The following is a 138866-nucleotide window of genomic DNA, read 5'->3' on the forward strand; positions in this document are numbered from 1 at the left end:
CTGTAAAGGGACGCGTGTCAGGACCCAATGCCATGGCCAGCGCTGCATAGGATGAAGGTACTCTTCCCACAACATGCTGTGCACTTGATACGACTGTCACACACATACCCTTTTCACAGAGGAAGAAACTGAGGCCCAAAGCAGCAAACCACTTGTCCGTTTAATTCAGAGCAGGATTCCAACACGGGGGGACTCGATCTCCCTGGGAAGGAGGTAGGGAGTTCCTCAACCACCCAGAGCTCCTCAAACTTCTCTGGTCTCCAAGGTTTAGCACATGCTCTTGTCCTGTTCAGACTGTCCTTTCCCTTCTTGGCCTAGCAAATTCTTATGCATCCTTCAGGGCGCTCGCTCCACACCTCCTCCCTCCTGGACACCGCCCCCCACAGCTCCTACCCCAGCTCACACCACTCTGCCGATGCTTCCCTCATCCTCGCCCTGACTCCTCTATGCTGTCACTGTGTGATGACAACTCCCTCTCCCCCACAGATCTGTAAGCTCCCTCTTGTCTTGGTTACTGCTCTGTCCCCGGGATTGCTCAAGACAGGGACCAGGGTCGGCAGTCATGTCCCCTGTCCTTGTGAAATGGATTTGTGGAAATAAATGAATGAATGAAATAGACGGTGACCTAAGCCACCACCACTCCTCTTAAACTTTCAAAGCCACCTTCTCCCTAGGTCCCCCTGCTCCACCCCTCTCCCCCCACATGCAGTCAGAGGGAGCCTATGAACCACAGGCAGGTCAGGGCCCTCCTCGTAAGCCCGCCCCTGCTGCCCCCCTCACGCCACTAAAAGCCCAGGGCTGGTTGCTCTCATCGCCTCTCCTCTCGCTCCCTCTTCCCCAGCTCCTGCCTTGACTAGTCCCTCTGCTCAAATGCCCTTTCTCCCCGACGCCTGCAGGGCTCCCTCGCCTCCTTCAGCTCGATGGACATGTCTCCAAGACACCTTCCTTCCCTCTATTTAAAACACACTTCCTACCTCCCAACCCCCCTTCCTCTCCACCTCTTCATCTCCCCCATCCTGCCCGGAACTTGGATTCAACCAGGTATACGGCTTGCCCAACCCTCTGAGGGCTGAGGCCAAAGCTGATCCGTTTAGCCACTTCCCTGGGTGACCTGGGTTAAGTGTCGAAAGCTTTCTGAACGATTTTTTTTTGTGCCTGTTTCTTCTTGAGTATAATGGGAATAGAGCAGTACCAACCTCACAGGGCTGCCTGCAGGTCAGACAGACAGACAGCCCACCACAGGGAAGGCACTCAGATTTGATCATTAAGGACTGTCAGCCTGACATGGCCACTGCCACTGCCCCAGCACACCCGTGTTGAAGATGCTATGCTGACCGCGACAGGTATGGCCAGATACCTCAGCCTGACTGACCCCAAACTGCAGTCATTCACTCTCTAACTACACACGGACCACCTGCCACGCACTAGGCACTGGACACACAGGAGTGAGCAAACCAGGTGTAAACCCTGCCGGCAAGGACTGGATGTTCTGTTTGGGGAACAATCCATCAGGAAACCTGTAAGCGAGGGTGATAACCTCACTGACGCTGGTCACACCAGCAGCACCTGGAAGTTGTGAGGAATGCAGATTCTGGGAGCCACCACAGACCTACTGAATCAGAGATGGTGCAGGTTCCAGCTGGAGGGCCACAGTGATGAAGGAGGGCTAGGTGGGTGGGTGGGTGGGGTGCAGGGCACACTTAGGCTGAGCCCCCAGGATAAACAGAGATCTGGCAAAGGGACGGAGAAGACTGTTTAGGGAGCAGGAACAGTGAGCTAAGCAGGTCCTAAGAGTGAGGTGGGCAGTGGGGCGGGGAAGGAGGACAGGAAGGCACAGGCCCACCCACAGGTGCTGTGGGCTCTGGGCAGGAGTTTGGATTTCACCCTAAGGGCACTGGTGAGCTACGGATGGGTCCGAAGGAAAGGTGACCATTCCTCCCCGCCTCATCTTCTCCCCTCTGGTATGAACTTCAATGCAGACCCCTCCTCAACCTGCCACAGTCTCCCGCAGAAACAGGTCAGGGGAGGGCACCTGAGGACAGGTCTAACACAGACAGACAGAGCAGGGCAGGGCCTGTGCTCCCAGATCTCGCTCCGTAGCAGGAGGAACAGGAAGTGCTCAAGGGCAGACCCAGCCCTGAGGCTGCCCAACCAGGCAGCCTGCAGCAGACAGAAGGGAGGAGCCCCAAGTGGCTGGAGTACCGTTATGGGGGCGGGGACTAAGAAGAAAATGGGTTTTTGCCACTGAAGACACCTCACCTCCAGCTTCCTGGGGCTAAACAGGCCCAGAGCTCCAGGCACACTGCAGTTCTCCGCAGTTGCAAGAAGCCTTCCCCACACCCCCACCCAGCAATAGTGCCACAGGTACGTTACAGTCACACACAGAGCCCGAGTCCCAGCATAAATACGCACAGCATTAAAGTATGCTACAGCCACAAAGTCCCAGCAGCTACACACACACACACACATGTGCACACACACACGAGGCTGCAGAGCGTTACAGAAAACCATAAAAAGTCCCAGGTAAATCCCATTCACACATACAGCTACGAGAACATCTCAGAGAAGAGTTGAAAGCAAGCAACATTCCCAGTGAGTCATGCAGTGAAAGAACAGTCACAGAGGACCCCAGCTAACACAGGCACAACCTAGGGAAATTCAGTCACAGGGTCAGCTCGGCTCCCAGGGTGCTCCCCCTGGGGTGGGGAAGACAAAGCAAAGGCCTGCTCTGACACGGCAAGGGACCGAGGCGTCAGCTGCTGTGGCTGACAGAGAACCCGGCCCCTCCTCGCACAGAAGCCAAGGACTCAGAATAACGGGGCCCCAGGGGCGTGGCCCCACCTCAACAACACAGAGGCCAGGTTCGATACAACGCGTGGGACATGCCTTACACACTGTAACAGGAACAGCGGCAGTTATGACCATTGTTCCAAATAGTCAGGGGGACCCGCAAGGTCTCAGGAGGGAGGGCCCCAGGCCCACGAGGAGTCACAAGGGGTCCCTTTCTCTTCACACACACCAAGCCCCAGAGGGTCCCAGCTGCACACAGGGCAGGCCAGGCACACACATAAAACGACGTCGCAAACGGACACACACAGGAACGTTCACACAAAGATGGAATCCGAGGTACATTATAGGCACAGCCCCAGAGAGTCTCAGTCACACATGTGTGGCCATGCGTGGACAGAGTGAATACGGCCAGGGGTAACTTATCGGCACATGCAGAGCCGGAGGGTTGGTCACAGGAGTGAGCACAGAGCCCCAGACACATATGGCCACACATTACAGTCACACACACAGTCAACTTAGAGTGACACTTGAAGCCCCAGATGGAATCAGATGTAAATTACACACACACACACACACACACACACACACACACACACACACACGGCCAAAGAGGATCACAGCGGCCTACACACCAGGACACTGACACCCATACACAAACTTCCCAGGCACCTACGACTATTCGGAAACACCGGGCCCAGTCCGGGTGCAGGACCCCCGCGGGGCCAGGCACGCGGTCGGCCTGCTATACCTGCAAGTCCCTACCCGCCAGGAACCCCGACGAGACCCGCGACAGGACGGTGGGAGGAGGCTCAGCCCCGGAGGGGCTGCTCCGGGGCCTGCGAGCCGCCCCGCCTCCAGCCCAGTCCAAAGGCCCGGGTGCGCGTCGCGCGCCCCCCCCCCCCCCACCCCGCGCGCCTCCCAGGCAGGAGCGAGCCGGGCCGGGGCCCTCCCCGCAGGCCGCGCTCCTGCGGAATCAGCCCGGGACCCGCAGCGACGGCCCCGCCAACCTGGCGCATCGCTCCCGGCCGGGGAGCAGCCAGGCTGGAGCGCCCCGCCGTCGGCGCTCGGCCCCGTGCGCACCCAAGGACCACGAGCCCCCTCCGCACCCAGGCCGGGCCCCCGTGCCCAGGCTGCGGGACCCGGGCTCCGGCCGCGCCCCCGCCCGGCCCCGGCGCCCCGTGGCCCCGCCGGTCCTTACTCGAACATGGATGCGGCGGCGGGCGCGCCCAGCCGCGGGGCAGGGCCGGGCCGGCGGCTAAGCGGGGCTGGGCCGAGCTGGGCGTCCCGGCAGCACGGCCGCCTCGCCGTCCGAGGCCGCCGCCCCACCGACCCGCCGCCCGCACAAAAGGGCTCAGCAGCCGCAGGCCGCCGCAGCGTCACGCACCCCCTTCCCGCCCCCGCGCGTCACGGCGCCGCCCCCGGCCCGCGAGGCGGGAGGGAGGGGGGCTGGCCCGGCAGGGGGCGGGGCCTAGAGATCAGGCCGCCGGGGGGGTGGCGGGGGGCGGGGAGAGGGAGACGGGGGGTTCCCGTCCCGGCCGCGGAGGGGCTGCGAGCCGCTAGGGGCCGCAGGGCGAAGTAGAGACCGAGGGGGACTCGGGGGAGCGGGGATGGGGGGGGCGGGGGGGGAGAGTGAGACCGAGAAATGGAGAGGCGGCTGGGACGCCGGAGAGGAGCCGGAGAGCGAGAACCGAAGGAGAGAGGGAAACACGGAGGCTGCCCTGGTTAAAACGAAACGCCGCCATGGCAGCTGCCTTGGCACCGGCTGCCGCGCCCTCCCCCGGGCCGGGAAGGGGTCCTCAGCTCCAAGGGCGCCCCGGGCCGGGAGCTCCCCCTCCCCCCAGGGAGGAACCTGAGCGGCGGGGCGGAGCTGCGGGTGAATGGAGATTGTGGGAAACCGAGGAGTCGGGGCGGCTGGCCCTGGGGGTGGGGATCGCGGCTGCGGGAAGGGTTGTCCTCCGGGGGTCCCGGCGGCGCCGGGGCTTGGGGACCCCTTTCCGTCCCAGCGGCTGTCAGCCCAGAGGTCAGAACCCAGCCTCCCCGGCGCGGGTCTGTGCCGTGACCTGGAGGGAGTCGGCCCCGTCGCGGGGACCCCACTACTTCTGTGGGGGAGGGCAGCAGCGCCCTCTCACCGATGGGGGAGCCCGGCCTCGAAGATGGAGAGTGAGGGGCCGAGACACCCAGGCCGCAGGGAGACCCGCCCCCGCTCTGCGGCCGCTGCCTGAGTCTGTGGGTCCCGGGCCCCTTGGCGGGACCACACGGAAAGGGAGGCCCCACCGCACAGCTTCTGGCCAGGAGCACCCCGCAGAGAGAATGGCTCCCCAGCCCTCTTACAGGACAGGCTGTTCCTTCCTCTTGAAACACTCCATTCCCATCCCTCTCCCCAGCCCTCCAAACAGCCCAACTCCACATCCCCATTTTGGTGGATGGCGGCCCCCAAACTTCAGGCTTTCCTGACTCCTCTCTTTCTCTCACACCCTCTCCAATCTCTCAGCAAACTCTGCGGGCTCCACCTACACCCTCTACCCAGAACCTAAACTCTTCTCCCCTCCACCTCCCACCCGGGCCCAGCCTTCACCCTCTCCCTCTGGGAGGTTGCAGCCTCCTGCTCCTGTTCCCACCCCCACAGGCAGCCCCCCACAGGCAGCCCCCCAGAGGGAGCCTGTGAACCCCGCCAGGTCTCTGAGCTCTCCTGGGGCTCCATCTCATTCCAGCTAAAAGCAAAGCCCTCCCCGTGATGCCCAGCTAAAAGCAAAGCCCTCCCCCGTAACACCACTTTGACGTTACCTGTCTCCCCCTGCTCACTCCCTGTAGCCCCCAGCCTCCCTGCTGTTCCTCTAACTCACCAGACAGGTTCATGCAACCCCCCACCCCCCACCCCAAGCCTTTGCACTTGCAGTTTCCTATGCTTGGAAGCTCTTCCCCCCAGTTCTCCCCTCTCACCCTCAGATCTCAGAGAGACACCCCGCCCCCTCCCCCCATCGTCTCCCTCTGTCTCACTACTCTCTTGGCCTGTTTCTTGTTTTGAAATACTTTTTTTTTAAATATATTTTATTGATTTTTTTTTTACAGAGAGGAAGAGAAAGGGATAGAGAGTTAGAAACATCCATGAGAAACATCGATCAGCTGCCTCCTGCACACCCCCTACCGGGGATGTGCCCGCAACCAAGGTACATGCCCTTGACCGGAATCGAACCTGGGACCCTTGAGTCCTCAGGCCGACGCTCTATCCACTGAGCCAAACCGGTTTCGGCTGAAATACTTGAACATTTTTAATTAGGGACTGTTTATTTCAAACAAGAAAAAATAAAACAGTCATCTGTGTCCCCACCACCCTTATATAATTGATGTGGACATTTTGCCATTTTTGCTTCAGACCCTTTCTTGTTTTTTTAAAGAAATAAATGGCCCTGGCCGGTTTGGCTCAGTGGATAGGGTGTTGGCCTGCGGACTGAAGGGTCCCGGGTTCAATTCTAGTCAAGGGCATGTACCTTGGTTGCGGGCACATTCCCAGTAGGGGGTGTGCAGGAGGCAGCTGATCGATGTTTCCAACTCTCTATCCCTCTCCCTTCCTCTCTGAAAAAAAATCAATAAAATATATATATTTTAAAAAAAAAAAAGGAAAGAAATGATTCCAGTCACAGCCAAAGACCCAGATCCCACCCTATTTCTCTGCCTCTGCCCTCAGGGTACATACTGCCCTGGAGCTGTGCACGTCCCATCCTTTTCCACACAGGGATGCACCTACCAGCACTGTAGTGTGTACTGTTGTTCATACTATAAAAAGATACACAATTAGGCTCCTACTGTGTGATTTTTACAACCTGCTTTCTCCATCATCAGTTTCTGAGATTTGTCCACATGGGCACACAGAGCTCTCCTTCATAAACTTTAATCTCATCATGAGTGGGAAGAAACCACGGTGCATATTTCTCTTCAGGGCCGGTGTAGCTCTTTTCTCTTTTCCCCTGTAGCCTTGAACCTCCCCGTTCCTGTCTCCTTGTGCCAGAACTAGTGTTCTTTTGCAAAAGTTTTGTTTAAACTTTTTTTTTTTTTTTGCCTGTGAGCTGCAGCAGGCAATACCTTTATATTGTCTTCCCTACACACTTAGAAACATATGTAATGTCACAAAAGTTGTAAGGAACTCTACTTATTCACTATGCCTCATATGCTGTGTTATTTCCAATTCCATCCTAATTCTGTTGGGGGGAAAAGTGCCAATTGCAATGCACTGCATCAGTTTCATGGTCTTTGAACGGGTCATGATCCATAGTTTGAAACACACTGGGCGCTCACCTAAGCCCAGATTTGCTTGTCCCAGTGTGTACTCCCAATTGCCTGTTTTTGTTTGTGCATCTACTTCACAACCTCCAGTCAGGCTAAGGCCACATTCTAATGGACATCAGCCCCCACCTGGGCCACAGGAAACCCACTCTTGAGCATGAGTCCCTAGAAAGAGAAAAGCCCTTTCCTGCCCCACCACCCAGGTCTCACCTGTCCAGGGGCAGACTCTCCAGGTCGGGGGTCCTCAGCAGCTGCAGGCGCTGGGGTGCCTGGGTGCAGTCGGGTGACTCCCCATCGCTGGATGGTGTTATCTGAATGGAGGGCATCTCCAGGAGCCTCCAGGGCTCAGAGGCCAGGTCCTCAGCCCTGCCATCCCGTGGCTGCTGGCTCTGCCACTCGGCTGGGGGGCCAAGTGAGTCCTGGGCTCGACCCTGGATCAGCAGGGACGCCCCAGGGAGCAGGGGCAAGAGCTCAGCCATGGGAAGGGCGTTGTCTGCTTTGTTGGGGCCTTGGACAGCAGGTATGGTCTCTGGGGGAGAAAAAGAGGTAAAGGGAACAGGTCCTGTCCAAGCTCTGCCCCTCCCTAAAAGGGAGAGGAGCTGAGGTACAGAGCACTATGTGGGGATCAAAGAGGTTTGGGTGGGATTTCCACCTCGGCCAGTACCCTCCCTTCATGACCCCAAGCCTCCATTTCCTCTTCTGGATACTGAAGGTCCTCGGGTGGCTGAGCAGCGTCAGAGAGTTCTGACATACCGAGGGCCTAGCCGAGGGCCCAGCACACAGTAAGTGGTCAGGGAATGTTCATGAAACCTGTTCAGGGCCAGGGTGTTTCTGTTTGTTTTTTGAGTGTTCACCAAGGCCAAGCCCTGGGTTTTCTGTAACCCGCCACCCAGCTCCCTTCCACACACACAGGGCCAGGAAGGAGCCAGGCCTGAGGGGCCCCAGAGGCCTCGGGCCTGGGTAACGGCTGATCAAGAGGCAGAATCCAGGATTTCCCTTCCCTGTTTGCTCAGCAATTGCCGCTCCCAAGACTAACAATGGGAGGGTGGCTGGGCTGCGGCCTCCTCAGATGAGAGGAAGCCGGGCCAGTTCCTGCGGTTTCGGCTGTGATATCGGAGGCTGCCTGGGTCTGGGGAGGTCAGATCAGTCTGTTTGTTCTTACAACAAGGGCTTCCTGGCACCCAGCTGCCAGGCAATAGGGAAGGAGGACTGTGGGACCCAGAGAGGGTTCCCCTGGTTCACGGAAGACTCTTACAGGCCAGGCCTGGACCCCAGGGTCCTTTGCAGGCACCCCAATCCTCCTACCTTACGGCTTCTACCTTCTTCTGTCTTCACAGGGTTTGGACTTCCAGGATAAGGGCAAAGAACAGGCCCTTCCCTCCCCCGGGAGTCCTGGCTGGGCCAGAGAGTCGTGACCTTGCCAATTGGAATAGCATGTCCACTGGAGTCATGTTCCCCTCTGGCCAGCGGGAGAAATGACCAAGTGGGGGTGGGGGAGCTCATGCCACAGAAGAGGCTGAAGGTGGTGCCCTTCCCTCTTGGCTGTCCTGTTGAGGAAGGGGCTGTCGTCATCCTAGGCCTCTACTAATCCATCTGTTAACACAAAGACACTCAAGCCTGCCAAAACCGGTTTGGCTCAGTGGATAGAGCGTCGGCCTGCGGACTCAAGGGTCCCAGGTTTGATTCCGGTCAAGGGCATGTACCTTGGTTGCGGGCACATCCCCAGTAGGGGGTGTGCAAGGGGCAGCTGATTGATGTTTCTAACTCTCTATCCCTCTCTCTTCCTCTCTGTAAAAAATCAATAAAATGTGTATTAAAAAAAAAAAAAAACAGTTTAAAATAAAAAACGAAACACTCAAGCCTGTAAAGAATTTTTGTGAATTTGTTTGAGCCAAACTGTCAACAATTGCCAGGAAGCAGAACCTCAACGGATTGCGATAGTGCTCTGGAGAATGGCGGGCTACATCTGTATTTATACACTGCCATCAAAGGGAAGGGACCTAGGTGGGTTACAAGAAATCCGTTGGTGATAGACTAGAGAGGTGGGAGAAAGCAAAGGGGTGGGGGGGAGACCGGGCGGGGGGCGGGGGGGACTCCTGGGATTGGATAAAAAGTAAAATGATAGACACATACTTAGGTGGGTGCAGGAACAATTAACATGATAATGAAGGAATTTGTGGTATCTGTCCTGGTGCCCAGGCACATTATTAGGTTGTGTCCCAAGGGGTCCAGAAAAAAGGAAGTTACAAGTTACCCAGACATTTTTTTTTTAAATATATTTTATTAATTTTGTACAGAGAGGAAGGGAGAGGGATAGAGAGTTAGAAACATCAATGAGAGAGAAACATCAATCAGCTGCCTCCTGCACATCCCCTACTGGGGATGTGCCCACAACCAAGGTACATGCCCTTGACCGGAATCGAACCTGGGACCCTTCAGTCCGCAGGCCGACACTCTATCCACTGAGCCAAACCAGTTAGGGCTACCCAGACATTTCAAGGATATGTTATCATAGGTTCAAAAAGACAGATTGACTCAGTTAAGGTGAAGGTTGACCTTGTCAGTGAAGATACTAGCCTAGAAGGTGACTACCCACCATCACTGCTTTTAGTTAAAGTTTAATTTCAGACCAACATTTGCGGTGACTTTAGGTCTCTGAGGGTGCAAGACCACCATGCAGGCCTTCCCTGAGCTTGTCAGGTTTGCCTGTGGCCTCTTTCATCCACACGTCCTTCTGTTGCCAGCAGCCAGCCACAACCTAGCTTCTCACCCCACTGCTCTCCCAGAACTGCTCCTCCAAGCCTAGAGACCCCCCAAGTGGCCAAGTCCAAATCCCACACACTTTCTACTTCTCATCTTCCCGCCCTGCTCTCAGAAGCTGGAACCTGGGAGACCGTTCTACCTTCTGAGAGGTTCTTATAGCCTCCAAAATGCCACAGGGGCTGGCTCTCCTCCCATCTCACTTTTATTCCCAGGGTTTAGGCTCAGGTACTTCTCTCTGACTTTTCATTTTTATTACATAACTAGAGGCCTGGTGCACAAAATTCATGCAAGGGGGCAGGGGGGGTCCCCTCAGCCCAGCCTGCATCTTCTCCAATCCAGGACCCCTTGGGGGATGTCCAACTGCCAGTTTAGGCCCAATCGGGATTGGGCCTAAACCAGCACTAGGACATCCCTCTCACAATCCGGGAGCACTGCCTCCTAACTGTTCACCTGCCTGCCTGCCTGATCACCCCTAGCTGCCCCCACCCCTGCTGGCCTGGTTGCCCCTAACTCCACCCTCCCCCCCCCCCGCCAGCCTGGTCACCCCTCACTGCCCCCCTCTGCAGGCCTGGTAGCCCCTCACTGCCCCCCTGCCAACCTGGTCACCCCACACAGCCCTCTGTTTAGTCGTTTGGTCATTCCTCACTAATCCCCCTGCCGGCCTGGTTGCCCCATGCAGCCCTCTGCTCAGTCATTTGTTCGGCCCTCACTAACCCCCCTGCCGGCCTGGTTGCCCCACACAGTCCTCTGCTCAGTCGTTTGTTCGGCCCTCACTAACCCCCCTGCCGGCCTGGTTGCCCCACACAGCCTGTTCGGTCATCCATTTGGGTGTTTCGGTTGCGACGGTCGCTTAGGCTTTTATATATATAATCACCACATACTAAACTATGTCTGTACCATAGATGTGAGTTACAAAGTGTAACAGCAAAATGAACCTCATAACTCCCACCCACCTAATTTGAGAAACAAGCACACCTTGAAGTGTGCCCCTCCCCCTGCCTCCCTCCAGAAGTCCTCATTCATCAGCTATCATCCACCCACATTATTTTGTTTTTATTTATTTACTAGAGGCCCAGTGCAGGAAATTCAGGCACTGTGTGTGTGTTGGGGGGTGTTCCTCAGCCCAGCCTGCACCCTCTCCAATCTGGGATCCCTCTCACAATCCAGGACTGCTGGCTCCCAACCACTCACCTGCCTGCCTGCCTGATTGCCCCTAACCACTTCTGCCGACCAACCTGATCACTCCTAACCACTCCCCTGCCAGCCTGATCGATGCCTAACTGCTCCCCTGCCGGCTCAATCACCCCCAACTTCCCTCCCCTGCCAGCCCAGTCGCCCCTAACTGCCCTCCCCTGCTGGCCTGATCACCCCTAACTGCCCTCCCCTGCCAGCCTGGTTGCCCCTAACTGCCCTCCCCTGCAGGTCTGGTTGCCCCTAACTGCCTTCCCCTTCAGGCCTGGTCCCCCCAACTCCCATCCCTCCTCTGATGGCCTGGCCGCCCCCAACTCCCCTCCCCCGCTAGCTTGGTTGCCCACAACTGCCCTCACCTGCTGACCTGGTCGCCCACAACTGCCCTCCCCTGCTGACCATCTTGTGGTGGCCATCTTATGACCACATGGGGCGGCCATCTTGTGCAAGGGCATGATGGTCAATTTGCATATTACCTCTTTAGTATATAGGATTATTGTTGTTTTTTATTTTATTTTTGTTTCTCCCCTCCCCCCCTTACATTTTTTAATGTATTTTTATTGATGTCAGAATGAAAGGGAGAGGGAGAGAGAGATATCATCAATCTGCTGCCTCCTGCACGCCCCCTACTGGGGATCGAGCTTGCAATCCTGGCATGTGCCCTGACTAGGAATCCAACCGTGAACTCCTGGTTCATAGGTTGACTTTTAACCACTGAGCTACATAGGTTAGGCTAGTTAGGTATGTTTTAATGTCACTTCTGTGTGTTTAGGTATTTTTAAAGTTTGTGATAAAATGCAAAAACATAAAAGTTACCATCTTAACCATTTTTAGGTTATAGTTTAGGAGTGTTAAGTACTTTCTCATTTTTGTGCAACCATCACCATCAAGTGTGTAGGTACTTTTTAAAAATAAAGTTTCTTGAAAAGTTATTTTATAGTTTGTTAGTTTTTTTTCATTTGGTATTTTCTGTTTTTAAAAACCTTTTTGTGATAGCTAATACACACAGGAAAGAACATAAAATATAAATGCCACTCACTGTATAAATATAAAGGAAACACCCTGGTTAAAAAAAGCATGTTGTCCTCAGCCCTGGATGCCACAAGTCCTTTCCAATCGAGCCCTCCAAATAACATCCTGACTTCTGTAATAATCCCTTCCTTTGCTTTTCTTTAAAGTTTTACTACTTGAGTGAATGTTCCCCAACACCCTAGTTTAGTTTTGTCTATTTTTAACTTCATATCAATAGAATAACACATTTTTTATTCTTTTATATTGGCTTTTCCCATTTAACCTTAGGCTTGTGAATCATATACCTTGTTGTGTATAGGTGACATTGTTCGTTTTACTCTATAATAATAAAAGCCTAGGTGACCCTCACGCCCTCACGTCATCACAAGATGGCCACCCCCATGTCATCACAAGACGGCTGCCACAAGATGGCCAGCAGGGGAGGGCAGTTGAGGGCAACCAGGCCAGTAGGAGAGGGCAGTTGGGGATGACTGGGCTGGCAGGGGAGGGTAGTTGGGGGCGACCAGGCCAGCAGGAGAGGGGGCGACCAGGCCTGCAGGGGACGGCAGTTGGGGTTGACCAGGACAGCAGGGGAGGGTAGTTGGGGGCCACTAAGCCAGCAGGGGAGGGCAGTTGGGGGCGATTGGGCCAGCAGGGGAGGGCAGTTGGGGATGACCGGGTCATCAGGGGAGGACAGTTAGGGGTGACTGGGTCAGCAAGGGAGGGCAGTTGGGGGCAACCAGGTTGGCAGGGGAGGGCAGTTGGGGGCAATCGGGCTGGGAGGGGAGCAGTTAGGCATCAATCAGGCTGGCAGGGGAGCAGTTAGGGGATGATCAGGCTGGCAGGCAGAAGCGATTAGGGGCAATCAGGCAGGCAGGTGAGTGGTTAGGAGCCAGAAGTCCCAGATTGTAAGAGGGATGTCCGACTGTCAATCCTGCAGGGTCCCAGATTGGAGAGGGTGCAGGCTGGGCTGAGGGACACCCCCCCACCCAGTGTATGAATTTCATGCACCGGGCCTCTAGTCCTATATAACAAAGGGTAATATGCAAATTAACCGACACTCCGTCACAAAGATGGCAGCACCCATAGCCACAAGATGGCGGTGCCCAGTCCTCTCAGCCCCACCGGAGTCCCCGGGGGGGGGGGGAGGGCAGGCGGCCGCTGAGAGTGGGCAGTGTGAGCAGCATGGTGGAATGCTTGCTTCGTCACCATGGTGATAAGGCAAGTGTTCTGCACCTGGCCATGAATGGGCCTCTGGCCAGTCCAGGGTGCGGAACACTTGCATTGTCACCCGGTGATGAAGCAAGCGTTCCATGCCTGGCCGCAGATGGGCATCTGGGCTGTGGAGTGCCTCTGGGCAGTGGGCATGGAGTGGCCAGGCCCTGCAGAGAGCTACTGGCACACGGATTTGTGTGCAGGGCTACTAGTATTGTATAATATTCCACTTTTGAAATAAATTGTAGATAAATACTACTATATACTTACTGATTATGTTAATGGACATTCAAAGGCTTCCCAATTTGTAATGTTACAAATAGTGCTGCTATTCATTCATTTACATGTCTCCTTGTGTTTCTCTGTCACACATCAAGTATCCATCCATTCATTTGTCCTTTCCTGTGCAAAAGGCATGCTGTCCTAATTAAGTAGACCCAATTATGATATATCTATATATGTGCATGATTCTTGACTGTCAACTTATATTTAGGAGTGTGGCCCAGCATGAGGCTCAGCCTTTGGTTTACCAATGGAGGCGGCAATGGAAGACTGAAATAAGAAAAGTTTTGCAGGAAAACATCAAAAGTTCTATTTAGGAAAACTTGTTGGAGATGCATGTGGAACCTCCAGATGGAGAGGTTCAGCAGGCAGCTGGCCAAACAGAACAGGGCTGACCCTGGGAATCCTTAGCATGTCAATGAGGATTAGATGTCTAGCTGTCAAGATGTCGCTCACCTCACAGGGCATATCTTTCCCCAGAACCCACCCTTCTCTCCCTGAGCAAGATTAGTGTTTTCCAGAAACAAGGTTAATGCAAGATTCTTTCTAAGGGCTGAGTTATATGGGCATCAGACCTTACAGTCAGTATTGTCTTGACCTTTTCTTTTTTCTTTCGTATGTGGGGTTGTTTTTGGTTACTCCTCACCTGAGTATATATTTTTTCCCATTGCTTTTTAAAGAGACTAGAAGAAAGGGATGGAGGAGAAAGAGGAGGAGGAGGAAACTTGGCTCTTGCTGGCCCCAACTGGGACCAGGGATTGAACCTGCAACCTAGGTACATGCCCTTGACCTGGAATTGAATGCAAGATCCTTCGGTGTGTGGGCTGAGGCTCTAACCACTGGGAACACTGACCAGGCCTTGACCTTTTCCGATCTCTGCCTTCCAGACAGATTTTTGAGTAAAAGTGATGGTTGGCATTAGGGCTGTGGAGAGAAGGAAACTTATTAGAAACTAATGTCCTTGGAAACACGGGAAGGGCTATTGTGTGGAGATGAAATCTCAAAACAGAACAGGGAGAACTCCACGTGGAGGTCCCCATGTTTCCTATCCTAAAAGCTCTGTGGGCTGAAACCTCCTGGTTCATTATTCCTGCCTTCCCCACATTCGGGGGAGGAGCAGCAGCATGAGACTGCCCACTGGAGTCTCCTCCCAGCGGGGCCGGCACAGTGGGTTGAGGGGTCCAGATTTTATACCATTTCCATAGCATTCTCCCCATGAAGAGTTGATGCAGAAAGAGTCAATGGTGACTTCCACTTTCCACTCCTCTGTGGGTACTCAGGAGAGTACAGGCTTATGACAAGTAATAAGCAATAAGGCGATATTTGCATTCCCCAGGTATTTCATGGTTTCCTGCCTGTATCTGCTAGTATCTGTTTCCATTGAACTGTGACTTCTGGCTTTTTTCTCTGTATCCACGTGGGTTTGGTAAGTTGACTTCTTACCAAATCTCACCCACACTCTAAGTAAGGTTTCTTACTCAAGTGTGTCTGATTTTAACAAATCCCCTCCCACACTCTCCACCTTGGAAAGTCCCAAATGTTCTGAAGTCCTCCCCTTCAGTTCCTTGTTTGCCCAATCTGAGAGTCTTTCCTCTGGGCTAGACTCGGCTCCCTTTCTACATAACTGATGCCTCTCCAGGTACTGACTGGCTGTTTCCTCCCAGCCACCTCCTGCCTTGCCCGCCCAGACAGTATTGCTGGGGCCTCCGTTTCTCGTGAACTTCTGCTTTGTCTCTCCAGCATCTTGGATCCAAGTGTTGGTGCTGCTGCTCTCAGAGCAGACACCCTGTCCAAGACCATTTCCCGTCCTAAAAACTGGGGCTACCTGGGAAGGACTCTTCGTGTACCTTGAGTTCCCGAGGACTCAGCACCTTGACAAGGGCAGGAGGGATAAAGATGGATATGTTTGCATTGCGCCCACCAGAGGGTTAAAGACTAGGCCTTCCAAGGGTTTCTTCCTTCTCCCCAGCTTTTGTCCCAGCACCTAGTTTTCTGTTTTGCCTTCTCATTTTATATTTTTTATTCTGACCCTAAAAACTGCATGGAGGGGCGCAGTCTAAGAAAGGATGGCCTGTTCTACTTCTCAAAACTTAAAGAACCACATTTTTTTTCCCCCCCTGCAAGGATGTGTCAGGAAAAAACACAATATTTTTGGTAGAAAATAACTGTTTTGGAGGCATTTACAATGAGAACTTCCATCCAGTGTTCTGCCCAGACTGAGACCTCGTCAAGGAAGATATTGGAGGCTTCATCCCAGCAGTGATGGTGGAGAGCCTTTTGAGACACTGCGATGATTTTCTAGGTCGTCTCCCCTCCCACGGACACACCTGGTAGGCTGCTCTTCTAGAAAATGGGAGGGAAGCCATGGACAGATGGACCCAGTCACAGCCCTCATCGTTGAAGTGTGGAAAATGTTATTATCCACCTTAAGGGCTTTTGAGAGACTCTAATGAGATGCAATAATAGCAGTAAGATGCTTAGGCTGGGCTTGGGCGCACGGTGAGCGCCCAATTACTGTTTTAGCTATTACATGTTCTAGGGGCCAGGGGAAGAGCGTTTAAGTAAGCATCCATGGGTCATGATTTCAACAACCACACTGGACAAGATGGCGGAAATTAGATGCTGGGGAAAATAGAGCTAGGACAAACAAAAATTCTGGAATGCTTGTCATGTCCCCATGTTGGTTTTGTTTAGCTCTGGGTGTTTTTACACACCACTTACTAAGCAAATTCTTTTCTTTTTAAACTTTATTATTGAGAGTATTGCAGGTGTCCCCCTTTACACCCCTCCCCCATTGTCCTCCACCCAGTTCCCACCCCACCCCACCCCAGGCCTTCCCCACCCTACTGTCTATGTCCATAGGTAAGATCTTTGGTTAATCTCTTCCGGACCCCTGATCCCCCTTCCCTCTGAGATTGTCAGTCTGTTCCGTGCTTCCATGCCTCTGATTCTATTTTATTCACCAGTTTATTTTGTTCATTAGACTTCTTGTTTGTTTATTTTTATTTTTATATTCAATTGTTATTAGATATGTATTAGTTGCCATTTTATTGTTCACACTAGAGGCCCCTGTGCACAAAATTCGTGCATGGCGGGGGGGAGGGTCTCCTCAGCCCAACCTGCACCCTCTCACAATCCAGAATCACTGGCTCCTAACTGCTCACCTGCCTGCCTGATTACCCCTTACTGCACCCCCTGCCGGACTGGTTGCCCCCAATTTCCCCCATGCCAGCCTGGTCACCCACAACTGACCCGCCTGCCGGCCTGACCACCACTTACTGCTCCCCCTGCTGGCCTGGTTGCCCCCAACTGCCCATCCTGCCACCCTGGTCGCCCCACGCAGCCTGCTGTTCAGTTGTTTGGTCGTCCCTCACTAACCCCCCTGCTGGCCTGGTCGCCCCACGCAGACTGCTGTTTGGTTGTTATTGTTACTGTGACAGCGTCCAGGACAATTTGCATATTCCTCTATTATTATTATTATTATTATTATTGACCTTCTTCTTCTTCTTCTTCTTCTTCTTCTTCTTCTTCGAAAACCCTTCAACATTTCATATCAACTGGTTTGGTGGTGATGAGCTCCTTTAGTTTTTCTTGTTTGTGAAGTTCTTTATCTGATCCTCAATTCTAAATGAGAGGTTTTCTGGGTAGAGTAATCTTAGTTGTAGGTCCTTACTATTCATCACTTTGAATATTTTTTGCCACTCCCTACAAAGTTTCTGTTTAGAAATCAGCTGACAGTCATATGGGCACCCCCCTGTAGGTAACTGACTGCTTTTCTCTTCCTGCTTTTAAGATTCTCTCTTTGTCTTTAGTCTTTGGCATTTTAATTATGATGTGTCTTGGTGTGGGTCTCTTTGGGTTCCTCTTGTTTGGGACTCTCTGTGCTTCCTGGACTTGTAAGTCTATTTCTTTCACCAGGTAGTGGAAGTTTTCTGTCATTCTTTCTTCAAATAGGTTTTCAATATCTTACTCTCTCTCTATCTTCCCCTTCTGGCACCCTCATAATGCGAATGTTGGTACACTTGAAGTTGTACCAGAGGCTCCTTACACTATCTTCATATTTTTGGATTCTTTTTTCTTTTTGCTCTTCTTCCTCATATTCCAAATTGTTTATTTGATTCTCAGAATCCTCTACTCTACTATTGATTTGATTCTTGGAATCCTCTACTCTACTGTTGTAAATTGTTCTTTATTTCAGTTAGTGTATGCTTAATTTCTGACTGGTCCTTTTTCATGAAAAAAGATCCTTGAAAGTCTCATGGAGATCTTTGAGCAACCTTATAACCATGGTTTTGAACTCAATGTATCCTGTAGTTTTCTTGCTTCCATTTCTTTCATTTGTGACATGTTTTTTTGTCTCTGCATTTCGACTTCTCCCCTGTGTTTGTTTCTCTGAATTAGGTAGAGCTGCTATGTCTCCTGGAATTGGTATAGTGGCCTTGTGTAGTAGGTGTCCAGTAGGGCCCAGTAGCCTAGCCTCCCCAGTCACCTGAGCTAGGCACTCTAGATGTGCCACTGTGTGGGCTGTGAGCACAGTCTTGTAGTTGAGCCTTGACTGCTCTTGATGTCTCAGGGAGGAGTTGACCTCCAAGCCCATTGGCTATGAGGACAAGTTGCAACTACAGTGGGAGAGCTGCTGTGCAGGAGGCAAGGCATAGCTATGAAGCAAGGCAGACTGGTGCTATTTCTGGGATTGGGAACTTTTATTGATAGGTTTGGGGCATGCTAACACAAGCTGCAGTTTGTTTGAGAGATTTTAGCAAAGTCTGAAGCCTGAGTCAGAACAGGACATTCATATGGAAAAGTTGCTGCAAACAGCTTGGGTGGGGTTGCAAAGTGGATGGAGCAGGGTCTCAGGAAATACCCTGGGTGAAGCAAATAGTGTGCTCCAGGCTTATGGAGACTCATATATGGCTACCAGTCAACCCTGTAACAAGGGAGGTCCCAGCACAGGAACAATGACCCTTGCGAGCACATCTGTCTGGAAAAAAGCTGCCCTGAGTTCCTGCCCCAATGCCAGACAATCCAGTTCCTCCCCATATGTGTCTGGGTCCCCCCAAACTGGAGATCAGAAGAAGCAGGTCCATGTAAGTTTGTGTATGGACCCTTTAAGAGGAATGCCTGCATCTCCAGCAGCCTCTGTGTCTCTCAGTCACAATCCTCACTGGTTTTTATAGCCTGTGGTTGTGAGGACTTCTCTTCCCAGCTCTGGAACCCTAGGCTAGGGGCCTGTTGTGGGACTGGGACCCCTTTCTCCTCAAGGGTGGCCTCCACAGCGAAGATCTCCCTCCATATTTAAAAAACAGCACACATGTTATCAGACCAGTTCGTTCCATACCTCTGCCCCTCCTACTAGTCTCAATGTGCTTTCCTCTTTACTTCTCTAGTTATAAGCCTTCCATTCATCCAGCTTTCAGGTGGTTCTGGATGATGGTTGTTCTGTATTTTAGTTGTAATTTTGATGTGGTTGTGGGAGGCAGTGAGTATAGGCATTTACATATGCCATCATATTGGTTCTCTTATTATTATTTTTTTGACAGACAACTATTTCATTTTTATTTCACAATCATAAACTTAACTCTGCAATCCAGCTAGACTGGGAAGGGGTTAGGAAATTATGGAACCCAATAAACTGGCAAGAGCACAAAGATTATAGAACATTCCAAGCAAATTGGGGTGAAGGGGTGCTCTCCTGAGCTACAGAAGGAATGGTCTGGTGGTGAAGATAAAACACAAGTCAAATTTATTAGAGTTCTCCACAGTCAGCAATGGTGATCTTGCTGGCCTTGCCATTCCTGGACCCAGAGCGTCCCATGGCTGTCACAATATCCATGCCTTCTGTCACCTGGCGAAGACCACATGCTTGCCATCCAACCACTCAGCCTTGGCGGTGCAGATGAAACACTGGGAGCCGTTGGTGTTGGGCCCAGCATTTGCCATGGACAGGATGCCAGGACCTGTATGTTTCAAGATGAAGTTCTCGTCCTCAAATTTCTCACCATAGATGGACTTGCCGCCTGGGCCATTATGGCGTGTGAAGTCACCACCTGGCACATAAATCCCAGGATAATTCTGTGAAAGCGGGAACCTTTATAACCAAATCCTCTCTCCCCAGTGCTCAGAGCACGGACGTGTTCTGCTGTCTTTGGAACTTTGTCTGCAAACAGCTCGAAGGAGATGCGGCCCAAGGGCTCGCCGTCAAAGGCGATGTTGAAGAACACGGTGGGGTTCACCATGGCTGGTCACGGGCGGCTTCGGGGCAGCAACATCTACAAATCCAGTTCTCTTATTATTATTAAGCAAATTCTTAAAATGAGAAGGTGATGCATGCTTGCTTGCAAAGAGACCAAAGAAGGGAGGAACTGGAAAGACTTCATTTGGCTCCACAGTCAGGCCTGTGAGGAGGACACTCCTCCAAACAGAATAGGTTTGGTCTGGCTAAATTTTTTCTGTTGTATGTATTGGTATAATGCATATTTTTTACTTTTGTTTTAAAATATTTTTAAAATTTTAAGTATGGCTAATTTTATAGGAAACAACTAGCCTTGCCCTGCAAACCTGAGAAAAGAAAGGGAAGGAGTAGTGGGGGGGCCAGATGCGGTGGGGGGGGCCCAGATATGGCAGGGATCTCCCTTTTCCATGTCCAGCATGGAAAGAGAGATGAATGAACCTGTTCTAAGTGGACGTGGCCAGGGATTGAGAAATAATAGAAAGAAAGAAAGCAAGACACAGAAATAGAATTAAAAGCTGGGAGCCAGGTGGGACGCCATTCTCTCTGATGGAGAGGCAGGACGATGACGACTCTGAGCCACACAGCACTTTTAATTTATACCCCCAAATACCAGGAAGTATCACCAAAAACTTAGGGTCAAAGGAGCTTATTTGCATTCTTGAATAGGCCAGAGCATTCCTATTGCTTGACTGGATTTACACATCTAGACCTGCCCCTGCCGACACCTGGGCTGATATGAAGGCCAAGCTGATTACATGTCTCCGCTTTCTTGGGGAAACATGTATCCGAGACGCGGCTCTGCCAGTCGCCTCGGACTCAGCTGACAACAATTTAAAGAAATGCCCATGTGCCTTCCCAGGCGCTGTCTACAGAGTAGGGGAACTGGCCAAACAGGAGAGGACACAGGCCCCTTAGGAACAGATACCCAGGTTGAGGGTTTGATCCAGATTGGGGTGCATTATCCCTGGTCCAGGTGCCGTGCAGGAGGCAACACAATTGATGTTTCACTCTCACATATCTTTCTCTCTCAAATCAATAAAAGCATGTCCTCAGGTGAGGATTTAAAAAAAAAAAAAGGAAAAGAATTTAGCTTTGCAGAAAGGAGCAATATCTCAGAGAAAATATAAGCTGTAAGGTGGAATAATGAACAATAAAAGTGATGAATGTGTGGGCGGAACTAAATGGACAGTGAAAGAATAAAACAACACATTTTTGTTTTTTCAGGTTAAAAAAAAACAGTCTAGAACTAAAATACATGATAATGTAGATGAGAAAGGGGCTACATACTAAGCCTGACAAGCTCAGGGAAGACCTGCATGGCGGGCCTTACAAACTCAGGAACTGAAAGTAACCGTATGGGATGGTCTGAACATGCAAACTCCTAACAGTGGGTCATGGCAGGTAGTCATGTCTTAGGCCTGCAGCTTCCTGGACAAAGGTGACTCTTTACCTCAGTGAGTTGTCCATTATTTGTTGTTGTTGTGTTTGTTTGTTTGCATCAAAGATAACATACCTTTGAAATGTCAGAGCAATCTTCTTTTCCAGACCGCTCAGGGCACAACCTCTGTTCTTCTTCATTATCTCATCCCCTGCATACCATCTCTGTGTTGTAAATGTTAATTAGTAACTATCTGGTACCCATCAATGTAAAAGAAGCACGCCTCCCTCCATTTTACTCTTTATCCAGTCTGAGAGACTTCCCACTTTACTTTTAACCACCTCCCTAACCTACCACCAATGGATTTCGTGTAACCTCCTTATATCTTCTCCTTTTATTCTATTGTATAAAAGAAGTTGCAAAATTGCCATTCTGCAAAGTATTTTCTCAATTTGTGGAGATTTTTCTTCCTGGCAATTGTCGTCAGTTTGGCGCAGATAAACTCATAAAAATTATCTACAGGTTTGGATGTTTCTTACAATAATAGTGGCCTAAAAGTCAGGATGGATGACTGGAACTGGTTTTCTACAATCCTTGTGTTGTGCAGGGAGAATAAAGATACTGATAAGAAACTTCAATATATTACACATGCATCTAAAATAGAAAGGATGTATAACATCTAAATTAGTAGTGGGACAAAAATAAAAAAGGAAAACTCTCAATCCAAAATAAGGCGCAACAGATAAGAAGCATGAAAAAGTGGGATAAAGAGAAAGTGCACAAAATATTGTGGCTGAAATATAACAAGCAGATCCATAAGTATAATGCAAGTAAAAAGACTAATAGCTCTAGTTAAAAGACAAGCCGCCAAAGTAGATACAGAAAATATCTAGCTACATGCTGTTACCAGACAAACTGATATGTAAGGATAAAGAAAGGTTGAAAATAAAGTGGTGAAAAAAGATTTAACAGGAAAATACTAACCAAAGAAAACTAGTGTAGCTATAATAATATTGGACAAAAAGATTTTTAAAGGTAAAAACAGCCACAACTTAACAATATAAAAGTTCAGTTCACTAGGAAAATACAACAGTTCTAAGCTTGGATGCACTAATGAACAAATTGGACCCAATAAGGAAAGAGTATTTTAAGCACACATGGAATATTTACAAAATTCCATCACAGTCTAGGACATAAAGATAGTGTCAATACAATGTTAATGATAAACAAATGCAATCTCTGATCATAATAAAATTAAATCAGAAATCAATAACAAAAATATTACTAGAAAAATTCATATGTGCGATGTCCAAAAATATATGCACACACTTTGAATAATTATAAAGGCAGTGTTTATTAAAATACATTTCATTTTCAAAATTGAGCTATCAGCTGTTAAAGTGTGCATACATTTTTGGGGGACATGCTGTATTTGAAAATTAGTAAACACATTTCTAAATAACTCATGAGTCCAAAAAGATATCATAATAGAAACTAGATAATATATGGAGCTAAAAATGATTAAAATGCCACATATGAAAATTTGAAGGAAAATGATAGCGTTAAGTGCCATTTAATGAAGTAAGTATCCAAATTAGAAAGGTAGAAAGAGAGAGGAGAAGAACCAAGCTGGTGGAATAGGTAAGCGCCTATACATGCTGCCTCCCACAACCACATCAAAGTTACAATTAAACTATTTTTTAAAAATGGTGGCAGAGTAGGAGGATGCTGCATGGGCATGCTCCTAGGAACAAACTGGAATTACAACTAAAATACGGAAAGGCTTACTGAATAATCAATACGGAAAGGCTTACTGAATAATCAATGGAAAACTCACAGGAGCGACCCCTGATACGCAAGGACCGAAGGTGAAGACCACATAGAGACTGGTAGGTGGGGCAGAGGTGTGAAAGAGCTGGCCAGGCACCCACAGATGGCAACTGAAGTCCCAGAGAGATATCTCAGTTGTGGGGAGTGCCACTGAGAACTCTGGGATCGAATCCTGAAGAGAGCACCAAAACTGAGGAGGGTAACACCTGGCTGTGTAAAGCAGTGGGGTGCTGTCTGGCAGGGAGTGACAGTTGAAAATTCGGGCACCCCCTTGAAGGGCCAATGCACAAAAAATTCCCTGTGAAGCCACTCACCTTGTGCTTTGGCAGAGGGAGGGTGAAGTGGACTAGAGCTGTGAGAGCAGAACCCAGGACTGGGGACTCAGGGGGATAGAGCTCAGAAGGCAGACACCCCAAGTTTCATGGGCTGAGTCATTTCCTCACGCAGCAGTGGACATATTTCCCATATAGACATCTACCTTGCCTGGGGGGAAGACACACACTATTGGAAAACACCTTGCCCTGAAGCCACTTAAGAGATTAAAAGTAACAATTAGCCTCCAGGCAAAGCAACTGCCCCACCCTGTTGAAAAAACTCTCACCACACCTGAAGACAATTGCCTGGGGGCAATTAAAGTCGGAATCCTACTAATCTGTAGACAGAGGCAGTCTCTGGGGGCTTTGAGTCTTTGCCTAATCCAATTAGTCAGAAACAGCCTTTAACACTGTCCTGTACTAGAGATTGAGAGGTTTAGAGGACCTACCTAATACATAGTCACAAACCCAAACAGACAACCAAAATGGGGAAACAAAGAAACAACCCCCAAATGAAAGAACTAGAGAATTCTCCAGAAGAAGAGATAAACGCAGCAGAGATAAGAAATTTATCTGAAACAGAGTTCAGAGTAATGATGTTAAAAATGCTCAACAGCCAAAACCGGTGTGGCTCAGTGGATAGAGCGTCGGCCTGCGGACTCAAGGGTCCCAGGTTCGATTCCGGTCAAGGGCATGTACCTTGATTGCGGGCACATCCCCAGTAGCGGGTGTGCAAGAGGCAGCTGATCGATGTTTCTCTCTCATCGATGTTTCTAACTCTCTATCCCTCTTTCTTCCTCTCTGTAAAAAATCAATAAAATATATTTTTTTTAAAAATGCTCAACAGTATGAAAAAAGATATAGTAACTATGAAAAAAGAACAGTCTGAGATAAAGAACAACATATCACAAGTAAAGAACACATTGGAAGGAATACACAGCAGATTAGAGAAGAAATAATGGTAGAAAACTTCCCTAACCGGGTAAAGGGAAAAGTTGCACAAGTTCAGGAGGCACAGAGAGCCCCAAACAAGAACCCAAACAAACCCACGCCCAGACGCATCATAATTAAAATGCCAAAAATTAAAGACAAAGAGAGAATCTTAAAGGCAGCAAGAGAAAAGAAAACTGTTACCTACAAAAAAGTTCCCATAAGGCTGACACCTGATTTCTCATCAGAAACTCTACAGGCCAGAAGGGAATGGCATGAAGTACTCAAGGTAATGGAAAGCAAAGATCTGAGACCAAGATTACTATATCCAGCAAGGCTATCATTCAAAATAGACGGTCAAATAAAGAGCTTCCCAGACAAAAAAGGCTAAATAAGTTCATCACCACCAAGCCAGCATTACAAGACATGCTAAAGGGATTGCTGTAAGGGATTGCTGAGAAGAAGAAACAGAGATAGAAACCTAGCCATACAGAATTAAAATAGCTATAAATAAGTACTTCTCAATAATAACCCTAAATGTGCCCATAACATTTCATGTAATAATATTTTAACTTTTTCTTGTTTGTGAAGTTCTTTATCTGACCCTCAATTCTAAATGAGAGCTTTTCTGGGTAGAGTAATCTTAGTTGTAGGTCCTTACTATTCATCACTTTGAATATTTTTTGCCACTCCCTACAAAGTTTCTGTTTAGAAATCAGTTGACAGTCGTATGGGTGCTCCCTTGTAAGTAAATAACTGTTTTTTTTCTTGCTGCTTTTAAGATTCTCTCTTTGTCTTTAGTCCTTGGCATTTAATTATGATGTGTCTTTTCCAATCGTTATCATATCTTTGTTTGGGGCTCTCTGTGCCTCCTGAACTTGTGCAACTTTTTCCTTTACGCGGTTAGGGAAGTTTTCTACCATTATTTCTTCAAACGTCTTCTCTATTCCTTTCTGCCTCTTCTGGCACAGCTACTATTCTAATATTGTTACGTTTCACATTATCCCACAGTTCCCTTAAGCTGTCCTCCTGTTTTTTTTTATTGTTTTTTTCTTTTTGGTTCTCTAATTGAGTGATATTTTCAACTCTGTCTTCTAATTCACTGATTCGATCTTCAGCTTCCCCTAATCTGCTGTGTATTCCTTCCATTGCCAGGGGCAACTCAAGCCTCCTGCTCTCTCCAGCTTTGTGGCTGCCACCATTTTTGTTGGGATTTATTTATCTTCTCTAATTGAAACTTTGAGTTGAGGCCTGGGCTCGCCAGGGTGTGCGGAAAGCTTGGGTTCCTCCATTGCTGGGGAAACTCAAGCCTCCAGCTTGCTCCGTGGCTGCAGCCATCTTGGTTGGGTTAATTTGCATACTTGCTCCTGATTGGCTGGTGGGCATGGCTTGTGGGTGTGGCAGGGTGATGGTTAATTTGCATATTGCTCTTTTATTAGATAGAATGAATCATTCTTCAATAATATTAAAATGCAGAAAATATATTAGGATATGCATATTATACAGCAACATAGAGCAATATCAGAAGAGCTAAAAAATGAAAGCGATTGCTTATAAGAAGTGGCTGGAGAGCAGGGCATGGCTGTTGATTTATATGTTTTTAACATTACATTATGTGTAAATGTTAACTATATTCGACTTTTAATACAACTATAGTAAATGTTAACTATGTGCAACTTTTAATACAATTATATATGTATCTAAAGTTTGAGAATGCTATATGAAAATATAGCACTTAATTTTTCAAAAACTTATTTTGAGAAAATTAGAACTATGTCAGTTCATTTCATGGTGGATACCAATTTTGCCTTCCTTTTCTGTCAGTATTGATTCCATTCACCACTTCCAGCAGGCCAGGAACTGCCTTGTACCCATTGTTGCCTCCATAGCCATGCTATATCATAATAGAGCTATTTGCACCAAATAAAGTCTCCCCTTATACCACACCCCAAATTGGGGACTCCTGTTGATGCTGAATTGACACCAATGACCATCAGTTGACACCTCAAACCTCCTCAGCTCGGCATTCAAGGCCCCCATGCCAACCCCATCTAACGTAAATACCAGACCACATCTCCCACTGCTCCTCAGAGTGTACCCTCCTCTCAAGTCACACATATCCTCAGAAATCCTCCCTGCAAACACATGTTATCAGGCTGCCTGGAGAATTCTTTCTCTTGTATAAATATGCCCATTTTTCAAAGTCCAGCTTCAGGCTCACCTCTTCTTTCTGGATCATCTCTGGACACAATGTTCACTCGGTTGTTGACTGGCTGGAGCATTTCTGCTTTCTGCATACCCTTTGGCCTACCTGGTGAACACCCACTTGGCTTTCACACTCGGTTTACAGGCAACATTCACTGTAAATACTTCAGCAGTAATCCTCTCCAAGAAACCTTTCTCACCTTGGTCCCAAAAGAAATGAATGTTTTTTTGTCAGAGCAGTTATCACCTTGAACCAGGGTATTCATCAACATTTGGAATATCCTGATGAAATGAGAGCTCCCCAAGGGAAAGTACTAGGCATTAGTCGCACAGCATGAAAGTCTGCTGAATTTATATGCTCCTGCGGCACTTTTTTCCTCACTCTCATGTTCTCCTTCAGCATTCAGTATAACTATTGCCTCCTCTGGCGGTCTTTCTAATTGCCTAGAGTAAGATGGGTCCTTCTATAATCTCTCATGACGTCCTACTGCTTTATATTGATTATGAAAGTCATCGTTCCTCTGAGTGATTATTTGCATGTCCATCTCTTCCACTAGACTCTGCACACCACAGGCAGGGACAGGGCACGACTGGGTCATCGGATTCCCAGTGCCTAGCACGATGTTTGGCACACAGTTGATGCTCAAAAAATTGCTTGTGAAATGGAGGAATTCAAGTGTGACTTTGCTTCCCTGAACTAAGTTTAGCACATTTAGAACATTTTATTATGAACATTTTCAAACATTCCCAGCAGTAGAGAGAAAAACATAATGAACTGTGACCTTACATCATCCAGCTTTGATAGTATTGATAGGTATTTTTGCCAATCTTCTGACACACTTTTTTAAAAATCAACTTGTTGGGGTATAATTTACACACAATAAAATGTACTTGTTTTGAGTGTACACTTCCATTAATTTTGGCAAATATATATGTTCATGATGCCTAGAAGTTCCCTTGCAGCACACAGCTTTGGGGATAAAAATTCTTAATGTCTGCTACTTCGTTTGGATCTGATCCAAGACAAGCTGAGGGAGGGGCCTGGGCCTTACAGAAACAGGAGATTTTTAAATAACCCGAGGGCAACGGGAAGGGAAAGATTTGGGCTCTTAGGGCCTCTTCACTTTCCTGGGACCCAACCCCAAACTGGCCTCAACTTGTCCAGTCAGAATACTCTTTCTTTTTACCCACATACAGGTGGAAGTTTCTTCCCGTGTGATCTGAGAATGAAGAAACAAAGTTTTTCTTTCTTTTACGCTGGGGTGAGATCCTGAAGCACTCCAACCAATACCACTGCTCCTCCTCGGCCTGCCTATCATCAGTCTCCATGTCCCCTGGGGGTGGCCTTTTCACTCGCCATCACCTGCCCCTCATGAGGCCCTAAGTCCAGGCCAAGAGCACCCTGGACGTCAGACACTGATTCGTGGTGCCAGGGGCAGAATGGGCTAAGCAGGAGCCTTGGCCACAGCCCCACCCTGGTCAGGCACTGCAGGCCTTTGAATGGCCAGGTCTCGAGGAAGAAAGTGGGAGACAGTGGGAGGAAGCCAGGGGATGGTGGGCTCCAGCGAGGGCCTCCTCCGGATGGGCAGAAACACGAGGTGAAGCCAGAGCCCACCATTTCACATCCTTCCTACATCTCTGATGTCTGGGGGGGAGAGTTGTTTAGGGACCCTAGAAGGAGAAGGGTTTGTGGGCCCAGAGGAGTAAGGGCACTTGACAGAAGAAGGGGAAGCAGGAAGGCCCTGACTGAAAGAGTCAACATCCGGAGAGGTTCAGGGAATTCTCTAAAGAACAATATAGCATTTCATTTGAGCAGGAAATACATTCAGACTGTAGCTTCCGTTTTCTGCACCACGGAGAGGAGCAGAAACAGGGAATGGTATGCAGGAGAACTGGCCATTATTGGAGAAGATAAAATCAACCCCCACCCTCGTGGCCCGGACAGAATTTTTTCTACATACCCCCTCTTCCACATCGGATCAGAGGTTAGAACTGTGCCTACCGCATCACTTGCAGACTCCTGGCTGGTTCCTCTTCTGTGTCTGCTTCTTCCCTCTCAGTTAAATTTTGCAAATCTCTTCCTTTTATTTGTAGTTCACTCATTCCACAAGTATTTTGTTAAAGTACTAGAGATTCAACAGGAAACCAGTCCCTGGCATTCAAGAAATACTATCATTATTGCTAGCACATATTAAGAATTTACTCCACCCCAAGTGACTATTCCTATCATTAAAATGAGAAATGATGTCAGTGGACGTTTGGGAGGAGATTAATGGAGAATTCCAGAATGACAAAACAAACCCTCAACTTGGGGAGGAGAATGGAGAAGGAAGAACAAAGACAAAAATCCCCAGAAAGGCTGCCACGCAGTGAGGAGAGAGCGGCCAGGAGTGGGATACTGCTACATCCTGGACATCATGCTTAGAAACTCAGGAGGAAAGCGATTTCTTGTTCCAATTCTGCTTGACTCACCCTGAAAATTTCAACATAACCATTTACCTCTCTGTCACTCACTTTTCCACATCAGTACCCATCTAGCTAATGCAGATGGGCATTGTGAAAATGAAATAATGGCCGAAACCGGTTTGGCTCAGTGGATGGAGTGTCGGCCTGCGGACTGAAGGGTCCCGGGTTCGATTCCGGTCAGGGGCATGTACTTTGGTTGCGGGCACGTCCCCAGTGGGGGGTGTGCAGGAGGCAGCTGATTGATGTTTCTCTCTCATCGATGTTTCTAACTCTCTATCCCTCTCTCTTCCTCTCTGTAAAAAATCAATAAAATATTTTTTAAAAAAGAAAATGAAATAATGCAGGTAAAAGTGCATTGGAAATTACAAAGCGTTACAACTATTTTTTAAAGTCCCTCCTGACAGTGCTGTGCGCCTCTACCCTCCAGGTGTCTTCTTTCTTGAAGTTCAGCTCATCAGGTCCAACATCAGGTGGGGTCTGCCCAGGTCACGTAGCAGTTCTGGAGGGAGCATCCTTGAGCGAACACTCCACAGAGGAGAGCCAACACATCTGCTCTGCAGCAGCCTGAGGTGGAGACCAGGAGGCCCCACCACCGACCAGGGAGCACCATCACTGAGCACCCGCGGCGGGAGCTACAATTTCTGTCCGAGGAGGTGGTGTGGCACTACACAGCCCAGTTCCATACTTACACCAGGCTCTACAGTGTGGAATGAGCTGGACTTACAGCGATTCTCAACCTTGGCTGAACATTAGAATCCTCAGGGGAATTTTTAATAATCCAGACCCCAAGATTGTTCAAATCAAACTGGTGGTGGTGGTGGGCGGGGGAGGTGCCCTTACATCAGGAATTTTTCAAGTTCCTGGAGTGATTCTAACAAGCAGCCAAGGCTGTGAACCACTGACAAACGTCAGTGCTCACACGAACCACCTGGGGTCTTCACAAAGTGCAGATGTTTTTTTAAATGTATTTTTACTAGAGACCCGGTGCACAGAATTTGTGCACTTGCAGGGGTGGGGGGTGTCTCTCAGCCTGGCATGGGCCCTCTCACAGTCCGGGATCCCAGCGATCAATTGCCCCAAAGAGGCAGGCCCGCCAAAACCGGTTTGGCTCAGTGGATAGAGCACTGGCCTGCAGACTGAAGGGTCTCGGGTTCAATTCCGGTCAAGGGCATGTACCTTGGTTGCGGGCACATCCCCAGTGGTGGGTGTGCAGGAGGCAGCTGATCGATGTTTCTCTTTCATCGATGTTTCTAACTCTCTATCCCTCTCCCTTCCTCTCTGTAAAAAATCAATAAAATATATTAAAAAAAAAAAAAAAAAGAGGTAGGCCCTGCTCACCTGCCACAGCCCGCAGGTTGGTGGCCTGAGCCTCCCTCTGCAGGGCGATCATGGGGCGATGACCAGGCCCCCAACCAATCACATAGCACCCGCCTTGGCTAGTCTGTCACCAGTGTGTGCGTGTCATAGTGTGGTCGTCCAGAAGGAGGTGTGATGGTCATTCTGCTGTTCAGTGGTCCGGTCGATTTATATGTTACTCTTTTATTATTATAGATTAATTTCGGAGAGGAAAGGAGAGGGAGAGAGAGATAGAAACATCAATGAGGAGAGAGAATCATTGATCGGCTGCCTTCTGCACGCCCTGGAATTAAACCCAGGACCTTTCTGTCTGCAGGCTCTATCCACTGAGCCAAACCAGCTAGGGCACCACGTGCAGATTTTTATTCAGCAGGTCTGGGTTTGGGGCCTGAGATTCCACTTTTCTAGCAAGTATCAGGCTATGCTACTGCTGCTGCTGGCATTATTTCGTTTTCACAATGCCCACCTGCATTAGATTCGATGGGTACAGATGTGAAAAAGTGAGTGACAGAGAAGTAAACTGGTATGGTGAAAGGAGCTGGAACTCAGGCAAGTCTCCCACAGGACAGGAATTGTGGTTCTTGCATCCTCTGGTGGCCAAAACCTCCCTAGCAGCACTCAGCAGAGAACTGATGTTAGAAGCTTCCTCTAATAGATATCATTTCTGGGGCATTTACACATTTTTCTCCAGGGCCCAGCCTCCAGCATCTTCATTTCAGCCTTGCAGTAACCTGAGCAAACCCAGCCAAACCCGCTCGGACCTCTGACCTATAACACTGTGAAGTAATAAATGGGCATTGTTTAAGATGCTAAGTTGTTTTGCAGCAATAGAAAAGGAACACAGGGAGTTTTATAGGCTTTACAATAACAGGACAAATGAGAATCCCACGCCCACAATCTTGGCCAGCGACCGTGGGCCGTGTCTGTTCTCTAGACCAGGCAGGCAGTTCTGTTCCCAAACCCCTGCCCCAGTGGGAGAGAGGCAGAAAGGATGGTACTTCCATGGACCAAGATTATACCTGCTGCCTCTTCCCGACTGCACACGCCTATGGTGTCGGTTGTCAGTGACACTCGTGAAAGTTCAGGATGGCAGGGGCTAGTTTGCTCTCTGTGGCAGAGTGTGTATTCCGAAGATAAATTCCATCCCATGTGCCCTTCTTACCCGAGACCTTGAGACTCCTCCATCAAGATAGGGGGGTCTATGTTTCCTTCTCTTGAATCCAGCTGACCTAAGACTATGATGAGAACAATGCTAGGTGACTTTTGATGTTAAATCCTAAATGGTGATACACTCTGCTTGTCTTTCTCTCTCAGTATGCTCCCCTGGGAACCCAGACACCATGCTGTGAGAAAATCCAAGCAACCACATAAAAGGGCCACCTGTGGGTGTCCTGGCCACGACTCCAGGTGCGATCCAGCATCAGTTATAGACAAGTGAGCGAGAGTCTTCAGAAGATTCCAGCTCCATGTATTCAAGCCGCCCCAGCTGATGCTGAGTGGAGCAGACATGTACAAATTGCAGATTTGTGAGCAAAATACATGTTTTAAACCGGTAAACCTTGGGGTGATTTGTTATGTGGTAATAGGCAACTGCAATACTCTCAGACTCTCTCCCAAAGATAACACACTAAATTTGATGAGGTGGGGTGCAAGTGGGAGTGAGCAAGCTCTGGTTTGGATTAATTACAGGTGAGTGACCTATTTTTCATTAACTACTATTTTTGAAAGCCAGTCTCCTTAGAGATTAAGTCCAATGCTTATAAACTATTAGGAAATTAGCCCTAGAAAGTTTTAGAAGGACTGGCATTCTTCTAACTTTTCTTCTTTGCCATTAAATTCATTTAAAAGGTTGTCTCCTTAAATACTAGTCGTTCTCAAGAACAGTCTAGACCACAGGGAAGTGCAGTTTAGGTATTTTTCTCCAGGTACTTCCGTTCCTACTGGAGGCAGCCTTCTAAGCAGGCCTCCAATGATCCTCACCTCCTGTTATTGGTGCCCTTGTATAATTTCCTTCCCTTCAGGGTGGCTCTGGTTTCTTGACTTGCTTCCAGCCAATGGAATAGGGCAAAGGGGATGGCATGTCACACCCATGATTAAGTTACAAAAGATCATGCTTCTCTCTGCTAGCAGACTTTCTTAATTGTCTTCTTGGCTTGCACATCTGATGACACTAGCTGCCATGTTGGACAAGAGGACTGAGAGCAGCCTCTGGCCAACAGCCAGTGAAGAGCGGAGGCCCTCAGAGCCCAGGCCTGTGAGAAACAGAATGAACTTGGAAGCGGCTCCTTCCCAGTGGAGCCATGAGAAGAGACATCAGCTCTGGCTAGCACCTGGGGAGGGACGCTGACTCACAAAACTGGGAGGTAATAAATATTTTTCATGTACTTAATTTTTATGTTTTTTTTCTTTTCTTTTATTATTATTTTTATAATATACAAAATAAACCTATTAACAGATTGTAGACACAAAATAATTAGCCATTTACATGCAATAAACATTAATACTTCAAGAAAAAAGATTTTAAATACAATAATATTACCAAAACTGTACTAACAGTATAATATCACAAAAGTTGTAGAAAATATTAAAAATCTGCAAATAGCAGGATTACTTCTATTATATTCTAAAATATTTTTTTCTCTCACATGTCATTTCTTTATCAAAATCCCCAGTCACACTCAGGTTAAACATGTGCCCACACTCCCTCAACACAGCAGGGTTCTCACCCAAGTGTGCCAGCCGGTATCTAAATGAAGGAAGCATTTCAGTGCCACACTGGCCTGCTGGCTCCTTTCCTCGGTGTCTACTGTTTGCTGAGCTGACCTTGAACACTTGACTCCATGCATTCCCTTATAACCCTCCTCCCCCGGAGCCTGAGTCAGATTCTGTCTGATCAGGGAAGCCTCAGGCTCACACTCCACATTCAAATGTTGTACATTCATGGACAGGCCCTCTGGGCCAGGCAGGGCTCTGGCTCTGCACAAGTGGCTTCCTCAGGATGTACTGGCTTTTCCTGTGCCAGGAAGAACTGTTTCCTCCAAGTCATGAACTGTCTCTCATTTGAGCTCCTGCCTCTCCTTCTGTGGCCGTTCTGGACCCTGGGTCAGAAGCCGTTTATGCTTCTCCATGTCGGAATCAAGAAGCCTTGCCTAGTACAAGTGATGGAGGAATTCTTGATTGGAGCAGGCCAGAGGGCAAGAGGAGCAGGAATGGATTTCCGGGCTGAGTTTTGTTGGAAAAAGAACATTTGAAAGCAGGATAGTGAACGCTGGGGCCACCTGGGCACTTGTCTCCCTGCTTCCCCTCTCTGCTCCCACATCTACGCACTCATATTATATGACAACATCAGCTGTTTACCCTATGAACTTTCCTTTTGTCTTTACACATTACATTTTTAATTTACATTCTGTAAACCAGAACCAAGCACTGCACACCAAGAAAAACAGATCTGCTTTGTTTGCTTCTCAAATACTCAAGGAAAGAGTATTTTTTCAGGACTTTTGTGTTAACATCTGCAATAGTTTTCAGGGCCAGACATAGAAGACATGTTTTCTCTACTCTGGAGCTAGGCATACTGCAGTTGCCACCAAGTTACGACCCCAAATTATGAAAAAGTATTCAGCAAGATGAGTTAGGTAACCACCACACAGAGACCAGTATTTCAGACAGATGCAATCAGAGCAATGGTGGTCCCCGCAAAAGGCCCTCACCTGAAGCGAGCTGCTGGTAGTTTCCCCATCCTCGGAGAAGTCAGTGAACATTGCTCTGTGGGAAATGCTCTGAGCTCTCCTGGAAGAAATAAGGAAAATGGGAGGCATTCCACATGGAGGTCACTCACAGGGGCAATCCTAATATATAAAAACCCAGGGTCCATAACAAACGACTGAAAGCTCAACCAAACACTGGAAATCAATCCTGCAGTCAGTGCTAGGTTGCTGGTGCAGGCTCGGCGATTCAGCACTGACTGCCAAGGGGGCTGTGGATCAAGCCCAAAGAAAGAGGCAGGGTCTGATCCTCAGCCTCCGTGGCAGCTGTTGATCAGCCGTTGCCTCTCTCTCTCCAGGCTTCGCCAGCAGCCGCACCTCTGTTTCTCTCAGGGCCTCGCGGGGGCTGCTAACCATCCCCACCTCTCTGATCAGGCCCGGAAATAGGCCCAGAGATGCTGACTGGCATAGAAACCGACCAATCAGAACCAAATCTGGGTGAACTGTGAGGAGCCAATGGCTGCTTAGGAGGCAGAGCTTTTGATGCTGACTGGCATAGAAACCAACCTATCAGAACAGAATTGGCTGGCAGGGAAGGGCAGTTGGGGGAGAGATCAGGCCTGCAGGGAAGGGCAGTTAGGGATGATCAGGAAGGCAGAAGCAGTTAAGCGTGATCAGGCTGACAGGGGAGAGCAGTTGGGGGTAAGATAAGGCCAGCAGGGGAGGGCCATTGGGGGCAAGATCAGGCCAGCAGGGGAGGGCAGTTGGGGCAACCAGGCCAGCAGGGGAGGGCAGTTGGGGGCAAGATCAGGCCAGCAGGGGAGGGCCATTGGGGGCAATCAGGCAGGCAGGCAGAAGAAGTTAGGGGCGATCAGGCAGGCAGGCAGAGAGGTTAGGGGCAATCAGGCAGGCAGTCAGAGGCAGTTAGGGGTGATCAGGCAGGCAGGCAGGTGAGCAGTTAGGAGCCAGCAATCCCAGATTTCAAGAGGAATGTTCGACTACTGGATTAGGCCTGATCCCTGTGGGAGGAAATTTTCACTTTCCCCACAGAGCCAAAACCTCAAATCAGGATCCATTCCAAATGGTGCAAACATGTAACCATAATGCACAAAAAACATAATGCACACTCCCCCTCCCACCCCCATGCAGGAATTTCATGCACTGGGCCACTAGTCCTATATAATAAAAGTCTAATATGCTAAGTGTCTGGTCAAATGGTTGGCCATTCAACCAATCAAAGCATAATATGCTAATGATATGCTAAGGCCACTCAACCGCTCATTATAACATGCACTGACCATGAGGGGGCATATGCTCCAATCAGTAGGTTAGTTTGCTGATGGGGTCCAGCCGATCGGGACTGAGTGAGATGGGCCGGACACACCCTGGAGCCCTCCTGCAGTCCCTCCCTGGCTGGCCAACCTCCTATGTCCCTCCCCAGCCCTGATTGTGCACAAGTGGGGTCCCTTGGCCTGGCCTGTGCCCTCTGGCAATCAGGGACCTTTAGGCGGATATTGGAGGGCCAGTTTCAGCCCAATCCCGCAGGCCAGGCCAAGGAACCCACTGGTGCACAAATTCATGCACCGGACTCTAATAGGAAATAATGGTTTCAGACACTTGTGTTAGCAGGCCTGTGTGCTAATTTTTTCCATCCACTTAACAAATAGTTATTGAATGTATTCTAGGTTTCAGACACTATGCTACAGTGGAGGATAAGGCATATAGAGCTACAGGGCTTCAGAAAGAGTTGCCCCAAGATGTGTGGCTGTGGTATATGGATTATTTTGAGCTAAAGACAACCAAGAGGCTGCAGGCTCAAGAGAAACTTCTGCCTCCTGTCCCCTCAACTATCCAAAAGAATTTAATCAGGGACCTTGCCCATAAAAAGAATTAGTAGAAATAAATTTCTATGACCCAACTAGAGGGCAGGGCAAACCTAATTACTGACCCTCTGCTCTCCTTATCCTCCTGCTGAGTCCTTCCCCCCTAGAGCCTCAGGTGCCTTACCTCATCCCTCACTCAGAATGTCCTTTATACCCTTTTCCCGTTCTGTCTTTGAACCTGTCATGTATGTGGGGTCTCTAACTTTCTCATGTATGTGGGGCTCCTATGCACAGGAAATTAAGTTTTATTTTCTCTTGTCAATCTGTCTCCTATTGAGGATGGAACTAGAGGAATAGGGGAGGAAATTTTCACTTTCCCCACAGAGCCAAAACCTCAAATCAGGATCCAGTCCAAACGGTGCAAACATGTAACCATAATGCACAAAAACCATAAAATACTCTCAGTAAATATGGAAGAGTATTTTTAAAAATAATCTCTTTTTTTGTGTGTTAATCCTCAACAGAGGATATTTTTTCATTGATTTTTAGAGAAGGTGGAAGGGAAAGAGGGGGAGAGATAGAGAGAAACACTGATGTGAGAGAGACACATTGATGTTTCTCTGTCTCAATTGGTTGCCTCCCGCATGTGTCCTTGACCAGAATCGAACCCAGGACCCTATCCACTGAGCCAAACCTGTTAGGGCTGGAAGAGTATTTTTAAAAATTAACGTCAGCTTTGGGATGGACTTTTTTTTTTTAAACTTTTTTTTATAATTGATTTTTTTACAGAGTGGAAAGGAGAGGGATAGAGAGTTAGAAACATCGATGAGATGAGAGAGAGAGAAACATCGATCAGCTGCATCTTGCACAACCCCTATTGGGGATGTGCCCACAACCAAGGTACGTGCCCTTGACCGGAATCAAACCTGGGACCCCTCAGTCTTCAGGCCAACGCTCTATCCACTGAGCCAAACCAGTTAGGGCTGGGATGGCCTTTCTATGTATGATGCCATGAATATAAAAAAACATTCTTATTAAATAATGCCATAAAAAAATAAAACAAATGACATACTAATAAAAATAATTGTGCCCTAGCTGGTTTGGCTCGGTGGATAGAGCATTGGCCTGTGGACTGAAGGGTCCCAGGTTTGATTCTAGTCAAGGGCACATGCCCAGGTTGTGGGCTCAATCCCCAGTAGGGGGCATGCAGGAGGCAGCCGATCAATGATTCTCTCTCATTATTGATGTTTCTCTCTCTCTCTCCCTCACCCTTCCTCTCTGAAATCAATAAAAAGTATTTTTTTAAAAAGACTGTTAGAACCAAGAGTCTATTTCTAAAAGTTTGTTTGGGGTTCTGTGCGCTTCCTGGACTTGTAAGTCTAGTTCTTTCACCAGGTGGGGCAAGTTTTCAGTCATTATTTCTTCAAATAGGTTTTCAGTATCTTGCTCTCTCTCTTCTTCTGGCACCCCCATAATTCTGATGTTGGTACACTTGAAGTTGTCCCAGAGGCTTCTTACACTATCTTCAACTTTTTGGATTCTTTTTTCTTTATTTTTTTCCAGTTGAGTGTTTTTTGCTTCTTTGTATTTCAAATCTTTGACTTGATTCTTGCGTTCCTCTAGTCTGCTGTTGGGTCTCTGTATAATATTTTTTATTTCAGTCAGTGTATGTTTAATTTCTAGTTGGTCCTTTTTCATATCCTCAAGGGTCTGGCTAAATTTATCGGCCTTTTCTAGGAAATTCTTGAAAAACCTTATAACCGTGGTTTTGAATTCTATATCCAGTCGTTTATTTTCCTCCATTTCTTTCATTTGTGATCTGTTACTTTGTCTCTGCATTTTCGCTGCTTCCCTGAGTTGGTAGGGTAGCTTTGTGTGCTAGGTTTCCTATATGGCCCAGTGGGTCAGCCTTCCCAGTCACCTGAGGTGGACACTCTTGGTGCACCCCTTTGTGGACTGTGTGTACAGCCTTGTTGTAGTTAAGTCTTGATTGTTGTTGGTATCACTGGGAGGAATTAATCTCCAGACCAACTGGCTGTGAGTATCAGCTGTGTCTATGCCGGGAGACCTGTGCTGGAGACAGCCTTATAGGACCAGACTTGCAAAATTGCAAAAGCCTCTGTGCTCAGCTTGGATGGGGTGGAGTCTCAGGGCTGAGCAGACAGTCTTGGCTTCCCGTCAGCCCTGCCCTTGCGCACGCACCTCCAGACCTCTGCCTTCCATGCTCCCCTGAGTTCTCGCCTGACAGTCCAGATTCCCCCTGGCTCGCCCGGAACTAGGGTTCAGTGCAGTCGGAGCTAGGGTTCAGTGCAGTTGGAACTGGGGTTCAGTGCAGTCAGGAGCTTCCGACTCCCTTCCACTAGGGAGAGCTAGCGGCAACCTCAGCAGTCAGTCATGTGCGCACTTGTGTGCACGCGCCTCCAGACCCCTGCCTGCCGAGGCTTCCTCTCTGAGTCTCCATGTGCCTTTCTCTCTACCTGACAGTCCAGACTCCCCCCATATGAGCCTGGGTCCACGGCGTTTCACCCGGAACTGGGGTTCAGTGCAGTCGGAACTGGGGTTCAGTGCAGTCGGGGGCTTCCTTCCCTCTCCTGCCAGAGAATGCCAGCCAGGCACTCAGCTGCCCTTCCTCTCCGCGTGTGCATCTCCATACCGCAGTCTTTTGCAGTTCTGATTCTCCATGTGCTTTCCTCTTTCCTTCTAGTTGTAGAATTTCCACTCAGCCAGCTTTCCTGTGGTTCTGGGTGATGTCCATTCTGTCTTTTAGTTGTAGTTTTGAAATTGTTGTGGGAGGCAGCAGTTTAGGTGTTTATCTATGCCGCCATCTTGGTTTCTCTCTTACTGAAAATTCTTTACTCCCACTCCTGGCACCGGTTCTGATCACTCGACACCTTCAGCAGATGTGAGCTGCAGCTGCCAGCCCCAATTTCCCCTGAGGGCTTCTCCACCTCCCCCTGCTCCTGAGGGGTGATCAGGGCAGCAGCTGCCACTTGCACCCACTGCTGGCACCGGCCCAAATTGCTCCGCACCATGCAATCAGGGCCAGTGCAGTCAGCCCATGGGAGTGGCAGCAGCGGGAGTGGGCTGCCAGCACACAAGGGACTGGGGGCCGGGGCAGGAGGGGCCGGGCAGGGGTGTGGAGGATGGGCCGAGACCCGACCCTGTGCCCACTGCAGCTTCACAGCCCACAGTTCCTTTCAAGGTGCACAAATTCATGCACTAGATCCCAAGTACTATATAAGGCTTAAAATAATCAATATTATCCTTGAGTTGCATACTTTTTATAACTATACTAGTGGCCCAGTGCATGAAATTCGTGCACATTAAAAGGGACTTAATTAGAGGAAATATTTTAATATTGCTATTTGCCCTATCTCTAAATAGAAGTGTCAGAGATGAAAGAAAATTAGTAAAATGTATATGAAAATCTCCTCATGCCAGAGTCTGGGGCATATCACAGGACCTAGAGTCAAGTCCCTGCCCACCACCCACACGCGCTTTGAAAACACAGGAGACCCAGACCCAGCCAGCTCCACCCCCATTGAGTGAGACCCAGACCCGGCCAGCCCCACTCCCTTCAAGCCTCGCCAGGCAGGGGGCACAGCCTCAGATCCCCCGGCCTGGCGCCAGGGTAGGGGGTGCAGCCTGAGATCCCCGTCAAGCTCTGCCAGGCAAGGGGCATGGCCTAAGGTCCCCCAGCCCAGCACTGGGGCAGGGGGAAAGGTCTAAGGTCCCCTGTCAAGTCCTATGGGGCGGGGGCGGGGCCTGAGGTCCCTTGCCCCAGCCAACCTCCATGCAGCCTCAGGTCCCTGCTATTCAGTCGTGACATTATGGCATCTCAGCTAATTTGCATATCCCTCTATTATATAGATAGATATTTCCACAGATAACCTCAGGAATTCTGAATATTGTAACCATAGGCTAGCCTAAAAATCATAGTGTGTTGTAAAAAGATGCACATTGTGTTTCTCTTCAATCACTAGAAAGTTAAGGGGTGTTTTCTTCTAACAGCATTGTTATAGTTTCTTTTTTCATTGGCATTACTGAAAATTGCTATTTTAAATCTTCTATCCACCACTAATTACAGGCAACTATTCTAGATCAAGTTGCTTCATTCTACTTCATTTAGGGGGTTCTTTTTCCACTCCTCAATATATTTTATGTATTTCTCATATGTTTCTTCCCTCGTTTGGTTCATCTAGTTCTGAAGGGTTATTCAGTGTCATCTTGATCAGCCAACCATATTCATAACAAGCTGTGTTAATAAGTCCCAGATTTTCTGCAAGAGCCTCATTAATTTCAGTTACTTCTCCTGATAGAGAATAGAATTCGCTAGCAGCTTTCACACTTTTCAAAGCACCAAACACATCTTGTTTGTTCAATTTTGTCCCGATTTCACACAGACTACAGTAAACATCTCCCAAAGCTTCCTGAGCGAAATTGCTGATCCCCATTGTTTCAATAGCATTTTTTGTTGTTTTCCATTCATGTTTCTCTGTGAATTTAAATAGTTTTAAACGTTTTTCTTTTTATTGATTTGAAAGAGAGGAAAAGGAAAAGGGAGAGAGATTTGTTGTTCCTAACTGGGAATCAAACCTGCAACCTTAGCATATCTGGATGACATTCTAACCAACTGAGCTACCTGGCCAGGACCTCTCTGAATTTATGCACTAAGAGTAGATGAGGGGAGCCCAGAGTCGTGGTGGGCGCCAAGGTGGCATGCAGCTTGCAGACCACAGCTTTGTGCCTTGGGAGTGCCCTGTTCCAAAATCTTACTTTTTGAATCAGCAAAATTTTTTCCTAAAAAGTAACTTGCTTGAATAAGGTAGATTATTTTATGAGCTGAATCAGGTAGATGGTAAAACCCCACATGGGCAGGTGGAAGTCATACCACATGTTAGTTCTATTTCTAAGTAGTATGGGGCTGTTACCTGCTGCGGTTGATTTTTCTCAATTGAGTTTGCTGACTGGATGAGAGTCCAGTTTCCCCAGCTGTACACTGGAGAATGAAGCAGGTTGTTAAAAGCCAAAAGACAGTGCCTGACAGTGGTTAGCACCTAAGTACTAATAGAAAGTCCAGAATTGGCGAACAGAACATAAGAGTGGGGACCTAAGCCAGCTTTCATTGGGCATTAAAATTTGGCTGAACTGAACGAACAACACTTCACTTCAGTTATTTATTTATTTATTTATTTGTTTGTTTGTTTGTTTGTTTTCTATTTTATTTTTTGCACCTTTTTCTTCCTCTCTTCTCTTTTCCACCTATTTTTCTTCTCTTTTTTCCCTTTCAGTTTTTCTCTTCTTTCTCTTTTCCCATTTTAAAAAATTTGATCTTCTTTATCTAACTGCTTTATTAATTTGCTATCATTCTAGTCTCTATTGGTGTATTTATATATATAATTTCCTCTTCCCTGCTCCTACTCAATTTCCCTTTCTCTTTTCCTCTTCTTCACTACTCAATTTTTTAAAAAATATATTTTATTGATGTTTTACAGAGAGGAAGGGAGAGGGATAGAGAGTTAGAAACATCGATGAGAGAAAACATCGCTCAGCTGCCTCCTGCACACCCCTCACCAGGGATGTGCCCGCAACCAAGGTACATGCCCTTGACCGGAATCAAACCTGGGACCTTTCAGTCCGAAGGCGGACGCTCTATCCACTGAGCCAAACCGGTTTCGGCACTACTCAATTTTTTCTCTCTCTTCTCTTGCTCTTTTCTTCTTCTCCTAATTTTTTAACTTGTTTCACTTCCTAAATTTAGGCCTATATGCTCTCTATTCTCCTTTTCAAAAAATTATTTTCTTGTCTTCTCATTTCTTTCCTCCCTCCTCTATGCTAAACCATGGTCCTTCCCCTATTCATCTAATTTGTTAACCTTATTTTCTTTATTTAAGCTCTGCATCTACAGATTCTGACCCTCCACCCCCTTTTCTATTTGTTTTGTTGTGTTTTCTCTCCACATTTTTTTTCTTTCTTTTTTTTTCTTCTATCTTGCTCTCTTTTCTAATTCTCTTTTCTCTGGTGGTCACTTTTGTTAGGGTTTAGGGGTCAAGTGTACATTCGTGTTCTGTTCCTTCTGTGTTGTGTCTTGTCTTGTTGTATTTTGTGCTGTTCGGTAAGCACCTCCACAACAGCTGGCACAGTGTGGTAGAGAGTAAGCCACACAATCAGACACCCTGAGAGGAGACTCCATCCATGAACAGGACAAAAACATCTAAGACCCAACTACATCAGGAGAACCCAAATATCTAAAGCAGGGGGCCTCCCAAGAACACCCAGCCCAGGAGACCTGATAGATTGCACCACTGGGTCCCACAAAACTTCTGCTACACAAGACCAACCCCAAAACTCTGGGTGGCATAGCAATTTGATCTAATACATAGAAACAAATACAAAGGAACTGCCAAAAATGGGGAGACAAAGAAACAACCCCCAAAAGAAAGAAAAGGAGGAATCTCCAGAAAGGGAACTAAATAAAATGGAGGCAAGTGATTTGTCACAGAGAATTCAGAATAACGATTATATGGATGTTCAAATGTCTGGATGAGAAATATATGCAACTCAATGAGAATTATAAGAAACTGAATGAGAAATGCACCAACATGAGTAAGAATCAGGAGGAAATGAAGAATGACATAGCTGCAATAAAGAACACCATGGAAGGTTTAAACAGTAGACTAGAAGAAGCTGAGGACCAAAGTAGAAGACAAAGTAGAAAAAAAATACACCCAAGTAGAGCAGCAATTGGAAAAATAATTAAAAAGCAGGAAGAGAATTTAAGGGATCTTTGGGAAAACATGAAATGAAACAACACTCACATAATAGGGGTGACAGAAGGAGAGGACGCGGTTCAGGTAGCAATACTTAAATCTGACAAAATAGACCTCAAAGTGAAGGCCATAACAAGAGATAAGGAAGGCCACTTCATAATACTAAAGGGATCGATACAAGAGGATATGACCCTGGTAAGCATATATTCACCCAATACAGGAGCACCTAAATGCATAAAAATACTGCAGGATATCAAGGGAGAGATCAACAGCAGTACAATCATAGTAGGGGACTTTAATACCCCATTGACATCACTGGATATAATAATGTCAGGGAAATTAGAAAGAAGACCTACACACATTTCTGTTCCCTTTCTGTTCTACATCTCTTTTATCTCTCCTTTTAAAGTACTCTTCAGCCCAGCTGGCATGGCTCAGTGGTTGAGCGTCAACCTATGAACCAGGAGGTCACAGTTCGATTCCTGGTCAGGGCACATGCCCAGGTTGCAGGCTCAATCCCCAGTGCGGGGCGTGCAGGAGGTAGCTTTTCAATGATTCTCTCTCATCATTGATGTTTTTATCTCTCTTTCCCTCTCCCTTCCTCTCTGAAATCAATAAAAATATTTTTTATTTAAAAACTGGCCTATATTTTATTTTAACTGAATAAAATCTATAGAGCGAGAAGGAAACACTGGCTGAAGATCACATTTAATTGCTAGGAGACCAGTCATTTTGTGATGTCACAGCTACACAGGTTGAGGAGCATTGTGATGGTGTGAGCAGTTTATTTGTGTCAGCCTGCCAAATCAGCCTTTGAAGCCGCAGTATTCAAAATTATGCAGATGTGGAAGGCCGCCAAAGAAAAGTTTATTTGAGATGGCCCATGTTTCCTCAGAAATTCAAATTGTTTCTCCAAATGATGGATCAAATGATTCAGAAACCTCCTTTAGGTCTGCATTGTGTGATCACACTTACCCTGAGGACTCGGAATTGAGGTCTATGATTGAAGAATATGCCTTCCAGGCTTTGTGTGAAGAAACCTTGATAAAAAGACCACGTTACACATTCTGTGCCTCCGAACCAGATGAAGATAATGATTTCCTTTCTATGACCTTCCCCAGAAAACTGTGGAAGATAGTTGAAAGCGATCAATTTAAGTCTATCTGGTGGGATGAGAATGGAACTTCTATAGTGATTAATGAAGACCTCTTTAAGAAAGAAGTTTTGGAAAGAAAGGCCCCTTTCAGAATATTCGAAACTGAGAGTATGAAAAGTTTAGTTCGACAGCTTAACCTTTATGGATTTAGTAAAATGCGACAGAATTTTCAAAGATCTGCTTCTCTAGCTGACTTTCTGGCAGAAGAAAAAGAAGTCTCTGTTTTAAGCAAGGTATTCAGCAATTTTCAGTTACAACTTATATAGAGATTATTTTTTTCTTTTGTACATCAATATGTTCATATTATATATATATATATTGATATACATATATATATATACATATAAGCTAAAACCAGATTTTTAAAATTATTTTTCTAAATTTAGGACAACTTGGGCATAAACATTCAGGATTATAAGAAATTTTGCTAGTAACTTTGAACCTAATCAATGAGCTCTATTTAAATAAAGGTCATGAAACCACTTGAAATGGTATTCACAGGTACTGTAAATATACAACACATTTTTGCTTGAAAAATCATAATTAAGTGTCCTTGCCAATAAGTAAACTTTCAAATATATTAATAGTGTACATGTATTACTTGATGACATTAACTTTGTGTGATAAAACTGAAATCATATTTTAAAGAATAGGTTTGTAACATTCTTGTATCTTGGTTTAAAATGTCACTAAATAACTTTCTCATTTGGTTTTAGCTACAGTTTTTTCATAATCCCAATTTTAAACGAGGCTGTCCCCAACTCCTAGTAAGAATGAAAAGAAGAGTTGGGATTAAAAATGCTTCTCCAGCATCTTCATTATTTCAAGATTTCAATAAGAAGCATTTTGGAGCAGACAGTCATGTGGATAACCATAATTTTGGTTTTATTGCTGAATCAAGTGAAGAAAGTATATTTTCACACTCCACAAGTTTAAATATGCCTCTAATAAGAAATCCTGCTACCAGCCAGATAACTGCTAAGACAACTGCTCAAAGGAGAAGTAGTTTTCCTCCTCCATCATCCACGTTAGTTAGGCCATCAGAACAAATTGTAATGGATCGATACGCTCTTTCAAATCAGTTGACCACCTTTCCTGCGCATTCACATAGCAGCTACACGCAAGCAAATCCCCGCATGGTGAATTTCATTACAGCCACAACTTCTGCTTCCCAGAACCACATTATTTCTCCCTTACAGAGAAGTTATTTTGAAAGGATGGTCCAGCCTTCTACTTTTCCAAATAGATATTCTTATTCACCAGTCATTGATGGTCTTCCTTCTACCCTGCAACCAGTAGGCAACCCAAGCTTCCCAATGACAATGATAGCGGATACATCTGCCACCTCCCTTTCAAGATCAACTCCTCAAACACCTTGATTATATGAAAATCATCCTAATTACAACTGATCTACCAAAGAAATACCAGATGCAGCAGGAGAGCAAAACTTAAAATTTATGTTGGCAATATCAGTAAAATGCCTGCAATTCTCCTTTTGAATAATAAACTTACATGTTCAATTTCATGGTTTCATTGTTCTTATTTTTTAAGTAGTCAAGAGTAAAATGATGTCTTATTTCTATGGCAGACTATTTAATATATACATATTTTTAATCCTCACCCGAGGATATTTTTCCATTGATCTTGAGAGAGAGAGTGGAACGGAAGGAGGAGGGGAAGAGAGAGAGAGAGAGACATCGATGTGAGAGAGACAAATTAACTCCTTGCCTCTGCACGGGCCCTGACCAAGGCCGGGGATTGAACCTGTTGAATCTGCAACCAAGGTACGTGCCTTTGACCAGGAATCGAACCTCGACCGTTCAGTCCACAAACCAATGCTCTAACCACTGAGCAACAGGCCAGTGATTTACTATATATATATATATATACATACATATATATACATATATATGTATATATATATATGTGTGTATGTGTGTGTGTGTGTGTATATATATATATATATATATATATATATATATATATATATATCTTTAATGTTGAAAGTATTATTACATATCTCCCTCTTTATCCCCCATTAACCTATTCTAGCTACCAACCCTGCCCCAGGCCTTCATCACCTATTGTCTGTGTCCAGGGGTTATGCATATATGCATACAAGTTCTTTGGTTGATCTCTGCCCACCCACCCACCCTACACCGCCTTCCCTCTGCGATTCAACAGTTTGTTCTATGCTTCTATGTCTCTGGATCTATTTTGTTCATCCGTTTATTTCATTAGTTTCCACATATGAGTGAGATCATGTAATACTTGTCTTTCTCTGACAAGTATTTTGCTTAGCATAATACTCTCCAGGTCCTTCCATGCTGTCTCAAAGGGTAAGAGATCCTTCCTTCATTTTTACTGCTGCATAGTATTCCATTATGTAAATGTACCACAGTTTTTTTTATCCACTCATCTACTGATGGGCACTTTGGCTGTTTTCATATCTTGGCTATTGTAAATTGCGCTGCAATGAACATACAGGTGCATATATTTTTTCTGATTGGTGTTTCGGATTTCTTAGGATATATTCCTACAAGTGGGATCACTGGGTCAAATGGCAGATCCACATTTCATTTTTTTTTTTTTTTAGGAAACTCCATAGTTTTTCATAATGGCTATACTAGTCTACATTCCCACCAGCAGTGTTAATTCCCCACAGCCTTGCCAGAACTTGTCATTTGTTGAGCAGATAGTCATGTGGATAACCATAATTTTGGTTTTATTGCTGAATCAAATGAAGAAAGTGTGACTGGTATGAGGTGATACTTCATTGTCATTTTAATTTGCATCTCTCTGATGATCAGTGACACTGAGCATTTTTTCTTATCTCTTGGCCATCTGTATGTCCTCTTTGGAGAAGTATCTATTTAGGTTCTTTGCCCATTTTTAAATTGGACTGTCTTCCTTTCGTTAAGTCGTATGAGTTCCTTATATACTAGGGGCCCAGTGCACGAATTCATGCACCTTTAAAGGAACTGTGGGCTGCGAGGCTGCAGTGGGCACGGGGGCAGGTCTCAGCCCATCCTCTGCGCCCCTGCCCAGCCCCTCCTGCCACAGCCCCAGTCCCCTGTCTGCTGGCAGCCCCGCTCCCGCCACCACCACTCACATACATTGACAGCGCTGGCCCTGCTTGCACCTGCTGATGGTGTGGAGCAATTGGGGCCAGCGCCAGCAGTGGGTGCGAGTTGTGGCTCAGGTGCCAGCAGCTGGTGTGAGCGGGTCCGTCGCCGGCAGCTGGTGCAAGAGGTGGCTGCCGGCCCTGACCACTCCTTAGGAGAAGGGGGAGATGGAGGAGCCCTGAGGGGCAATCGGGGCTGGCAGCTTCCACTCGCACCCGCTGTCAGTGCCGAGAGATCGGGGCTGGGGCCAGGTGCCGGCAGCAGGTGCGAGCAGTATCTCTGGCACCGGCAGCTGGTGTGAGCAGGGCTGGCGCCAGCAGCAGGTGCGAGCGCCGGGTGGGACTGCAGTGCATGGGAGCAAAGAATTTTCAGTAACCACCAGAGGCTCACCCCGATGACAGCGACTGGCACCCTGCCTTGGTCTGGTGCCCCCGCTCACCTGCTCCACCATCCCACCACAACCGACGCCTGCCACTTCCACACTCTGCCTCCTGCTGCTGACGCCCACCATGTTCTGTACATGCCCCCTGGTGGTCAGCACACATCATAGTGACCGGTTGGTCAGTTGTTCAGTTGTTCTGCCATTCTATTTGCATATTAGCCTTTTATGATATAGGATTTTGGATATTAACCCTTTATCAGATGTATCATTGCCAAATGTGTCCTCCAATACAGTGGTCTCCCTTTTCTTTTTGTCAATGGTTTCTTTTGCAGTGCAGAAGCTTTTTATTTTGATGTGCCCATTTGTTTATTTTCTCCTTAGTTTCCTTTGTCCTAGGAGATATATCTGTAAACAGATTGCTGCAAGAAAGATTTTGCTGCATATGCTTTCTTCTAGGATTTTTATGGTTTCACAACTTACATTTATTTTGAGTTTATTCTTGTGTATGGTGTAAGTTGGTGGTCTAGTTTCTTTTTTTACATGTGCCTGTCCAATTTTCCCAACACCATTTATTGAAGAGACTGACTTGACTCCATTGTATGCTCTTGCCTCCTTTGTCAAATATTGAGTGTAATGGCTTGGGTCAATTTTTGGAGTCTCTGTTCTATTCCATTGATCTATACACCTGCTCCTATGCCAGAACCAAGCTGTTCTGAGTAGGGTGGCCTTGTAGTATAACTTGATATCTGGTATTGTGATTCCTCCAACTTTGTTGTTGTTTCTCAATATCGCTATGGCTATTTGAGTTCTTTATTTTTGTTTCATACAAATTTTTGGAGTATTTGTTATAGGTCCGTGAAATATGCTGTTGGTACTTTCATAGTGATTGCACTAAATCTGTAGAATGCTTTGGGTAGTATGGACATTTTAATGATGTTAATTCTACCAATCCATAAACACGGAATATTCTTCCACTTGTTTATATATTTCTCTATTTCTTTTTTCAATGTTCTATAGTTTTCTGAGTACAGGTCTTTTACCTCCTTGGTTAAGTTTATTAGTAAGTATCTTAATTTTTTTGTTGTTGCAATGGTAAATGGGATTGTTTAGTTTCTCTTTCTGATATTTCATTTTTGGTGTATAAAAATGCCATAAATTACTGCATGTTAATTTTGTATCTCTGCTACATTGCCAAATTCATTTATTAAATCCAGTGTTTTTGTGAAATCTTTAGGGTTTACTATATACAATATCAAGTCATGTGCAAATAATGAGACTTTTACTTCCTCTTTTCCAATTTGGATGCCTTTTATTTATTGTCTGTTTACTGTGGTAGCACTTCTATTATTATGTTGAAAAGAGTGGTGAAAACAGACATCCCTGTCTTCTTCCTGTTCTTAGGAGAAATGCTTTTAGTTTTTGCCCATTGAGTATGGTATTGGCTGTAGGTTTGTCATATATGGCCTTTATTATGTTGAGATATGATTCCTCTGTTCCCACTTTGCTGAGAACTTTTATTAAAAATGGATGTTGGATTTTGTCAAATGCTTTTTCTGCATCTATTGATATGATCATGTGATTTTTTGCTTTCAGTTGGTTTATGTGATGTATCATGTGAAATGCTCCCATCATTTCCTGACACTTTTTTCAGGGAGGTGGGAGTGGGGGCTTTTTTTGTTAATATTGTATCAGCCTTGCATCCCTGGAATAAATCCCACTTTTTCAAGGTGTATGATCTTTTTAATGTATTGCTGGATCCTTTTTTGCTAATATTTTGTGGGGGATTTTAGCATCTATGATCATGTGCAAATAATGAGAGTTTTACTTCCTCACACCCACCTCCCTGAAAAAAGTGTCAGGAAATGATGGGAGCATTTCACATGATACATCACATAAACCAACTGAAAGCAAAAAAATCACATGATCATATCAATAGATGCAGAAAAAGCATTTGACAAAATCCAACATCCATTTTTAATAAAAATTCTATTGGCCTATAGTTCTCTTTCTTTGCATTGTCTTTATCTGGTTTTGGAATTAGGATAATGCTGGCCTCATAAAAAGAGTTTGGAAATGTTCTTTCCTCTTGGATATTTTGGAATCGTTGGAGAATAGGTGCTAGTTGTTTTTTAAAGGTTTGGTAAAACTCCCCTCAGAGGCCACCCAGACAAGGGCTTTCCTGAGGGAAGAGCTGCAGGGGGGTTGGCCACCAAGCCCTCGATTGGGGTGGGAGAGGCTGATCAGGGGCTGGGCCCACTCGGGGGAGGGGCCGCCAGAGTTTGGTCACTGGCCCCACCCCTCAATCAGGTGGGTTCACTGGCCGCAGTGGGCGTCATAGCCACCAGTTTCCAGATCTTAGCTATTGTAGGTTGTGCTGTTATGAACACAGGGGTGCATTAATTCTTTCTGATTGGTGTTTTGGGTTTCTTAGGATATATTCCTACAAGTGGGATCACTGGGTCAAGTGGCAGATCCATATTTAATTTTTTGAGGAAACTCTATACTGTTTTCCTTAATGGTTGCACCAGTCTGCATTCCCACCAACAATGTACTTGGGTTCCCTTTTCTCCACATCCTTGCCAGAACTTATTGTTTGTTGATTTGTTGATGGTAGCCATTCTGACAGGTGTGAGATGGTACCTCATTTCATTCTGATTTGCATCTCTTGGATGATCAGTGACTTAGAGCATTTTTTTTTCTCATGTCTCTTGGCCATCTGTATGCCCTCTTCAGAGAAGTGTCTATTTAGGTCCTTTGCCCATTTTTTAAATTGGATCATCTTCCTTTTGTTAAACTGTATGGGTTTCTTATATATTTGGGGTTTTTTGTTGTTGTTTTGTTTTGTTTTTTGTTTGTTGTTGTTTTTTGGAGAATATATTTGCATTTCATTTTGTATTTATTTATTTATTATTGTTTAAAGTATTACAAATAATAGTACATATGTCTCCTTTTTTTCCCCCACTGGCCTCCCCCCCTGCCTCCCCTACCCCTCAGCACATGCCCTCCCCCCTCCCCCAGTGTCTTGCATCCACTGGTTATGCTTACATGCACACATAAAGTCCTTTGGTTGGTCTCTTCCCCCTCCCAACCCTCCCCTTATATTTTGGATATTAACCCTTTATGAGATGTATCATTGTCAAATATGTTCTCCCATACAGTGGGCTTTCTTTTTGTTTTATTGATGGTTTCTTTTGCTGTGGTTTTTTATGAGAAATCAGGTGTCAGCCTTATGGGAGTGCTTTTGTAGGTAACAATTTGCTTTCCTCTTGCTGCCTTTAAGATTCTTTGTCTTTAATTTTTGGCATTTTAATTATGTGTCTGGGAATCAGCCTGTTTGGGTTCTTTTTGCTTGGGACTCTCTGTGCCTCATGAACTTGTGTGACTTTTTTCTTTACTGGGTTAGGGAAATTTTCTGCCATTATTTCTTCAAACACATTCGCTCTCCCTATCTCCCTTTCTGCCTCTTCTGGCACACCTGCTATTCAAATATTGTTGTTTCACATTGTCTTACAGTTCCCTTAAGCTGTCCTCCTGTGTTTTTTTTTTCTTTGTTTTTCCTTTTGGTTTTCTGATTGAGTAGTTTTTCCAACCGTGTCTTCTAATTCACTGATTCGATCCTCAGCTTCCCCTAATCTGCTGTATATTCCTTTTGAAGTATTCTTTATTTGTGCTATGTCATTCTTTATTTCTGTTTTCATAGTTACTATATCTTTTCTCATGCTGTGGAGCATCTTTACCATTATTATTCTGAACACTATATCAGATCTCCATTTCATTTATTTCTTCGTCTGGAGAATTCTCATTCTTTCATTTGGGGGCTGTGTGTCTCCTCATTTTGGCTGCCTGTTTGGGTTTCTGATTATGTGTTAGGTAGAACTGCTATGTCTCTCAATCTTTAGTGTCAAAAGCTGTTTCTGACTGATTAGATCAGGCAAAGCCTCCAGAGACCACTCTCTGTCTCCAGACTGATAGGATTCTGTCTTGAATAGCTTTCAATCATCCATGGGTATTTTTTAAAATAGGGTGGGACAATTGCTTCTGCCTGGAGGCTAACTGTTATTCTCAGTCTGCTAATGGGCCTTAGATACTCCACACATCGGGCAATGTGTTTCCCAGTGGGGTGGGTCAACTGTCTCCCCCTCCAGGCAACACAACCTGAATAGCTAATATCTTTGTCACAAAGATTAACTCTTCAGCATGAGGAAATGACTCAGCACAGGAAACTGCCTTCTGGGATGTCTGCCTTCTGAGCTCTAACCCCAAAGTCCCCTCACACAGCTCCAGTTCATTTTGCCCTCCCTCTGCTGGAGCACAAGGTGAGTGGCTCCAAAGGGAATTTTGTGCATTGGCCCTTTAAGAGGGTGCCTGAATTTCCAGCCACCTCTTCTGACAGACAACAACCCTGCTACTTTTCACAGCCAGATGTTATGTGGGTACCCTTCTCAGTTCTGGTGCTCTCTGCTGGGGGCCCAGCTTGTGCAGCATCCATTTACCCTCTTTTTTGTGCCTCCCAAGACACACAGCCTTGTCATATCTTTCATCAGTGGCTTCTTCATAGATGGTGTCTTCTCTAATACATTACATCCTGTTGAAAGGTAGTATCTGACTCCCCCTTAGTGCCCAGGATAGAGTGTCTCCCATGAAATGCTCAATGATGTGTGCCTTGGTTCTTTTATGATCTTTACCAATGACTGCACAATATACTATAATCACATCTGAGTAACCCATAGCTAATGAAGCTATACTAACTTTCCAGGCATCAGTGACCTTCAATGACATGCATGTAACCTCTATTCAGGAACAATGAGGACAGCTGCACTTACCCAGAGGACCCTGTACTGAGAAGTGATCCTGAAGTCCCTCAGGCTTCTCATCTCACAGGATAAAGCCTCTGCTCTCCTCTCTATGGGGACCTGAAGCTTCCCTCATTCTGTCCTTTCTCTCAAACAGCTCTGTAGGGCACCCTCCCTCCTTCCTGCATCCCTGCTGTGTTCTTGTCTCACTTTCTCCTATCTGGCACTCTTTGTCTCCTCAGAGCATTTTGGGTAATAAATATATTCTGCTTCAAAATGGCTCAGAGATCAAGGATAATTTATTGGAAGGAAATGAAATTGTCTTGTAAGAACCCCACAAAAAGTGAATCAGTAAGTAGATAAAAGTGATAGATGATTAGGAAGACCCACTAGATGTGACATTTCAGGCCAGAATAAAGCAGCAACCATGTGAAGATGATGATGATGATGAAAATAGCTAATACTCACTGAATGCTTTTAAGGTGCCAGGCATTTAATCTTCATAATAATACTGTGAAATAGGTGTTATCACCATTTTACAGATGGGAAACAGAGGCATTGTGCAGTGAAGTAATTATGTCCAACATCACACAAAGCCATTGGAAATATGCAACTTGGAAATATATCCAAATAACATGGCTCCAGAGCCTATGTTCTTCACACACACATAGACATGTATATGTACACACACTTTTGAGCTCTTGAAGGGTATGGAGTGTGCCTTATTTATCTGCTCCATAGTTGATGCTCAAGAAATGGATAACAGACATAACTGAGCATGATTCTGTATCAGTGACCATAACATCATGATGATCTCAGCCTTATCTTGTAACATAACAAGGTAATGTACTCATTGCTTTCTTAAAACCTTCTCTATTTTTATTTAAAACTCTGGCTTTCTTCTCCTAGTTCAGTATCACTGTAAAAGCATTTTAAACCAAAAATTGTAAATCATTATCATGTGTATGCTTGTGTGTTTTTTTTTATTTTACTTCTTAATCTTTATTGTTGAAAGTATTATAGATGTCCCCCTTTGACCCACTCCACCCTGCTCCCAGCTCCTGGCTCCTCCCCAGGCTTTTCCCGCACTATTGTCTGTCCTTGGGCTATGCATATATGCATATAAGTTCATTGGTTAATCTCTTCCCACCCCATTTCTTTCTGAAATACACCAGTCTGTTGTATGCTTCTTTTGAAATGGCAATGTATGGGTAGTTGGATGAATTCTCTCATAAAATAACAAGATGACATAAAATTATGTGTAGTGAAGGCAAATAAACCTGGGGAATTAAAGGACTACTTCATTTGTGCAGTACCAGTGCTTGAGAGAGCAGAGAGAGGATAGAGAATGGGAGAAACAGAAAGTTACTAGCATTATCCCACAACTATATATTATGTAGTGGCTAGTCTACCCATAATTACAACATTTCTTTATCTTTAATATCATGCCATACTTCCTTAATTATCCCTCAAAGATCCTTCAACATTCCCTAGAATTTCAAATTCTCACAAAAATCAAAGGAAAGATAAATCTCTGCTTAATATTAAAAATTCTCCATCTCATTCCAAACCCACTATCTCTTGAGAATTGCTAAGGAATGTGCCTTCACCTCTTGGTTTTCAGTTAAAGTAGCACATGTACTAGAGTAGTATTTTATCTAAAGTCTGAAACTCTATCACACACTCCAAATCAGAATTATTATATCAGGATATACTATCCTGGTTTAAAATAATTTATTACTTACAATTATCAGATGCCATAGAGAACATAATCTGAAATATAACTACATAAACTGCCCTTTACTTCCAACAGTGTCCACACAATCCTAATCATTGATCTATGTTACCTTTCTAGTCACAAGATAAGAAACCATGGGAGACAGGAAACCATGGGGATAAGTAAGACTATTTCATCTCTTATGTAATTCTTATATAAGGTAATATTTGAAGCCATGCTCCTTATAAACCATAATTATCTATCAAGGTTCACCGTAGAAAACAAAAACTCTTATTTCAAGGCATATATTATAGAAAATTGATGCTTTCAAAATTGGTAGGTGGGCTGGAGAAGTAATGGAGACAGCTCTGGACTATTAATTTCAAGATAAACCTCTAAAACTATGATTCAGGGAGGGAGAAATGATTGCTGCCATTACTAGTAATGCTGCCAACAGGAATACCCCAAAACCATAATACCTGAAACTAGACACTGGATCACAGGTGTCTACCTGCAGCAAATATAACAGAACTTGCTGGTCTGCTTTGCCTACAATGACCCCCAGACTGTGTGCTTGCAGTTTCATACTTAGTCCTCATCCTTTAGGATTCTAATTAAAAAGCATATCCAGTCCGGCCAGTGTGGCTGATTGAGCAACGATCCATGACCTCCTGGTTCAATTCCTAGTCACAGGGCACATGCCCGGGTTGTGGGCTCGAACCCCATTAGGAGGCATGCAGGAAGTAGCAGATCAATGGTTCTCTCTCATTATTGATATTTCTGTCTCTCCCTCTCCTTCCCTCTCTCTGAAATTAATTTTAAAAATGTAAATTTTTAAAACCATATCCACAGGGAAGCCTGCTCTGATCCCTCATAGTATATTGTTTCTTGATTATGTTCTCACAAGTACTTGTTAAAAATTTAAATGTGTGAATTAATCCAGTGGAAATGGACTATGAAATGTCCTTACCAACAATGAAATTCTTAGCACAGAGATTAGGCAGTTTTTCTTTTTTAATATATATATTTTATTGATTTCAGAAAGGAAGAGGAAGAGATAGAAACATCAATGTTAAAAATGCTTGATCAGCCGCCTCCTGCATGCCCCCTATTGGGGATTGAGCCTGAAACCCAGGCATATGCCCTGACTGGGAATTGGACCATGACCTCCTGGCTCACAGGTTGACACTCAATCACTGAGCAACACTGGCCGGGCCAGTTTTTCTTTATGTTTGCTAGTCTCCCACTAAAGGCTGTTGTCAGTCTGATCTTAATTCATCAAGAGGAAAGTAGTAGAAAGTTTTACAAGATATAACAGTGTCACTGTGAGTTTATTATATACAACTGGTTTTATTAGAGATCAAGAATTTCATTCACACCACTTTTTACTTCTTTTGCAGATTTAATTTTCATCTTTATAACATTTACTCAATCCACTGAGTGACTAAATATCTTCCAATGCCCATTAACTAGATAATTTCTTTGTAGGACTTAAGTAAAACTGCAAACTACTGCTATAAGAAATGCATATTTTTTTATAATATGCTTGTTTGCTCTCCTGTAAAACTCTTTACAAATGGCATCATTGCAAAGATTTACACGTAATTCCTACATCCTTCAGGTTGTTCTAGCATTAGTACACAGGTTGTTCCAGCATTAGTACACAGGTTGTTCCAGACATTCCATGTCTAATAAGAGCTCTTAGTGAACACTTTGCTACATTTCTTACATAAGCTTTCTCTGCAGTGTGAGTTCTTTGATGTAGAATGAGGGATGCACTTTAACAAAGGACTTGCCACAACTTTATATTCATAGTTTGTCTCTCTTGTACATGTCTGTACATATTTCATAAGAGATTCATATTGCCAAGTCTCCCCCATATTTGTTATTACATATACAGAATAAATACAGTGTGGATTTACTTATTAAAGGATTAATACTGGCTAAAGGCATTCTCACATTTATTGCCTTCATATGGTCTCTCTTCAATGTGAACTCTGGACAATATGGCTTGTACCATTGCTAAAGACCTTTCTATAGTCATTACTCTCATAAGACTTTTCTCCAATATTGATTTTCTGATACTGAATCAGGGAGGATCAATGGCTGAAATGTATTATGAAAAACACTGCATTCATACAGTTTCGCTCATATATGATTTTTCACACATATAGTGATTCATATAGCTTAAAGTTTTTTCCACACTTAGGGCACTACTGAGTTTCTCTCCATTATGTATCCTCTGATGGGCAGTAAGATTTGAGCCTTTGCTAAAAGCTTTCCCACATTCATTACATTTATATGGCTTTTCTCCAGTATGAATTCTCTGATGTACAGTAAGGTTTGAACTACAACTGAAGGTCTTCCCACATTTAATACATTCATAGGGTTTCTCTCCAGTATGAATTCTGTGATGTTGAAGCAGGGATGACCTATGACTGAAGGCTTTCCCACATATATTGCATTCATAAGGTTTCAATCTAATGTGATTTCTCAAATGCATATTCAGTGATTCAGGCTGGTTGAAGGATTTCCTGCATTTATGACATTCAAAGGGTTTTTCTTCAGTATGAATACTCTTATGCTGAATAAGAAACGAGAGGCTACTAAAGACTTTCAGACATTTGTTGCATTCAAATTGTTTCTCTATAGTGTGAGTTCTTTGATGTCGAGTAAGGTGTGAGCTACAGCAAAAGGCTTTTCCACATTCACTACATTCATAAGGTTTCTCTCCAGTATGAATTTTCTGATGGTGAATGAGAGATGACCTATGAATGAAGGCCTTCTCACATATTTGACACTCATAGAGTTTTTCTTGAGTATGAATTCTCAGATGCTCAATGAGATGTGAAACACGACTAAAAGACTTTCCACAGTTCATACATTCATATGGTTTCTCTCCAGTGTGAGTGCTTTGATGATTAGTAAGTGATGAGACATGGCTAAAGGCCTTCCCACAGTCAATACATTTGTAAGGTTTCTCACCACTATGGCTTATCTGATGGCGAGTAAGGGATGAGCCATGACTAAAAGTCTTCCCACATTCATGACATTCATAAGGTTTCTCTCCTGTATGAATTCTCCAGTGGCGATTAAGAATTGATTGTTTGCCAAAGGCTTTCCCACATTCACTGCATGTATAGATTTTCTCTCTATTATAAGTCTGGTGAAGGGTAAGAGATTTGCTCTGGCTGAAGGCTGCCACACTTTCATTAGAATTCAAAAGTTTCTTTCCACCATTGATATTCTCATTTTTTATAAATGACTTTTTCGTTAAGCTCTTCTTAAATATGTCATGCTTATGTGATTTCCCTTCAGCAGAAAGTCTCTGTAGTTCAAAAAGAATAGACTTTAAATTTAAATAGAAAATGCTTCTAAATGTATTGTATTTATAAACACATTCCCCATTGGGACCTTCTCTAAAGGTGAAGGTCACTGGTCTAAAATGTTCTACCTAATTTGCATGCTTTCCCTCCAATTTCTCTATATAGTCCCAGTCCTCGTTAAAATTTGAAAATTCAGCCGAAACCGGTTTGGCTCAGTGGATAGAGCGTCAGCCTGGGGACTGAAGGGTCCCAGGTTCGATTCCGGTCAAGGGCATGTACCTTGGTTGCAGGCACATCCCCAGTGGGGGGCGTGCAGGAGGCAGCTGATCGATGTTTCTAACTCTCTATCTCTCTCCCTTCCACTCTGTAAAAAATCAATAAAATATATTTTTTTAAAAAAATTTGAAAATTCACAACTTTGTTTTTATCATTTTTTCTATTATTACCGTTTGGGGTGAGTCATCCTCATAAATATCCTCCTTTGCTGATAATTCTTTGTTTTCCCATCTTAATTTCCAATCTGCAACATATCAAGAAAGCAAAACACTTCTTTTACGTACTTCTTGGAAAGAAACTTCTATGATAGAAATAGAATTGGATAAAATATAAAGTCCCATCCCCTCCCCCTGCTCGAAAACGCATAGCTCTGACAACTCTCATATATTCAATTATTTCTGAAAAAAGTTAAAGCAGAGCACAGAAAATACAGACAGCTCACAGAGGCAGAAACAGAGTACAATAAGGGACTGGGGTTAATTAAGGACAATCATTGTTTTGGAAAAAATGAAACTGTCAGGCAGAATATGCAAAAGGCCTTCTGGAATCCAGGCCAATATTTTGTGCCTATATTTATGTGCAAGAACACATTCAATCTCTGAGCCTTGGTTCCACAACCTTTAATCAATCTCAATTTGCTGTCAGATTAGTACGCTTTAAATGCAGAATTTATAGTGTTGCATTAAACGGTTACAATGACAACAAAATAATCTAAATATACTTTATGGCCCACAAAAATTTAGGCTTTTGTGAGTTATGTAGTATCTATGTAAAATCATTAATTTTCTTGGACATTAGAAAATATTGTTCTTAGAAATTTTCTTATACATTCTTTATTTCCTCTAACACTTATGTTCATATTTGATCTCTGAAGTTCAGCCTTAGTGGAAAATGATTTTTCTATCTAATTGACAGCTTTTCTTAACCTAAAACCATCAGTATATTTTTCCTTAAATGGACTTAAAAAGAATAATTTGCCTCCACTTTTAAAATTTTATTTACTTATTATTATTTTAATATATTTGTATTGATTTCAGATGAAGGGAGAGGGAGAAATAGAAACATCAATGATGAAAGAGAATCACTGATCAGCCCCCTCCTGCACACCCCACACTAGGAATCGAGCCTGCCACCCCGGCATGTGCCCTGAACAGGAATCGAACCTGTGACCTCCTGGTTCATAGGTTGAACTAGGAGGTCACAGTTGAGCCATGCCAGTCAGGTAAAAACCTCCACTTTTAATTAGATGACATGAATAACACAGAAAGATAATTTTGGATGGAGAATGGTCATTCTGAAATCTAAGTTTAAGGATCCCTCAATTTTGTTATATTTGAGAATCTCTGAAGACAGTCTCCCTAAGATTTCCTAAAATGCCCCCCACTTTCTACAAGCATCTTTAACAAAGACTTATTTTGCCTGATTCACCATGATTTACCTGGACACACACCTTTTCTCAGTTTTGTCTCCACCATCCAAGGTTCTTTCCCATCCTCCAATAATGTGATCACATATGGCTTAGGTATCGAAAGACCTGCTTACAGGAAAAACACAGCATTTGTTTAAGCTATGGTCCTCCTGGGGAGATGCCATCATCACAAAAGGAACCAAAGGACAGTTTAAAGAATGCTCCCTGAAAGGGAAGATAAGCTTCAGGCAGAATACAACAGAGCTACACATTTCCTTGGGAACGTAAAAGGAAAATTCAGCCATTTACTCAGGAAGATTTCCATCAATTCAGAGTGGCCAAAATAAAAAAAGAAAGAAAAAACAAAAATCTCCCTTGTTGATGTGGAAGTGGAAGTAAGCAAATTATAATATGCTTACCTAGAGAGATCAGGTTCTCATAATTCTGGACCATCACATCCTTGTATAAATCCCTCTGAACAGAATCTAGCCATCCCCACTCTTCATGAGAGAAGTCTATGGCCACATCACTAAATGTTACCTGAAACAGCAACACATTTTAGACTCAATTATAATCCAGACCTCTTCTGTCACTGGACAAAGGGTAAAGTTACCCTGGTTGGAGAAGGGGACAAGATGCAGAGATTGTGACAGTAATCAGAAATCTGATATAAGAAAACTAATAATTGGGTAATTACGTTCTTGGCATTGTTGTACAGTAAGGGTGAGACAAATATAAGAACTTTGCTTCAGGAGAGTTAATTTTTTTCAAAGGGAATAGAATTATAAATTTTTTAAATCAGCATTCAACATTTAACAGCACATAGTCAAATTGTGTTTTTTGTTGTCATTTAAAAAATATATGTATACTTTTATTGATTTCAGAGAGAAGGGAGAGGGAGAAAGAGTTAGAAACATCAATGATAACAGAGAGTCATTGATGGGTTGCCTCCTGCACGCTCCTACTAGGGATTGAGCCTGTGTCCTAACCAGGATCAAACTGTGACGTGGACCAGGGTGGCAGTGGTGGCGGCAGTGATGGGGTAACTAATGGTCAGATTCTGTATATATCCTGTTTATGTTTTAGAACTAACTAAAGTGCCTGAATGTGAGTTATACGAGAAAGGGAGGAATCAAGATGACTCCAAACATCTCTTGACTGGATTAACTGAAAGGACTTACTGTATATACCATTAACTGAGACCAATGACACAGCTTTAACAACCATAAAGCAAATAGCCTAAATTTCCAAATTTGAATTCTGAATTGTAATTTTTAAAAGTTTAGCCCTAGCCAGTTTGGCTCAGTGGATAGAGCGCTGGCCGGAGGACTGAAGGGTCCTAGGTTTGATTCCAGTCAAGAGCATGTACCTCAGTTGCAGACACTATCCCCAGTCCTGGTTGGGGCACCTGTGGGAGGCAACAATCACATCGATGTTTCTCTCTATTTCTCCCCCTCCCTTCCACTCTCTCTAAAAATCAATGGGAAAAATATTCTCAGGTAAGGATTAACAACAACAAAAAGTTTGCTCAAGATTCTACAGAGGCTTCTAGCAGAAAACGGGTAGAAAAGAGGAAAAACTTAGAGAAGGTAACACTTTGGAGTTCTTCAGGCTCCATCCTTGGCTACAAAGAAAGGAATCACAGATCCAGTCCCTAAATGGACTTTGTTAGGAGGGAAATGATAGGAGGAAGAAAGCAAACACTCAAGAGTCCCGATAAAAAGGTGTTTCAGGAAGATCTGAGGACTTACCTGGAACATGACTTTGCAGTTTCCAGTAGTCAACACGGTTGTCTTTCCAGGCTCTTGTATAATTGGAGGGCACTGTCCTGAGATGACAAATTAAGGACAGGAAAAAGCAGTCATGAAAAATCGGACTTATCTTGCAGCTCTGTGACACACCTGCGTGGAGAAACACAATGGGAATCATTTTTCTAGGGCTCCGATCTTCCTCCGAACTAACAGAGTATTCCTTGGCACGAAGTAACTAAACCATTTACTAGGAGGTGCCACCTGCAAACAAATCAACTTTCATATTACCTAAGAGAGAAACTCATAAAACAACAGTAGTAATCATGTTAAATAGAGCTTATTTAATAATCACCACTCTGCATGGTGGGCATTCACATTATTCCAGATTTCTTTTTTTCTTTTTAATATATCTTACTGGTTTTTTACAGAGAGGAAGGGAGAGGGATAGAGTTAGAAACATCGATGAGAGAGAAACATCGATCAGCTGCCTCCTGCACGCCCCCTACTGGGGATGTGCCCGCAACCAAGGCACATGCCCTTGACCGGAATCGAACCTGGGACCCTTCAGTCCACAGGCCGATGCTCTATCCACTGAGCCAAACCGGTTAGGCCCAGATTTCTTTTTTTTTAAACAATTGAAACGGCTATATTGAAACAACTGGAAAGCGTCAGCTTCAAGACTGGGTGACATAAAAACAACTGCAGATGGCGTTTTCTTTCAGTCAGTCCTCTGTACACTCGCTCGCCCATTTTCTCTTCGCGAGCTCTGTGAGGTGAGCGCCCTCCTGGCACCCCCTTTACAGAGCGAGGCCCAGAGGCCCAGAAAGCTAAGGCCCTCGTGGGCTCACACCGCGGGGCAGACGCTGGGAGCACAGCCAGGGCTCGAGCCGTGCCAGCGCCCGGTGCCGGTGCCGGTGCCGTTAGCCTGGAGGCCCGCGCCAGCCCTCCCGGGACCCACGCTCGCCCAAATCCACGCACCGGACGCGCCGGGTCGCTGTGCGGGGACAATGGTAGCCGCCCTCACGGGAACTGCACCGCCGCGTCTTCCCAGCGTCCAGGACGGAGAATTTCGCCTGGCCCGACACTAGCGCGGAGGGGACCACGCGCGGAGCACACAGCAAAGCGACAGTTCTCAGAATTCTCCGCGCCGCAGGCACTATTAGCGGTGCAGCGCCCGGTCGCCTCCAGCAAAACCACACTTCCCAGAAGTCTCCGCGGCCGCGCGCGGTCTCCGCGCCCCGCGAGAACACGGCCTGGACGGCGTAGAGCGGCGGGACACGCGCGCAGAGAGAGGAGAAGACGGACTCGCTCCCCGCTCCCCGCTCCCCGCTCCCCGCTCCCCGCTCCCCGCTCCCCGCTCCCCGCTCCCCGCTCCCCGCTCCCCGCTCCCCGCTCCCCGCTCCCCGCTCCGTTGTGATGCGGCAGGAAGGTCTTCGGTCGTTCGCACGTGCGTTCTGCCCGGACGTGGGCAGTCCTTGCAGGCCCCGGACAAGAGCTGGCCTCCTTCGGACATGATCTTTCCGACGTGCTTAGATATCTGCAATCGGTCACTTTTTAAAAACCCTCTCTTCTCCCAAAACTCCCTCCAGCAAATGTTCCACTTCCATTCTCAGTGGGAAAACTTGCTGACCTTTTTTTCTAAGTTAGTTTTCTTTAAGTTTACAGTCTCTCCATAGCTATGTCTTATCAGGAAACATCCCTATCACCTCCCCGAGGCTGCTTTTCTCTAGGTCGGTGTGATCTCATTACTAAATGTGAGAGAGACTCTTCTGTTTCTTGACCTCTTAGCATTTGCTATAACTGCCTTTTTTTCGTCAGTCTCTTCTCATGGTCCTATGATACTCCGTTTTTCTCAAATTTCATCTTGACGGCTGCTGCTTCTCAGTTTCCTTTGCTGGTTCTTCACCTTTTTTGAGCTCTACATGGGTGTGCTGCCCTAGCAAGTTTGGCTCAGTGGACAGAGCATCAGCCTGCGGACTGAAGGGCCTCATGTTCGATTCCGATCAAGGGTACATGCCTGGGTTGTGGGCTCCATCCCCAGTGTGGGGTGTGCAGAAAGCAGGCAATCAATGATTCTCTCTCATCATTGATGTTTCTATCTTTCTCTCCCTCTCCCTTCCTCTCTGAAATCAATAAAAATACTAAATAAATAAACAAAAATGGGTGTGCTTTTTTGTTTTGTTTTGTTAATCCTCACCCGAGGATATTTTTCCATTGATTTTTTTTTTCTTTTTTTAAGAGAGAGAGAAATGTAGGGAAAGAGAGAGAGAAAAACCTTGATGTGAAAGAGACACATCCATTGGTCGCCTCCCTCCCCTGTCCAACCAGGACAGGATCGAGCCTGCAACCAAAGTGCATGCCCTTGACAGGACTCGAACCTGGGACCCTTCAGTATGCAGGGTGAAGCTCTATCCGCTGAGCCAAACCGGCTAGGGCTTGAGCTCTCAATGTTCAAGGGACCCAGGACTTGATACTTGGCCTCCATTTTTTTATATTTTCTACATGTTTTCACTTTTGCATTTTCATGTGTTTATGAATCATTTTTAAAGATGACTCTCAAGTCTTTATCTATAGCCCAGCCTGGCCTCTCCCTGGAACTCAATCCATATATCTAGCTCCTTACCTCCCAGCTCACATGGTTGTTCATTGTCAAACTGCACAAGTTTCGTGAGACCCCACAGGCTTTGTCTCCTTATTCCCATCGTCTTTCAAGCCCCTCCAATTAGTAAATGGAATCACCATCCCCCTATTACAGTGGTCGGCAAACTCATTAGTCAATAGAGCCAAATATCAACAGTACAACGATTGAAATTTCTTTTGAGAGCCAAATTTTTTAAACTTAAAACTTCTTCTAACGCCACTTCTTCAAAATAGACTCACCCAGGCCGTGGTATTTTGTGGGAGAGCCACACTCAAGGGGCCAAAGAGCCTCATGTGGCTCGCGAGCTGCAGTTTGCCGACCATGGCCCTATTAGATAAAGCTGAATATCCAGACATTTCCCTTTACTAGTATTTCTCTTTTGTCCTCACCCTCCCCACATGTACACTGTAACAGAGAGTATTGTTTTCAATCTGCCTCAAAGTAATTGGCCATCAGGCTTCATTTATTCATATTTAGTTCTCACATTAAAAATTGCAATTGCTGAGGAAACTCTATACTTTTTTTAAAATATATTTTATTGATTTTTTTACAGAGAGGAAGGGAGAGGGATAGAGACATCGATGAGAGAAACATCAATCAGCCACCTCCTGCACACCCCCCACTGGGTATGTGCCCACAACCAAGGTACATGCCCTTGACCGGAATCGAACCTGGGACCCTTCAGTCCGCAGGCCAACGCTCTATCCATTGAGCCAAACCAGTCAGGGTATATCCATACTGTTTTGCACAGTGGCTGCACCAGTCTGCATTCCCACCAGCAGTGCAAAAGGATTCGATTCCTTTTTCTCCGCATCCTTGCTAGCACTTGTCCTTTGTCAATTTGTTGATGATAGCCATTCTGACAGGTGTAAGATGGTATCTCATTGTTGTTTAATTTGCCTCTTTGGGATGATTAGTGACTTTGAGCATGTTTTCATATATCTCTTTGCCTTCTGTATGTCCACTTTTGAGAAGTGTCTATTTAATTCCTTTGCCCATTTTTTATTAGATTGTTTATTTTCCTTTTGTTAAGATGTATGAGTTCCCTATAAATGTTGGCAAATATGTTCTCTCATGCAGTAGGCTTTCTTGTTGTTTCGTTGATGGTTTCTTTTGCTATGCAGAAGCTTTTTATTTTGATGTAGTCCCATTTGTTTATTTTCTCCTTAGTCTCTATTGCCCTAGGAGCTGTGTCTGTAAAGATATTGCTATAACATATGTCTGATATTTTGCTGCCTATGGATTCTTCTAGGATTTTTATGGTTTCCTGTATTACATATAAGTCCTTTATCCACTTTGAGTTTATTTTTGTGTATGGTGCAAGTTGGTGGTCTAGTTTCATTTTTTCTGCATGTATCTGTCCAATTTTCCCAACACCATTTATTGAAGAGACTGTCTTGACGCCATTGTATGCTCTTGCCTCCTTTGTAAAATATTAATGGGGCATAATGGCTTGGGTCGATTTCTAGGGTCTCTGTTCTCTTTCATTGGTTCTTGTGCCAGTACCAGGCAATTTTGAGAACAGTGGCTTTGTACCATAATATAGCTTGATATCTGGTATTGTGATCCCTCCAACTTTGTTCTTCTTTCTCAAGATTGCTGCGGCTATTTGGGGTCTTTTTTTGTTTCATATGAATTTTTGGAGAGTTTGTTCTAGGTCTATGAAATATGCTGTTGGTATTTTAATGGGGATTGCATGAAATCTATAGATAGCTTTGAGTAGTATGGACATTTTAATTATGTTGATTCTACCAATCCATGAACACAGTATACCAGTATTCTTCCATTTGTTTATGTCTTCCTCTATTTTTTCAATGTCCTGTGGTTTTCCGAGTACAGGTCTTTTACCTACTTAGTTAATTTTATTCCTAGGTATCTTAATTATTTTGATGCAATAGTAAATGGGAGTGTTTTTGTTGTTTCTCTTTCTGAGTTCATTATTGGTGTATAAAAAAGCCATAGACTTTGGGTGGGACAGTCCCGATTTTTGACAATTTGTCCCGCGTCCCGCAGCATTTTTAAAAAGTCCCGATTTTTGGAAAGAATGCATGACAAGCTAGGGAACGGCGGGAGAACGGGAAGGGAATATACGGTTTTCAGCGGCCAGGTGGCTATTTAGCCAGGATATGAGTTTTATATTATTTTTGTTAATTTTATAATGTTAAACTTTAATAATAACAAATAATTGTTGAGAACTGATTATCGAGAACTGCTTATCAAAGTTCGCATTGTTGATCAGTTGTTAGAATTCGACCACCATTGTTTGGACTTAATGAACAATGGCATTTTTTGGGATTGGCAACGACGAAAACATTTTGTAACTGTCTCTCAGACGATACACATCGTACTGCGTGCTAGTAAGCTAGTTAAACAAGTGATGTCATGACAAATCAGCTATTCAGATAATTTAGGTAAGTAATTTATTTATTTCATAAATACATAAATTTTCTTGAATTTAGCAGACAGTACTCGTATTATTTATATTTTATAGTGGCGGCAAAAAGTCTAGCGCCGGCCTTGAAAGTGACACTTACGTTACAGCAAATTCATGACCTTTTAAACAACGACAGCAATCTACTAAAAAAAATCCACTCAAATGAGAAATATGCCAAAGAATAATACTATACATAAATTTTATTTATTATATTTGTAAATTGTACTGATGTTGAAATTTAAAAAAATATATTACAATACTATTTTTGCGTTCTATGAAAATTTTTGTTGCTCCATATAGACCAAATTTTTAATCAAGAACTCCCCCCCCCCCCCGCCCCCGGTCAATGGTGTCCCGCTTTACCAATGTTAAAATCTGGTCACCTTACCATAGTGGCATATGAAGTCATGTGTCTTTAGAGTCTTCTGTGATGGGTGGCAGATAAAGGGTGCTTCCCCTTTAAGATGATGAAAGCCTCATCCCCTTCCTACAAGCCACCTTTTCCCAGCACCCCACCCGGTCAGGTGGTGGTGCAGAAGATTGGAAAGAGCTCCCCGAGGCCACGCGGCCAGCAAGAGAGAAACTACATTACCCAGAAGTCTGGGCGAGGTGAGCATCCCGACTCTCGGGGACCTCGAAAGGGGCTGCGGCATTGTCGGGTGGGACTCCCGGCGGCGCCGGCGAGTTAGTTCTTCAAACCCGGGGTTCTGTGCACTGCGGCTGTCCAGGCTCCTCGGTACCTTGCAGAGAAGCACCAAAAGGAGAGGACAGCCACTCCGGCGCTGGCAGCACCTGGAGGAGGGGTCGGCGAGCCCACGGGACCCTCTCTGCCGCCATCTCTCTTGGCTGGGCTCCGCACGCGGACTTCCTGGTCGGTGCTGGTTCTCATGGACCTGGCGCAGGTAAGGGCAGGGTGGCCCAGATCCCTACCCGCTCCTTCACGGTTGGCGCCCTAACGTGTGTTAAATGCGGGAGTCCTCGCCTTCCCCTCGCTGCCATTGGGGTCTGGGTATCCTGGCATGGGGTCACTCACAGCCCATGGTCTGGACTCCAGGATGGGGTTTACCTGGAGAGATTCTCACGTCTGGCAATCACCGGGTTGCCACGTGGGAGGAAGGGTAGCTTCTCAGAATCTCCACAGTAGGCGCGACCCACGTGGACCTTCCCTCTGGGTGGAACGGAGACCGTTGAGTGCAGAGACCCTCAGTGTGGATTCTGGCTGGCACCCATTCCAGGGTGTGACCTGCCCGAGTCCCTCATTATCCTTGGCCTATCCTATCTCAGGTGTAAAATGGGAATGTTTACAATGGTTCCCTCTTGGTTTCGGGAACTGGAAAGGGCACTTCTGTTACGTGTATCTGTCCCCCTGCACTGCCCAGGGAGCATCATTCTGGACACATTTGCCTGAGAGGTGCGTCCGGACCCGTGTTGATCTCAGGGCCTCACCTCCAGAAGGATCTGGCCCTTGGGCCTTCCAGGGCCCTGGCCTTACACAAAACTGATGAGTGGAATAGGAGGTGGGTAGCCTGGGGGAAAGGTGGGTGGAGAACACGCCTTTGGAACTCCTGCTCCTCTGCTACTGCAAGGAAGATCAGAGATAAGGCTGAGCTAGGGAGGCCCCCAAACTCACCTTTTGCAGTTGCCATCTTGTCAGTGCGGTTGACTGGACTGGTTCACAGTAGTGAATCAGTTTACCTTTTAAGGCATTCACATTTGAAAAGCAAATCCATTACATTTCAGTGTGGATGAAAAGGGGGCACTGTAATATATGTATCTAAAAGTGACCTCACAGGGTGATCTGATCATAATTTCCTAATTAGGTAGTCATACCCCAGGGATAACCACCCTCAAGGGATAGTTAATCTTCTTAACTATCCTGTACCTTGCTTTCTCCCACCTTCAGGTAATCTTTAAATTCCTTTTTTTTTTTTTTTTTACTAAGAAATTTTGTTTTATTTACCCCATTTTTCCAAAATATAAATTACACTGTTGGAGTAAGTTAGGCATACTCCCTATTTTTTTAAAAAAATATACACTTTTTAGCCCTAGCCAGTTTGGCTCAGTGGATAGAGCATCGGTCTGCCTGCAGATTGAAGGGTCCCAGGTTCGATTCTGGTCAAGGGCACATGCCCGGGGTTTCGGGCTTGATCCCTAGTAAGGAGCGTGCAGAAGGCAGCCGATCAATGATTTTCTCTTATCATTGATGTTTCTATCTCTCCCTCTCCCTTCCTCTCTGAAATTAATAAAAATATATTTAAAAATATATAGATATACTTTTTATTGTTGATAGTATTATAGATATTTCTCCTTTTCTCTCCCTTTACTCCCATCCTCCCAGCCCTTACCCACCCCCCTCATGGCTTCACTACTCTGTTGCCTATAAGCATATAAGTTCTTTGGTTTATCTCTTCTCATCTCCCTAACCCCACAGGGAGCTATGTCAGTTTATTCCATGCCTCCATGCTTTGGGTCTTATTTTGTTATCGATTCATTCTGTTCATTAGATTCCACAAATAGGTGAGGTCATGTAATATTTGTCTTTCTCAGATTGGCTTATTTCAATTAGCATAATATTTTCCAGGTCCCTCCATGCTGTCCCAAAGGGTAAGAGATCCCTCTTTTTTATACCTGAATAGTATTCCATAGTATAAATGTGCCACAGCTTTTTTATCCACTCATCTACTGATGGGCACTTGGGCTATTTCCAAATCTTAGCTATTGTAAATAACACTGTTATGAACATAGGGGTGCGTGTATTCTTTCTGATTGGTGTTTTTGGGGGTTTTAGGGTATTTCTCCAAAGAGGACATACAAATGGCCAAGAGACCTGAAAAAATGCTCAAGGTCACTAATCATCAGAGAAATGCCAATTAAAACCACAATGAGGTGTCACCTCACACATGTTAGAATGGCTATCATCAAAAAATCAACAAACAACAAATGCTGGTGAGGATGTGGAAAAAAGGGAGCACTAGTTCACTGCTTGTGGGAATGCAGACTGGTGCAGCCACTATGGAAAACAGTATGGAGTTTCCTCAAAAAATTAAAAATGGAACTTACGTTTGACCCAGTGATCCCACTTCTGGGAATATATCCTAAAATCCCCAAAACAGCAATCAGGAGGAATATAAGCTCCCTCCTTAATTCCAAATGTGTATAAAAACAGCACAACTGTCATCCAGAGAACAATTGAGATCTTGCTTTCTAGCAGTTGTCATCAGTTTTGGCTCAAATAAATTCTTACAGAAATTCTCTGCAGGTTTGATGTTTCTTATATCAACACTAGTGGCCCAATTCGTGCACGGGGGTGGGGGGGGGTCCTCAGCCCGGCCTGCACCCTCTCCAACCTGGGACCCCTTGAAGGATGTCCTACTGCCGGTTTACAGGGATCGGGCCTAAGCTGGCAGTTGGACATCCCTCTCACAATCCAGGACTGCTGGCTCCAGCCGCTCACCTGCCTGACTACCTGCCTGATTGCCCCTAACCACTCTGCATGCCACCCTGCTCACTCCCAAATGCCCCCGCCAGCCAGATTACCCCCAACTGCCCCCGCCAGCCTGATCACCCCCAACTGCCCCCCGCTGGCCTGCTCACTCCAAACTGCCCCCCCCCCCCACGTGCTGTCCTGATCACCTCCAACTGACCCCCACTGACAGCCTGCTCACCCCCAACTGGCCCCCTGCTGGCCTGCTCACTCCAAACTGCCCTGATGAGGCAAGGGGCCCATGTGCTCATAGACCTCACAGGGCTGTATGGTCCTTTACAAACGACTGGCGTGAGGCTCTAATCTTATCTGACTGGCCCTGGGCCAACGAAGCTACCTCTGTTTGACTTTTCAGACATCCATTGCCTTCAAGGATGTGGCCGTGACCTTTACCCGGGACGAGTGGGAGCAGCTCGACCTTGCCCAGAGGACCCTATACAGGGAAGTGATGCTGGAAGTCTGTAGGCTCCTGGTCTCTCTGGGTAAGGCCTTTCTGCTCCTTTCTGTGGGGACCTACCGCCTCCTCCATCCCACCTTTGGTTCAGAAGGTTTCCACAAGACTCCCTCTCTCCTGCCCGCAGCCCCGGCGTGTGTCGGTTTCCTGTTCTCCTGTCTGTCTCCCTGTATCTTCTACAGGAAATTGTGGGCAAGAAATGTAGTTCTCTTCAGAGTGGCTCAGGTACCAAAGGAGAAGGATTTGTAGGAGGAAATAGGGGTTTCTTTAATATCCAAGGGCAAGATGTGCCGTCCGGCATCATGAGAGGCTAAAGCCAGAAAATGGAAGGAATCCCGATTAGACCTTGCCCCGGAGACTTCTGTTCTTCGTGACTCTTGGTGGGTCTCAGCAGATTGGCTTTTTCTGCCACGGGGAGTGGGTAGCTAGAAATGGCCACTCCTGTCCTTGCTCTAAGGAGCCCCCAATTCCTTGTCTCTACTTCTCTCTGTATATACTTGTTTAGTTCTCCCTCTTCCTTTCCACCTGGCTGTCTCTGCACAGGTGTCCCGAGCCCACACTTCCCTTTAGCTCTCAACCTGGACTTCAGCACAGGCTGGCTTAGACTGTCCCTCCTCTAGATTCCCATGAGGTGGAAGCTGAGGAGCCAAGCTCCGTTGGTTCACAGCCCAGTCAGCAGGACCCGTGAGTAACGGGATGTCGTTCAGAAATGAGTGAAGCAGACAGCACACCCGGAGGTGTGAGTCCTGCTGGTTATTGTTCTAAACAACAATTCATTTTAAAGGCTTCTTTGGCCCTGACCAGTTGCTCAGTGATTAGAGCGTCGGCCCTCGGACTGAAGGGTCTCGGGTTCGATTCCCGGTCAAGGGCACGTACCTGGGTCGCAGGCTCAATCCCTGGCCTACATCAGGGCGTGTGCGGGAGACGACCAATCGATGTGTCTCTCTCACATCGATGTTTCTCTCTCTCCCCACCTCCCCCCTCCCTTCCAACCTCTCAAAAAATCAAAAGAGAAATATCCTCTGGTGAGTATTGAAAGAAATGCTTAAAAGGCGTCTTTGACCCCCGAGGCCTACCTGTTTATCCCTTGTGTCCTGAAGTCTGGGCCATTATCCTCTCTCTTTTTTTTTTTTAATATATTTTATTGATTTTTTTACAGAGAGGAAGAGAGAGGGATAGAGAGCTAGAAACATCGATGAGAGAGAAACATCGATCAGCTGCCTCCTGCACACCCCCCACTGGGGATGTGCCTGCAACCAAGGTACATGCCCTTGACCGGAATCGAACCCGGGACCTTTGAGTCCGCAGGCCGACGCTCTATCCACTGAGCCAAACCGGTCTATCAACTTAAAAAATTAGCCTGCTCAAGGGGGTGAGATTGGCCGGGGAGGGGTCGGTGGGAGAAAAAGGAAATATATATAATACTTTAGACAATTAAAAGAAAAAAAATGTTTTAAACCAGCCTGCTATATTTGGTCAAACATTTAATTAAGTCACCCCTAATGCCTTGGCAGGGCCAGAGCAAATGATTTTGCGGGCCTTATATGGGCCAGATGTTCCCCACCCCTGATTAAGGGAGAAAGTATTTTATTTTCTGCTGAGTCTTTTTTTGTTTGTTTTCTATTTTAGAGAGAGAGAGAGAGAGACATCAGTTTGTTGTTCCACTTTCTTATGCATTCATTGGTTGATTCTTGTATGTGCCCTGACCAGGGAGCAAACCCACAACCTTGGAGTAGGGGGACAGTGCTCTAACCACCTGAGCTACCCGGCCAGGGCCAAGCTGAGTCTTTCCAAATGCCCCTTGGCTATTGGTAATTTCCCTCTTCAACAGAGGAGACAGCCTCAGACTCACAGCTCTGAGCAAGCAGTGTGAGTTCACTGAGACTTACTAGTGCTATCTTGGCCCTAACCGGTTTGGCTCAGTGGATAGAGTGTTGGCCTGTGGACTGAAGGGTCCCAGGTTTGATTCCAGTCAAGGGCACACACCATCCCCCGTAGGGGGGTGTGCAGGAGGCAGCCAATCAATGATTTTCTCTCATCATTGATGTTTCTGTCTTTCTCTCCTCTCCCTTCCTCTCTTAAGTCAATAAAAATATATTTTTTTTAAATAGTGCTATTTTGATTTTCTTGTAGTAACTTTCCATTTGTGGCAAATGAAACTAGTTTTTCAATTTCTCAAATTGACACCCGATTCCCTTTTTTGCAGGCATGTATTAAGATAGAATTAAAACGGGCCAGTGTAAAGAAAAGTCCATAGCAGTGGTCATACTGTTCTTTGAGCACTGGCGCACACGGGTCCTGTGACCACATCGGAACAATTTTGGGGATTCTCTAGGGTGGAGGTCGAGGCAGGTGGATCAGCATAGACAAGCCAGCACTACCTTACTCCGTGTTTAGGACCCAGTGATGGTATTCTTGGCGTTGGTTCCCTGCTGCAGATCAACTTGGACAAGAGCAGCCTCACTCCAAGGTCTTCTCTGTCCTGAAGTCCCAGGCAGCACTGGGGCGTTTCTTTTTGTCTTTGCTAAAATATGTGTGTCTTACTTCTTTCTCCACACATAGGATGCCCAGTTCCCAAATCGGAGCTGACCCACCTATCGGAGCACAGGCAGGAGCTATGGATTGTGAAGAGAGGCCTCTCCCCAGGTGCCTGTGCAGGTGGGTGGCCGAGGTTTAGACAGTGGGTGTTGTGGCAGCCTAACCGAGGAAACCGCCGCCTCGGGGACTCCGTGGGAAGCTCCTTGTTGCGGCCTCCTTGGGTGCCTTGGGTGTCTTGGTGTCCTTCTGTCCTCCCTCCTCGACACATTCTTTACTGCCGCCAGATGAAGAACCTGTTCTCTTAGGTAAGAGTGAGGCTCTGGCTCCAATTGCTTGGCCTCGTGTAGCTAAGTTAGGCTAAGTTAATGCTCGCTGCAGTAACAGATAACCTACAAAATGTCAGCGGCTCAATACATAAAAAATATTTTTCTCAGTCATAACAGGGTCCATGTGGGTCCACCTGGGAGTTCATTCACACAGTTATTGAGAGACCCACGTGCCCTTTGTGGCTTCATGATATGAAGTCATCCATATGTGGCTTCATGGTTACCCTGACCTCATTCTGCTGCAAAGGGCACCCGAGAGGAAGGTAGAGTCCAGCTGCACACACGCATCACGTCACCTCGCATTCTGTTTGAGAGCTCAGCAGTTGGCCATCCCTCTCTGGATGCCGCAGGGAGGGAGGATTTAGCTGTGTGCCCAAGGAGAAGGCAAATGGGTTTGGTTTACTCCACCTACCCTTGAAAAAAGTAGAAATAATTTCTAACTCATTGGGCTGTTTGCATGTGATGCATGAAAATGCTTAGCACCATGCCTAAGCTATAGTTAGGAGCTCAAAAAAAATCAGCTGTTAGGATCTTTCATGTGATGATATCAATCACAGTGCATAATATCTCACATTTCTGGACTCGGAAAGAAAAGAGCCTATCTACTATATCTGCCTGTAATCTGCTCCCACCCTTCTGCATCCATTCTTCCATTCTCCTGTTTGTCAGGCGGAAGCAATCCTGGCTCCATTGGCTTCCTGCCCCTCTTTTACTGTAAAAACTCAAGGTGACGTTTGAATCTGTCTGTCCTACATCTTGGCTGTTGAAGGCAGTTGGAGTCATCGAGTATGGTGATTGGCACCACTGCAGAGCCATGGTCTCACCGCTCTCCTGCTCAGCCAGCCAGTGAGTGTCTCTCACCAGCCCCTCCTCAGCCTGGCGGAGTCCCTTCCAAACACTTAATTTTCAATTATATTCCACATGTTCCATCAAATTCTTCATGCCTAGAAGGAAATCACGATCTTGCCCACTCCTCCATCCTCCAGTTTCACTGGATGGCCTCAGACAGTCAAGAAGGGGGAAACAACCTTGGCCAAACCCATGACACTCTGCCTCCGTCTAGCCCAGCATCCAGCCATCCTCTTCTTGCTTATTTTGTTTTTCACATCAAGTGAATCCACTACCTCCATGAGCTCCACCACTAACATCCTAGTCTAAGCCCTCATCACCTGCTGCCAATGTGATGCCAGCACACTGCTAACTGGTCGGCCCACACCTGCTCTTTGTTTCTGGTCAGCTCTGTCTCCTGCACCAGCTCTCCCACCCACTCAACCATTAATCCAAACTGACCACTCCCTGAGCCACTGATGTCTCAGCATACAACCCACTTCATGTCCTGCTCTTGCTCCTCCACTGACAGATCTATCTCTGTCTGTCTCATACCTGTAGCTCCCTTTCTCTATGAAAGAGATCTCGCCCCCTGCTGTGCCTGAGACTAACTCACATCCCCTGCCTTCCCTGGGACCTTACTTCTTCACTTATTTTCTGTTTCTTTTCTTATTTATTTATTTATTTATTTATTTATTTATTTATTTATTTATTTTAATTTCAGCAAGGAAGGCAGAGGGAGAGAGAGATAGAAACATCAATGATGAGAGAATCATCGATCAGCTGCCTCCTTCACGCCCCGCACTGGGGATCGTGCCTGCAACCCAGGCATGTGCCCAGACCGGGAATCGAACCCTGACCTCCTGGTTCATAGGTTGATGCTCAACCACTGAGCCATGCCACCAGGCTCTTTTCTATTTTTATCTACCTCTATTCAGCATAACAAAACAAAAACCCATGCTCAGGGTGCTTACTTGGGGAAAATAAAACACAAAACAGTCCTGGCTCCATGGCAGTTTCTAAATGTTGACTAATACATTTGTACAGCCAAATTCTTGGAGAAGTTGTCTTATTCTTGGAAAAGTTGCTTACACTTGACTTCCTTAGCCCCACATACTCTTATTTCTTCTAGTTTTTTACCTGCATACAGCAATATGCATACACTAGAGGCCCGATGCACGAAGATTTGTGCAAGAGTGGGCCTTCCTTCCCCTGGCTGCTGGCACAGCCTTCGCTCTGGCTGGAGCCGCCTTTCTGCCTTCCCACGCTGCCCAGAGGCCCAGAGTGGCTGGGGTGGTGCAGAACACCTGCGTCGTCACCATGGTGACGATGCAAGCGTCCCGCCCAGCCCACTCGGCACCTGTGTATGCAAATTAACCCACCAATTTTTGTTGGGTTAATTTGCATACTCACTCCTGATTGGCTGGTGGGTGTCGTGAAGGTATGGTCAGTTAGCATGTTGCTCTTTTATTAGTGTATATCTTAGAGTTCAGTCTGATGAATTTTTACATAGATATGAGCCCAAACAGCCACCACCTAGGTCAAACATACACAGTGCTTCCAGCAAGTCAGGAGGCTCTGATGCTCCATCCTGGAAAGGTAACCATATTTAGATTGTCACCATAGATTCATTTTGACTGCTCTAGAATTAATATAAATGGAATCCTACTACATATTCTATTATGTCTGTCTGCTTTTTGATCATTTGTATGTCTGTGAAATTCATTCTTGTGGTTGCTTATAGTTGAACTCTGTTCTTTATAACCTCGTTCTTTGACATAATTAATTCTAGCCTTCCTTCTTTGCATATTTGCAACTTCTTTCTGTGACCATGAAAACCTGGCTTCCATTATCTACCATTTATTGACTTATTTTTTCAATTCCATTATACATGTGAAGTAGTTTCCCTGGGAAACAAATTACCAAGTAGAGTAACTTTACCAGCATTTGATATTGCCAGGGTTTTTGGTTTTTGTGTGTTGGTGTTTTTTTTTTAATGTTAGCCGTTTCTAACATATGTAGAGGTAACTCATTGTGGTTCTAATTTTTTTCTCTAATGACAAGTGATTGACAATGACATATGCTCACTTTTTATCCGTATATTTTCTTTTGTGAATTTTTGTGCATTTTCTTTTATGAATTGTCTGTTCAAATCTTCTGCTCATTTTGTTGTTGTTACTATTTTCTTATATTCGAGCTCTAAATATTCTCTATTCTAGATATGAGTTCTTTATTAATGTGATTTGCAAATATTTTATTTCCATCTGTGGCTTGTATTTTCATTCTTTTATTTATTTTTTAAATATATTTTTATTGATTTCAGAGAGAGAGATAAAAACATCAATGATGAGAGAGAATCATTAATTGGCCGCCTCCTGCACGCCCCCTACTGGGGATTGAGCCCACCACCTGGGCATGTGCCCTGATCAAGAATCGAACTATGACTTCCTGGTTCATAGGTCAACACTCAATAACTGAGCCATGTAATGTGTACTCCAACCCATGGCCATAGAATATCTTTCCATTTATTTAGATATGCTCTGATTTTTTTCACCAATATTTTGTAATTTTCAGCATGTAAATTCTGCACATATGATTAGATTTATACTTAGTCTTCTTTAAAATCATGAATGGATGTTGAATGTAATCATATAGTTTTCCTTTTTAGTCTTTTTTTTTTAAGAATCCAGAACCCAAAGTTTTTTGTTTGTTTTTTCAGAGAAAAGAAGGGAGAGGGAGGAAGTGAAAGAGAGAAGGAGAGAGAAAAACATTAGGTAGAAACATCTATCGGTTGCCTCCCAAACACTCCCAACCCAGGATCAAACTCCCCAACCAGAGTTTGTAACCTGACCAGGAATCTGGTGTTCGTCTGGATGCTTAAACCAGCTGACACACACCAGCCAGGGCCCTAAGTCTTTTAATAGGATCAGTTACATGGATTTATTTTTAAATGGTGAGCCAGCCTTTTATTCCTGCATGGACTTTCCGTTCTTTTTACATTTGGGATTCAGTTTGTTAATATATCATTCTATATTTTTGTGTCTATGATCTTGAGAGATGTTAGTCTATAGTTTTAATAATATCTGGTTTTGGTTTTAGTATTAAGGTAATGATGACCTCATAAAATGAGATGGGGAGTATTTCATCCTCTTGTTTTCTGGAAGAGCTTATATGGAATTGGTATTAGATATGTGTTATTATTTTTTCCTTAAATGTTTTGTAGAATTTAGCGGTGAATCATCTGCCCTATAATTGTGTCCCTTTACTCTTCCACATAAGATCTAGAATTATCTTTTTGAGTTCTCTGAAAAACACTTGTGAATTTATCTAGGGTTTATTGAATTAATAGATCCATTGAGGAAAAATGAACACTTACATTGTTAACATTTTCATAATGCCTCCAATTAAGTGTTTATAATTTTCACTAGCCAGATTATGTCTTTTTTTTTTTTTTTTTAATTTTTCACAGAGAGGAAGGGAGAGGGATAGAGAGCTAGAAACATCGATGAGAGAGCGACATCGACCAGCTGCCTCCCGCACACCCCCCACCGGGGGATGTGCCTGCAACCAATGTACATGCCCTTGACCGGAATCGAACCCGGGACCTTCCAGTCCGCAGACCGACGCTCTATCCACTGAGCCAAACCGGTTTCGGCCAGATTATGTCTTTTTTTTTTAATTTTTGTTTTTGAAAGTATTACATATGTCCTCCCTTTTCCCCCATTGACCTCTTCTAGCTGTTTTGTGTCTTTTAACTTGGCTGTTCCTCTGGCACAGCTGACTCAACCTGTCCCCTCAGATTGTGCTCACTTCTGCCTTGTAAACCTTGTCAGGGAAGAGCAGTGACTGGGCTCACTGCACCCGAGTCAGAGTCCTGGGCATCTGCCTGCCCTCTGCCTCTGTCTGTCTCCACCTCCATACCGCCAACTCCCTCTCATGTGCTGAGGTTCTCTAGGCACCCATGTCTCACTCAGAACAGACTTTGTACATTCTGTCTCCTTTACGGCACCCCCTTCCACTTCCTCTGTCAGGTAGCTTCTGCCTCTCTCTTAGCAAACAACTGACACACCTCCCGGGAAACACCTGTGCCCTCTTTCACTCTCCCATCTGGAGTGGAGTTGGTGCATGTGCTTGTGCTGTCCTAGCACCATGATGAGGCGCTCTCTCTTGGAGCCAAGATGATGAGATGTCATCCTCTACTGTCCACTCTCCTTGACTCTGGAATGTAAGGAGGATTCTCCCACCAGATCCTCTGTCCTGGGCCCAAGCGCCCCCCTCTTGAGTTTCCCTTTTTAAATGTCAAGAGCGCAAGGAACAGAAAAGAACAAAATTGTAAACCTGGGGTTCAAAGATGTGAAAACATTACAGGCACAGAGACATTGTTTTCATCATTTTCTCTCTAATAAAAGTAGCAATTTTGTTTCGTTATGTTGGCATCGCTAATAGGTCACTCTTGTGTCATCATTTCTTTTCAGGAGCCAGAGAAAAATCAGAGACGACCACTTCTCAGCTGCTCTTGTCTGAGGGATCCTCCCTTCGGGTATGGATGAGGCAGGGAGCCTCAAGGGACTCCAGGACTGGAAAAAACAAAACTCAGGGAGGGCTGTCAGGAATGCAGGAAGGAGTCTTAAGGCCAGTGACAGACCCCCACAAGGAGACTGGCCCTGGGAAGATGAACCCTAAGTGCAATGATTTGGGGTCAGATAATAGTCTACACTCAAGGGTTTTACAGGAGCAAGTCTCTCTAGTAGGTGTTCTCCATAAAAGTGATAGACACAGACTAGTTAAAGACCCCAGGAATCAAACTGGGAAGAACCGTTATGAATACAGTGAGTGCAAGAACACCAAGAATTGGGATCTTGCACGGGACCATGTTCATGCAAAAGCGAAGCCCTATGAGTGCATACAGTGTAGGAAAACCTTCAGCTGTACATCAGACCTCATGCAGCACCAGCAGATTCACACTGGAGAACAGCCTTTTGAGTGCAAAGAGTGTGGGAAAACCTTCCGCAACAGTTCTGCTCTCAGGCATCACATGAAGAATCACACTGAAGAGAAGCCCTACGAGTGCAGTAAATGTGGAAAGGCCTTCATCCAGCAGTCTAACTTAATTAAGCATCAGAAAACTCACACTGGAGAAAAGCCCTTTGTATGCAAAGACTGTGGGAAAGCCTTTTGCTACAGGTTTAATTTGGGTCAACACATGCAGATTCACACTGGAGTGAAGCCCTACGAGTGCAGTGAATGTGGGAAAGCTTTTTGCCGCAAGTCACACCTCACAGAGCACCAGCGAATCCACACAGGAGAGAAGCCCTATGAATGCACTAAATGTGGCAAATCTTTCTCCTTCCACTCTGGTTTTGTCCAACATATTTGGATTCATACTGGTGAGAAACCTTTTAAGTGCAAAGAATGTGGGAAAACCTTTTGCTCCAAGTATAATTTGCGTCAACACATGAAAGTTCACATTGGAGGGAAGCCCCGTGAATGCAGTAAATGTTGAAAGGCCTTCGACCACACTCCTCTTGTATTCATATGACTCGCACTGGATAAAAACCCTTTAAATGCAAAGTCTGTGGGAAAGGCTTTTGCTGCTATATAATTTCAGTCAACACATGAAGATTCACTGGAGAGCATCGAGGGTGGGAAAGCTTTTATTCTCAAGTCAAACCACACAACACACCAACAGATTCACATGAGATGAGCCAGTAAATGTAGACTGGCTTTCACTTAATACCCATCTTTATCCCGCATAATAGGATTCTCACTGTAAGGAACAATATTCATGAAATAAACGAAATGCCTTTCCTGCCTGGCTGGTGTGTCTCAGTGAACCAGGAGGTCACAGTTTGATTCCTGGTCAGGGGACATGCCCAGGTTGCAGACTCAATCCTCAGGAGAGGATGTGCTGGAGGCAGCTGATCATTGATTCTCATCACCAATGTTTCTAACTCTCCCTCTCCCTTCCTCTCTGAAATCAATTTAAAAAAAATTTTTTTTAAAAAGCCTTTCCCTTGCTCTCCTGTTCCCGTGGTTCAATCCTCTCATTTATCTTGCACCTCCACGGCCTGTTTTCTCCAAGGCCGCTGGCTTCTGACAGGGCTGTGGGGTACTTTCTGTTCAGTGTAGAGCTCTGGAGCCATAACTCAGTGTGAATCTCAACCCTGTAGCTGGGAGCTGTGTTGCCCTGTGCAGGTTCCTAAATCTGCCTCTACTTTAGTTTCCACATTGGTAAGTGGGTCATTTAGTGCCTACTTCACAGGTCTGTTATGAGAGTAAATGGTGTGGGGACCCTGCCCAGAGTACACCGGATGGTAAAGGCCTATTTGCCATACACACGCGCAAAGGCAATGACACCGCAGTTTTACTGTATGCACTGTGCAGGTGTACCTATGTGTCATGTAACACTGATGTCACTATTTTAGCAAGAAGCGTCTTGTCTGAGTTAGTATAAAATGCGCTACTGAACAGCGGGTGGCTGGCTGCTTTGCTTGCAATAAAGCATGTCCCATCTACCTGTGGCTGCTGTCATCTTCCAGTTCCTAGCTTCCAAGGAGGTCCCGTCGCTAGCAGAGGGGCTTGGACCCAACAAATGGCTTCATGTATGACAAAAATGAGAACAGAATCTCTTGATCCCTGAGGAGGTGTAGGTTGACAGTTATGATCCCTGTTGATGTGGCTACTTATTATTGGTATTGTTATTACCACTGTCATGCCTGGATTCAGGACCTTTAGGAACAATTTTGGAAGCTTGTGGTTAAACAGCACAGATACCAGAGACAAACCTGAATTTTCAACTTAGGACAGGTGATACCATTTTTGTCCATTTAAGCAGTTAGATTATTTCTTTGATCTTTTTTTCATCTATAAATGATGCCTTTCAGGGAATCTGCATCATTTGGATGCCAGTAGGAACACAGAATGAATCATTTTCTTCCATTTAACTTAGGATGTAAAAAGACTAAGACCCCTAGCTGGTTTGGCTCCGTGGATAGAATGTCAGCCTGTCTACTGAAGGGTCTTGGGGTCAATTCCGGTCAAGGGCATATGCTTGCGTTGTGGGCTCAATCCCCAGTAGGGGGCGTGCAGGAGGCAGCTGATCAGTGATTCTCATTGATGTTTCTATCTCTCCCTCTCAGAAATCAATAAAACTATATATTTTTTAAAAAAGACTAAGACATACATGCAACATCAGCAAGATAGTGGAATAGAAGGTTCTAATCTTCATTCTCACAGAAACTTCAATTTGACAATGATCCACCTACACAAAATGCCTTCTCCAAAGCTCTGGTATCCAGGTGAAAGATTTCATCACTCAGGTGGAGCACAGAAATGAGAAAAGATGATTTGAGGAGGATAGGGTCAAACAGTGTCAGTTTACCTGCGTCGCCTTGACCTCCAACCGATTTGGATAAGATTTTGAAATCTCCACTCAAGCTCTTTCATTGGGAAGAATGAAATGAGTGTTTGAATCAAAGCCAGAGTCAGAGGATGGGTCTGTAGCTGTTGACAACATTTTTGTCCTTCCAGGCCAGTCAAGTCTGGGATTGCATTTGTTACCTAACTGCATCCTCATACACAACGCCCGTTTATGGACGAGGGTATAGCCTGAGGAAGACAAAACAACTTGTCCAAGGTCCTAGAGCTTGTCCGTGACAGGGCCTAAACTCAGCCTGGTTCTGTTGGACTCCAGTCCCCATGCTTTCACTCACCACCTCCCAGCATCCCCTGCAGGCCCCACATACTCACCACCCCCCACCCCCACCCCGCATAGCGCAGATGCAGCACACGGGTCTGAGCTGTAGTTGCTTTATTAGAGTCAGCCTGATGAAGACAGCGTGGGGACAGGTGTCTGGATTCCAACTTCAGGTGAGAATGGCAGGAAGACTGAGCTCAGAGCAGGCATCGGTGGCAAAGATTCACCTCCCCAAACAGTTCAGTTTAGGAGTTCAGTGACATCCTTCTTGAGCATGTCCATGGCGTGGTGGATGCACTCCTTGCTGGTGGTGATAGTGCCCTAGAGAGAGTGAGATGACGAGAGAAGAGGACGTGAGCCCCCGGCAGGGCTATCCCATCTCCCCAGATCACCCCCATCCTCGGTGATTCAGCTCCATCCCCAGCAAGAACCACTGGCCCACAGCCACCACTGGAGAGGGGCTGTGATCAGCCAGGCCAGGATGAGGATGGCTCCTAATTGCCCAGGCACAGGTATTGGTCAGGTGTTTCAACAACCAGCAGAACCGGAAAGGGAAAGAAATGCGATGGTTCTGGAGGGTATGGTGGGGCTGGGCCCAAGAGAGGGGCAAGGTGGCTGAGTCAGTTCCTGTGGTCTCTCCTGTACCGAAGACTCGTCGGTTCGGTGCATCGGATGAATGTTTATGCATGCGTTGTAAACAATCTCCTGTGCCCTGTGTGCCTACATTAAGGCAAGAAACTCTGCTTCTTGAAAGACCTCTCATTTTGCAGAGTCAGCACTTTGGGGGAAATGGAGTAAGAGACTGGCTGTTCAAAATCTACGGAACTGTGTAAAAAGAGCAATAAAGACAGTTCATCAGGAGATACATTGACTAGCCCTGGTGAGCAGCTACACGTAAGTAGAAGGTGCCTCAGGGGCCTCGGGCACGAACACGACCTAGAAGGAATTCTGGCTTTCGGGCACTGCGACAGCGCAGGTGGAAGTGGGGCTCGGAGACGGAAGAGTCGCCATCAAGGTGGGCACAAGAGGAAGTGAAACAGACCGAAAGCCAGAAGCCTTGCAAAGCCAGCGAGTCCCTTCTGGGAAAAAAGTCTAAAAGTGGTGCTCGTTTTTTTTGGTTTTGTTTTTTTGTTAATCCTCACCCAAGGATATTTTTTCCATTGATTTTTAGAGAGAATGGAAGATGGCAAGGTTGCGGGGGGGCGGGGGACGCACGCAGGGAATGAGAGAGAGACATTGATGTGTCAGATCGAGATTGATTGCCTCCCACACACTCCCTGACTGAGGCCGGAAATTGAACCTGCAACCCAGGTACATGCTGTTGGCTGGGAATTGGACCCGCAACTCTCCGTGCGTAGGCCGACACTCTAACCACTGAGCACGCTGGCCAGGGCAGTGCTCATTTTTGATATTTCTAAAACAGAGCATCAGGACTCCTACTTGTGCAGGAACTGAAGTCTCTCTTTCCAGCCAAAGGTTAAAATTCTACTCCTGCAATGTTAGCTTCCCTAATCTGGGAAAATCACACGAGCCAACACGCTTTCTATGTTACACTGGCACTAGTCCCCTGTTTTCCAGTTGTGTGAGCTAATCGGCACAATAGGGACATGTATGATAGAAGAACAGGTTGGATGTGCATGTAGCATGTGGTTGTATGTTATACATGCTGTGGAGTGGAGCTAAGATTTATGAGCTTGACTGTTTATAGCTCTTATCTGTCATGGACCCCATGATGTCATGGTCTGTTTGTAGGTGACATTTTGCAATATGCTGCATGTGTGTCGCCAGAGCGAGGGTTGGGGGGAGGAGAGTAAATTACCATGACGATCAGATCCAAGATCTTGGATTCGATTCCCGCCTCATTGTAGCAATCCTGGATTTTTTCTAAGGCCACTTTTTCTGGTTCGGTAGCGTGGACCAGATCGAGGCTGACGTCCAACAGAAACTTGCTTCCAACAGCCAACGCACCAAAGACTCCATAAAAAATAGGGCAAGTTTCCGCTGAAGACAACAGACAGAAAACACCCCATCAAAGGAATCACCAGGGTAAGAGGTGCCTGCTTCCCCACCACTTGAAAGCAACTCACAGAGCCAGTGTGTCCTGACTCACCTTCCACGGACACCTGCCCTCTCCCAGGACTACTTACACCCCGGACAGGGCACACATTCTCTAAGAGGCACTCCCAGCTGAAAGGGGCAGTCAGAGGGGCTAGGATTGGAGCCCCTCTGCCCCTGACCATGGCCCCAGACATCCCAGCCCTTCCAATAAGCACCACGACCCCATTCACTACCCCTGTGTGTGCACAACTGATGGCCCTCCATCTCCAAGCCTCTCCTTCCATGGAAAGACTGAAAATCCCGGGGGCTTTCTGCAGGACTCCTGGGCAGTGATCTCCCAGCTGACCCCTACATTTGTGGCTAGAAGCTGCCCAGAGATCACTATGGGGGGGAGGGGAGTGAGACAGAGTAGGGCAAAGGTCAGGAAGGCCATCTCTTCTCTCCTTCCTATTCTTACCCCTCTGGATGCCCAGCTCTCCGGTCACCAGCAAGGCCAGCACAAGCAGTGTTCCCTTCATAATGCCAGCTGCCGGAATGCTCTGCCCAGGGCAGGGTTTCTGCTACTTTATAAACAAGGCCCTTGAGCCCATCCCACACCCCAGGAGCTCCAACAGCCTGTGGGCAGGGAGCTGGCACACGTGGCCCCTCAGCCATCGGGGTGTTCCATGTGGGAAGCAAACTCTGAGAGCAAACCCGGAGAAGATGTGGTTTCTACCTTTGCCAAAAACCAACCGGAGCTGACATTTCTAATTTACTTCACTCTCAGCCAACTGTTCTGTTGTCCAGCACCATCTGTCACGTCTTTCCTGGTCGTTCCTCCCCCAAACTCTTCTGGCTCCAAGTGCAATACTCTTCCCAAATGTAGAGACAGAAATCACAGGAGGGGTCAAGGCGTGTCTACGCCACTATAGCTAAACAAGAAATCCCCCGGAAAACTGACGGGCAGGTTGGATTTCTTGAGGTGAGTATGGGGAGCTTGGCCTGACTGGAGCCCCTCAAACATCGCAGCTGCTGCAGTCGCTGGATGGGGCCCCAAGAAGGGGTGGCCACCGTCCTTGAGCTCTGAGTCACTCACTGTCAGGGAAGTTGCAGGACTTGGGGCCCACGTGGGTTTTCTCAGGGCTGGTAATGCTCCGTTTTTATTTTTTTTTTTATTTTTTTTAATGCTCCGTTTTTAGGTCCCACCACCAGTTTCCCACTCACCCTTAAGGGGCAGATTTCTTGGCCCCTTCCTGACTCCCAGTGGCCCCAGCCTTGTTGCTTCGCCTAGCTGTCTGTTCCTCCAGCAGTGAACCTGCCCTAAGAGGGGCTGACTGCACAGCACATCCAGACACATGCGTGAGCAGGTGTGGGTTGTGCCGTCTGTCTCTGTGTCAGACAGACACGGGGGTATCCACAGCCCTACAGGCCACTGTGGGCTAGACTTCTACAGACTAGAGTGCCAGCCCGCCAGAGGCGGCACTCACGCTGCCCAAACTCTCTCCAGAGTTAAACCGAGCCTTCTGCTCCAGGAAAATCGTTGGTTGGCATTAACAAGTTGAGACAGTTCGTGAACACTCAGCAGAAAGAAGCCCGAGAAAGCTCCCGACGGCCAAATCTGGAACAATTTGCACACAAAAGAATGAAGTATTAAATCATAATCCGAAGTATAAAGTAATATATGGGAGTCCACCCTGATGTAAATGATTAAATAAATAAATCAATGGGGGTGAAGAGAAATGCTCCTTACAGAAGCACTCCAAGCAATCCGCAGACCCACGCCCAGGAGGTGGCCCGCACCGCCCTCCCCGCTTAAGGGGCGCCAGACTGAGTGACTGATGTCCGAGGGAAAGGGGAAAACAGTGCAGAAACCTGGCAACAATGACATTATCAAGTGACCAAGGCTAAAATAACCAGTGACAAGACATGGGTGCTACAGATGCCTGGATGCGATGTGACAAGAAGGGCACTTCACCTCTGCGCTCTCTTCCCAAGAACCCAAAGTCTGAACCCCGGTCTACATTATGAGAAGAGCAGCAGACAAGCTCAGCTCTGGGGCCACTCCACACTGCCTGGCCAGTGCTCCTCATGACAGCCGAGGCCATGACAAGGAAACAAGGAGACGGAGACGCGGTCCCAGCCTGAAGAGCCGGAAGGGACATAACAATGAATGCAGTGTGCTTAGGGTGTGGGTTGGATCCTGGAACACAAGGAGCATCAATGGACAAACTAGCGTGAAATCCAAATTAAGACTGGAGTTCAGTTAATAGAGTAATGTGCCAATGTCAGCTAAGAAGTTTTAACACATCTTTGCCACTTTTCTGTAAACTTAAAATGATCTCAAGAGAGAAATTACGAGAAAAACTTGCATTAGGAAAGAGCTGCACATGCTGCAGCTCCTCTGCTGACCTGTCCCGCAGTTCGTCCCCCGACCTCCCCAAGTGCCCCCACCGTCTGGAGACGTCTCAGAGGGTCTTGTGGCACCCGCCCTGGGGCCGGGCGGCATCAGCTAGCAGAGCTGGGGGGGAGGACTGCAGGAACTGCCCTGTGAAGGACCGTGGACGTGTGATTCTCGCCCAGGTGTCCCCCCCACACGGAAACTGCTCCGGGTGGAAAAAGAGCCACCTGTGCCGCCGAGGGCATGGAGTGTTTACTTTCTCAGCTGACAGGTGCCCAGGAGCCTCCAAGGGACATCAGTGACCTGAGGCCTCATGGGGTGATCTTCAGAGGGACGGGCCCTGGGCATCGGTAGCCATGGCAAGGAAAGGCTCTGTGGGGGCCAGTCAACAGCTGGAGCTCAGTAGTTGGTGCCTCTTTGCCAAGAGCTGTTACCGGATTCGTATCCGGTTTGGCATAGGGTTCTGATTGGGGTCAGAAAGCATGTGCTGTGTTCAACTCTGGGCTTCAGCAAACCTTATTCCAGCAAAAAGCTCCTTAATTCTGACTTATCAAAGCATTTCAAACCTTTATCTTATTTAATTAATCCAAGACAATGTTCATAAGCATATATATAGCAAATATAAGTGAAGTGTTCCTTTTTATATAGACTCCAGAGAAATGAGATATTCCTTCCATTCATCTAATAAACATTGGTGAAGCACCTACTGTGTGTCAGCCCAGGTCCCAGTCCTATGGATGTGGCAGCACGCACAGCAACGCCCTCAAGTTCCTGGTGCTCATCAGACATCTAAGAGGGAGTGGAGTTCAAGCCTCAATGGCAAGAAGTGCTATGGAGGAAGATGAAGTTGGGGGAGAACAGAGTGCTATGGTAGAGGGTCCCCCTTTTACATAAGGGGCCAAGAATGTGGGGGAGTCTCTCTGATAAGGTGACAGTTGCAGCGACCTGAGGAATTAGGCAGTGAATCGTGCTGTACTTGGAGAAAGAGCTTTCCAGGCAGGGAGGGCAGCACCTGAAAAGGGCCTCTGCAGGACACTTGATGTGACCAAGAAGCAGAATGGAGGCCAGTGAGGGTGGAGAGAAGCACAGGGATTCGTTTAGAGAGGCCGCAGGGCAGGGAGGAGGGGGCTAGTGTACAAATCGCACAGGGGTTGTGGGCCACAGCAGGCGTGGCTTTTCCTTGGATTGTAGCTCTAGAGAAATGATATGTGAATGGTACAGAGAAACGCAAAAGGTTGGGGAGGACGTGAAATTTCTCTCTCAGATTGAGGTGCTGTCTAAATAAGCAGGTGCAGGGAGAAACCAAGATGGCGGCATAGGTAAACCCCTGAACTTGCTGCCTGGCACAACCACTTCAAAACTACAACTAAAAGACAAAACGGACATCATCCAGAACCACAGGAAGGCTGGCTGAGTGGAAATTCAACAACTAGAAGGAAAGAGAAAAGCACACTGAGACTCAGGGGAGCTGCAGAGATGCGCACGGGTGGAAAGGGCTGGCAACTGAGTATGCGGCTAGCTTTTTCAATCCACAGGGAGACACAAGCTCCCAACTGCTCTGAACTCCAGTTCCGGGCAAGACTCTGGGGACCCAGACTCATATGGGGAGAAACTGGACTGTCTGGCATCGGGCGGAACTCGAGGGTGGCTTTCTCTCAGAGGTGTTTGCAGTGATTACCAAGGGACACTGAGACCCAGGGGCCTCTTAGGGCAGGGCTGATGGGAAACCATTGCTGTTTTCCCTACCCTGAGACTCTGCTCCACCAAGCTGTGCACAGAGGCTTTTGCATATGAATGGCCTGGTCCTTTGAAATCTAAACTTACCTATCAAACTGCAGCTGAGTCAGTGAGACCCAGAACATCCTAAAGAAGGCCCAAGGCCCCACAGCAGCTTGCATTGCTTCACAGCTGGGCCTCATCTGGGCACCTCCAAAATCCAAACAAAGAAGAGGAATCTGCAGATCTCTCCATAGCTCCTGCTGGGTGGCCTCAGGCAGAGGCTAAATTAGCACCTCCTTGGAGATCCAAGAGCCAGTGTACCCAGGGGTCAGAGTAGGACCATCCAGATTACAACTCCTCAGATCCATAAGGGACACACTCAGGGGACAGACTCAGTGAGCATCAAAGCCCCACTGAAGCAAGTCTTGCCCCATAAGGATGTCTCCAGCACAGAAGTTCTCCCATTATAGACACAGCTGATCCTCACAGCCAATTGGCCTGGAGGTCAATTCCTCCCAGTGATACCAACAACAATCAAGGCTTAACTACAACAAGACTGAGCACACAGCCCACAAAGGAGTGCACCAAGACTGTCCACCTCAGGTAACTGGGGAGGCTGAGCCACTGGGCCCTATAGGACACCTAACACACAAAGCCACTCTATCAACTCAGGGAAGCAGCCAATATGCAGAGACAAAGAAACAGGTCACAAATGAAAGAAATGGAGGAAAGCAAACTACTGGATATAGAGTTCAAACCTTATAACCACGGTTATAAGGTTTTTCAAGAATTTAATAGAAAAGGCCGATAAATTTAGTGAGATCCTTGAGTATATGAAAAAGGACCAACTAGAAATTAAGCATACACTGACTGAAATAAAGAATAATATACAGAGATCCAACAGCAGACTAGAGAATCCCAAGAATCAAGTCAAAGATTTGAAATACAAAGAAGCAAAAAACACCCAACCGGAAAAGCAAAAACAAAAAAGAATCCAAAACATGAAGATAGTGTAAGGAGCCTCTGGGACAACTTCAAGCATACCAACATCAGAATTATGGGGGTGCCAGAAGAAGAGAGAGAGCAAGATACTGAAAACCTATTTGAAGAAATAATGACCGAAAACCTTCCCCACCTGGTGAAAGAAATAGACTTACAAGTCCAGGAAGCACACAGAACCCCAAACAAAAGGAATCCAAAGAGGACCACACCAAGACACATCATAATTAAAATGTCAAGAGCAAAAGACAAAGAGAGAATCTTAAAAGCAACAAGAGAAAAACAGTTACCTACAAGGGAGCACCCATACAATTGTCAGCTGATTTCTCAACAGAAACTATGCAGGCCAGACGAGAGTGGCAAGAAATATTCAAAGTGATGAATAGCAAGAACCTACAACCAAGATTACTCTACCCAGCAAAGCTATCATTCAGAATTGAAGGTCAGATAAAGAGCTTCACAGATAAGAAAAAGCTAAAGGAGTTCATCACCACCACCAACCCAGTATTATATGAAATGCTGAAAGGTATTCTTTAAGAAGAGGAAGAAGAAGAAGAAGAAGAAGAAGAAGAAGAAGAAGAAGAAGAAGAAGAAGAAGAAGAAGGAGAAGAAGGAGGAGGAGGAGGAGGAGGAGGTAAAGATAAAAATTATGAACAACAAATACATATCCATCAACAAGTGAATATAAAAATCAAATGTATTAAAAATCTGATGAACAGAATAATCTGGTGAATATAATAGAATCAGGGGCATAGAAAGGGAGTGGACTGAAAAACCTCAGGGGGAAAAGGGGTGTGGGGGTACGGGAAGAGACTGGACAAAAATCATACACCTATGGATGAGGACAGTCGGGGAGGGGGGCGGTAAGGGCATGCGGTGGGGTAGGAACCGAGTAGAGGGGAGCTATGGGGGGAAAAAAGAGGAACAACTGTAATAATCTGAACAATAAAGATTTAATAATTAAAAAAAAAAAGCAGGTGCAGACTTGGTCTTCAGGGAACTGGGCCTTCTGGGTCAGCATATAGGGGAGGATTCAGGGCTCAGAAACAGATTCAGGGGTCTGGCTCAGGAGGGCCACTGAGCATGTCAAGAACACTGTGATGAAAGCAGAGGAGGCAGCAGTTCCCAGAGAGCCTGACCGGGGGCCTGTACGCTAGCCTGTACGGCCTGTGCGCTGTGAGGCCAGCTAAGCACTGAGCTTCCTGAGAAATCTTTAGTGGGGACCAGACTGCGACAAGGACACAGGCCGTTGTGACGGGCTGACACTGGGTATCCCTCAGGAGGCCTGATTTGGGGACCTTTTTGCCCCTCTTCCTAGTCAACCTAGGAAATTTCAGTTCTTAAGCTTTTAGTGTCAGCTGACCTCAGACGGCCCTGGAGAGGGAAAGGGAGGCTGAGCCAGTGCCCTTTGTTGACTCGGGGATTTAGAATTTTGTTAATGTATACACTTCCTGCCTCCACAGCCCCAGGGAATTCCAAGCTGTGGCCTGGGAATAGCGTTGGCAGAACCTCCTGGAAAAGGAGGCATCAGATACAGGCTCCTCCTATTACACCCCCCCCCCCCCCCCCCCCGTCCCTTGTGGGGCCAACAGCAAGTATAAAAGGGTTCCAGGGTAGGTAGGGAGCACCTACCAACTGCACCATGATGGGGTCCGTTGCCCTCGCGCTGCTCTGGGCTGCCTCGCTCCTGATCTCCAGTGCAAGTGGGTGCCTGGGGACATGGATCCTCGGGGTTTTAAGGATCCTCCCGGGCAGTCCTGAGCATGTCCAGCGGGTAAGGGAAGAGTGTGTTTTCATGAGTGTCTTTCAGGAAAGTGTGTCATCAGCTTGCTTTGTGTTTCAGATTGTGACATGTGCCCAGCCGTGAAAAAAGACGTTAACCTATTCCTGACGGGATCCCCAGACGAATATGTTGCACAAGTGAAAAAATACCAAAACAACTCTTTAATATTGGCCAATGCCAGAAAACTGAAGGACTGCATTGATCAGAAACTGACAGCAGAGGATAAGGAGCATGCTATCACCGTGCTGGTGGGTCTGGCTCTGTGTGTGTGTGTGTGTGTGTGTGTGTGTGTGTGTGTGTGTATGTCTGCCTCTGAGGCCTGTCTGGGATCTGCTCAGATCTCTCCTCTCCACATAGCCCTTCCCTGAGAATCACGGAGGAAAAGAAAAAGAACTCCCTGAATGAGGAGGTGGAGAGGATGGGTGGGCACCAAAGGTGTGAGGAAGGGCCAGCTGGAAGGCTCAGTCTAGCCCTCGAGCTCTTGGGCTGGCCCTGACCGCTTGCATCTGCTGGGCCACCAGCCTAACACCCTCCAGGCCCTCCGGTCTGTGTGACACCACCTGGCCTCAGTGTCAGGCCCTGACTCAGCCCCTCCAGCTCACCAGCCTGGATCTTCAAACCGTTGGCATTGAGTCCTTAACTCCTCAAGTCCCCTGCTCCATCCCCACTAAAACCCTCATTTGCCTTGTTCTCTGGATCCCAGAGGGCCATGCTGTACCTCAAATGCCAGGAGAGGAGGCACCTTCCCAAAGTCCCCTTCCAACCTCCAACTTCAAGTTGCCCCAGGTGATGATGGAGACACGCCACTACTTCAGCTGCACGTGTCCACAGGACAGGAGGACACAGTAGACTGGGCTCCCCTCCTGGAGACTCCCAGGTGCACTGGGACCCACCAGCTCCTCCTCAGCAGCCTCTTCCTGCTCTATCCAACACTGCCCTCCACCTCACCATGGTGACCTTCCTCCTCTCTCCGTTCCACTGGCGGAAGCTTCTAGGCACATCCTGGGATTCTCTTGTGGTGCAGGGGATAGGGAGGAACCCACTTTTAGCTGCTCAGATCCAGGGGTCACCCTTCCAACAGGCCTGCCGCCCTCCTCAGAGGGCCCGGGGCGTGTCCAGTGCAGCTGGATGTCTTCTCGCCCTGAGGTCACCGGGCTTCCTGACTTTCTCTTTGCAGAATAAAATATACTCAAGTCCTTTATGTTAATGGAGCCATCCTTGCCAGGAGCCCCAAGGAAGCTGCCTGCCTGGTCATTAAGGAGTCTCTGCAACCGCCACGTCCACGTGTCTGTCTGAAGGATTCCAGCAATAAAAGCCTTGCAATTCAAGCGAGAGTGCTTGCTCCTTGGGGGCTTTGGGGAGCAGGCAGCGCAGTGGGGACCACTCGTGTGACTTCCAACTGCAGCTGGATGTGAGTGCTGTCAGCTGTCGCTCCTCCACTGAGTTCAATGTACTGGGGGAGGGAGGTGATACCTAGAACAGCTCATCGCGTCTGTGGACCAGGATCCACTGGCCACAGGCCCCGTATGCCAGATTTTAGCCTCCCAGCAACCTTGAGAGATGGGAGGAATCGTCATAGTCTCACAAGTGAGGAAGCTGAGGCTCAGGATGTAACGTGTCTGCCAAAGACCACAGAGCCCCTGGGCAGCAGGATGTGCTTGCACCCACTCCTGCCCGTCCTCTGCGGGGGAGCAGGCTCAGTGAGCTCACCTCGTGGCTGTACACACATCGCAGTCCCTCACTGGGCCTCTGGTTCCAACCTATAAAATGGAAATAGTGTACCTCCCCTCTCCAGGGCCGCTTCGGTGGGTGAGAGGGGGCCCCCGTGAGGAGAGAACGAGCCAAGGGTCAAGGTACCAGTGCTGAACCCGGTCACTTCTTGTGCCTCAGTTTATCCTCATGCCGGCCCCCCAATTGCCGATGCTGCTGCCTCCACGTTGGCACCTGCAGGTTGGGTCTAATGCTCAGAGTGGGGTCCAGGGTCCGGGAGCTTCAGAACGCCTCCGGTGGCTCTGGCCCATGACCATGACCGAGGCCTCTCAGGCCCAGTGCCATCCTGTCATTTTGGCCTGACCTGCACCACCTCTCTTACTGCTCCATCCGACTGACAGCTACACCACAGGGCTCTCCCAGGAGGAGTCTCTAAGAGCCTCGCGGTGGAGAGCTCAGGAGAGGCCCCCAGAGGTGATCCAGAGCAGCCGTATCCCTCCTTGTGCCCTGAGGGCTGCAGGGGGAGGCCACCTTCCCAGAGTACCTGGCTCTTGGTCTGTGCCCCACCGCTCTGAAATGCTGAAAGGTATTCTTTAAGAAGAGGAAGAAGAAGAAAAAAAGGTAAAGATAAAAATTATGCACAACAAATACATATCTATCAACAAGTGAATCTAAAAATCAAGTGAATAAAACATCTGATGAACAGAATAAACTGGTGAATAGAATAGAATCAGGGGCATAGAAAGAGAGTGGACTGACAATCCTCGAGGAGAAAGGGGTGTGGGGGGTGCGGGAAGAGACTGGACAAAAATCATACACCTATGGATGAGGACAGTGGAGGGGTGGGGGTAAGGGCATGGGGTGGGATGGGAACCGGGTGGAGGGAAGCTATGGGGGGCGAAAAAGAGGAACAGCTGTAATAATCTGAACAATAAAGATTTTTAAAATAATAATAATAATGTTGAGGGGAAATTAAATTCATATGTTTGCCCCGATAGCATAGCTTAACAAGAGCTGCTTCTGAACTTTCATAGCAAACTGCTGAGTACATCTAGATAGTAGGGTTGAAGCCCACCTTATGATAAATTACTCTACACTCTGGTTTGGCTGAATGATTTTTGGTCCAAAAAGTTTAGTGCCAAAATCCTAAGTTGAGCTACATATAATATTACCTTTTTTTAAATAATCCTCACCTGAGGCCATGTTTTGTTGATTTTTTAGAGAGAAGAAGGGGAAGAGAGAGGAACATCAATGAGAAAAACATTGATCAGTTGCTTCCTGTAACTCACAACCTAGGTATTTGCCCTAATAGGGAATTGAACCCACAACCTTTTGATGTATAGGACAACACTCCAACCGAGCCACCTACCCAGGGCACATACACTATTTCAAGACCAGCTTTCATTACTGTCAGTTTACAAATGAATTATGTGTAAGCAACTGAATCGTATAACAACAACAAAAGTACAGACTTTTCTTTGATTACACTCTAGTTTTATTAACGCAGTGTTTTTTGAGATGCTGAAAGAAATTGGAAAGAGAAGAGATTACTAACTAGTCTTTTATCTCCAAGTTTACCTATTGTTCTCTGAGTGGAATTGCTATGTTTGAACAGCCATAAAAGGTGTGAAATTTAGTGGTTCAGTGAGGACTCTGGTGGCAGACTTCCTGGGCTAGAACCCCACCTCTGCCAAGTTCTACATAGCTTCTTGGGTAAATTACTTAATCCCTCCAAGCCTCAATGTCTTCATCTGAAAAAAGTGAGAGCCCCAGCCGGTTTGGCTCAATGGATAGAGTATAGGCCTTCGGACTGAAGGATCCCAGGTTTGATTCCGGTCAAGGGCACATGCCCAGATTTCGGGCTCAATCCCCAGTATTGGTGTGCAAGGGGGCAGCCAATCAATGTTTCTCTCATCATTGATGTTTCTATCTCTCCTTCTCCCTTCCTCTCTGAAATAAATAAAAATATATTTTATTTTTTTTAAATCCTTACTTTAAAAAAAAAGTGAGAATCACAACTGTGCTCACCTCCTAGGGTTATTGTCAGTGTTAAGTAGGATGATCCATTTAAGAAGTAGGTCAGTGCCTGGGACATGGCAAATGTTCAATAAGTGTTAGCTATGATGCGGATGCTGCTTCTAAATATGAAGACAGAGAGAAGGATAGAGGAGGAAAAAATAAAAACAGAAATTTAATAATATTTCCTGAGCATGTCTCTCTTGAAAACTATACTTGGGGCTTTTCAAATACATAGATTTGAAAAATGCTACAAAAACCACTAAGTGATATGTGCAACCTTCTAATATGTGCTCGATGATGCTTAATTTAACCTTAATATAGTTAAAATGGTAAATCTGATATTATTTTAACACAATAAAAAAGGAAAGAAGGGAGGGAGGGAGAGAGGGAAAGAGGGAGAGAGGGAGGGAAGGAGGGAGGGAGGGAGGAAGAGACCCAGTGCCCAGGTGAACAGCAGACACATGAGGTAGGCAGGCGCTTCTGAGGAATCGTCCCTGATCCTGCAGGACACCGAGTGGTTAGTCTCTTCTCTGCACCTGTGCTCCCCACCTGCACAGACAACCTCATGTTCTGTCATGAATGGGAGATCTTTTCACGTAGTCTTTCTGTGTATGGAACATTTATTCATAGGATACACGAGTGGTAGTGAAATTTCTGGGTAAGGAGTGAAAATGTTGATATGTAGATACAGTTTAATTGGAATTGAGGGGCAGTCTTTAGGTGATTCATGGACTCCCTGAAATTGTAGACACTATCTGAATGTGTGAGCACATGTACAGTTTCCTAGGATTTTAGGTTCTCACAGAGTCTCTTAGACTAAAACATGCCTGAGGGTATATGTGACCCCCGAACAGAATCCTGAACATTGTGTCTATAATCATCCAGCTTTGGCAAATGGAGTGTTTTAAAGAAACTTTATCATTCAATAATTCATTGTACACGGGCTCTTCTTTACACACGTATCTCATTCTTGTAAGGTCTGAGCATTTCTCCTTCCCCTGACTGTCCTTGTGACCTCCCGCTCTCATCAGACCAAGCTCTGAGATAGGAATGGGTAAGGAGAGGGTGCGGCCTATTTCAAGTTCAGAATGGAGAGAACACAGCATCTCCTAGGGAGGGGTAACGAGTGACGCTGCCATAGAGGATGGTGTTGGAGGCTGGACAGAGGCTGTTGGGTCAGTGGCCGGAGGTATGGTTGGCCCTGATTTCCAGGAGCAGTGCACACATGGCAGTTACATGGGTTTGGATCCTTCCAGCTGTTGGAATGGCCGATGACCTCAGAGGCTTCCGACCTTCCTGATTGGAAGGACCAAATTCCGTGGTGCTTGGCAACGGAGGTGGGCAACAGCATCTTCTCCAAGAATTTGAACAGATCAGAGTCTAGGTGTCCTGAAAGGGAAGATTTGGGAGAAATCATGGCCAGTGGTGGCCCAAGTTTCCAGCGTGAGAAGCAGAGACCACAGCCTAGCTGCTCAGGGTGCCCCCAGGAGGTGAGAGTAGTTGAAGCCGTCCCAGGACCATCAGGTGAGGAGACTGGGGGCAGAGGGATTTGAGAGTGCTGACCATTAAGGAAGGGGGACCTGAGTGTGGTGTGTGTGAAAGAGAGAGTCAGAAAGCCCGGGATCGGAGGAGAGCACAGGGGCTGGGGACAAGGAAATCCCCACGAAAGGACATCCTGGGAAGCTAGGAAGGAGGCGAGGAGAAGAGAGCCAAGGGTGAGAGCAGGGAAGGGAGGAAACAGTGGAGGGTTCCTCTCTTTTCCCTCCAATGGGAGAAATTATCACCAACAAGGAAGGGTTTGAGGGCCGAGATGTAGAACAATGGCAAGATGACTGGGGGACAGGTGGGCATCAGCAAAGGAGTAAGATGGAAAGATGGCTGGTGGGAAAGGCCAGTAGACTATGAGACTGGAGACAATGGAGGGGAACAAGTCGGGGGAGGGGTTTATGTGACCAGTAGCTGAATTCCAGAGGCAAATGCTGTGTATTGTAGCCTGGTTCCTTTACGCAGGCCCCTGTGCAGAGGGCAGAGCCCTGCCTCAATCCTCTGGCCGGAAGAGGAAGAGGGAGTGGCCCACAGAGGAGGGGACAGAGGAGGAGCCTGCCCCTGGGGCTCAGGACCTCTGGGCCGTGGAGACTCTGTGCGGGCTCAAGATGAAGTTGAAGAGGCAGCGGGTGTCTTCAGTGCGACCTGAGCACCATCAGGCCTTCACCAGGCTGCTGGGTAGGAAGGGACCCTGGAGAGCACCCTCCAATCCTACTCTTTAAAAAGGACCTTCCTATAACTACTCTTTCCCAACAGAAAAGCATTCCCTGCGGTTAGTGAGCTCCCTCTCCTAGGAGGGCTCCGTATCAATCACTCATCGGGGCACTTAGAGATAATGGAGGACTAGGCTACACCTGAAAGGGGTCTGCACTTGGGTTCAGGCAGCTCGGTCTCAACTGCACCCTCTGCGACTTCTCAGCTCTGACTGGCCTTCTGAGTCTAAACACCTTCATCTGTGTAAGAGGGCACAATAAGGCCTCCTTCCCACCCTGATGGACTGTCCATTGACGATGGCCATGGCACTGGCAGGAGTACATTCATGCATGTTGATGGATTATTTAAGCTCTGAATCTTGCAGATATGTGACTGACACCCCACCTGTCACTCAGTCGCCCCAGACTGGGTGGGTAAGGTTCAGGGGTCACCACTACTTCCTTGCCCCAGGAACAATCTCCTCTATCCCTCTTCCTACTGGCCTCAGCCTTGGCCGCTATCCTGAAACTTCCCCAGGAGGGCCGTGTTTCTGCTCTTGGCCCTGGAACGCTCCCATGGCAACCCTGTTGCTGTCCTCAAGCTAACATACACCCTCTTTCACAGAGGATCCTGTCATTAAAAGATTCCTGGCCTGGGACACAAATCTGAGGCTCTCGGACAAGGTAAGAGGTATTCCTGCTCTGCCTTCTATCCTGGGCAGGGGAGAGCCTTCTGAGCCCACAGTTGTCTCTCCAACCTGATGCCTTGTCACCCTTCCCTTCGGGGACCCAGGGGTCTCCTGCAGTGTGGACGGGCAGCCCTGCCTCAGCCTGGCTCCTCCGGGATCTTTCATGTTTGTTCTCTTCCCGTCAGTATCTCCTGTCTATGGTGGTAGCTTACTTCAGCCGCGTGGGCCTCTTCTCCTGGCAGTACCAGCGGATGCATTTCTTCCTGGCCCTGTGAGTATCTTGCTTATTCCCATCAGTCAGTATTCATACCCTGGGGAGATGGAGGGAGAGGAGTGGGTCTCTGACCTTTCACCTATTTTTTTTTTAACTTTTGTTAATTATCACCCAGGTATATTTTTCCCATTGATTTTTTTAGCGAGAATGGAAGGGAGGGAGAGAGAGAGAGAGAGAGAGAGAGAGAGAGAGAGAGAGAGAGGAGAGAAACATCAATGTGAGAGAGACACACCCATTGGTTGCCTCTCACAGGAGCCTCAACCAGGGCAGGGAACTGAACCTGCAACCAAGGTAGGTGCCCTTGACCGGAATGGACCTTAAGACCCTTCAGCTGAGGCTCTAATCACAGAGCTAACCAGCTAAGCCCTTTCATCTATTTTTATAACCTACTTGTACTGTTTCATCTAGGTATAAAAATGATAGAGTTGTATTATAGGGTTTTTTATACTGTTCTTTGTAAAAGCCAACAACCCTAATGTCAGTTAAAAGATTGAACAAAATAAAAGAAAACACAAAAGCTTCATAAGGAATTGATACCATTTTACTTTGCCCCCAAACAAATAGGCGTGGGACTAGCCATTTCTAACTCTCTCTCCCCCCCCCCCACCCGAACCATGCCACATGTAATGGTCTTACTCCTCAGTACAGGCCCTCACTAAACAACACAGATCTAGCCCTGGACGATGTGCGACTGAGTTGGTAGGAGTGTTGTCCCCTAAACCGAAAAGTCAAGGGTTCGATTTCCAGTCAGGGCACATTTGCAGGTTTCAGGTTCAATTCCCAGCCCCAGCTGGGGCACATGCAGGAGGCAGTGGATCAGAGTCTGTCTCTCTTTCTCTCTCTCTCTCTCTCTCTCTCTCTCTCTCTCTCTCTCTGTCCCTCCCTCCCTTCTCCTCTCTCTAAAAATCAATGAAAATATTCTCAGATGAGGATTAATAAAAAAAGTATTAAACAACACAGATCTATTGTAAAATGCTACCCAGGGGTGTTTCTTACAAATCTCCCTGAATGTCCTTCAAAAACACAGGTTTAATCACATCACCTACCACCCCAAGAATTTCGTTTGCTAATTTTCTTCTAAATCAAGGCCGAAGTGTTCAGCTTGAATTCAGCTGTCTCTAGGGTCTCCATCAATACTACTCTGATACCCCATTCTTTGTTTCACTGCTCTTCTAAACACCTTTGCCTGTTTTCTTATTATTGCTTTCTGTCTAGGTATTATTTACACGTATGTATCTGAAAAAAAGATATATTCTTATACTGATTCAAACAAAATATATTCAGATAACTTCTCTGACCCCCTAATTTCTACATCCCAGGAGTTTGTTATTCAAACTGTATTACAGTGTGATATCTTGGATTACAATGACTTCTCTTCTCTCCCTTTCTCCTCCCCCAATCCCATTAAACTAGACACCGCTGTTGAGGACGGCTCTTGTCAAAATACCAAGGGCTTCTTAAAACACTCCACACAGGGTTGGTTTTTTTAAATTTGCAAATGTTCAAGTTATATTGAGTCTGTAAGGTAATCAGTTTTCCACTTGACTGTGAGAAAAAGTGTTCATTCATTCATTCATTCATTCATTCATTCATTCATTCATTCTGTGCAACCTTGTACAGTCCATCTCATGTGCCAGGGAACGTGAGGATGGGAAGAGAACTTAAAAGTGCTGTTGAGTTAATGGCCTGTTAGTCACTTGGTAGGAAAGTGATGAAGACAGACATGGACGGGTCGGCCCCTGCCCGCAGGAGCTGTGTGGGCACTGACACTATAGGAGGCAGGTGTGTGCACACACTACGGGTGAAGGGAAGGGCCGGCTTCCCCGCTGAATTTTATCTTCATCGTCAAGGTCTGAGAGGTGCCCTCAGGTCCCGCTCAGCTTCCTGGTGCCTGGGTGGCCCTCAGAGACACGGATAGGGCCCCCTAGGGCCTGTGTGAGGAGGACCCAGCCTGTGTGCTTTCCGGGAAGCTGACCACAGGCAGGGTCCTTCCTGCCCTGCTCCTGACGGGCAACCTAATGTCCTTCCTCAGCTACCTGGCCCTGGACATGGAAGAGAATTACCAGGCCCCTAAAGAGGCCATCTTGTCCTTCCTCTATGGGAAGAACAACTGCTCCCTGCGCCCCTTGTTCCACAAACTGCGATTCCAGTTCTTCTGTGCCATGGGCTGGAGGGCGAGGGTCACGCGAGAAGAGTGCGAAGAGGTAGGTGGGCTGTGGGATTAGGGAGAGGGGGCCAGATTGGAGAGACGGGGGACCGTGGGGGATCGGTTTGGGGATTTGGGGATGACAAAGAATTGGAGGCTGGACCAGGGACAGGATGGGGTCCACCTGGAGAGTCATCATCTTCTCGGGGGGCTGTTTGTCCTTCCAGATCCAGGCTTTTGATCCAGAGCTCTGGGTGTGGGGGCGAGATCGCGCCCTCCTTTCCGAGACCACCGAGCCTAAGGTAGGTCTGAAGGAAGGCGGGTCTGTGTCCTCACAGGTACAGAGGGAAGGGTTTGTTGCCTCTTTAAGAAATCCCAGGAATCCAATGGCTGGACCCACGCTCATCGTCCCCCTCCCCATCACCCGTCCACACACTGAAGTGGACCCGCCAGGCACACAGCCAGGCACTGACTCAGCTCCCAGCCAGAGCTGACACACAGGCACCTCAGTGGGATGTGTGGGGGCCAGACCTCCAGATTCGGTGGAATCACTTTAAACAGAGCAATTGGGTCCAAATAAGAGCTTTATTGAAATGTTGTGTTTTGTGAAAAGTGAGTAAGTTTCCAATTTTTTCCATATATTGTGACTCTCTGTTGTTCACTCAATTAGGCCTTTCATCCCTCAGGAATGCCAACCATAGGGACTTCCTGCAATGAAGTCAACAACAGGATATCAGGTGGAACGGTCTCTATATCCAAAGATCAATAGGTAAATCCTGACTAGCTATGTTTTCATCCAAGTTTACGTGCAAACAAATCGCCTATGGCCAGATCACCGTGTATTCTTCATTTCCCCTGACTCACCAGTCCCTCCCCTTGCACCATTACACGTCGCCCCTCAAGTTTATGGCCAAGGAAGTTTGTCAGAATGAACTAAGGTTGAGAAACACTGGCTCTGGCATGGCTTACTCTGAGCAACACATGGGAGTGACAGATTTGGGCAGAGGATTAAGTTTTGGTTAAAATCTTGTGACCTAGCTTAGTCCATTCTGGCCGCGATAGCAAAACACCACAGCCGGGGAGGCTGATCAACAACAGACATTGAGACATTTACTTCTCGCAGCTCTGGAGGCTGGAAGGCTGAGGTCAGGGGCTGGCACGTGGGGCTCTGGTGAGGACCGTCTTCTGTGCTGCAGACGCCAACATGTCGCCATGTCCTTACACAGGGGAAGGGGCGAGGCACCTCTCTGGGGTCTCTGCTAAGGGCAGACAATAAGCTCATTCTTAGGGGCCCCACACAACGACCTAACCATTTCCAAAAGGCCCCCACCTCCTATTACCGTCACCTCAGGGGTTATGGATTTGGGGGACACAAACACTCACACCGTAGCACCAGCCTCGTTCAGACTCGGTATGGTGGTTAAACATCAGGATCCAGGGTTCGGAGCAGGGATGGGGCACCTGGGCTCATGGTCTGCGGTGCTGACATGTCAGTGATGTTTGCAGTGGGGCTGCGAGTTCAGATGTGAAGGAGCACAAAAGGACCAAGGCGTGAGTGAGCGAGAGCAGCTCTCTCCCTAAGTGTGCTGCCCCCGAACAGAGTCACCTAGAGTCCTGGCTATACAGCAGGTCGCTGGGTATATTAAGGAATGTTTGGACTCAGGGTCTTCAAAGTCGAAACAGTGGTTCCGGAGTGGGGTTGAGAAGGGGGGACTGGAGATAAAATGGGGCCTATAGGTCAGTCTAAACTCCGTTAGACTCGCCTGAGGACTTAATCATCTTTACATGTGGAGAGCTGCCTGTTTAGAATGTGACATCCTGTCTCTTCCTCTTACCTCCAGATCGCTGAGCCCACAACGATCATCAATAGCGATGTCTGTCTGTCCCTAGGAGCACTTCGAGGAGTCTGCAGGAGGGCAACAAGGAACTAGGGTTTTTTCAGATTCCATCCCTTCCTGAGGCTCCATCCCACATTTCACATTGCTTAACTCAGATCGCCCCTGAGGCAGAAGCTGGAGGTCCCACATTTCCTACACCTGGGTGCAACAGTTCAGAGCCATCTGATCTGAAAGTGGCGTTTGGGGTCTCAGACCAGGAGGGAAATACTTTAACGTATAAAATTAGAGCCCTAAGTGTGTGATAGCTGAATGTATGCCGTACATCTTATCAGTTTGTTTAGAAAATGTTGCCCATAGGGTTGTTATATTTATTCTTATATTTAATATTTATATATATTTATGCTAGGTAGCTTTGCAATAGTCGCAGTTTTGAAGACACACTGTTCCTACAACGTTTTTAATGAGTATTATAGCTGGTATACATATGTCAATATAATTTTGTCTACATTTTCAAGTGAGGTTTTTGTCTTTTAATCTATTATATTTATATAATATCAGTTATCTTATAGTGAGGTGGGTAGTTCTCCCATATTCTTGTAAATAGAAATTTTTATTTTTTTGGTCTTTATTAGTGAATTGTGAGAATTCAGGTGTAATTGTTTTACCTTGCCTGGGTGACATGTGTGTATGTTAATTTAGATCATTAAAGAGCACAGGGCAATGCATCTCTTGAGGAAATACAATAAAGATGAGTTCTCACCTTCAGGATGTGTGGTCCTGTCTGTTTGACTAGCCTGCTCACTGTCAAGTGATAATGTCGCTTTATGGCTTTGCGATTATTCAACCAAATTTCTTAACTCTGAGAAAAAATCCTGAATTGTTTCCACATATTAGGGGGGGAAAATACAAGTTGAAGCAGATCCTACGCTAGAGTCTGAGAGTGGGGAAGAGGGGGAGATAATGAGGTAGAAGAGTGGGAAGAGCAGAGAGAAGGAAGAAAGCACCACGGGGACCCAGACAATAACCTGAAATTCACAGCCAAGGACACGTATTCCCCGGGCACAAGAGAACACACAGAGTAGTCACGGCTTTACCCTTAATGGGAGTCCTCTTCACACCTCCAATAACAGTGTCAGGTGGTAGAAGGAACACCGGGGTGTGTGGTGAAGTAAAAACCATGGAAAAGAAATGAGGGTGCTGGGGAAATTTCTGGGAAGAGTTCAGGCTGTTAAGGGAGATGGGCCTGGAGAAGGAGGAGCTAACGTGAAGCCTGGATTGTGGAGGAAAGCGTCCTGGGAGATGGGATCCTCAGAGAATGCTGTGACTGGAACTTACGTTAGAGCCATCACTGCAGTTAGAAGACAGATTAACTGCCTGAGCACTAGCCAACACTATGAGAGCATATGTCTGCCAGGGAGGCTGCTAATCACTTTCCAAGCGCTGTCTCATTCAACACAGCAGTACTATTAGGGAAGTAATTTAAAATCATTCCTTCACAGATGAGGAAACTAAGTAGGCTAGTAGGATTAAGAAAGCTTCCCAGCCAAAACTGGTTTGGCTCAGTGGATAGAGCGTCAGCCTGCGGACTGAAAGGTCCCGGGTTCGATTTCGGTCAAGGGCATGTACGTTGGTTGAGGGCACATCCCCAGTAGGGGGCGTGCAGGAGGCAGCTGATGGATGTTTCTCTCTCATCGATGTTTCTAACTCTCTATCTCTCTCCCTTTCTCTCTGTAAAAATCAATAAAATATATATTTAAAAAAATAAAAATAAAAAAGCTTCCCAAGCTCAAATGGTAGAAGTGACATCTGAACCCAGGGTTATGTACCCACAGCCAGTATCCAGGATTCCCTGCTTACAAAAGACTGATTCCTCAGAGCAAATCCCTCACAACTTGATGGGCATAGCATCAGGTTGAGTGCTTAAAAAAAAAAAAAAGTTCCTATGCATTTATCATTGCCCAACTCCTTTCAAAAAATATGGTGTAATTGTACATTTAATTCAACACAATGTTCTAGCTAAGTGTATGGCAAAGGAGTATGTGCTGTGATTGTGATTTTGTTGGGAGGGAGTCTTATAAAACCTGCACTAAAGAAAAATGACAGACAGATGCAGTGTTTATGGCCCTCTTTGTGGTACATCTGTGGCTCCCTAGAAGACAACGGAACATTTTGAAAGACACGCTGAACCCACCTACCCACCCCCCGCAAGTCCCATGGGCATCTGATAGCTGTACCAGGAAGAGGATTTATGTCCTTTATGTCCTAGAATATTCACCAAGCTCCACACTGATGAGACAGTTGTGGACACAGATCAGTGATGAATGGATCCCTGGGTCTCTGGAGTCCTCTGGGCCTCCCTGCACTGTAGCCATGTATCTATCATCACATTTATCAGCGTCTTCCTTTTATTTGAATCATTTCTACACGAGTCCCTTGCCTACTGTACTGAGCACCTCAAGGGCCGTGGATTGAACATAGAAAGGAACATGGAAGGTGGTGAGTAAATACTTACTTTATGGAACTGACCCTTGGACTCTATGTGAAATCAATAGGACAAAGGAATGCACTATCTAGAGGCCCTTAAACATCATTATCTACACAGAAATGCCTAATGTATTAAATATTGATCACTTTAGGCTATTAACTAAAACAGAGCAAAAAAGCCTTCTGCTCAGAAATGCGTTGAGCATGTCCTCTGAAGCCCACACTGCCTTTTGAGCGTTATAATCCAGCAGGTCTTCCTGGGAGTTCATCGGCGTTCCGGAAAGGGGTTTGTCAGTTCCCTTCTGATGGTCTCTGCTGAAAAACGAAGAGCAGCCCGGCTGGCGTGGCTCAGTGGTTGAGCACCGACCTGTGAACCAGGGGGTCACGGTTTGATTTCAGGTTAGGGCACATGCCCAGGTTTTGGGCTCCATCCCCAGTAGGGGGCATGTGGGAGTCGGCGGATCAGTGATCCTCTCATCAGTGATGTTTCTCTCTCTCTCTCTCTCCCTCTCCCTTCCTCTCTGAAATCAATAAGAAATATATTTTTAAAAAAATAGAACGATCTCTGTATATCACTTTGATAAGCTTGTAAAGCAGGCTGCCATGTTTGGGAAGGGAGCTGCTAAAGAAAGATGCCTTCATTGCAGCTTATAAGACCATTTCCAAAATGTGCTTCTTCGGCCCTTACAGTCAAGTTCAACTGTAGAAGCCTGTGTAACACTTCCCCGGGGAGCCACTGTCACAGAAAGACATTCTCCCCGTAAGTGGAGAGCACACTTTAGTCTGTCACATTGGGTACTTGGATGTTAAACCTATATCTCTTAACTGGCCATAAAGAGGACAACTGAAAGCACAGGATCTGATCGCCCCGCATACCACACAGTGCGGTTCCCACCAGAGGCGGCCATTTTGCGGAGAGCATCAGGCCTGGGTTCTGTTGGAGCTGTCTCAGGGCTCCATTTCATCACTTTCAAAAAGTGAAAGTGTAGACCATTGCACATCCCTGATCAGGGTGAGTGAGAAAGGGAGAGAGAGACATCTTACATGTTTTCTTAGGATTAGAATTGAACGTGGGCCTGATGGTCATGGTGGCACCTTTGGGTATCGCTGGATTAGTGACGTGACAAATAATGAGGGGAACAAATGTGGAGTCTGGTCAATGAACTCAGGGGCCATCCTGTGCAGAGAACACGGTGTCTAGATGTAGCACGTCACTCCCACGCGCTCTGCTATCCCCTCCAGCTGCGTGAGAACGCACTCTGCCCGCATCAGTTCTGACAGGGCTTCAGAACGGACGATTTGCTTTAAAAAAAATCACAGCTTCAGTTTCTTTTTCTGTTTGTTTTTGGAAATATTTTCTTTTTTTTTCTTTTTTTTAATATATTTTATTGATTTTTTACAGAGAGGAAGGGAGAGGGATTGAGAGTTAGAAACATCGATGAGAGAGAAACATCGGTCAGCTGCCTCCTGCCCACCCCCTACTGGGGATGTGCCCGCAACCAAGGTACATGCCCTTGACCGGAATCGAACCTGGGACCCTTGAGTCCTCAGGCCGACGCTCTATCCACTGAGCCAAACCGGTTAGGGCGGAAATATTTTCATCTGGAGGAAATCAGACTTGTTAACTGCTGGTAGGTTCCTGGGTCCTTTTAGAGCGAACAGGATTGGCAGGAATCATGGTTAAGACACTTGCAGGTGGCTGAGCTGGAAGAACTGGCCTATTCCACTCTTTACTAGCTGTGCAACAATGGACAATCTGCTACCTAGGCTCCTGCCCCGGCCCCATAAAATGGGGGAAATAACAGTATCTACCTGAAGACTTTACTGTGAAGATGACATGGATTAAAGTATTACATGAGTCAACTAGTCCTCAGCACACTTTATGCAGTATTGTTACTAATAAGTGGGTCGTGGTGGTGGTATCAGCTGCAGCGGGTAGAAGCTTGCTCTAGGATCTCAGGAAGCTTCTAGCAAGAAGCTCCCAAACCACTGGGAGAACAGAGGCCTGGCTGAACCATCTTCACTTCTCATCGCTCCCTTCCTGCCGTCCACTCCCATCCTTGGCTCTTTTCTTTCTTTTTTTTTTAAATATATTTTATTGATTTTTCACAGAGAGGAAGAGAGAGGGATAGAGAGTTAGAAACATCGATGAGAGAGAAACATCGACCAGCTGCCTCCTGCACACCCCCCACTGGGGATGTGCCTGCAACCAAGGTACATGCCCTTGACCGGAATCGAACCTGGGACCCTTGAGTCCGCAGGCCGATGCTCTATCCACTGAGCCAAACCGGTTCCGGCTTTTCTTTCTTTTTAAAGACTTTTTAAAGAGCAATTGTGGACTCATAGCAGAATTTAGAGAAAGGCACAGACAGTTTTCACACACCCGCTACACCCCCACGTGCATAGCCTCCCCCATTATCAACTTCCCCGGCCCGAGGAGGACACTTGTCACAACTGCTAAGCCAAGCCTACATTGACACAGCACTCACCCAAAGCCCATAGCTGACATCAGGGTTCCTGCTTGGTGCGGCACACCATGTGGGTTTGGACAAATGCATAATGACTTGTACCCACCAATATAGAGTCCTCCTGAGTCGTTTCCCTGCCCTAAAGTCCTCTGGGTTCCGCCTATGCGGCCCTCCCACCCCCGAGCCCTTGCTAGCCACGGTCCTTTCACTGCCTCCGAGCTTTGCTTTTTCCAGAATATCACCTAGTTGGTCTGGAGCCTATTTTATTCCTCACCTGAGGATATGTTTATTGATTTCAGGGAGAGAGAAACACCAGTGGGCTGCCTCCTGTATGCACCTCGACCCGATCAAACCCCAACCTCTTTGGTCAACGGGACAACGCTCCAACCGAGCCTCGCGGGCAGGGCAGGCTATGGAGCCTTTTTAGACTCGCTTCTTCCAAGTCATGGCATGCATGTAAAGCTCCTCCGTGTCCTCTCGAGGCTTGACAACTTTCCTGACTTAGTGCTCAATGTATCCCGTTGTCCGGATGTGCCCGTTTACCCATTCACCTGCGGAAGGGCATCTGGCTTGCCTCTAAGTCTTGGCGATTATGAATCAAGCTGGAAACATCCACGAGCAGGTTTTTATGTGGACATGCATTTTCAACTCCTTCGGGGAAATCCCAAGGAGCGGATCGTTGGGTCCCACGGGAAGAGCATGTTCAGTTAGTCATTGCGCCTTCAATGTGGCACTGCCTTCCATGGCTGAAGGGCTTTCTCCAACTCTTGCTTTGCCAGCTTTTAAAGGAGGGCTGACGGTACGGTGAGGCACAAACACCCCGTGCTCCCGTGCCCCTCCCATGGGGCTCCGAGCATGCTCACGCTGGTTCAAGGGCCATATGCCTCTCCTTGGGCCTGCTGCCTGCCCTTCGTGGAGTGGGAGCGGGGGAGGGGGGAGGAGGGTGTTAAGCTGCAATTCACTTGGTATCAGAAAACACTTTGTAGACAATTTTATTTTATTATTTTTTTAAATATATTTTATTGATTTTTCACAGAGAGGAAGAGAGAGGGATAGTTAGAAACATCGATGAGCTGGCTCTTGCACAACCCCTACTGGGGATGTGCCCGCAACCAAGGTACATGCCCTTGACCAGAATCGAACCTGGGACCTTTCAGTCGGCAGGCCAACGCTCTATCCACTGAGCCAAACCGGTTTCGGCTTTGTAGACAATTTTAAAGTCCATTTTAAATTTTGGGTTGTGTTTCTACTGAGTTTTGTTTGTTTTTTGTTTTGTTTTTTAAATAAATTTTATTGATTTTTTTTTTTTTTACAGAGAGGAAGGGAGAGTTAGAAAAACATTGATGAGAGAGAAACATCGATCAGCTGCCTCCTGCACACCTCCTGCTGGGAATGTGCCCACAACTAAGGTACATGCCCTTGGCCAGAATCGAACCTGGGGACCTTTCAGTCTGCAGGCCGACGCTCTATCCACTGAGCCAAACCTGTAATTAAGGCTAAAGACAGCCTTTACAATATTGAGACAAATATTTGAAGAGACACACTTCTTAGGCACTATTGTCCTTAAATGCAATAATAGCGGACACAAATTATAGGGGGTTTCTCCCTCCTGGAGACCAATGGAGTATCCAGCTAGGAGTATCTTAATCAAACTGTCTTGTGCACTTGCCCGTCTTTCATCATTAATCACTCGTCTGCTTTAAGAAGCACTGTGACCTAGCAGAGGACTTTACCCTCGCTGGGGCGACACCAGTCATATGAGAACACATCAGCCCATTTGCATTCCTTCATGCATTAATTTCATAATTGCCTGAACTCCACTTACGTGTTGTGGAGATGCACAAAGGTTTTAGAGGAGACGTTTTTAGTTTAGTTAGATGGAATTTCGTTTCCTCCCTGTGTGACAGAGGGTTCCAGTAATGTCAATCTCCCACCTTGATGAGTTTACTGAATAGTTAAGAAAACAAGACAAACATGGAAAGCGACACATTAACCCAAAGAGGCAGAGATTCTGTCTCAAGAGAGAGACACAGGCAAGGAATGGGAGGACACGGCTCAGGAACGTGGCAACCCCAGGCCCCGGGCCAGGCGCAGGGCCCGCTTGAAGAGGCCTGGGAATCCCATTGGCACCAGCAGCGCAGGTGACAGATGGAGTCTCCCAAACAACTTGGGATTGAAGGCAGGTGAGCAAGCATCAAGCGGGTGACACACATCTCCTGACCACAAGGCTGGCAGTGGACAAGGCACTGATGCCCAGGCCCTGTCACCAAGGACTGAGGGGGCCTGCTGTGTCCGGCAGGTGCCCGCGGCAGGTGGGCGGCAGGTAACTTCAGGGAGATAAGGTGGAGGTTGGAGGACAGTCGCGTAACCAGTGGGAAGAGCAGGCACGTGTGGCATGGCAGCTGCATCTGCCCAGCAGACATAAGGACGGTGTGCACTGGTGTAAGACCGGACAGGGGGCACAGACTGGCAGCACTTCCCCCCAAAGTGCAGATGTTTCAGAGCCATGGTCCCCAGCCCAGAGGCCCGCTGAGGCCTGGTGTCCTTGGGAGCCGCCCAGGCCCTTTCTGCTCCCCAGGGTAACCCTCCTTATAGGACTGGAAAGGGCCCACCTGGACACCCCCCCCCCCACCCCCAGGCTTAGGAAGGGCAGCCCAGCAGTGTCCCTGTCTTCCTCGGGGACAGAGAAGGAAGACAGAGGGGAGAAGGTACCCATGTACTCCCGCTGTGGGTGTTCCCCTCGGGTTCTCCAAGATCACAGACACACACTGCTTCCTCCGTGTCAACCCCTGAAAATGGACTAGAGGAGCTTAGCCAGGTGGCTCAGTGGTTGAGCGTTAACCTATGAACCAGGAGGCCATGGTTTGATTCCTGGTCAGGGCACATGCCCAGGTTGCAGGCTTGATCCCCAGTCGGGGGAATACAGGAGACAGCCGATGGATGATTCTCTCTCTCATCATTGATGTTTCTATCTCCCTGTCCCTCTCCCGTCCTCTCTGAAATAAATAAAAATATAGCTGATAAAAATGGACTAGAAGATGCTACTTTTGGAAAATGAGCTTAGAGAGCAAGGGTCCAAAATTCTGGGTGTTTGGTGAAGTGTAATAACCGGGAGCCTGGCTTATTTGTGTAACTGGGAGATCTGAAGAACTGGACGAGGAATTGAAGTATTAGGCAGCGAATGGACTAAGCAGAGGGAGCTGCATGTGCAAAGGCCCTGTGGTCAGTGGGATAGTGGCAGTCAGCAGTCCTGACAGAGGCAATACGGGCCCTTGGAGTGCAGCGCAAAGGTGGCCAGAGATGTGCCCACTCCCCAGGGCCACGCATTCCCTTGCCTCTGACTTTTGACAAAGTATGGCACATGAACCCAGTCCAGCTGGGTGGGAAGCAGGGTAACCAGCACAGAGCAGGCGTGGAGCTGGACGATCCAAGGCCACCTCCACAGCAGACACAGGAGGAGAAAAGAGAAGGGCTGTTACCAACAAGGAGAAACCAAGGGCAAAGCAGCTTTGACATCAGAAGCAAGAGGGCAATCAGAAGAAAGCTTTGCAATCATTGGCTAGAAAGCAAAGCAGCCGGGCTGAGAAAGAGAAAGCCAGGAACAGGCTCCCGTTCCCGGAATGGACTCTCTCCTGCCCTGCTGGGATCACCTCCTTCAAGAAACCACCCTGATCCGGTTGACGTCCCCTTCTCCAGAGACACTTCCATCTCAGAACCACCTCTGCGTTTAAACACTCCCTTCCTCCGCCCACCAGGGGGCCTCCCAGCCCCAGGCCTCAGCCCAGCGGGACACCCCTGGCTGCCACTTCCCCTCCCCTTCTCCCCACGGACACGCCCACCACATCCGGGTCCTGCTGCCTGGCTCCCCCAGACGAACGGTCCTACCAGCAGAGACCCACTCTAACACTGAAGGAAAGGGAGGGTTCAGGTTCCCACAGGAACAAATGGACTGAAGTCACACTTTCCCGTGAAAAGCACTGTGACTTATCCTGTCTGGGTCACTGCCCCTGGGGCCAGCCACAGGGCAGCTCCAGCATAAGCCATCGGTGGGCGGGCGTCCAGGCTTCCCGATGCTGATGTCTTTCAAAGAAAGAAGTGCAATCTACATTTCTTCAAACCACATTAAGGTTACCTCTCTCACGACACTGGCAGACACCACCCGCCCCCCAACCCCACCCCCAACTATTCTAATGTCTAAAAGGCAGACACATATATTGAGGTTTTAGAGCCATTTATACAAAAATAGTTGAACTACAATGCTTTTACCACCTGAAAATATGACATACAAGTGGACATTGGTGAGTTCCTTGTACCTTTCCTAAAAACAACAACGGTGGGCCACGTTTTAGAAGACAACTATATTCTTTTAAAGAAAATGAAAACATTCTCAAAGGAAAAACTTAATTTAAGTCAAATCATATGCGTTGGTCCTGGAGCCTGATCCAGTGCTTTCCTGCAGCGGTGCTGCTCTCCCGCCAGCAGGGCCGGGGTTCGTGGTTCTTTTCCGAGGCTGAAAGATGGGGGTGGGGGGAGTCCCCGGGCCAGCAGCTAGGGATGGGAGCCCGGGATGGGACTGTGGCTGAAAACACCCACTGGAATCCAAGTGGCCGAATCCCAGTGACCACAGTGGCCACAGGCAGGGCTCCCTGGCAGGCCCCACCCCATCCTGTGACCCCACCCAAACAAGGCACATACTGGTGGGCCAGCCGCTTCGGGGACGCACCAACACGCGCGCCCTTATGCCAACCACCGCCTGCCAGTCCGCACCCTGCTCCCAGCGCTCTGCACGGGTCCGAACAGGAAACTGGCTCCATCCAGGCGGTCTGGGAGCCTGCCCCTCTGGGGTGCGGGGGGGTGAGGGGTTCTCAGAACAGAAGGCCTTGATAGGGCGGGGTGGGGGGAGGTGGGCAGAGCCCGAAGGAGGGAAGCGGCCGGAGGAGGCACAGACGGTGAATAAATAGAAGTCGCTTCGCCGTGGGGCCGGCCCCTCGGACAGCAGCTTGGCGGCAATTGGAAGGGTGGGCGTTGGAGGAGGGGCGGCTGCGCCACCCTGACGCAGAGCCCCGCCCGGCCTGGGTCACCCATCCCGCCTGCCCTCACACACACTCACACACACATACACACACACACACACACGCGCACACGCACATACTCTCACATACGCACACGCGCACGTGCACACGGCCCAGGGTCGGGCCCCAGCCCCAGCTCAGAGCTCGGTGACATGCACAGCAGGTGAGGGAAGTGGCCCAGGCCGGAGGCGCCGGAGGTGGCAGCGGCGGCACAGCAGGTGGCCCTCCAGCGGGTAGCAGCGGCGTCCGTCCTCCCCGCTCAGCTGAAGCCCGCAGTCCTAGGGAAGAACAGAGCCCCACCCCAGGGTGAGCAGACGGGGGAGGGGGGCAGCATACAGGCACCTCAGGGTAACGGGGTGTGGAGCAGATTGGGAGGGCTCTGTTCAACTTCCAGCGGACGCTGGCTTTTATTGTTTGGGGGGGGGGGGATCAGGAGCCCAGTGTGGGACACATGGGACTGGGTGCCTCTTGGAGGAGGACACAGCCTGGAGTCTCAAGAGAGGGCTGGACAGTAAATGGGGGCTCGGGCATAAAAACGAGATTGATCTTCACAAAACAGATTACAGCTCCCTGGGAGCACAGAAAACTAGAAACGAGCAGAGGGCAACCGGCTTGAGCCACGAAGGTTCCAAGATGGAGAAGAAAGAGCCCTGGCTGGTACGGCTCAGTTGGTTGAGCACCTCCCATGCACCGAAAGGTCGCCAATTCGATTCCAGTCAGGGCACGTGCCAGGTTGCAGGCTCAATCCCCTGTCAGGGGTGCATGCAGGAGGCAGCGGATTGATGTTTCTCTCTCACATAGACGTTTCTCTTTCTTTCTCCCTCCCTCCCTCTGTAAAATCTATTTATTTATTTTTTAAGTATATTTTTTATTGATTTCAGAGAGGAAGAGAGAGGGAGAGAGAGACAGAAACATCAACCATGAGAGAGAATCACTGATCAGCTGCCTCCTGCACAACCCACACTGGGGATCGAGCCTGCAACCCGGGCACGTACCCTGACCAGGAATGGAACCGTGACCTCTTAGTCGACACTCTATCACTGAGCCACGCCAGCTGGGCTCTCTAACATCAATGTAAGCCCTAGCTGGGTTGGCTCAGTGGACAGAGCGTCGGCCTGTGGACTGAAGGGTCGGTCCCAGGTTCAATTCCAGTTAAGGGCACATGCCTGGGTTACAGGCTTGATCCTCAGTGTGGGGTATGCAGGAGGCAGCCAATCAATGATTCTCTCTCATCACTGATTTTTTTTTTTTCTCTCTCTCTCTCTCCCCCCACCCCTTCCTCTCTGAAATCAATGAAAAATATATTAAATAAATAAATAAAATCAATTTTAAAAGGAAAAGAGATTCGAGGAGAAAACCAAAGGGAAGAAAACCAACAATGAATGGTCCTAAGGGCACGGTGACGAGTCAAGAAGGGACTCGTCAGCATGCAGAGAGCTGCCGAGAGGTCAGGGCGGTGACAACGGAGAAGTGTCTCCTGGACCCTAACACGGGGAGGGGCCGCTGGTGATCCTGGGAAGGAGAGGTTGTCCAATGCCTGGGCCAGCGGCCTTACGAGATAATGGGAGAGAAAAATCGGCGGTATCGAGTCAACAAGTTCTGCTCTAAGTCCTTCATCTTACCGCCGTATCCCCGCGCTGTACTTTACAGGCTAATGTTGTCTGTCTGTTCAACAAGTTATGTGATTGGCATGTGACCTCCGTAAAAAAAATGGCAGGAAGTGTGAGGGGCCGCCATGGAGGGTGTCAGAGACGGTGGGACACCAGGCAAGACCAACTGGCCTCCTTCCTTCCTTTTGCCTCCTACCTCAAGGAGGCGCCTTTGGTCACACGCCCCCTGCATCCGGAGCTGAACCCCGGCCTCTCGTTCCCCAAAGGCCCTGAGACCAACCCCTTCCCTGCCCCACAGAAGTCATGGAGCTGGAAGGCTGCGATGGAGCCTCCCGGTCCAAGCCACGCATGGCTCAAGTGTTCCCCCACCCACCCTCCCACCCACCCCCGTCCTGACACAGCCCCCTGACTGGGTCCTGCTGTTAATTAACACACCCCAGAGAGGGGAGGAGAAAGGGGGCCTAGAGACCCTAGCTCCCATCTAAGGGCCTCACAATCCTGAGGACCTGGGTGTGGACCACCCACAGCGTGGCTTGCTCCTTACCCTAGGGACCGTGCTTAGTGATCCCAAGGGAACACCACCATAGCCGGGACCGCAGAGCAGGATGCCGTTACTGCGGAGGGGGATCCATGGCCCCTCTTCTGACCATGATCCTCCTTCCCCGTTCCCCACTCAGGATTCCTGTTCCCACTGGGCCACTTGCCCCCACCAGGACGAGCTGGTTCCAATGGACCTTCGATGACTGAAGATTTCTCCCTCCCACTCCCTCCGGCTCTCCCCAGGGCTCTGAAACCCAACTGCTCCTCCAGGTTTCCTCCTACCTCCGCACTCCCTCACTCCTGGCCTCCCCATGTAGCTGCTCTGCCTCCAAGCAGCTCCCAAACATTGCTGCTCTCTGGGCCGTCACGAGCCCCGGCTCCTTCCTGGAGGCCCTCCGTTCCTCCCCTGGCTTCCGCAGCCATCTGTAGGCCCAGGAAGGGGCTGCTGCTTCAGGCCATGATAGTAACAAGGACTGGACTCCCCATCCTGCTTTTAATAATGAAAAGCCAGGCAAAAGACACGCAAAATGGATTCTCAGGCCCTAGGCCACAGGCAAGGCAGGTCGGTGAGCTCCGAGAGAAGGGGACCCTACTGTCCAGGCTGCCCAGAGAGCCCACTAGTACCCTTGGCTGAGGACGCGGAGGCCGAGGTGTCCGGTAACCACGGGGCAGAGCATCAGAGAGGAAAGGGCTGTAGACGCCATGACTCCCAGATTCCTGTACCTGTGGTCAGAGCCTTTGAACTCCAGCACATCTACCTGCCGCCTGGACCTCTCTATCCAGGTGTCTCCAGCTGCCAAAAATAAGGGCATCTTATCCCCTCCTCCTCTCACCCTCACTCTCTTCCGGGGTCCTAATGGACACCTCCCAACCCCCAAACTCCCACATCCAATCACTGACCAAATCCAGTCCTTCCTACTGCCTAACCATCACTCAGCTCAGTTTCCTTCCCTGAACCCAGGCCCACACCCCTAACTCCACCAGCCTCTTCAGAGAAGCCCAGCCCCCTGTCCCTTTTCCTCCCTTCATTCTCTGCATGGTGCTGAGGGCCCTTTCTGAAGCCCACGTGCCATCCTGTCACCCTTTCTGATCCTTCTCCATTGCCCAGGTAAGTCCACACTCCTTAGCTCATGTGGCCTTCTGTCCCCAGCTCCTGCCAACTTCTCTAGTGACACAAACAACACACCCATCTCCACACCTAAGCACGTTCTGCTTCGATTACCTGAAAATGCCTCCTCACTGCCTCCTTGGCTCTTATTCACCTTTCAAACCCTCCAGAAATCTTTCCCCCATTTTCCAGGACCCCCTACATGCTACAAAAACTCCCCTTGTTGGCAAGGATGACCTGTAGATGCTTCCTGAGTACCTGCCTCTCCCATGGGAGTAGGGACTATAATCTTTGTGATCCACAACACCCCACACACATTAAGTTGTCAGTAAATATTTGATTGAATAGGAAACAGCCTGAGAGAGAACATGTCTTGTGGACAGGGCTCCCTGGGGGTGGGGGGTAGGGGAAGACAGGCGGAATGGGTAAGAAACCATAAAAGGGGAGGTGGGCTCACAGAACACCGAGAGAGAAGGAAACCTGTGTGACGGGGAACTGCCCCAGCCTCCAGCCTTCCCGGAGGACCAGGCTCACCTCACAGTGATAACATTCCACATGGTAGTCTCTATCCATGGACACCACACGGATAGTTGTCTCACAACCCTGGAGGAAGAGATGGGGTTCACACACAATAAGCAAGCTGGGGTTTGAGGGGAACTGTGCATGGGGGCACATACCTACCCCGTGTGCTCTGTCATGGTAGATGTGCATTCGTGCCTGCGTGACACTGACTCAGGGACAGAATGGGCATCAGCAGATGCACACGAATGGACGTGCATGTGCCAAAAGCATGCACACGTGTCCACGAGAGCCATCACGTGGGTGTAAACATGCAGGTACACATTCTTTCCAGTTCTTTGGAGTCAGGAGACCACTGCCAGCCCTGCTTCCCCAGCTTGGGACAGAACCAGCACATGGGGAAGACCCAATGCCTGGGGGAGCGGCACTACCCAAGGTGTCTCCTGCACAGACTGCCCCGCCTCATCTCATCTCTCCCCCACCACCTCTCCCTGCAGAGGTAAGAGACCCAGGGAGCAGTCCTTCCTTCCATCGATGGGCAGTGGAGCCGAGCACGGCCAAGCAGCAGGGGCCACCACTTCCCTCTAATTCACGTGGAACACCGCACTCCGCACTCACGGGCACGTGCCCACCCCTCAGCCCTGAGGGACACGGGCAGGAGCATCTGCTCATCCCTCCCACAGGGGCCCAAGAGCTGGGGCTGACGCGGGTGGGACCTGGCCCCGCTGGGCCGGGCACCTGATCATCTCCCGGTGAGCGGTTCTTACCTGTGCAGGGAGAATAGGACGTGCACAGGAGGCGCATTTTGGTGCAAAAGCCCTGGAAAATAAAGGAAACCAGAAGTGACCACAGGCCAAGGGCACAGGGCAGGCCCGCCCACAGTAGCCCCATGACCTTGCCCAAGCGTGGACACAGAGGGTGGGGGCAGCTTCTGCCATGCCTTCTTGGCACTGGCCTTTTATCTGACTCCCCCATGCCCCTCCAGTCCATCACCTCCTCCAGGATGGCTTCAGGTCCCAACTCAGCACTCTCCCTCATGATGCCTGCAAGGTCCCTGGCCCCGAATGTCCAGGGACGGGCCGCCCTCTAGCTGAGATGCCTGCAAAGCTGGCTCCACGCTGAGTAACAGGACCTGTGCCAGGTACCAACCCCAGGCATGGCAGCAACACGGGACCAGAGCTCTGAGGGCTGAGCCTGGAGTCACCGCAAGGGAGAATGGATGGCTGCTCGCGTGAGTACCGGACAGGAAGGAAAAAGAATGTGTGGAGATCCCAACCCCCATCCCAGATAAAAGAGGCCTGGCCTGGGGACAGGCAGACGGATAGAAGCCAGGTGTGGCCGCAAGGAGAGTCCTCAGCACTAGGAGAAGGGGAGCATGCAGGCAAAGGTGGGGAGAGGAAAGACGTGGCTGGTGGCTGAACCACCAAGAGATCCGTACCCTGACCCAACCACTGGGCACCCAAGGGGAGGCTGGAAGTGAAAAGGTCAGGAAGGGAGAACAAGCCCTAGCTGGGTTGGTCAGTGGTTAGAGCATCGACCCTCAAGGCTGAAGGGTCGCAGGTTCGATTCTGGTCAAGGGCAGGTACCTCGGTTGCAGGCTCGATCCTCAGCCCTGGTAGGGGCACGTGCGAGAGGTAACCCTCTCTCTCTCTCTCTCTCCATCCACCCTCCTTCCTTCCCTCCCATCCCTTCCACTCTAAAAAAAAAAAAATCAACGGAAACCTATCCTCGGGTGTGGATTAACAAAACAAACAACAAAAAAGGATGGAGACCACAGACAGGCGGGCCAGGAAAATGTTTCCAGGGAGGCAGAAGAAAGAGTGGGAGTCACACGCCGGCTACTCACGTGTGATAGTCTCGGACACAATAGATGTTGTTCTCCACGTCCACAGTGAAGGGCACCCCGTCCAGGCACTCATTGCACACGGAGCAGCGGAAGCAGCCTGGGTGATAGGACTTGCCAAGGGCCTGGAGGATCTGGGGGTGGGAGGCACTGAAGGGTCAGTGCAGGTGGAAGGCTCAGCACCGCCCCCGGAATAGGCTCTGGCTCTGAGCCCCTGGCAGGTCTGCAACAGGTGAAAAGGGCGGGGGTCCTAAGTTTGCCCGTGACAGAGGAACTCCAGGAGGCTGGGGGAGGTTCTCACCATCTCCATGATGAGGTGTCCACACACGCTACACTTGTCAGCCGTCTGCTGGAACCCGGAGTACTAGCAAGGGACACAGGACCCAGGAGGTTACGTGATCAAGGGGCACTCTGCCCGGCCGGCACCTGCCTCCGGGCCTCAGGTCTCCATGGGAATCAGGAGGGTCCCTGCCCTGCTCCACCCAGGTACCAGCCAGGGCTCAGCTGACTCACCAGGAAGTCCTCCTGGCAGTACACTTTCTCGCCCACGTTGTAGAACGCCTTCCCACGAAGCCGTCTCCCTGCAAGGACGAGGGTCGAGAAAGGGGTCCCTGGGCCGCTGGAAACCAGGGGTGGGTCCCTGCTGCCATTTCTCAGCACCCTCCTCCAACAGACAAGCAGCGGATTACCAACAAATTTTAAATTTTCCCTTTAATGTGATGTTATCATCATTATAGTAATTAAGTGTATTCTTCAATTACAGTTGACATGCATTATATTAGCTCCAGGTGTATAGCACGGTGATTAGACATTTATATCACTTACGAAGTGATCACTCCAGTAAGTCTAATACCCTCTGACACCATACTCAGTTATTACAGTATCACTGACTATATTCCCTATGCTGTGCTTTACATCCTTGTGATTCTTTTGTAACCACCAATATCACTTCTTAATTCTTTCACCTTTCACCCAGCCCCAGCCCCCCCGCAAACTCCCTTCCATCTGGCGACTATCAGTCTGTTCTCCGTGTCTATGACTGTTTCTGTTTTGTTTGTTGCTTTATTTTTAATATTCCACATATAAGTGAATCAGACGGTATTTGTCTTTTTCTGTCAGACTGATTTCACTTGGCATAATACCCTCTAGATCCACCCATGTTGTTGCAAATGGTAAGACTTCATTCTTTTTATGGTTAATATATCATTATCCTATATAATAAAGCGGTAATGTGCAAATTGACCCTCACACCCTCACAAGATGGCTGCCTACGACCAGGCCGGCAGGGGGGAGAGGGACTGAACAAGCAGGCTGCGTGGGGCAACCAGGCCGGCAGGAGGGTTAGTGAGGGACGATCAAACAACTGAACAAGCAGGCTGTGTGGGGAGACCAGGCCAGTAGGGGGGGTAGTGGGGGCAACCAGGCCAGCAGGGGGGCAGTTGGGTGACCAGGCTGGCAGGGTGGGGGCAGTTAGGGACGACCAGGCCAGCAGAGGGGGGCAGTTGGGGGCAACCAGGCCAGCAGGGAGGGCAGTAAGAGGTGACCAGGCCGGCAGGTGGGGGTAGTTAGGGGCAACCAGGCCGGCAGGGGGGGCAGTTGGGGGCAAGCAGGCTGCCAGCAGGGGGCAGTTAGGGGTGACCAGGCCAGCAGGGGGGGCAATAAGGGGCAACCAGGCAGGCAGGCAGGTGAGCAATTAGGAGCCAGCTGTCCAGGATTGAGAGAGGGATGTCTGACTGCCAGTCAACCTGCAGTCAGACATCCTCCAAGGGGTCCCAGATTGGAGAAGGTGCAGGCTGGGCTGAGGGGACCCCCCACCATGCACAAATTTTGTGCACTGGGCCTCTAGTATATTATGTATACCACAGCTTTTTTATCCACTCATCTACTGATGGGCACTTTGGTTGCTTCTTGGCTGTAAATAATGTGGTAATAAACACAGGGATGCATTTATCTTTTCGAATTCGTGTTTTTGGATTTCTTTGGATAAAGAACCACAAGTGGAACTGCTAGGTCATATGGTCGTTTTAATGTTCTACTGTTTTCCCCAGGGGCTGCACCAATTTAGAATCCTCAACAGTGCACAAGGACTCCTTTTTCTCCACGTCCTTCCCAACACTTGGTGTTTGTTGATTTACTGATGACAGCCTTTCTGACAGGTGTGAGGTGATAGCTCACTGTGGTTTCAGTTGGCGTTTCCCTGATGACTAGTGCCGCTGAGCATCTTTTCATAGAGTAGTATTTTTTAGGACACTAAGTTTTATTTTTCTGGGGGGAAGGGACACCACACTTCTACTCAATTAGGAGAAACCTTTTCGTCAGCACACAGGTCTTTCTTTATCCACTGATCATGCCATGAATTCACAGGGAAGGGTCCAGCAGCTCAGCTCCCTTCCACTGGTCCTCACTGTGCTCTGGGTGGAGCAGGCGGGCGCTTCAGTTGAACCAGGTACCTTTCTCTCTGGCTTCCTTCTTTTTCTGACCATTTTCCCTCACACGTTTCAGGAAGCTACCACAGACCTTGGAGAGCTTACTATGCTCAATACATACATTCTCTGGGCAAGAATCCTGCCTTTAACTTTTTTCTCCACAATGATGCCCACTGCGTGCTGGGTGACACTGTAGACTCCTCCAGTCTTGCCACGGCAACAATTTGTGGGCCTTCCTTTCTGAACAGCGCCCATCCCCCTGATGTCCACACTATCCCCTTCCTGTAGATGCGCATGTCCTAGCAGGTGGCCAAAGGAACAGCTCCATGTTTTCCTAAAAGGCCTGGAGAACCGACAGCGGTGCCTCTCCTCTTTCCTTTGTTAGTCATTTTGGTGAATTACTGGGAGATGGCAGTTCTGGCCCAAAAGCTAATTAATACGTTTTTTTACATTAAATAGAACATGTTGTCAACATAACTAGTGTAAGAGGTTGTCCAAGTAAATAGTGGAAGGACTTGTTTCAAATGTAAACTGATGTTCTAATTTTTTTTTCATCACATTTGTTTCAGTTAAATGGAGAACACTTTCCAGAATGACCTTCCTTATTCCATGAACATCACAAGTACAACTCTCCCCAGGGGAAGCAGCCTAAGGTGAAAGAGGCGGGCGTCCTTGTCAAAACAGCCCAGCAGCTGCGAGAGACGGGAGGAAGCCACAGGCCTCACTGGGGACAAGGGGGCACCTCCTGCACCAGGACGGCACCGCGAAAGCGCCCAGCTGACGGCAGACGTGAGGTGATGCTGGGAACCAATTCCAGCGTGTAATAATTACAAGAGTTTCATCAAAAGGTTGGTGAAGCTTGCCATAACTGGTTTGGCTCAGAGGATAGAGTGTCGGCCTGCGGACTCAAGGGTCGCAGGTTCTATTCCGGTCAAGGGCATGTACCTTGGTGGCGGGCACATCACCAGTGGGAGGTGTGCAGGAGGCAGCTGATCGATGTTTCTCTCATCGATGTTTCTTACTATCCCTCTCCCTTCCTCTCTGTAAAAAATTAATGAAAAATATTTTATAGCCGAAACCGGTTTGGCTCAGTGGGTAGAGCGTCGGCCTGAGAACTGAAAGGTCCCAGGTTCGATTCCGGTCAAGGGCATGTGCCTTGGTTGCAGGCACATCCCCAGTAGGGGGTGTGCAGGAGGCAGCTGATCGATGTCTCTCTCTCATCGATGTTTCCAACTCTCTATCCCTTTCCCTTCCTCTCTGTAAAAAAATCAATAAAATATATTTTTTAAAATATATATTTTTTTTATTTAAAAAATTGGTGAAGCTTGGGTTGGTGAAGCTTGGGCGGCTCAACAAGGGTAAGCCACATATGTAGTTTACCTGTTGGAAACAGCTGGCACTTCCCCCAAACCTGAATAGGATTGCTTGCTGCCAGACAGCTCAGGGCATTTTATTGCCTCCTGTTGGCCAAACACCCGAACAGCTGTAGGCTATTCCCCAAACTGATAATGCTTCTGCATACCCTTTGAAACCTTACCCATTGAAGTGTATATCTCTACCTTGCCTTGGTACAAATTGTGTGTAATAAAAGCACAGGTCCTTAGACAAGGAAAGGGGTCTTTAGCTCCTTTAGCTGAAGATCCTCTGACCCCCAATGCCTTTCAAAATTATCTTTCGTCTCCGGACTCTTTAATCATCTACGCGCAGCCCCTTTCTCCAGAATGCTGACCCCTTTGTAAGGCTGGGAAAAGAACCCCGGCAAGGTGATACAGTAAATGCACTAGCTCTCCACAGGGCAGTAAGACATGGAAATAAACGTAAAAATTGGGAAGAAAAAGTAAGACTGTTTTTAAACACAGATGGTATTATGTTATGTAGAAATTCATAAGGAATCTACAAAAAAAAAAAATCTCCCTAGAACTAATATGTGAGTTTATCAAGGTTGTAAGATAGGTGGTCAGCATGTGAAAACCAAATATATTTTTATATTCTAGCAGCAAACGATTGGAAATGAACGTAATTTTTAAAATTACACTTATAATAGAATCCAAAAAATCCATAAATACTAAGGGATACATTTAATGAAAGACATGTCTGACCTTTCTCTGAAAAACTGAACTTTGCTGAGAGAAACTGTAAAAGACCTACATGAACAGAGAGGCATGACCACTGCTGGAAGGCAGCGCTCCCCGGAGTCGCTCGCATTTCTGCACATCGTACTAACAAAGCTTCAGATTTCATCCTGGATTATCTTTTCTTCCTTTTTTGTTTTCTGTTAATCCTCACCTGAGGATATTTTTCCCACTGATTTTCAGAGCATGGAAGGCCCCTAACTGGTTTGGCTCAGTGAATAGAGTGTAGGCCCGTGGACTGAAAGGTCCTGGGTTCAATTCCCAGTCAAGGGCACATGCCTGGGTTGCAGGCTCGATCCCCAATAGGGAGTGTGCAGGAGACAGCCAATCAATGATTCTCTCTCATCACTGATGTTTTTATCTCTCCCTTCCTCTCTGCAATCAATTAAAAAATTTTTTTTAGCCCTAACGGGTTTAGCTCAGTGGATAAAGCATCGGCCTGCGGACTGAAGGGTCCCAGGTTCGATTCCGGTCCAGGGCATGTACCTTGGAGGCAGCTGATCGATGTTTCTCTCTCATTGATGTTTCTAACTCTCTATCCCTCTCCTTTCCTCTCTGTAAAAAATCAATAAAATATATTTTTAAAAAAAATTTTTTTTAATTACACTAAAATATACAAAGCAAATGACCCCAGTGTTTTAAATAAATAAATAGCAGAGAGTGTGGAAGGGAAGAAGAGAAGAAGGGAGGGAAGGAGGGAGAGAGGCACATCAACTGGTTGCCTCCTGAACATACCCCGACCAGGGCCGGGGATCGAACCTGCAAACCAGGTACGTGCCCTTGACCAGGAATGGAACCCGAGACCCTTCGGTGTGAGGGCCACCATTCTAACCACTTAGCAACACCAGCCAGGGCATGGATTAGCTTTCCAAGGACCTCTGTGGAGCAAACTGTTTAGAAGACAGAGGTAGCACCTCCCTCCGAAGCACAGGGCAGGTTTGCTCACTGTCCAGAGTAAGAAAGATGCGTTCCTCCAGGACGAGGGTCAGATAGCTTTGTGGGCAGCCCATTATAAAATACCGGGGTTCCCTGAGCTCGGGGTTCCTCAGCCCTGACTCAGACCCACTGCATGTGCAGCGTCCATCAAGGCCACCCCAGGTGACGCGTGTGGGACTCAGGAGGGCAAACATGATGTGAACGTTAGTGACGTGCGTGCAGCTTGCGGTGCTGAGAGTCTGCCCAGGCGGCTCATGTCTTCACTCAGCATCCGTGAAACAGGGTCAGGCTGACTGGCCAGCTTGCAAGTAGGAAAAAAATCTCACTCAGACCCTGCACAGCTCCTGACAACCATGGCTTCAGATGTTGCTATCAGTTCTCCCCAAATTGATCTATACATTCAAATGCTTTTCTTTTAAGAATAGCTAAAATTTATTTAAAACCAATAAAATACATTTTAAGACAAAACCTCAAGAAACAAAAGCTTAGAATTTATACAAAAAATAAACACTAGTTTGATAAAATATAGAAAAATGAATTATTACACAACTTGGGATTTGAAATAGTTTAACTGAAAATGGCTATGAGCCTCTTTTTTCTCTATTTTGCCCAAACAAAATGCCAGCACTCGTGTGTGTGTGTGTGTGTGTGTGTGTGTGTGTGTGTGTGTGTGTGAGAGAGAGAGAGAGAGAGAGGGAGAGAGAGAGAGAGAGAGAGTGTGTGTGTGTGTGTGGAAACTGACATGCCAATTTTGAAATTTATATAAAAATATAAAGAACATCGAATAGCCAAAATAATCTTTAAAAAAAAAAAAGAAAAGACTGGCAAAGCGGGAAGACTTATACTACCTCCTATATTAAGACTTACAGTAATCAAAGACAGTGTAATAATATTGGGAGGAGGAGACAAAAAAATTGGTGGAACAGAACAAAGTCCAAAAATAGACCCAGAAATATTTCAACAAACACACAAGTGGGAAAACAAAGTCTTTTTCAGCACATAGTACTGCAACAACTGAATATCCATGTGGAGAAAGAACAAAATTCAATTTCATACTTCACAACATACACAAAAATTAGTCTGAAGTGAGTTATCAATCTAAACATAAAAACGGGAAACCTAAAGCTTCCAGAAAAGAATACTGGAGACTATCTTTATGACTCAAAGGAAGACAAAAAAATTAGGTCACAAAAAAATAGTAACTATAAAACAAACAAAAAACTGACACACTGGATTTCATCAAAATGTGAAATTTATCAAAAAATATATCATTAAAAATATTTTTTAAAATCACACTAGGAAAAAATATTCACAAAACATACATGTGAGCCCTAACCAGTTTGGCTCAGTGGATAGAGCGTCGGCCTGCGGACTCAAGGGTCCCGGGTTCTTTTCCAGTCAAGGGCATGTACCTTGGTTGCGGGCACATCCCCAGTGGGGAGTGTGCAGGAGGCAGCTGATCGATGTTTCTCTCTCATCGATGTTTCTAACTCTCTATCCCTCTCCCTTCCTCTCTGTAAAAAAAATCAATAAAAAATATATATATATATATTTAAAACATACATGTTAAAAGAACTTGTACTCAGAAGATATATATTTTTTCCTACAACTAAATAATAAAGACAAATAATTCTTATTTTAAAAATGGAACAAAAGACTTGAACAGACTTCACCAAAGATGATATAAATGGTCAAACAGCAGACAAAAAGATCTTCAACCTCATTTAGTCCTCTGCAAAATGCAAATTAAAACCACAATGAGATACCTCTCCACACCTACTAGACTGGCTTAAATTAGACCACCAGTGTGGTTCACTGGTTGAGCATCAACCTATGAACCAGGAGGTCACGGTTCAATTTCCGGTCAGGGCATATGCCCGGGTTGTGGGCTTGATCCCCAGTAGGGGGCATGCAGGAGGCAGCCGATCAATGATTCTCTCTCATCATTGATGTTTCTCTCTCTCTCTCTCTCTTCTCTCTCTCTCTCCCTCTCTGAAATCAATAAAAATATATATTTTTTAAAATGACTTAAATTAAAAAGACTAAAATACCAATTGTCGGCAAATATGTAGAACAACCCAACTCTCTTATATTTCTAGTAGGAGTATAAAATGGGGCAAGCCCTTTAGAAAACAGTTTGGCAGTTTCTTATGAAGTTAAACATACACTTAGCCTATGACCCAGAAATTCCAGTTCTTGGAATTTACCCAAGAGAAATGAAAACATTTGTCCACAAATGACCTGTACAAGAATGTTCACAGCACAATCTAGTATCTACCCACACTTAAATGGATAAATTGTGGTATATTCATACAATAGACTCCTACTCAGCAATAAAAAGGAGTTACAACTCCTTTAGTCCATGTGTAACATGGACAAAAAAAAAAAAAAAAAAAAAAAGGCATGCTTATAAAAAAAAAATCAACCACAAAATAGTACATACTACATGACTGCATTTAAAAGATGAAACTAATCTATGGCGGTAGAAATCAGAACACTGGTTGGGAGGATATGATGGGAAAGCATACGGGGAAACTACAAAAAGTGCAAGACAGAAGTTTCTAGGGTGTTTAAAATGTTCTATATCTTTGTTAGGGTTGTCAGTTACATAAATACATACACTTATCCAAAATCTTTGTACCATAGCTCTGAAGCATCGTCCCTTACACCAAGGGATGGCAGGTTCAATCCCTGGTCAGGGTACGTGCAGGAGCTGACCAATCGATGTTTCTCTCACACTGATGTTTCCTTTTATTTAAAAAAAAAATGTTTTTATAGATTGAGAGAGAGAGGAAGAGAGAGGGAGAGAGAAACCTCGATCAGCTGCCTCCTGCATACCCACTACTGGGTATCGAGCCCACAACCCGGGTATGTGCCCTTACAGGAAATCGAACCAGTGACTGCTTGGTGCATGGGACACGCCCAAACAACTGAGCCTGCCCAACCCCCTCTCTCTAAAATCAAATTTTTTTTTATTTATTGATTTTTTTACAGAGAGGAAGGGAGAGGGATAGAGAGTTAGAAACATGGATGAGAGAGAAACATCGATCAGCTGCCTCCTGCACACCCCCTACTGGGGATGTGCCCACAACCAAGGCACATGCTCTTGACTGGAATCGAACCTGGGACCTTTTAGTTCGCAGACTGACGCTCTATCCACTGAGCCAAACCGGTTTCGGCTAAAATCAATTTTTTAAAAATGTTTTTGATGGCATACTTAAGATCTGTTTGCTGTACTGTATGTAAATTGTACTCAATTAAAAACAAAGATAAACCTAGAACATCTGTGCTTGAATAGGAGTGCTCAAAGAATGATGGGGGTATGTCAAAGGGCACAGGGGCCAACTGGAAAGGACTTAGTCTGGCCAAGTTTGAGACAATTTGTGCATCAAAAAGAATAATGACTGCACCTGGCCAGTGTGGCTCAGTTGGCTGGGCATCACCTTGCATTGAAAGGTTGCCAGTTCAGCAGAAACCGGTTTGGCTCAGTGGATAGAGCGTCGGTCTGCGGACTGAAAGGTCCCAGGTTCAATTCTGGTCAAGGGCACGTGCCTTGGTTGTGGGCACATCCCCGGTGGGAGGTGTGCAGGAGGCAGCTGACTGATGTTTCTCTCTCATCGATGTTTCTAACTCTCTATCCCTCTCTCTTCCTCTCTGTAAAAAAATCAATAAAACATATTTAAAAAAAAGAAAAGAAAAGAAAGGTTGTCAGTTCAATTTCTGGTCAGGACACATGTCTGGGTTTGGGGCTCGATCCTCAGAAGGGGGGTTGCAGATGGCAGCTAATAGATGTTTCCCTCTCCCTCCCCCTTCCTCTCACTCTAAATATCAATTTTTAAAATCCTTTTTTAAATGTCTGTATTGCAATACATTGCATGAATAAAAGCATATGTAAGAATACTCACAAAAGAATAAAGTACATTTTCCCCCATCTAAGTTTAAAATTTTTCCTTAGTAGAAAGGTTTCAGACATTCCCTAGGGAAATGCAACTTCAACACAGACCTCAACGAATTCCCACAGGCATATTCCACAATCAAAAATTATAAAACACATGAGAAAACAAGGTCTCATGACTGAGAGTGAGGAGAAACAGTAAACAGTAGAAATAGGACTTCAAAAGACATCAGATACTGGGACTATTAGATGCAGAATACAGAATAGGTATGTTTAATATGCTTACAAAATAAAAACAGATGTCTAAAACATGAGACTACAAAGATTTCTCAGGGAGGGCATTAAAAGCAGTGACTATAAACAAAGAATAATTAGATTTTATTAAGAATTGCTTTTCATCAGAACACTTCATTTGGAAAGTAATGAAGCAAGAATAGGTTAGGAAAATAATTTTTTTTAATATATTTTTTTTTATTGAATTTTTACAGAGAGGAAGGGAGAGGGATAGAGGGCTAGAAACATTGATGAGAGAGAAACATCGACCAGCTGCCTCCTGCACACCCTCTACCGGGGATGTGCCCACAACCAAGGTACATGCCCTTGACCGGAATCGAACCTGGGACCTTTCAGTCCGCAGACCGACGCTCTATCCACTGAGCCAAACCGGTTTCGGCAGGTTAGGAAAATAATTTTTATAACACATATATCCAACAAAGATCTTTTATCCAGGACATGTAAAGCACTCCTACAATAATGGAAAGGTAAGTGTTGTCCTGCGATGGTAAAAACAGCTTCTCAGAATGATCTGACGTAACACTGTGCCTAGATTATACTTTAATAAAATATTAAAATGTCTCGTGTACATAAATGAAAGAGGTCTACTTCTGGGCAAAGCTTAAAAGGACGTAGAAAATCAAGAGTGCAGATTTATTATGCTGGTTGGGTTATAGTTACTTTTCTCTTTTTACAACTTTGTCTAGATTAAATTACATTTATAGTTCATACTGTATTCAAAATTCAGATTAAAAAAAAAAGCAGTCGCATGGGAAAGAAGTATCAGCCCTCTATAATGGCAGAAGGCACAGCATCCACGCAGCCAGGGGACTTCAGTACCCTGCCAAGGATGAAGGCTCCGAAGCCCCGGGCCAGAGGGGCGGCCTTTCCCTCTGGCTAGCAAACGGCTCCTCTCTGGCCCCACACCTCTCTCCGGGGGGCCCCGCAGATCTTCCCAGGGCTTTGAGCCTCTCAAGCAGGCCAGGCCCAGAGAGAAAGGGGCCGCCACTTAGCCTCCTCCACACTTCAGCCTGGGTCAGAGCGGGTGGTCCACCTGCCTGGGACTTAGGTGCAAGGCAGTCCGTGGTGCAAGAGGGGCCAGAAAGAGGGTACCTACCACAGGAGTCACAGACGAAGCAATCGGTGTGATACAGGCTCCCCATCGCCTGGCATGCTTGCCTTGCCCCGTAGATACCAAGCCCACACTTGATGCAAATGCCTACGGGAGGAGAGGCAGAAAAAGAGCAGTGGTTAGCACCACGACTGTGGTGTTGGGTAAACACGCATCCAAGTCCCAGGCCTAGTGCCGCCCACCCGCCTGATCCCGGGCAAGTGAACGCCTAGCCCTCCATCACACAGCTCCTCGTGGCTCACATGGGGCAGCCAGGGTCCCACTGCTTAGGGTTTGTTGCTGCTGTTGTTGAGCAGAGCACCTGGCACGGAGCCATCCTGGCCATAACCATCATTAGGACCTCTGCATACCTACAGAGCCATTCTGGACCCCTTCCCCCGTGACCTGCTCCTGGACTAAAGGAAAATCCTTCCTTCAGTCTATGGACCAAAAAGAATGAGGACCACACAGGCACAACCAGGGCCGAGGCGCTGACCCTCCCCAGCCACGCCGTCCTCATCTGTACCATCCACTTCCTTCGTTCTCTTGTCCAGCCAGCACATCGACAGCGATGCCTGCCACGTGCCTGCACATTGAGGTGCCAGAGATGCTGCAACGCACCAGTCAAGTCCCCACCCTCAAGGAGCCTGTATTCCAGTGGAGGAAGACAGACAACAACACATAAATAATGTCTTAGGAGGAAGCAGCAAGTGCTATGGGGAAAAAAATATACTGATTAAAAATACGTCTGAGAAAAAAGAAAAAATATGTCTGAGTGTGTGATTTTTTTTTAAGTAGGGCAGTCAGAAAAGGCTCTGATGCCCTGGTCAGTTGCTCAGTGGTTAGACCATCAGCCCTTAGACTGAAGGGTCACAGGTTCGATCCCTGTCCCGCTTGGGGAGTGTGCAGGAGGCAACCAATCAATGTCTCTCTCTCACATTGATGTTTCTCTTTGTCTCCTCTTCCCTCCTTCCTGTCCACTCTCTCTAAAGAGCAATGGAAAAAATATCCTCGGGTATCCTCAGGTGAAGATTAAAATAAAATAAAAGGCTCTGGTGAGAAGGTGATACCTGAGCAGGCATCTGGGTCTACTGGCAACCCAGGGCGGGACATCCAGCAGTCAGAAGAGGGGTGGTAAAGGGAAGGATAACCAGCAATGCGAGGGCAAAACCTGGCACTAGCCCTCAGGGACTCCCTGACTAGCCCTCCTGGAGACCCAGCCCATATGTGACCAGCCCACACATCAGAAGTCCCTTTCTGCCCTAGCCGGTTTGACTCAGTGGATGGAGCATCAGCCTACGGACTAAAGGGTCCCGGGTTTGATTCTGGTCAAGGGCACGTGCCTGGGTGGTGGGCTCAATCCCCACCCAGTAGGGGGCATGCAGGAGGCAGCCAATAGATGATTCTCTCTCATCATTGATGTTTCTATCTCTCTTTCCCTCTCCCTTCCTCTCTGAAATCAATAAAGATATATTTAAAAAAAAAAGAAGTCCCCTTCTGTTACCCAGGGTGTCCCAGGCCCCAAAGGGCCTGAAGACAGGTTCCACCTGCCCTCTGGACCCGAAGTCTTCTGGCTGCTCTAGGACATGCTGCCCTCACCCTCTCCCTCCTGCTTTCTACCAGACCTCTCTCTCTAACGTTTACCCATGGGCAAGCCTCTTCCTTCTTAAAAACCCCCTCCTCCCCATCAGCCATCCCATTTCCCCTCCCCTCAGTCAAGAAAGCAAGCAAGCTCAGTCCCCACTCAGTCATCTAACTGTGCAAATCCATGACTTCCTGTTCAGGTATTGCTGGGAGACCTCTCCCCATTGGTTTCCAGGGCATGGCCTGCACCTGCCTTCTCGTTCCTCTTCCTTCCTGTTCTGTCTTGGGTCACCCATGACGGCTCTCTCAAACCCAAGCAGGCATGTAAAGGTGGCTGGTGGAGACCAGGCGAACGGAGAAGAGAGCCGTGGCCGCCAGGAGTCGCAGCCATGCCTTGGATCTGCTAACAGTTCCTGGGTGGGAAGGCAGGCCCAGCATTGCTAAAGATTCTAATTTTTCAAGAAAAGTCAGACATACAGATTTGTATGTAAAATCTTCCCATACTGAAATTCATGACTGACTTAAATGTGTTGTGAATGCAGCCAAGCACACCCTGTCTGCAGGTCTCTCTGGGCAGTCCCAGCCCCTCGCCACGCCTCCTGCAGAGGGCTCTGCCCCAGCCAGGACCTCTCTCCTCAGTCACTGCTCCACCTCCCACATGGCCCCCACACCACTCCAGGTCCAGAACAAAGGTCCAGGGTCCCCACAAAACTGCCCTTGCCCTGGCCGGTTTGGCTCAGTGTATAGAGCGGCGGCCTGTGGACCATAGGGTCACGGGTTCGATTCCAATCAAGGACACATACTTCAGCTGCAGGTTCCGCAGCCCCGGTAGGCGCGCATGTGGGAAGCAACCAATCGATGTGTCTCTCTCACTTCCATGTTTCTCTCTCCCTCACAACCTCACAAGCCCTCCTCCCTCTCTTCCATTCTCTCTAGAAATCAATGGAAAAAAATATCCTTGGTTAAGGATTAAAAAATAATAAAAATAAAACTGCGTCTGCCTCTGGGCTCCTGCTCAGGAAAAGGCACTTTTGGATAAGCCAGGTTTCAGGGAGCACCCAGGGACGCCTCTCTCTCTCACCTCCAACTCTGAATTTGGGCTCCTCTGTTCCCTAATCTTGGCTTCATTCCTACCCTCACTCCCACTAGCCTGATTCACCAGCCTCCTCCTGGTGTCCCAGCCTGGCCTCCAAAATCACATCCCAAAAGCGGCAGCCAGACGTTCTTCCTAAAATGAAAACGATCCCCTCTCACACCTTCACCCTTGTCCGTGTGCTCTGAAAGTCCGCCCTCGCCACTCCTCTAAGCTACTGGACTACGTGAAGAGATAGCCGTCAGCTGCCTGCGCCCCCGCGGTGGCCTTGCCTCATTAGGTGTTTGGTTCTGTTTGATGTTTTCCTCAATATGTGCCTGCATCCCTTTAATAAAAATATTCTGAAGGAGGAGAACCAAAGCATGAGGTACCTCGGACATGCAGGGAGCAGAACATGTCACGGGGAGCGGACTCCACCTGTGGGAGGCAGCAGTGAGGTCCGGACCAACCGGGCCTGGCCAGCACCCACTGGGCTGGGGAGTCCGCTGGGTCAGCCCAGGGAGGGGGTATCAGAGGAGGATAAGCAAAGACGATGCCAACCAGACTCTCAGATGAGAAGATGAAAGGGCCAACCGGACCCTGTGGCCATGTAGTTTTGGGCTTTTTTGTTTTTATTTATTTTTAATATATTTTATTGATTTTTTACAGAGAGGAAGGAAGAGGGATAGAGAGTAAGAAACATCGATGAGAGAGAAACATCGATCAGCTGCCTCCTGCACACCTCCTACTGGGGGATGTGCCCGCAACCAAGGTACATGCCCCTGACCGGAATCGAACCTGGGACCTTTCAGTCCGCAGGCCGATGCTCTATCCACTGAGCCAAACCGGTCAGGGCGGTTTTCTGTTTTTAATGAAAGACCCTTCTCCGTATTTATAACCAAAAGCAAAGGGCCAGTGGGGAAAGGAGAGCTGAAGGTGGAGTCGGGGACGAAAGGACCCTTGTCCTCCGATCTGGATGTGCACTCAAGAGCCTGTGGGGAAAGGAACAGGAGGCCACTGGGGAAGCAAGCTGCGGACCTCCACTCTCTCAGCCAGGTAGAAAAGGCAGGGCTGGCGGGGACAGGAAGGTTTCTGCGGGAATGAAAGAGGGGACTGACCAAGGCTGAGGGAGATGGATGGCGCGAAGACCAGGAGACCGTCCCTCTGTCCCCTGGCATGCAGCAGGGCAGACAGCGGTTGGAGGGGTCAGAGGTACCAGTGACATGCGGGCCACGGTCAGGACTGAAGACCAGAGGACAGCACAAACAGGGTGTGGCTCTGGGAGTGGGTGGCTGAGGAGGAGGCAGAGAGGCCATCTAACTTTCCCGGCCTCCGAGGTTCCGTGGTTCAGCCTCAACCCAGGAACCAAAAGGTCAACAGTTCGATTCTGGTCCGAGCACATGCCCAGGTTGTGGGGGCCGTGCAGGAAGCAGCTGATCGATGTTGATGTTTCTCTCTCATCGATGTTTCTATCTCTCTATCCCTCTGCCTTCCTCTCTCTCTAAAAATCAATAAAAACATTTATTTATTTTTTTTTTTTAAAGAGAGAGGCTCCAGAAGCTTGAGGCTGTTGGCTGGCTAATGGCAATGGAACTTGTTGAGAGATGGGAACGTTCCAAAGACATCAACGAATGGCAGAGGGATCAGGGGGTCAGCTGGTGCCAGGGCCAAGGGGAGGAAGGAATGGCACAGCAAGGAAGAAACACACCCTGAGGAGGAGGTTTATCAGACATCGCTTGAGCTTAGGCTCCCTGCAGACTTCCTTGTAATAAAATTTTGTATTACTCAGGTTGAATAATATAAAACTGCCACTTTTATAGTTCTAAAATGTCAAATATCAGCAGATACATTTCAGCAGTTGAAGCAAAGAGTTGCCCTTTTTTTTTTTTCATCAACAGAGAAATTTTTTTTTAAATATATTTTTATTGATTTTTTACAGAGAGGAAGGAAGAGGGATAGAGAGCTAGAAACATCGATCAGCTGCCTCCTGCACACCACCCACTGGGGATGTGCCCACAACCAAGGTACATGCCCTTGACCGGAATCGAACCTGGGACCCTTGATTCCTCAGGCCGACGCTCTATCCACTGAGCCAAACCGGTGTCGGCAACAGAGAATATTTTTGATTGACATTTGAGAGAGAGAGGAAGGGAGCAAGAGAGAGAAACATCAATGTGAGAAACATCGATCCATTGCCTCCTGAATGTGCCACGACCGGTGATCAACCCAAAACCTCGGTATGTGCCCTGACCAGGAACTGAACCCAAAATCTTTTAGTCCACAGGACGATGTCCCAACCTAAACTGGCGTCTCTTGAAAAATAAAACCCACAAAGATCTGCCATCATATCCTCACTCACCTTCCCCTTCCACGCGGCTTCCATGGGCCGGAACTGAGTGGAGCTCCCTTAAGGAAGGATGACCCAATATCCCCTATGGCAGGGGTCCTCAAACCTTTTAAACAGGGGGCCAGTTCACTGTCCCTCAGACCGCTGGAGGGCCGGACTACAGTTTAAAAAAAACTATGAACACATTCCTACGCACACTGCACATATCTTATTTTGAAGTAAAAAAACAAAACGGCAAAAACCCCCGCATGTGGCCCGCGGGCCGTAGTGTGAGGACGCCTGCCCTATGGCCTTGTGCCTTGGGCCCCTTCACGCCTCACATCACCTGCCTGGGTCCAGCCACCTCAGCTTCACACACAGACTCACGAGTGGCTGCGGAGGCCCACAGAGCACGCCCGGCTAGTTCCTGCAATGGGCAGGGGCAGGGACAGGAACAGCCTTCTGCAACAGAGCAACGGAAAGCCTTTCTCTTTCGAAGACCAGCCCCTGCTTTTGCTCCTGGCACCTGCCAGGCAGGAGAGGCAACGGGCTCATACCGCATCTCCCTGATGCCGGGCCACGCCACAACAGCCAGACCAGAAATTCTCACCTACTGTTTCCAGGTGAGCCTGAAACCCTTCCACATCTCCCCTCCCAAAGGCAGGCCACCACTCCCGTGATCACCTGACCCCTCCCTCCTGGGCTGCAGCCCTGGGGAGGGTGGTGGAACAATCCACCTCCTCACTTGTCTTGCCTCCTTTTGCCCACATTCTTCCCTCTGCCTGAAATGCCCCCACTGGACCTATCACATATAGATAGCCCCCTCCTCCCTCAAGATCCAGTTCAGGGCGTCCCCAGCGGCTAGCTACAATGGATGCATGACACCCCAGGACAGCCTCAGTCCCTGGCAGGATAACCAGCAGCCAGCAACCCCTAAAGCTGGGAGCCTCAGCTTCCCTACTTATCAGTAAGGGAGGGAAGGAAGCACTCTCCCAGGCCTCTGCTCGGAACCCTCAAGCCTACGAGTCCTAAGCGTTGTCCCAAGAACTGACAGGGATCTGTGAGGGCCTGGGTTAGACGGGGCAAGAGACTGTCAGAAACCGGTGAGCTCTGCAAAAGCTGCCCAGAAGGATTCTCTTTGGAAACATCCCATGTACAAAGCACAGCCCAGAGAGAGGACAGCCCCGTATGACTGGCGGGGGCCCCCTCTTCCTCGAGGTGGACTCTCCCTCCTTCGCACACTCGACCTCCCACAGCTACCATCATCAAGAGCCTCAGATCAGGCGGGACCCGGTGGTGCCTGCCCCTCCACCACCCCGCTACTGTCCACACCTGCATTGCTGGGGGCGAGGAGGCAGACCGGGCGGGCTGGGTCACACCTCCACTTAGGCCGACCTGGGCCACAGAGCATCGGGCAGGACGCGCAGAGGCACGTGCCAAGGGTGAAGAAGAAATGATCCGGAAATGGCTCGTTCTGCCTCTTACCATGGCTTTTCCTCCCAGTTAGGATAGAGGCTTCCATGCGCTTCCCCAGAACCCGTTCTCCAGGTGGGAGACCGAGAGGCGAGGGCGGCGGGTCACACTCGCACCCCGTGCTCCCTCCTCTCCCGCGGGCCCAGCCCCCCGGCCACCGCGCAGCCCAGCCCGACCCGCTCACCGAAGTAGTCCCGCGCCGTGCGCGCTTCCAGCGCCCGCTCCAGCTCCCGGGTCAACGCCTCCAGCCGCCGCTCCACCGCGCTCGGGCCGCCCTCCCGGCCCGGGGGCAGCTGGAGCGAAGGCAGAGAGAAGGGGGCCGGCCCGACTGGCTCGGGGGAGCGAGTTGTAGCGGGACCGGCGCCGGGCAGGAGCAAGTCGGCATAAGCCCCAGCGGAGCCGCGGGAGCCGAGACTGGACACACTGGAGCGGGCGCTGCCCACCGACGGCGGCCCGGGGCCGGGGCGCGGGTCCGAGCGGCCGGAGCGCGGACTGCCGTGGCGCTGGTCGTAGCCCAGGCTGATGCCGCTGGAACGGGCGCTGCCACCGCCGCCGCCGCCGCCGTCGGAGCCCGCCAGGCTGACCCGGGGGCTGCCCGCGGGCTGCGCGCTCAGCTCGGGGGCCGCCGCGCGCCGCGGGCCGCGTTCCCCACGGCTCAGTCCGTCCGTCCCGGCCTCGGGGACGCCGGCGCCGCCCTTCCCTCGGCGGCCCAGCGCCAGCGCCGCCTCGTCTCCGGGCCCGGGCCGCGGCCCCCGCCGACCCCGACCCGGGGAGTCGCCGCCTGGCTGCAGCTCCCGCAGGGCCAGCCCGGCCAGGAGCAGAGCCGCCTCGTCCGCGGCCGCCCGGGAGCGCTGCATGGCCCGGCCCGCCGGCCCTCGCGCGTCACCTCCGCCTCGGCTTCCCGCCGCCGCTCCGGCCGCGCCGCCGCATCGTCCGCCCGTCCCCGGAGCCCGCCCCGGGACCCCTGGGCGCGGGGCGGGGCGGGGCAGGCGCGGGGCCCGGGTCGCTCCGCCGGCCACGCGCGGTCCGGGGTCCGCTCAGTGGCGCGCGAGGCGGAGGAATGTGCGCTCCGAGGCGCCGGGCCGCGCCCCCTCCTCCCGCGGCCGCGCGGGGGCGGAGGGACTCCTTTGTGGGGGCAGGAATGCGAGGAAGGAGACGGCGCTGCGGCCTCTGGAATGTGGGGGAGTGGCGGCGGCGGCGGCGCCTGGAGCGCAGAGGGGCGCGCAGGCCGGGCCGGAACGCCGCGCCGGGCGCCGCGCGTGCTTCGCGGAGCTGGCCCTGGGGCGGTGCGGCGGCGAGCCGTGGCCTTCGTCGCGCGCCCAGGCCGTCGAGCCTGTGGGTCCCCGCGGGCTGAGCTGGCGGCGGCCCCCGCAGTCCCGCAGGAGAAATGGGAGCCGCTGACAAACGTTTCCCACGTTCTCCCCCGTCTCACTTCCCCAGCGATGCCACACTTTCAGGCGCTTGGCCTTCGGCTGAAGCTCCGCGCCCGATCCGGGACCTGAGGAACGCTGTGCGTCTGGTGCACGCGCGCCGCCAGGACCTCGCGTGACCCTACGACCCCCAGCCTGTCCCTGGGTCATGTGGTTGCTCGCTGGTTTGAGGAGCCCCCCACCTGCCGGGTGGGGGGAAAGCGCCTACTGCTAGGAGCCAGGGTTGGTTGGGGACTGGTCCGTGCGCCTGGTCCTTGTGCTCAAGCCCCCCAGGCCAAGCCGGGCTGAAGCAGACCTCAGGCTGAGCCAGTGGACTGATGACCCTCGGCTGTGACCACCACATGAAGTCAGCAAGAGAAGTGAGGACTCCCTGTTTTTTCCAGGACCTGCCCTCAGGGTCTTGGGTGAGGCCCCAAAGGGATGCTCCTGAAAACACTTGGCGCTGCTACAGGTCCCGAGATGAGGTCGGGCCTTGGGGGCCACATGAGGGATGGAAGAGAGGCGACCAGGGCTTTGTCCCCCAAAACAAATTACAAAGCCCTTGTCATACATTTCAAACAGCTCATAGAGAAAAGCACACCGTTATCTGTCAGGACCTGGTGGATCCAGGAAAACAACCTTGAGTGGATGAGGTCTCTCTTTTCCAGCCTCCCACCCCGGAGAATTCCAGCAAGGCACCCAGTGTGGTAGGGAGACTGGACCAAGAATTGTCCTGGTACAGACTGTCCAGGATGTGAGGCCTCTACATTGCCGAGGAACCCACTGTGGCCCATTCTCCTCAGCTGGCAGTTGAGCCGTGTCTGACCCTGCACCTCTCAGAGTTTGCAGAACTCCAACACCTAACACCCACCCTCTAAGCTCAGAGTGAAGGGGGCAGGCCCAGGTGGGGACAAGCGTTTGGGGAGCTATTATCCAGAGAAGCTACCTAATGAAAAATCATCTGAGAAAGGAAAGACAAGTCAACAATGAGCTATCATATTTCACATTGTCTCCCATTTAAAAAAGTAAATTTTGACAAGACTGTGGTGAAACTTGCCTACACTTTACTGGCAGGAGTATAAGTTGGTATATCCTGTCAGGAAGAGCAATTTGCTGGTATTAACATCCTCACAAGTGAAAACTCCTATAAGCAGCAGTGCTCCCAAGAATCTAAGCTAGGGAAGTAATGCAAAACGCAGATAACAATGCAAGCCAAAAGTGTTTATCACGTTTTTTATGTAATCAATACAGCCCCGGGGTCTCCAGCCTTCTGAAAAGGAGCTCAGAGGGAGCTCTCTGCCCTCAAAGGTAGTTCCTAAATAACTGTCCCATCTCCACATGCCCCACTTAAAGCTTCCAAGATTTAAACAATGTATTGGAGTTCAGGGTCAGCTAAAATGCATTACCCACTCTAATCGTAGTAAATAAAAACAACCACCCACAATCAGAAACAGAAACCACCCAAAACAGTTTGCTTTCTCACTTCTGGCCATCTTGTTAGCTATCTTTGTTTAGGAGCTATCCAACACCTAAAACGGGAAAACGGTGGCCACAAAGAAGACAAAAAAAAAAAACGGGAGTCCATCAATTCTAGGCTCCAACTGGTTATGAAAAGTGGCGAGAGTACCACTGGGTACAAGCAGACTCTGAAGATGATCAGACAAGGCAAAGCGAACCTGGTCACCGTCGACAACAGCTTCCCAGACTTGAGGAAATCTGACAGAGTGCTACCCCATGCTGGCCAAAACCGTGTCCATCCCTAGCATGGCAGTAATATGACGTGCGCACAGTGTGTGGAAAATGCTGAAGTATGCACACTGGCTACCATTTACACAGGTGATTTTAATGTTATTAGAAGCATGACAGAACAAACTGGCGAGGAGTGAATTATACAAAATGGGCCAGAATTCGTTTAAATAAATAAATAAAATGGTCCTGGCTGGGTGGCTCAATTGGTTGCGGGTTCAATCCCCGGTCAGGGCTCATACGGAAAGGAACGGATCAATGTATCTCTCTCACATCAATGTCTGTCTGTCTGTCTGTCTGTCTCTCCCCCTTCCTCTCTCTCTTAAATCAATTTTTTAAAAAGTTTAAATGAATAAATAAAATGGCCCTAACTGGTTTGGCTCAGTGGATAGAGCGTTGGCCTGCGGACTCAAGGGTCCCAGGTTCAATTCCAGTCAAGGGCATGTACCTTGGTTGCGGGCACATCCCCAGTAGGAGGTGTGCAGGAGGCAGCTGGTTGATGTTTCTCTCTCATCGATGTTTCTAACTCTCTCTCCCTCTCCCTTCCTCTCTATAAAAAAAATCAATAAAATATATTTAAAAATAAATAAATTAATAAATAAATAAATAAATAAAATGTTCCATTGTTCAACATTAAAACAAAGTACATACTTCCATGAAGTGGGAAGTACATGAAGCAAGTGTTTATAAATATATTAAAAATATGTAACAGTGTGGGAAGTCATACCATTGTCATGCTAAATAATACAGAGTACCATTCAAAATGGTGTGGTCTCATCTATACATTACCCAAATGTGTCCCAGACCCCACCTTCTTTTGTAGCCTCACTACAAAATGCTGAGTATTTTATCTCAATTTGTTAGCTCGCTCTCTCTCTCTCTAAGAAGAACAATAGGGGAGAAGGAAAGATCGGGCTGATTCATAGGGCTTGAAGCACCATGCCAGGACTCGCTGCCCAGCCTCCACTGATGCCTCCCCTGTCCTCCACGGATACAGGGTGTTCTCTGTGCTCACCTCTCTCTCTGGCCTTTTTCCTCCTGGGTCCAGGGGTATGCTGGATTTATCAATCAGTGCTCTGGGAAAGGTTTGTACAAATCAGGAGCCCTGATTTATAGCATTGGCCAATACCTCCATGGTCAATTTCAAACTGCCAATATGGTATCACTGAACAGAGTTGGGAAGAAATGAGTATAATCAGCTTGGAAAAACTAGTAGGAGCTGGCTCCAACTTCCACTGCCTGGGCCCCACCGTTGGAGAAAGGAAAGGTTCACACCAGAATTGCTGGGCCTCTAGGTCTGTCATCCTCTCAAGTTTATCAAAACCTTCCTCTAGGCAGATGGACACACTCAGAGGCTGGCACAGAACATGCTGCATACAGTCTTACACCAAGTCCTGAACCCACCTCTTCTCCTTCTAAGGCCCCAGAGGCTTAGCCTATCCAGACTGCCCACACTAATGGGGATTTTTTAGAGGTTTGGAATCTCTCCTTGTAATCTCACTTCCATCAGACCCCCTTATCTGTCTGTAGTGTGTGTATTATCTGGACCCCAATTATGGACACAATTCGGGGGTTTTCCTACAGTCTTGGGATACACTCAGATGTCAATCAAATGTGGCTGGAGAACTTGGGTTAATTAGAGAAGTGTGGATCCCAGCAATTCCTCCGGGTGGAGTTTGCAATGAAGTGCTGGGACCACGCTTCTTTCTCTCCCCTAAGCTGGCAGCAGTCTTCTCCATTGCAGTTTTTCCTGGGAGAGCAGCAGTAATCTTTCACCTAAAGCACACTTTGGCCGGCATGGCTCAGTGGTTGAGCATCGACCTATGAACCAGGAAGTCACTGTTCGATTCCCAGTCAGGCACATACCCGAATTGCAGGCTCTAATCCCTAGTAGGGGGCATGCAGGAGGCAGCCAATCAATGATTCTCATCATTGACATTTCTATCTATTTCTCCCTCTCCCTTCCTCTCTGAAATCAATAAAAATATATTAACATATATATATAAAGCACCTCTCCCGGCTCAACTCCTAGGGGCCGGTGATCCCATACACACACAGCCCCAGACCCAAAATACATTTCCTGCCTGATCCACTGGGAGGCCGTCCACTGGAAATTG

General features: G+C 47.6%; 7 protein-coding genes and 1 pseudogene across 17 annotated transcripts in view; 3 read left to right on the plus strand and 5 right to left on the minus strand.

The window, feature by feature from the left end:
- GRAMD1A (GRAM domain containing 1A) overlaps nucleotides 1-4159 on the minus strand; it is a 19228-nt gene extending 15069 nt beyond the window's left edge. For 6 of the 9 annotated variants that reach the window (XM_054711230.1, XM_054711229.1, XM_054711227.1 and 3 more), the window contains exon 1: nucleotides 3989-4157. Coding sequence is in view for 7 of the 9 variants with exons in the window: in XM_054711227.1 (XP_054567202.1) it covers nucleotides 3989-3996 (8 nt within the window). In the remaining 2 variants the exon portion in view is untranslated. Of the gene's footprint in view, nucleotides 1-3988 lie in introns of all 9 variants that reach the window. The other 3 variants (XM_054711231.1, XM_054711228.1, XM_054711224.1) reach the window with 2 other exon arrangements.
- A 14986-nt stretch (nucleotides 4160-19145) lies between these two features.
- Nucleotides 19146-19766, minus strand: LOC103284767 (peptidyl-prolyl cis-trans isomerase A-like; annotated as a pseudogene).
- Nucleotides 19767-43363: 23597 nt separating this feature from the next.
- Nucleotides 43364-78950, plus strand: LOC103284765 (heat shock transcription factor, Y-linked). Its single transcript, XM_054711103.1, has 6 exons — nucleotides 43364-43927; nucleotides 69387-69513; nucleotides 72048-72143; nucleotides 77653-77717; nucleotides 78126-78249; nucleotides 78937-78950. The coding sequence occupies exons 1-6, from the start codon at nucleotides 43415-43417 to the stop codon at nucleotides 78948-78950; spliced, it is 939 nt and encodes a 312-aa protein (XP_054567078.1). The 5' UTR covers nucleotides 43364-43414.
- On the minus strand, nucleotides 55846-60504 carry LOC103284486 (zinc finger protein 181). Its single transcript, XM_054711246.1, is given in 5 exon segments — nucleotides 55846-57233; nucleotides 57453-57557; nucleotides 58752-58847; nucleotides 59141-59261; nucleotides 60473-60504. Coding segments are annotated over 5 exon segments (1719 nt in total). The 5' UTR covers nucleotides 60482-60504.
- Nucleotides 78951-80972: 2022 nt separating the features above from the next.
- Nucleotides 80973-83476, minus strand: LOC103284762 (major allergen I polypeptide chain 2-like). Its single transcript, XM_054710863.1, has 3 exons — nucleotides 83389-83476; nucleotides 82693-82874; nucleotides 80973-81194 (listed from the first exon to the last, which is right to left on the minus strand). The coding sequence occupies exons 1-3, from the start codon at nucleotides 83447-83449 to the stop codon at nucleotides 81114-81116; spliced, it is 324 nt and encodes a 107-aa protein (XP_054566838.1). The 5' UTR covers nucleotides 83450-83476; the 3' UTR covers nucleotides 80973-81113.
- A 6187-nt stretch (nucleotides 83477-89663) lies between these two features.
- On the plus strand, nucleotides 89664-91137 carry LOC114230922 (major allergen I polypeptide chain 1-like). The gene is made up of 3 exons (XM_028143049.2): nucleotides 89664-89729; nucleotides 89870-90057; nucleotides 90987-91137. The coding sequence occupies exons 1-3, from the start codon at nucleotides 89669-89671 to the stop codon at nucleotides 91014-91016; spliced, it is 279 nt and encodes a 92-aa protein (XP_027998850.2). The 5' UTR covers nucleotides 89664-89668; the 3' UTR covers nucleotides 91017-91137.
- A 4168-nt stretch (nucleotides 91138-95305) lies between these two features.
- On the plus strand, nucleotides 95306-100737 carry LOC129147771 (speedy protein E4-like). The gene is made up of 8 exons (XM_054711104.1): nucleotides 95306-95381; nucleotides 95549-95761; nucleotides 96401-96459; nucleotides 96650-96735; nucleotides 98771-98942; nucleotides 99112-99186; nucleotides 99571-99653; nucleotides 100726-100737. Exons 1-7 carry the CDS (start codon nucleotides 95306-95308, stop codon nucleotides 99583-99585), a joined length of 696 nt encoding a protein of 231 aa, XP_054567079.1. The 3' UTR covers nucleotides 99586-99653; nucleotides 100726-100737.
- Nucleotides 100738-110798: 10061 nt separating this feature from the next.
- On the minus strand, nucleotides 110799-134635 carry WTIP (WT1 interacting protein). 3 transcript variants are annotated; one of them, XM_054711017.1, is made up of 8 exons: nucleotides 133779-134635; nucleotides 127146-127247; nucleotides 116880-116947; nucleotides 116668-116730; nucleotides 116370-116500; nucleotides 115291-115342; nucleotides 114539-114607; nucleotides 110799-111024 (listed from the first exon to the last, which is right to left on the minus strand). In XM_054711017.1, the coding sequence occupies exons 1-8, from the start codon at nucleotides 134449-134451 to the stop codon at nucleotides 110884-110886; spliced, it is 1299 nt and encodes a 432-aa protein (XP_054566992.1). In that variant the 5' UTR covers nucleotides 134452-134635; the 3' UTR covers nucleotides 110799-110883. The 3 variants fall into 3 exon arrangements, with proteins under 3 accessions (XP_054566992.1, XP_054566994.1, XP_054566993.1); XM_054711018.1 differs by having other exon boundaries at nucleotides 110941-111024; nucleotides 116370-116589; XM_054711019.1 differs by lacking the exon at nucleotides 116668-116730.
- Between the last annotated feature and the right edge of the window lie 4231 nt (nucleotides 134636-138866).

This window comes from Eptesicus fuscus, chromosome 21 (assembly GCF_027574615.1).
Source record: "Eptesicus fuscus isolate TK198812 chromosome 21, DD_ASM_mEF_20220401, whole genome shotgun sequence".
NCBI classification, from domain to species: domain Eukaryota; kingdom Metazoa; phylum Chordata; class Mammalia; order Chiroptera; family Vespertilionidae; genus Eptesicus; species Eptesicus fuscus.

What these genes read in the sequence shown, in the direction of transcription:
- WTIP (XM_054711017.1), bottom strand. Translation starts at nt 134,451, where the DNA reads ATGCAGCGCTCCCGGGCGGCCGCGGACGAGGCGGCTCTGCTCCTGGCC. An exon ending in ACTGCCAGGAGGACTTCCTG is followed by an intron (nt 116,731 to 116,879) that starts GTGAGTCAGCTG and finishes GTCCCTTGCTAG; the next exon opens with TACTCCGGGTTCCAGCAGAC. An exon ending in TGGAATGTTATCACTGTGAG is followed by an intron (nt 111,025 to 114,538) that starts GTGAGCCTGGTC and finishes GTTCTTCCCTAG; the next exon opens with GACTGCGGGCTTCAGCTGAG.
- LOC103284762 (XM_054710863.1), bottom strand. Translation starts at nt 83,449, where the DNA reads ATGAAGGGAACACTGCTTGTGCTGGCCTTGCTGGTGACCGGAGAGCTG. An exon ending in AGAGCTGGGCATCCAGAGGG is followed by an intron (nt 82,875 to 83,388) that starts GTAAGAATAGGA and finishes TGTTGTCTTCAG; the next exon opens with CGGAAACTTGCCCTATTTTT. An exon ending in TCTTGGATCTGATCGTCATG is followed by an intron (nt 81,195 to 82,692) that starts GTAATTTACTCT and finishes CACTCTCTCTAG; the next exon opens with GGCACTATCACCACCAGCAA.
- LOC114230922 (XM_028143049.2), top strand. Translation starts at nt 89,669, where the DNA reads ATGATGGGGTCCGTTGCCCTCGCGCTGCTCTGGGCTGCCTCGCTCCTG. An exon ending in GCTCCTGATCTCCAGTGCAA is followed by an intron (nt 89,730 to 89,869) that starts GTGGGTGCCTGG and finishes TTTGTGTTTCAG; the next exon opens with ATTGTGACATGTGCCCAGCC. An exon ending in AGCATGCTATCACCGTGCTG is followed by an intron (nt 90,058 to 90,986) that starts GTGGGTCTGGCT and finishes TTCTCTTTGCAG; the next exon opens with AATAAAATATACTCAAGTCC.
- LOC129147771 (XM_054711104.1), top strand. Translation starts at nt 95,306, where the DNA reads ATGGGAGAAATTATCACCAACAAGGAAGGGTTTGAGGGCCGAGATGTA. An exon ending in ATGCATTTCTTCCTGGCCCT is followed by an intron (nt 96,736 to 98,770) that starts GTGAGTATCTTG and finishes GTCCTTCCTCAG; the next exon opens with CTACCTGGCCCTGGACATGG. An exon ending in CGCGAGAAGAGTGCGAAGAG is followed by an intron (nt 98,943 to 99,111) that starts GTAGGTGGGCTG and finishes TTGTCCTTCCAG; the next exon opens with ATCCAGGCTTTTGATCCAGA.
- LOC103284765 (XM_054711103.1), top strand. Translation starts at nt 43,415, where the DNA reads ATGGCCCATGTTTCCTCAGAAATTCAAATTGTTTCTCCAAATGATGGA. An exon ending in AAGTCTCTGTTTTAAGCAAG is followed by an intron (nt 43,928 to 69,386) that starts GTATTCAGCAAT and finishes TTGACTTTTCAG; the next exon opens with ACATCCATTGCCTTCAAGGA. An exon ending in TAGGCTCCTGGTCTCTCTGG is followed by an intron (nt 69,514 to 72,047) that starts GTAAGGCCTTTC and finishes CTCCACACATAG; the next exon opens with GATGCCCAGTTCCCAAATCG.